The sequence below is a fragment of the Coregonus lavaretus genome (assembly GCF_964263955.1).
Source record: "Coregonus lavaretus genome assembly, chromosome: 13".
Taxonomy (NCBI): Eukaryota; Metazoa; Chordata; class Actinopteri; order Salmoniformes; family Salmonidae; genus Coregonus; species Coregonus lavaretus.
The window spans coordinates 23,196,631-23,340,809 of record NC_140000.1 but is presented as its reverse complement, the minus strand read 5'-3'; the positions used below and the strand labels follow the sequence as shown (position 1 = coordinate 23,340,809).

Here is a 144,179-nt window from a genome sequence, read left to right as displayed (position 1 = left end):
GCCGACCCAGCTTCCTACAGGGCAGGCGAAGGGGCAGGTTTCGGTTCGAGAGCCAGACCTGGTCCCCCGGTGCATACACCGGGAAATCACTGCGGTGGCGATCGGCGCTCGCCTTATGTCGCCTGATTGCCCACTGCAGGTGTACATGAGCAGCGTTCCAGGTCTCTTCCGAGCGCCGAAACCACTCATCCACCGCAGGAGCCTAGATCTGGCGCTGATGCCAAGGTGCCAGGACCGGCTGATAACCTAACACACACTGGAAAGGCGTAAGGTTAGTAGAGGAGTGGCGGAGTGAGTTTTGGGCTATCTCTGCCCAGGGGATATAACCTGACCACTCCCCCTGCTGGTCCTGGCAATAGGACCTCAGAAACCTACCCACATCCTGGTTAACTCTCTCCACCTGCCCATTACTCTCGGGGTGAAAACCTGAGGTAAGGCTAATCGAGACCCCCAGACATTCCATGAACGCCCTCCAGACCCTTGAGGTGAACTGGGGACCCCGAGCCGACACAATATCCTCAGGTACCCCGTAGTGCCGGAAGACGTGTGTAAACAGGGCCTCAGCAGTTTGTAGGGCTGTAGGGAGACCTGGCATAGGAATGAGACGGCTGGACTTCGAAAACTGTTCCACAACGACCAGGATCATGGTGTTCCCTTGTGAGGGGGAGAGGTCCGTCACAAAATCCACCGCTAGGTGGGACCACGGCCGTTGTGGAACGGGTAGGGGTTGTAATTTCCCTCTGGGCAGGTGTCTAGGTGCCTTACACTGGGCGCACACCGAGCAGGAGGAAACATAAACTGTCACGTCCTTGGCTAAAGTGGGCCACCAGTACTTCCCACTAAGACAGTGCACTGTCCGACCGATGCCAGGATGACCAGAGGAGGGTGACGTGTGAGCCCAATAGATCAATCGATCACGAACCTCGAGCGGCACGTACATCCGACCCTCTGGACACTGGTGGGGAGTGGGCTCGGTACGTAACGCCTGCTCGATGTCCGCGTCAACCTCCCACACCACCGGTGCCACCAGACACGACGCCGGGAGTGGGCTCAATGGACCTCTCCTCTGTGTCATACAGTCGGGACAGGGCGTCTGCTTTAATGTTCTGGGAACCTGGTCTGTAAGTGAGAGTAAACACAAAACGAGTGAAGAACATGGCCCACCTTGCCTGACGAGGGTTCAGACTCCTCGCCGCCCAGATGTACTCCAGATTACGATGGTCAGTCAAAATGAGAAAAGGGTGTTTAGCCCCCTCAAGCCAATGCCTCCACACTTTCAGAGCTTGAACCACAGCTAACAGCTCCCGGTCCCCCACATCATAATTGCACTCCGCCGGACTGAGCTTCTTAGAAAAGAAAGCGCAGGGGCAGAGTTTTGGTGGCGTACCCGAGCGCTGAGACAGTACAGCTCCAATCCCAGCCTCGGACGCATCCACCTCAACCTGGAATGCCAAGGAAGGATCCGGATGAGCCAGCACCGGAGCCGAAGTAAACAGGTCCTTCAGATGCCCAAAAGCCCTGTCCGCCTCAGCTGACCACTGTAGACGCACCGGTCCTCCCTTTAGCAAGGAGGTAATGGGAGCCGCTACCTGACCAAAGCCCCGGATAAACCTCCGGTAGTAATTGGCAAAACCCAAAAATCGCTGCACCTCCTTCACCGTGGTTGGAGTCGGCCAATTACGCACGGCCAAAATGCGGTCAATCTCCATCTCCACACCTGACGCGGACAGGCGGTCCCCTAGGAAGGAGATGGACTCTTGGAAGAACAGACATTTCTCCGCCTTCACATACAGGTCATGCTCCAACAGTCTACCAAGCACCTGACGCACCAGGGACACATGCTCGGCCCGTGTAGCGGAGTATATGAGAATGTCATCAATATACACCACTACACCCTGTCCATGCAGGTCCCTGAAAATCTCATCAACAAAAGATTGGAAGACTGAAGGAGCATTCATCAAACCGTATGGCATGACGAGGTACTCATAGTGCCCCGAGGTGGTAGTAAATGCCGTCTTCCACTCATCTCCCTCCCGGATACGCACCAGTTGTACGCGCTCCTAAGATCCAATTTTGTGAAGAAGCGCGCCCCGTGCAATGACTCCGTCATACTCGCAATCAGAGGTAATGGATAGCTGTATTTTACAGTGATCTGATTTAGACCACGGTAGTCAATGCACGGGCGTAAGCCACCATCCTTCTTCTTCACAAAAAATAAACTTGATGACACAGGGGAAGTGGACGGCCAAATGTATCCTTGTCTCAGAGATTCGGTGACATATGTTTCCATTGCCGCCGTCTCTTCCTGTGACAGAGGATACACGTGACTGCGGGGAAGCGCAGCACCTACCTGGAGGTTTATCGCACAATCCCCCTGTCGATGGGGTGGTAATTGAGTCTTGTCATCTCCCGTCTGGACTACTGCAACTCGCTGTTGGCTGGCCTCCCTGCCTGTGCCATTAAACCCCTACAACTCATCCAGAATGCCGCAGCCCGTCTGGTGTTCAACCTTCCCAAGTTCTCTCACGTCACCCCCCTCCTCCGCACACTCCACTGGCTTCCAGTTGAAGCTCGCATCCGCTACAAGACCATGGTGCTTGCCTATGGAGCAGTGAGGGGAACGGCACCTCTGTACCTTCGGGCTCTGATCAGTCCCTACACCCAAATGAGGGCATTGCGTTCATCCACCTCTGGCCTGCTGGCTCCCCTTCCTCTGCGGAAGCATAGTTCCCGCTCAGCCCAGTCAAAACTGTTCGCTGCTCTGGCACCCCAATGGTGGAACAAGCTCCCTCACGACGCCAGGACAGCAGAGTCACTCACCACCTTCCGGAGACATTTGAAACCCCACCTCTTTAAGGAATACCTGGGATAGGATAAAGCAATCCTTCTACCCCCCCCCCCCCCCCCAAATTGTAAAGTGGTTATCCCACTGGCTATAGGGTGAACGCACCAATTTGTGAGTCGCTCTGGATAAGAGCGTCTGCTAAATGACGTAAATGTGCCCTTGAGCAAGGCACTTAACCCTAATTGCTCCTGTAAGTCGCTCTGGATAAGAGCGTCTGCTAAATGACTAAAATGTAAATGTAAATGTGAGTCGCCTTCTTTTTACAGAAGGCGAGATACAAATCGGCATATTCAGGCGGAATGTGCATGGTGGGAACCTGGTTTGGACTTTTCACCGTAGTTGCCCCTACGGAAACACCTACACACCTCCCCAAGCACTGACTTGACCATCCCTTGAGAGCCCTCTGTTGCCATGAAATAGTGGGGTCATGAGAAGTTAACCAGGGAAGCCCCAACACCACTGGAAACGCAGGAGAATCAATCAGATATAGATTAATTATTTCCTCATGCCCCTCCTGCGTCTTCATCCAGAGTGGCGCTGTGACCTCCCTAATCAGACCTGACCCTAAAGGGTGACTATCTAGGGAATGTATAGGGAAGGGCACATCGACTGGCACAATAGGAATCCCTAACCTACGGGTAAACTGACGATCAATAAAGTTGCGCCTTATGCTGGGAATGAGAAGAAAACTCTGGAAATACAACATTAATACACATATGCGCAACAGGGAGCTCTGGGTGAGTTGGGTGCCTACTCACCTGAAATGGTTCACCAGTGCGCTGCCTACTGCCTCGACTCCTTGAAGGCCCTCCCCAGCACCGACCAGCAGTGTGTCCTCTGCGGCCACAGTTGGTGCAGGGGACTGCCCCTCTACCGGTCTCCCTCATAGCAGCACCTCCAGCTCCATAGGGGTAGGGTCGGAGGTGCTGGGGGATGGAATCGACGGCCCCTGATCCGGACGTCCGCGAGTGGCCAACAGGTTATCCAGTCGAATTGACATATCCACCAGTTGGTCCAGGTTTATGTTGGTGTCCCTGCAGGCCAATTCCCGACGAACGTCCTCCCTTAAGCTGCAATGGTAGAGGTCGATGAGGGCCCTCTCATTCCATCCTGCGCTGGCAGCCAGAGTCCAAAAGTCCAGTGCAAATTCCTGCGCGCTCCTCTTCCCCTGTCTGAGGTGGAATAGACGCTCACCCGCCGCTCTCCCCTCTGGTGGATGATCGAATACCGCCCTAAAGCGGCGGGTAAACTCTGCATAGCTTACAGTTGCGGCGTCTATTCCCCCCCACTCGGCGTTGGCCCACTCCAGCCCTTTACCGGACAGACAGGAGATGAGGGCGGACACGCTCTTGGATGGTGGATGGTTGCCAGGTAGAGCTCTACCTGGAGCAGAAAACCCTGACACGCGGCAGCTGTACCGTCATAAGCCCTCGGGAGCGAGAGCCGAATCCCACTGGACCCAGAGGGTGAAGCGATCGGTGTAGGTGGTGGTGTAATCGGAGGAGGTATAGGGATACCTCCTCTCTCCCATCGCTCCATAGTATTCACTACTCGTTCCATAGTAGTGCCGAGAGCCTGGATCATGGCCGCTTGTTGTTGGACGCGTTCCTCCATCGATCCGGCTGGCATAGCTGTACCTGCTGACTCCATGTAGATGGTGCATGTTTCTGTCAAGGCGTCAGTGTAAAGCGGTAGGCAAAGTCAGGCGCAGGACACAGAGCTAATCAAAAGGCGTACTTTACTCGTAGGTAAAAGAATGAACAACAACCTCCACGCAGGGAGGAAACAAACCCGCACACTAACGACAACCAAAACATGAACAAACACGCACAACACACAGTGTGAGACAGAGAGTTAAATAGGGAAGACATAACTACATAATGGGAAACAGGTGTGACCAATTAAGACAAAACAAGTCGAACATAGATACATGGATCGGTAGCAGCTAGTACTCCGGTGACGACGAACGCCGAAGCCTGCCCGAGCAAGGAGGAGGGGCAGCCTCGGCTGAATCCGTGACACATACACTCAATTAGTATTTGGTAGCATTGCCTTTAAATTGTTTAACTTGGGTCAAACGTTTCGGGTAGCCTTCCACAAGCTTCCCACAATAAGTTGGGTGAATTTTGGCCCATTCCTCCTGACAGAGCTGGTGTAACTGTGTTAGGTTTGTAGGCCTCCTTGCTCGCACACGCTTTTTCAGTTATGCCCACAAATGTTCTATTGGATTGAGGTCAGGGCTTTGTGATGGCCACTCCAATACCTTGACTTTGTTGTCCTTAAGCCATTTTGCCACAACTTTGGAAGTATGCTTGGGGTCATTGTCCATTTGGAAGACCCATTTGCGACCAAGCTTTAACTTCCTGACTGATGTCTTGAGATGTTGCTTCAATATATCCACATAATTTTCCTTCCTCATGATGCCATCTATTTTGTGAAGTGCACCAGTCCCTCCTGCAGCAAAGCACCCCCACAGCATGATGCTGCCACCCCCGTGCATCACGGTTGGGATGGTGTTCTTTGGCTTGCAAGCCTTCCCCTTTTTCCTCCAAACATAACGATGGTCATTATGGCCAAACAGTTATATTTTTGTTTCATCAGACCAGAGGACATTTCTCCAAAAAGTACAATCTTTGTCCCCATGTGCAGTTGCAAACCATAGTCTGGCTTTTTTATGGCGGTTTTGGAGCAGTGGCTTCTTCCTTGCTGAGCGGCCTTTCAGGTTATGTCAATATAGGACTTGTTTTACTGTGGATATGGATACTTTTGTACCTGTTTCCTCCAGCATCTTCACAAGGACATTTGCGGTGGGATTGATTTGCACTTTTCGCAACAAAGTACATTCATCTCTAGGAGACAGAATGCATCTCCTTCCTGTGCGGTATGACGGCTGCGTGGTCCCATGGTGTTTATACTTGCGTACTATTGTTTGTACAGATGAACGTGGTACCTTCAGGCATTTGGAAATTGCTCCCAAGGATGAACCAGACTTGTGGAGGTCTACAATTGTTTTTCTGAGGTCTTGGCTGATTTCTTTTGATTTTCCCATGATGTCAAGCAAAGAGGCACTGAGTTTGAAGGTAGGCCTTGAAATACATCCACAGGTACACCTCCAATTGACTCAAATGATTTTAATTAGCCTATAATAAGCTTCTAAAGCCATGACATCATTTTCTGGAATTTTCCAAGCTGTTTAAAGGCACAGTCAACTTAGTGTATGTAAACTTCTGACCCACTGGAATTGTGAAACAGTGAATTATAAGTGAAATAATCTGTCTGTAAACAATTGTTGGAAAAATTACTTGTGTCATGCACAAAGTAGATGTCCTAACCAACTTGCCAAAACTATAGTTTGTTAACAAGAAATTTGTGGAGTGGTTGAAAAACGAGTTTTAATGACTCCAACCTAAGTGTATGTAAACTTCCAACTTCAACTGTAGATCTCCGATCAGACATTGAGTAGTACTGCTGGACATAGAGAAACCAGCAGAGAAAACTGAGCAAGGGAACACAGGGAAGTGAGGGCATTAATACACAGGCGATCTGATAGACACAGGTGACACCAATAGGATGATGATTAGTCCCGACTGTGAGTGAGGAGGTGCCTAAGGTTGTCGGAGGATGACACCTAGTGGGTCGCTCCGGAACTGCGACCCCCTCCGGTAACTCTTGAATAGGCAATAGCAACCAATAAGCCAATGTGAATAGAAAATAACCTCTACCAATACTTTTCCCCTTCTGATAACCAGGTGGCGAATCGCATCTCTGCATGTCTGGCAGACATATCAGTGTGGATGACGGATCACCACCTCAAGCTGAACCTCGGCAAGACGGAGCTGCTCTTTCTCCCGGGGAATGACTGCCAGTTCCATGATCTCGCCATCACGGTTGACAACTCCGTTGTGTCCTCCTCCCAGAGTGCGAAGAGCCTTGGTGTGACCCTGGACACCACCCTGTCTTTCTCCGCTAACAGCAAGGCGGTGACCCGATCCTGTAGGTTCATGCTCTACAACATTCGGAGAGTACGACCCTGCCTTACACAGGAAGCGGCACAGGTCCTAATCCAGGCACTTGTCATCTCCCGTCTGGATTACTGCAACTCGCTGTTGGCTGGGCTCCCTGCCTGTGCCATTAAACCCCTACAACTCATCCAGAATGCCGCAGCCCGTCTGGTGTTCAACCTTCCCAAGTTCTCTCACGTCACCCCGCTCCTCCGCACATACCACTGGCTTCCAGTTGAAGCTCGCATCTGCTACAAGACCATGGTGCTTGCCTACGGAGCTGTGAGGGGAACTGCACCTCCGTACCTTCAGGCTCTGATCAGTCCCTACACCCAAACGAGGGCATTGCGTTCATCCACCTCTGGCATGCTGGCCCCCCTACCTCTGCGGAAGCACAGTTCCCGCTCAGCCCAGTCAAAACTGTTCGCTGCTCTGGCACCCCAATGGTGGAACAAGCTCCCTCACGACGCCAGGACAGCGGAGTCACTCACCACCTTCCGGAGACACTTGAAACCCCACCTCTTTAAGGAATACCTGGGATAGGATAAAGTAATCCTTCTACCCCACCCCACCCAAAAATTTTTAAAAAAAAATAACATATTGTAAAGTGGTTATCCCACTGGCTATAAGGTGAATGCACCAATTTGTAAGTCGCTCTGGATAAGAGCGTCTGCTACATGACGTAAATGTAAATGTAAATGTAATAGTAAAGTCAATTTGCATTGAAAACATGTATGTTATGTATTGACACAAAGTTGGTAGCTGTCACCAAATTAAATCAATGAAAGATAACAGATTTGGATGGGCTTTAAGTGTAAGTAGATGATTAGGTAATAATCCTAGTTATATGTATATATCTACTTCAATTACCTCGTACTACTATACATTGACTCGGTACTAGTACCCCGTGTATATAGCCAAGTTATCGTTACTCACTGTGTATTTATTATTACTTTTATTATTACATGTTTTACTTTTTATTATTTATCTGTTTTCTTTCTCTCTGCATTGTTGGGAAGGACCCGTAAGTAAGCATTTCACTGGTTGTTTACGAAGCATGTGACAAATAAAATTTGATTTGAACTCACATTTTTAGGTCCAAGGCCAACTGCCTCCCATCGACAGACAATATGTTCTCTCACTGATTAACCTTGGTGCTGCTTTCAAATAAACAGAGATGTTTTCAACCCATTCTAATCTATTCTGAAAATACATTTAGATAAGAACCAAATCATTTATCATTTATTCATTGAGATGATCCATTTCACATTGAAAATTGATTTTACAAGAGAGACCTGTTATGTCCCAAAACGCAGTAATCAAACACTTCTAATCTTACCATCTAAAGCATTTGCATCTCAATCCAATATTGTGTTATTGTACTGCTATATATACGTTTAACCTATTCCCTAATCTTTTTTAACCTATCAAAATCCCAACCCACCGGACCCCTCTGATAGTTACTGTTTATATTCAATAAGATATAAGTGCTCTCCTTACAGTTTGTTATATATTTTCCCCTCATTCTATTGATTCCTCGGCCCAGATCTCCAGATCTCTCTTTGGAAGCGTCATTACTAATGTATTTTAGCTGGAGAGTTGTGCCCTGGGGTGAGCAGCAGCACACTCTATAACTGAATTAGACACAAGGAGAGACTTACAGCACTCATGACTGCACATGAACACACACACACACAAACATAGTGCAATTGTTTTAAGCAGGGCAGTACAGCAAAGCACACAACACTCATAAATAGTTATAGGAAAGGTCCATATTTCAGAGAAACATATTGAGGGAAAATTACAAGCATGTACCACATTGATTATTCAGTGTCAGAGTAGTTTCATTTATCAATGGGATAAGTAATTACTAACCTACGGATAACATTGATTAAATCATATATTGATTCATTTCATGATTTATTTTTGAGGTAAGAATTTCATAACCTGAATATGAACCATGTAACTGGAGCAACAGATTTCGTACTGTAATCGGTCTTTCACTGCACATTTTTGATATTCTGTATGTTGGATACTCTGTAAGTTTGCAACAATGTCTTTAGCATAGACTTCCTCTTGATGTTCTCTGACGCAATGATTTATCTAACATGATTGGATAGGTGAGAGCAAGGCTCCCATTGCATTGCTTTCACCCAATCCAGACATGTCAGCTCAGTGATTACTTCAAGTAAGGGTGGAAATAAGCATGTATTTTCCGAGCAATCGAATAGGAGGTCAGTCTATGTAAGAACTGGCCGGCCTGAGCTGAGCAATGTGATCAGAATGGGTCAGCTGTCATTACAGGGCCCAGGGGGAGCCACTGCAGCTCATTTCAAGTCACGCACCAAGTATCCTGGCAGGAACAGACTGGAGTCACCTGGGACTGACGCCCACTGAGGCTTCACATTGCTCTCTCCTGGTCTTGACAAACACACACATCCCATGCACTAGTGTAGTTCCATTAACCTGATCACGATACAATGAGACTTCTGATCAACATAAGAATGGAGAATATTGATGAATCATTCAGCATGATGTCTATTGTAAAGCATCAAATCTCGCACCAGTACAAACTCGCTTTTGCATTATCATTGATTCAATATGGTTCTATCTATGATAGAGAAAGAAGCAGACAGCAGATAATCCACAGTAGACAAAATGACTGGCAGACTGTGAATACTGTAAATTGGCACTGGCAGTGAGGCGTTGAATAGAGTGCCCAACCCTGGGGCTCAATGCCTCAATCACATGTCAAATGCATTTCATTGTTAGAGTCCCACTTTCACACAGGCCCCAGCCCACCGGGTGACAGAGAGGGTCTTATATGGGGCTATAAAGCTGCCAATTGGCCAGGATGGATGGGCCGGGTCCATATGGGTGTGAGGGTTGGCCCACCGGAAGCCTGACAGTAATTACTGTTGATTGATGCTCTGATTCAGGAGCTAAATCAACTCCAAACATCTGATAGAGATCTGCCACAGTGGAAAACAAAGCCAACCATAGAAAAAAAGCGATACAGAAAAAAGGCACTTGGACTTGATAATGGGAACAGCGAGTGTATGACTGTTGAGTGCGCTACCAACTCATCCTGGGACAGGAGATGTCAGAGATAAAGGCCCAATACCAAACCAATCTCCAGCCCCATGCCCTTAGGGCCCCATATTGATTCACTCTCATGGATCTGACAGGAGGGTATTACCAAGGATCTGGGATAGGGTCTAGGGGGTGGTTTGGAATGGTTCCAGAAAAGGGAAGCGCTACCCCTCATCTATGAGTACTTAGGACACTGCTACTGTATAAAGCTGAGGACTGACTGCTCCACATAAATGAAATCAGATTAAGTCATATTTTGCACAATTTCTTGTAAAATGTGAACTATTATCACACGGTCTTGATGTTTTCTCAAAGATCTTCAGTTTGTAGGTCAATGTAAACAGTGGCGGCTCCTGAAAAAATTCTCAGGGGGGGCAATTTTTCTGATGATTTAGGTGACCTACACACATTTTAAAAAAGATATGTCCAGCAACAACATGAAGACAGGGGCAGCATATAAGTCAATACCAGAAGCATTTATTGACTGATCTCAAAAGTGTTGGCTTACCAGGGTTGGTGGAGCCCTCAGTTTCATCTTTGCCTCGCAAAGCTAACTCAAACACTCCGCAAAACTTCACACACTGGATTAGCCGGCTGAGGATGTGGCGGTTCTTGCTAATGTCGTAGTAAATATATTTGTTATAGTGAATATGGAATATGATATGTTGAGTAAAATGTTGTGCTAAGATCTATTTAGGTCAGGAGCTGGTTATAAGTTCTGTTCCTATCCAATAACAATGGACAAAAGGGTCCTATCTTGTCAGCCTTGTCAGTTTCAGTTCTCCAGTAAACTTGTGATTATCAACACTAACCTCATCGTTGTGGCGGCGGACAGCTAGCCTGTATCCCTCATCCAGTTGAGTGGGAATGTTCACTCTCCCCAAAGCAGACCATCTCAAACAGCTATCCATGTGGGTCTTTGACAGCTCATGTTTCTTAATCTTTCCTGAAAGATGGTGCATGTCCGTTACACACCAGTCGCTGTCCAAGCGGTGCTGTCTGCCGTGCCGCCTTCAGGGTGAAAGAGTAAGCAGGGGGTAGCAGAAGACTGCATTAGCTACATCGCAGCCTGCTAGCCAGGTTTTTCGTTCGTACCAATTTTTGGAAAATCCTCGGGTGTAGGACTTCCCCCCTTTAGTAGAAACCTGTTGAATTATTAAATTTGGTCTGGGAGGTCCTAATTGTTTCGTTGCCAATTTATCTTCATTTGTTCGCCGACAAAAAGGAACTTCTTTCAAAGACACAATCGAGTTGCACTGAAGCCTAGCCATTTTGATAGTAGTAGTGAATTGATTGACGCTGCTACCCGCTCTTTTCTTAGTTACGTTCATGGTTATGTTACGTATGACGAAAGCGCGTAAGTGCAAGCCCTCAGAAACCCATAGAGATTGTATTGAAAGCTCTGATATTTGAAAAAAATAGATTTTACATGGGAGTCTATGACAGACTTCTGGGCGATTTTCAACCTGACTGAAATCGCCCCAAAAGTGGGGGGGGCCATTTGAAGCACGACTTTAGCCTGATTGGACATTTAGTGGCACTGTGGCAGATCAGACGTCTAGATTACAACACTGATAACTACTGTTGCCGTGATATAATTGATTAGAAAAAAAATCCCTTCCTTTTCCCGTTTGGCAGTGCGTCGCCCATATCGCCCTATTGAACACACCGCCCCTGAATGTAAAACAAAATTATATTTCACCATCTGCTGAAGAAATAATGAAGAAACATATTGAATGAACATTGATATAACCCTTCCCTATTGTGTGGTTGTTGTTCTGCCATGGTTATTAACCTCTCCTAGGATCTGTCCAAACAGTGGTCGCGACCCATGTGACCCACTTGGCCTGTGTGGGGCAGAACTAGAAAAGCTCTATCCCGCCATGCAGACAGATCGATAGAGGCTGAGCCCAGCATTGATCAGGGACAGAGATAGTGTCATCGCTCATCAATGAGCAACTTCAACCTGTTTGTCTAACTACTGGAGATAAGATGACAAGAGGATAGTGTATGATGAGGGACAGAGCACAACCCCACCGCCTTCTTTCTACATGCATGTGTACTACACAATACTACATTTAGTATGGTTGTCTTTCGTCTAATGTGTTATTCTCAGGCAAGTAAGCAACTGTGTTAGAGTGGAGTGTATAAAGAGAGGGTGAAGGAGAGGAGGAGAATAAGATAGTAGAAGGGGCATGGGCAGGGGGTGGGTGAAGATGAATAATAAAAAATAACTGAATAGAAACAAAAAAGAAAAGGGATGAAAGAGGAGAGTGAGAGAAATGGAAAGTGAGAAAGCAAGAGACAGAGCGGGATAGAGCGAGAGAATGAGGAGGGAGAGAGGGAGAGAGAGAGAAGAAGAGAGAGAGAGAGAGAGAGAGCGAGAGAGAGAGAGAGAGAGAGAGAGAGAGAGAGAGAGAGAGAGAGAGAGAGAGAGAGAGAGAGAGAGAGAGAGAGAGAGAGAGCGAGAGAGAGAGAGAGAGAGAGAGAGAGAGATGATTTGTGGGCCTCTCTAGTGTGCTAGCGTTACAGGAATGGCCCTCCTGGGCAGCATGAAAAGGCTCTTGACTGTTAGTAGTGGTAACACGAGCCTCCAGCTCCTTGCCCTGGTAGATTTATTTACATTTCAGCGCCTGAGCCCAACTCTGAAAAAAAAGAAGAAGCTGGGCGTGCATCAATATTTGTAGTAGTGATTATGATTATGTTTTTTTTGAACCCACCCCTGCTCTTTGTTTGTGATGACTTACCGCTCTTCTTGGCTTTAGGATACCGTTTTATATCACAGTGTGTATTGTTGCACTGATCGGTCATTGGCTGTCCTCAGAGGTCTGGGCAAAGCAATGTAGGCCTACTTCTATTTGTCAATATCGTCAGATTAGATCAAATATCTGGACATCTAAAAATGTGCTACCGATTATTTCCTGCTGTCTCGTATTTTGGGGGGATGTTTGTCTGTTTTTCTGTCACAGACTGTCTGCAGATTGAATTAATATTGTATCTTTTCTATGATGTTATGAGGTACATTGTCTGAGGATGGTCACATTTATTCAACTGTTCTATCTGTAGTATAGAATCAGTCCTACTAATTTTAACTGTTACAATGGTCATTTGTAGCATCATCACTGCTTAGGCTGATCTACTTAGATGGCTGTTTTTAACACAACCTAAGTAAGGGATCAAGCTACACTCTTAGAAAAAAAGGTGCTATCTAGAACCTAAAAGGGTTCTTCGGCTGTCCCCATAGGAGAACCCTATGAAGAACCCTTTTTGGTTCCAGGTAGAACCCTTTTGAATTCCACAGAGGGTTCTACATGGAACCCAAAAGAGTTCTACCTGTAACCAAAAAGGGTTCTCCTATGGGGACAGCCGAAGAACCCTTTTGGAATCCTTTTTTCTAAGAGTGTACTACTCTGTTTCGACTAGAGAACAAGGATGGAAGAGAGAGCGCCATGAGGAGCAGCAGTGCAGACAGCTATCAGTCCTGAGTAGAGGGGAGTGGCAGAGCAGCTCCCATTTAGGATAGTGGGTTAGCTATTTAGCCTGACAGCCATTAAATATGAATTAAAAACCACACAGGCCTCTTTGCCTCCGAAATGTCATTACATATATTTATGGTAAGCGATTGTTGAATAAGCAGTTTGCAGGGCTTCCCAGGGGTGGGATGGAGGGATGGGGGGAGGGGGGAGGGGGTGGAGGAGGGCAGCAGAATGTATATCCAATAGATAGGTCTGGTAGAGAGAGAGGATGCCTAATAGCTACTGAAATGGAATCTGCATTAGGAGCTCTAACTGAGTAGAACACTTCAGGGGTCGGGCCCCGGAGGAGCAAATAACAGTGTTGTTTTGGAATGGGTGCTTCAGTTTCTCCACAACAGACTGCACAGAGATGGGAGAGAGATTACATTTAATTTGCAAGGAGGAGGAGCATTTTTAGAGAAATAGGACATTATAGTTCTTAGAATCTTTGAGTTGAGTTTATGGTTTGGTCATAGAAGGTCAGTGTGTTCCTTCATTTTAGTGTGTTTACCCCTAGTTTACGCCTACAGACGTCCACAATGTATCATGCTATGATGTCGAATGTGCAGTGCATATAATGCAGTCTGGTTGTGGATTGAAAAACAATGTATTAATTGTAACTTAAAATTATTATTTTACTTATTTTACTTTTTTCATACCGGCCAAACACTGTTTTTAGAAATACATTTTCCGGATGGAAAAACGCTTTCAGTGTAAACTTAAGCGACGAAAACCAGGTATAAACTATGTAGAAAAGATAATGGGCCTTTATATTTCTGCATAATATAACGGAGAGCTAACTCACCAAAATGAAAGCTAGACAGTCAGGGAGAATTGAAAATACCCAAAACTATGAATTCAGGAGTATAGATTTTTGTATTATGTTTGAGCATTAGAACACAGCATTAAGCCATGGCAAAATGCATTGAATTGCAGGAAATTAGATTTAAAACAGTGAAATACTTTCAGCTCCAATGCAGAATATGTTTAATCGCAGGAAATTAGCTTCAAAACTGCAACATTTTCTCTTAGCTCCATGGCAAAATGTGTAGAATTGCAGGAAATTAGCTTTATGGGGCCTCTAAAATGTTCTTTTCAAGGGACCGGAATGAATTCAGCCGCGCCGACGGGCCGACCACACCCATTGCCACACTTCCTGCCACGCTCATCACCTAAGCTCCTTTTTGATCTAGAAAAAACCCTGTAGGCTTTGTTGTGTGATAATAATGGATGTTTGATTGCAATTGAGGCAATTCGATATATTCATGACAATGGACATATAATGGGGTTATTTCGCAGTTGCATACAACTTCATTAAATGAGAGAACTCTTCATATTTTCATTAGGGGACAACAAACTATCTCCTAAAAAGACATGCTGTGCTATGAATACTCTTTTCCCGCTGTCAACCACTTGCAAAGTGCACCTGTTTCATCTAGACGCACAAAAGAACAATATTTTACAGCAGAAGCACTATTGTCAAGCCCAAGTGGACTGCTGCTGTTTTTAAGACCGCTCTCTAATTTGCTTCCATTTTGTAGCCAAACCCAACATCTATATGTATAAAGCCTGCTACACACTAGCCTCAGCCCCTTCACATGTACACATCGTCAATGCCTGTCTAAAACACACAAGGATCATTAAATGTCTTGTGTGTGGATCAATTGGTTCATCCAGTCCTAGAGGAAGTAACTGATTACACAACAGTGACAACCAACTCCATATTTCTATTTTCTTTAAACAACTGACATTTACACTGGTAGCCCCTATTTGTACTGTGATTGTTGTTATTGCAATAACCACATCTAGACTAAGAAATGTTAGTCAATCAAGAGACATCTAACATGAATCACAGACAGACAGAACGCAAGAGCTAGCCAGACATTTAATGATTATTAGATTGATTAGTATGTTTGATTTATTTATTTATTGATTAATAAGTCTAGCCAACATGGAACCAAAGCCATAAGGCTCTGTGTGGAACTAGAATTCAAGTCCAACTTATGTTGCACGGGTACCTACTCTTTCCTTTCTCCCCCATGTGCTACAACACAGCAATATGTTGTTCTATGTCTACTCTAAGGTGCACAGCATCACTGTTTTCCTCATTAATAAATGTTTTGTGTGATTTCGTTCCTTTTAGTCCACTTAAGGGCCTTTAGTTTCCAAGGAGGCCATTGTATTTCCTCCATTGCCTAGCAACCATCACCAAGGCCAGCACTCCATTGTTGCTGAGGCTATGCACATGCATCGCCAACCATAGAAATAGAATGAACAGAACGGACGTCCCTATTCAAGTCAATGATGGCATAACGGGTGGACTGGCAGCCATTTTGAGTGTACCCATGCCTAGGATGAAGATAAAAGGTTAGGACAAGTTATGATTATAATTTTCTTTTACAGTTTTACAGGATCAGCCATAGTAGTATGGCACACATGGACCAAACTAGGGTTAAATGCCTTGCTCAAGGGCACATTAACAGATTTTTCACCTTTTTCACCTTTCGGTTACTGGCCCAACGCGCTAACCGCTAGGCTACCAGAGCCGTTGTTTACTAGCATACAGTAGCTGGCCCCATTGTTGCAAAGGGATATTAGAACCCTCTTGTCTTAACCTTTGTCTCCTTCAACCCAGACTCATGTCAGGAAGTAAAAGCAGGAAGTGTACCCTTCACTTCAATCTGTGCTGTGATATGTTGAGTCAACTCAACTGACATTACAACAAACACATTAGCATAATTTAAATGAACATTCTAGATTACTATGGCAATCCAGCATCAGTTGATAGAGCATTCCAAATCACCATGGAAATTATTGCATCACAATACGAGAAAGCCATTGCGAGTGTACCCTTGAGTTTACCAGGGTTAGAGCTTCCAAATCCGTTCTATTCATTCTATTTCTATATTGCTGACTGCCTGTGTCTACTTTTGAAAATTGTACTGTAATTTCAAAAAGTGGTATTTCAGCATTGGAGAGATCAGGAGCATCAGACAATCTGGAAAAATATGTTTCATTTGGTCATTTGTTTTTGAAGAAAATTCACAGAAAATGGCAACTGTGAAAACAAATATTCTGCTTTTTTGTACGTTGACTATATACAGTATGTGTGAATATATGCTGCTGCATATGTACTGTATAGTATTGCTTTACATTATTCTGTAAGAACGAAAGAAAGAAAGAAAGAAAGAAAGAAAGAAAGAAAGAAAGAAAGAAAGAAAGAAAGAAAGAAAGAAAGAAAGAAAGAAAGAAAGAAAGAAAGAAAGAAAGAAAGAAAGAAAGAAAGAAAGAAAGAAAGAAAGAAAGAAAGAAAATAATGTACTGTAGAGCAACTGTAAAGCAGGAAGGAAGGACTTTTATGTTGAAAGGCTTCCAAAGCAGATTTTCAGTGACGTCATTTTTACACTATTCCCTTGAATAGGCTAGCACCTGTGTGCATGGGGGTTGTCTGTCTGTCAGCTTTGAGTAAAAAAACATAACCCATGCCAGCAAAAACATATCCATCAGTATTCCCCACTGCCCATTGAGACAGTCTGTGTCCCCTACTCCTTAGAGACCAAAGCATACAGCACTCTTCTTAAAGACAAGGCATTTGGAACTGTAGATATTGGATTGGCCCCACTTTTTACAGCCCAAAACCATCTTGAAGTGTGGCTTCCATGTAGTGCTTTATTATTTTCCTCTCTTTTGTCAAATTTTTGTCGAATTATTAAGTGCTTTTCAGGTTCCCATAATAGGCCACTGTTTCTTTTCTGTCAGGGTTTGCCGTTTTCCACGCGCAGTTCAAGCCCTTCTGGATGACCCTTCTAGGTGCCTAAATTGAAATATGGTGAGTACCATCCATTTAGCTAATGGGCAGAATGTAGTCCTGTCATTATGTGGGTACAGATGGATGTACGTATGATTTTTGATCTTGACATGTCATGATTGTAAATGGTACATTTGATCATGTTAACCTACTCTTTTTTATCTGCATAATCAAAATCAATTATGGTTTGTCTCTGAGCCAGTGCCATATATTTCTATACACTATATGCTCCTGGTTATCTAGTATCCTTCAGCTCATACTCATCTGATTTGTTAGATTTAAAAAAATTCTGCATGTCTAACTAGCTCTCCTTTCATTAAGGAAGAGTGCATGGACATCATGTGCAAGACTATAGACACAAAGAGCATGTTATCAAAGGCACACACACACAACACTCCTTGTGTAGTGAAATTATATAAATCTACTTATTTTGCCATACAGGCTCAAACTGTGTTGGCTAGAATCTGCACAACATTGATTGTAAATGTGTTTCCTGTCATATCTGCGGCAATCGAGTTACACAACTAACCATACAGGACCTGTACAAACCCCTATAAATCTAAGGCACATGCAGTATAGCCTTCAATATAAGAAGGAGAATATGCATTAAATTAGAGCCTATACCAGTTCAGAATAGGAAATAATTTTGAAATAGCTTAAATAGTTTTTAGGCATTAACTACATGTGTCTAATGTGTACATTTCAATACATGTGTTATAGGAGTCCAAACAGTAACATAATGGCCACATGCCGGTTAGAAATGTCATACAATATTTCATACCTCGCAAACAGACTTCAGATGCCAAAAACATTTATCACGGTTAACCAAGAACTAAAATCTTGCGTAATTTGGTCAGCTACGGGATTACAAATACCCTCGACATTCCGGAAATTGATGTGGCACCGCAAGGAGTCTTTTCCCAAATCACTCACCAGCCTACAGTAACAGAAAAAAAAACCCGGAATAAAACAGTATGTACATACTACATACTATCATATTCAGTGGGCAACATCAACATTTAAGAGAAGAAAATACATGTTGTTGTGATTCTAATAATAATGTTATTAACAATTTACAGAACATAGTCAAATAAATGGATTGATCTTCACATCATGCACAAATATAACCATTTGCTATTTTTCCAGTATAAAAAAGTTAATTGGAGCTCATAAGTACAAATCAAATCCAACTTTAGGCACACGTTATTGAAACAGATAACCCACATTTTTTTTAATTCCAAGGGAACCTCAAAGACACAGCTTATCTTTGGGGGTTCTCGCTATGCTTAACTACGTGGCAGTAATTGCATGTGCCAACCTTTGTGGCACACAGTGTGCCCAGACACCCAGTTATCTCTGGGGCTTATCACTGGCTCTCCATCCAGCTGGTGTGCCCATCTAAATCACCCTGGCCTTGTCCTTCCACTACCACCCCAGGGTCTGAGAGGCTGTAGAACAAGGCACCACCACCACTCTCTTTAACACAATGGAAATAGCATCTGTTAAGCCTCATAACTCTCATACGCCTTCATAACCCTCTGGTATGAAGCCTGTTTTACCAAATGTATTGAGCAGTTATAAAATGTTCTGTGAGTTCATGAAAAAGGGATCTGATGCACCGGGATGAGACATGCAGTCATTAGTTAATGGTCTGATAAACATCTATACTGCTGCTGCTGCTTCGTAACAGTGGTCGCTAGATCATTTGTCATACACTGACATCTGATGTTGATTGATACGTTTGTTAAGAGTACAGAAGTCAGACAGACATATGGTTGAAATATGTTATAAAAACAGCTTAGAGGCAATCCCTGGTTACCCCATAGTCGAGATTAATGGTTAATATATTTTATTTTATTTTATGTTCACTTCAAGGAGGCACGTTGCAGAACTGACAAGACATAAAAATGAGCAAGAGGTATAAAACTTAAATGTGATTTATTTTAACTTTCTGTAATGTGTTTCTTTGATTGCAAGTAAGAGTACTTGATAATTTGTCTTCATTACATCTTCTATTACAAGGAGAAGGCCACTTAGAACTGGCATTACCTCTTTCAAATGCCTTTAGCCTTCAGCCTGAAGGTCTGAGGGTTGTTGTGATGTATAGAGATAAGTTCAGCTGGAAGGAGACTGATATTCCCCGTAAAATATCCTTCAGTCCTTTAAACATTAGCTAAAGGAGGCCACCTTGAGTACATATTGTAGCCTGGCAACTGAATAGGCAAGGGTAAAGTAAAGTGAAGCTATATGGGATCATGCTATCAAATTACTGAGCATGGTGTATTCAAGGGGGGTATAGGCCTACTTATTGTTTACATTTAGATGCACTGCCATCATGCTAATAATGAGAGTGTAAGGAGATGAAGTACACACATTATTTTTCCCCAAATCAGACTCAACATTGACTTGATTAATTATTATTTGATTGTTTGGGTTGCTACAGCACACACAATGTGCCTCTATGTGAATGTCATCTTATAAAACCAATGAAGCATGCATCCTTTCATCTAAAGGGTCCATAGCTGTGTGGAAGACTAGTGATTTTGTTGTTATGTGTCAAAATTGACAACAAGTCATGGTCTACCTCATTGCTTTGAGACAAAAAGCCCTAATATACAGGTCCCATATCAACATGTGTATACATATTTTTAAAGGATGTATAACTTGCAACCATCTCTCCATTATGATGTAGAGTAGTTTTTCTGTTATTTAAAATAGAGATATCTGTAGGTAGGCAGGCCTAAATTAAAGTTACAATATCTGGGGAGTTGTAGCCTAGGCTAAGCAAACACCACTGCCTCATTCCTTAACTCTTTGTCTCGTTCAGTTGCAGACCCGTTCACCCTTTTCCATTGACTTTCCAAAGCAATGAGAGTGTATGGAAGGGACTGCAGAGATTTTGGAGAGTGATGTTTTCCATCTTCCCTTGCTGTCCGTTGAGAGGACAAAATTCGAAAGACAGGTAAGCCTACACCAAATTTAAAATAGGTACACTTAGGTCTGTCAAAACTTAAATAAACTTTCCATTTAAAACTGCAATGCATTTGTATTTCCTCTGTAGCTCAATTAGTAGAGCATGGCGCTTGCAACGCCAAAAATGTATGCACGCATGACTGTAAGTCCCTTTGGATAAAAGCGTCTGCTAAATGTCATTTTTCATTATATCAATGATGATGATTATAAGCCATGAATTTACATTGCGGATGCACGGACAAAACTCTAGTCTAGTGTCTAGTCTACCTGAAGTGGGAGGGGTCAGCGTCCCGAATGCCCATTCGGGCACGCTGATTGGTTGAAAGGAAGGGCCTTTTTTTTTTTACAATGATGATGATGATGGTGGTGATGATATAGAGCGCAATAGTGATGACGTCTTTTTGTAGGCACTAACTCTGCCATCCGTACGGGAGTTGCAGCGATGGGACAAGACTGTAACTACCAATTGGATATCACGAAATTATATATATATAAATAAATATATATATATTTTTTAAAGGTTCGTTGAACAAAGCCTATGGGAAATGAATGGAGTTTGCAGTGGTTTTGGATAAACACCGAAAATAAGGTCTGTGGTAAAAACAGGCTTAGGAGAGTTTATAAATTTTTGTTCTCTGAGGTAATCTTCATTAGCTAACATCACTTTTTGTGAATTTTAAGCATTTATGTAATTTTAAAAAACATAACGCACATAAAGGCGTTATAATTCATAAAGTTCACGTTAACTGACTGATATCTCATAGAACAAAACGTGTAAAATCTCATTTTAACCTCAGCCTTATTTTCGGCGTTTATTCCAAAACCTTATTCTTTCCTCATTTATTTTGCCCATAGTAATGGCTGAACGAAACAGAGGTAAATCATTTCCGGTACAAACTGGCGAGCTCTGTAGAATTAGGGTTTAAGAATGTGATGGTGATGTCGTGATGATGATTAGGCCTATGAATTGCACTATTAAAATATATATATATATATATATATATATATATATAATTTTTTACCCCCTTCAGTTACGTTGTGGGCTATTCCTCTGAAGTCACTCATGTAAGGTTTCTCCGATGCACAACTGTGCTGCGCGACTATCAGCGTTGCGGTCACATTCGACACTGGAGACTTTGGCGGCATCCCTGCAGTCACCACTTTTGCGGTGAGTGCAAGGATCAGCTCATAGATGGTTTCCGCGACATCGAGGGGCTTGGCTCAAGTCCCTGTCCACAGTGTAAATCAGTTATAGCTTAATAAATGTGTAACCGTGACTGCATATTAGTGCCTTTTTCTGAGTTTTTGTAACATTTTCTTTTTCTATGCACGTTGTAGTCCACGCATGTCCCTATTGCCAAGGCAATTCAACAGAACTATGGTATCATCAAGACAAAGGACAAGCAATAATATTTCACCACTTATCTAGTCAGTCAGATCAGATTTTCCTTGTCGTCTTTTGGACATTCTATGCATTAATGAGTGTGTGTATCCAGGCTCTGTCGTAGCCGGCCGCGACTGGGAGACATACATATACATACATATACGTCATTTAGCAGACGCTCTTATCCAGAGCGACTTACATGAGCAATTAGGGTTAAGTGCCTTGCTCAAGGGCACATCGGCAGATTTTTCACCTAGTCGGCTCGGGGATTAGAACCAGCGACCTTTCGATAACTGGCACAACGCTCTTAACCACTAAGCTACCTGCCGCCCCAGACCCATGGGGCGGCGCACAATTGGCCCAGCGTCGTCCAGGGGAGGGGAGGGAATGGCCGGCAGGGATGTAGCTCAGTTGGTAGAGCATGGCGTTTGCAACGCCAGGGTTGTGGGTTCGATTCCCACGGGGGGTATGAAAAAATAAAATTATGTATGCACTAACTGTAAGTCGCTCTGGATAAGAGCATCTGCTAAATGACTAAAATGTAGTAGGTCTAGGTCACAGTCAATGACATTAATATAACAATCTCAATTTAGCTGAGGCAAAGCTCCATCCAATGCAAATGACTATTTTATGAATATTAACAACTCGGGTTTATAGGCAGGGTTGGGGAGTAACTGTAATGTAAGTAGTTCCAGCAAAAATTGTGTAATCAGATTACAGATACGTTTGAAAAACTAGATGATTACTTCTTGAGGGTAGTTTAGTGGTTAAGAGCGTTATGCCAATAACTGAAAGGTCACTGGTTCTAATCCCCGATCTGACTAGGTGAAAAATCTGTCGATGTGCCCTTGAGCAAGGCACTTAACCCTAATTGCTCCTGTAAGTCGCTCTGGATAAGAGCGTCTGCTAAATGACTAAAATTTTGAAAGGATGCTTGTGAAAAAATACATTATGACACCTTTCTGTTTTCTCAATGACATTCAATTCAGAATTGAAAAAAGGCGCAAATGTAGTTTGCTCCACCTGAGCGAGTCTGACCACAATTCAGAGACCACTATGATGACACACCAAATGTGCTTGATGGATCCTTTTTGTCTTCTTCTAATGCGTCTTAAGGGGAAAGTAATCAAAAAAGTCACTGAAAGTAATCAGATTACGTTACTGAGTATGGGTTATCCAAAATTGCGTTACTGATTACAATTTTGGACAGGTAACTAGTAACTGTAATGGATTATATTTAGAAAGTAACCTACCCAACTCTGCTTATAGGCTATATGATAGAGTGGCCCAAAGGTCAGTATATCAAAACAAATATTGACTTGCACTTCAATAAGCACTTCCCATCAAATTCTGCCCAGAAACGTATCTAATTTCAACCCCATAATTTGACCTTTAACCTTCAATAAATTATACAGCAGTACACAGTGCATTCATTTAAAAGTAATCCTTCTACCCCCACCCCTCCCCCACCCCCCCATAATTTTTTTAAATATATAAAATATTTAAAAAAGAAAATAAATTGGGTGGTTGCCACTGGCTATCATAAATTGAATGCACCAATTTGTAAGTCGCTCTGGATAAGAGCGTCTGCTAAATGACTTAAATGCAAATGTGCCCAGGTGAACCATAGAGAAAACAATCACAGGCCACTTTTCAAGCCCTTTATTGGTGAAATTTCAGCATAATTTCAAGATGATTTCAAGAGAAGGACTGAGGTGGACTTGACACAGGTGAAACAGACAGAGGGGAGATGGTTTTTCCTTTCTATGGTCTGGGCTGAACAAAAAGTGAACCCAAGCTATGGGGATGTTACGTTAGCTTTACTGGGTGGGGAGTAGAGCCTTGGTCTGGTCAACCACGGTCTGGAAGAGCTGCTCCATCTGGGCCTGCAAGTCATCAGCCAGAGGCTTGAACTGGGCCTGCATCTTGTCGACCAGGGGCATGAACTGGGCCTGCAGGTTATCAGCCATGGGACGCACCTGCTTCTCAATGTCACTGACGAAGGGCTTCATGTGCTCCTGGATCTTCTCAGCATGCTCCTGGATCTTGTCGGTCAGAGGCATGATCTGAGTCTTACCCTCCTCCAGGTAACCCCTATGGGTAGAGAGACACACTTAGAGAGCCGTTTTCCAAAAGCTGTAGGCTCAGGGAGCAAGCTAGCTTTAAAGCTGACTCTATGGTACTGATGTGAAAACAGACATGTTTAAAATGTAATATTCCTGTCAAGTACAATGTTACAAATAAATAAACTGAATAGTAACTATTTGAATGAGTGATCTATTTAGAATTACTTGATATCTTAAACATGAAGAGATTCAACTCCATACAGAGTTGATGGTACTTATTTTGTTGATCTGCATTACAATCTCCCCTCAAGAGAAGTATTCTATTCTATTCTATTTTATTTTATTCTATTGGAAGAGTGTGGTGGTCAGTGACGTACTGAGCCTGGCTGATCAGCTGATGAGACTTCACTTTCTCGATGGCGTCCTGGAAGTACTTGGTGAGAGTCTCGATCTCAGCAGGGATGTCACGCTTCACCAGGGAACCGGACTCACAGCCTGTCATAAACACACACAGAAAACACACTTATTACACACACTCACTACACACACGGTATTGTATTTATAACACACAGTATGAATTCAGTCAGAAAACAAGGATGGATGTAGTTATCATTAAATAGGTTATAGATTAGCAGAGGAGTGAAGGTCTTCATTTTCAAATAAATATTTATCCTCTGAATTACTTTGTTTACCAGTTATGTGTTACTCAATTACTATTCATGAGTAGTATTAGGTACATATAAAGATAAGATAGAAAGTCATAAAGATTTTTATTTGTTGCGTAACAATTTATGTAATGAATTCTTACCAATGGCCAGCACAACAACAAGGGCGGCGACGAGAGAGAATTTCATGATTGCTGATGGGCAAGGTGGATCTACAGGAGAGAAGACAAGAGGATTAGGACGACTACAGGGAGTTTCAGATGCAACATCATACACTACATGACGATTGACACAAAGATATTCTATTCACTTTCAGTTGCACTTATTTACATTTTAGTCATTTAGCAGATGCTCTTATCCAGAGCGACTTACAGTTAGTGAGTGCATACATTTTCATACTGGCCCCCCGTGGGAAACTAACTCACAACCCTGGCGTTGCAAGCGCCATGCTCTACCAACTGAGCTACAGGGGACTAGGGGACTTATCCTAGGAAAACCAGGTAAATGTGATGAAATCCATGTTATGTGGTTTCCACCAACTCTGACCTCATTAAGATCTCAGTAGAAATTGGTATCATATTTAACCATGTAGTCATAATGAAAACTTTACAGTACTTAGATGTATCCCTCTTGAGGCTACTACACTAATAAATAGTTCTAAATAAGACACACTCGACACTCTGTATACATACAAGAGCTATGAGCCTACATTTTAAGTGTTAAACCAATATACTGATACATTCGGAATCAGACAGAGAAAACCATGGAAGACTTACCTTTACTTCTGGGGTTCTTGGACCTAATGGTACGTTGTGTCTGGGGCCAAGGGGTTTTATAGCTCCTGCTGGACAAAAGGGGTCTGGCCCAAATCTTATTGGCTACTCCATGTAAGAGAGTGACCTCAGGTGGAATGTGCAAATGCGTAGTGTTGGCTGATGAACCTTGATGTGTTGCCTGTCACAATAATGACACAAAGTCCAAGTGTGTGTGTTGATTGGGTCTGAGATAAGGTGCAGTTAAAACACGTATTACTGATTGAATCAAAAAGTGGCATTCAATCCAACCTATCCCGTCATCCCTTCATTGTGTAGGCTTAATGCAATCATTAATAGATTCATTCTTTCTTGAATAATTTTTGTCAAACAATGTAAAGATGCCAATTTTTTTTACTATTTGGGTATACATTTTAGGTTACCCCCCTCTTTTCATTTGGGTTAAAATATATGGCAGTTGGAAGATGGGATCATTTCCTTTTTCCCCTCATTCATTTGTTTCCAATGTTTTGGGGTTTATTATCAACTCATTTTCTAAATGATTGGCAGAGCTACCATTTTTATAGAAAAATAACGTTGATTTTGGGGCAGTAACTCCCAGAAACACAAATGAGAGAAGCTTGGTAGTGTGCATGTTAACCAGGCTTGGGGTCCATTCGAATTGAAGGCAGTAAATTCTAGTCTGGCTGATACCAGTAAACTGAAATTCCAATTAAATAATTGAAAAAGGGCATCTTATTGTCAATGACTTCTCAATAAACTGAAAAGGGGATGCTATTTATGTCAAAAGATTTGGGGATTTTAAATTGACTGACTTCAATTTGAATTTACCCCAACCCTTCTAAAGAGCAAGTCTTTATACACAGCCATTAAACACACATTTCTTAAAAAAAGACTGATAGTTACACGACTGACAACACCTTTTCTACTTTCCAGGTCGGTCATTCCCTTAGAACAGTAATATCAGCCATTGCATCACTGCACATTACTACTGTTACAGTACCAGGCAGAAACACAGAGGGCCTCAGATAAACCCATCACATCAGGGGAATGGTAGATACATTGTTTGTATATGAACTTGTTATTGCTGAAGACATCTATTTCAGTAATAATGTGCAACTAATGGTAATTGCATTGTTTTATGGTTTGGTTTAGGTCAGTTGGAGTCAGCAAAAGAGCAGAAATGTCCTATTCAGTTTGTAGATTGAGAACAGAGATACTGGTATGTGCTCCTATAGTCGCATGCTATATAGATTAATGTGGTCAATGTCCAGGGTTTTCTGTACTGTTGGATTATCTTTCTCTACTGGGTAATCTAAGGTAATGATGATACATATTATCATTCATACATACAGCAAGAATGATCCTCTGACAGACCCATCATTAAGAGAGAAAAAATGCAATATGACTTTATTCATTATTTTGCATCTCTCCTAGGAATGTAATTATCTCAGTAAATTAGATTGGCTGGACCAGAGATCCCAATGTGACATAGTTCACATGTGCCCTAGATGTTGATTGAACAATTTGTCATAAATATCACCCTCCTCCGACTCATGGATAAAGTCATTTTTGTATTTCCAAGTTCTTTCATTATTTTTTCCATCTCTGCATCTTTCTTTGTATGGAGTCTATGATTCACTACAGGGAATACAATGTTTAGCAAATTCTGCACAGTGCAGGCAAAGAAAAGACAGCAGTCACTGCATAGGCTGATGGGAAAAGATTTTGCTGAGATTGGTAGTTTCAGCAACTTTCTTACAGAAGGCACAGCCTATTTTGTGGAGGAAGATATCTATCTAGGCATCTGGTAGCTTGGTGGATCATGGATGCAGTCAGCATAACTCATCTCTAGCCAAGTAACCTATCATCACAAGGTTATTTTGAATTTTTATGCTGACCTTTTCCCAAGGTGTTGTGATGTGTGCTGTGTTGTCCCTGCTCAGGCCTAAATGTCAAAGCATTTACATTTAAGTCATTCAGCAGATGCTCTTATCCAGAGCGATTTACATGACCAATTAGGGTTAAATGCCTTGCTTAAAGGCACATCGACATATTTTTCAGCTAGTCAGCTCGTTTACTGGTCCAATGCTCTTAACCGCTAGGCTACCTGCCATTTAAATCTGTGAAATTCAACTAATAAATATAAACTAACTGACACAAATAATTCAGTGGGAACAATACATGCCCATACCCATGTATTAATTTATTAATTCAGTTTTTCATTATTTCACATTTCTAATTATAATATATTGGATTATATTTCTATGATTTCTTTACCGTCTCTGATAACAGGGGTGTATTCATTAGTCAGATTCCGTTGCAAAACGTTTCGTATGTTGCAAAACGTTTTGCAACAGAAACCGTTTTGTCTTTACTGTTTACTCTAGGAGCCAAATGGAAGCAAGCAGAGCAAACAGAACGAAACGGGGAGGGACATACCTGAATTTGTCCAATATAAACTCAAATTTCTTTGCAAAACGTTTTTCGTTTTGGAGTAAACTGTTTCCGTTGCTAAACGTTTAGCAACAGACAAAACGTTTTGAAATCGGAATCCGACTAATGAATATTCCCCAGGCATGGATACTTCCCGGATATCGTCAACGTTCACGCGCATCAGCGCAAAAACAGCAGCTAACAACATGGCGGACGTATTAGATCTTCATGAAGCGGGAGGCGAGGACTTTGCTATGGATGAGGATGGTGATGGTAAAATTAATGAAACAGTAGTTCTCTGTGCGGTTTTTTTTTTGCTTACCATGGACTCGCTAATAGTGCGTTTTTGGGGAGTTTTCGGCTAACTGAGTGAATAGTATCTGCAAATCGTGGATGCGTGTTGCCTTTGGGCCTCGCAACCATTCAAACACGCTGGTTGGCTAATGTAGTGTTGATAATAACTTTTTGAATTGTGCCTATTTCGTTTAGGAAAATAGGTGTTAGCTAGCGAATGTGTATAGTTGGCACTTTTCAAGTTACGAGTAAAAGGAACTGAAATAAAGTTTCGTTTGGCATTGTTAAAATATGGCGATTAGGTTGTGAGCTAACGCGTTAGCTGGCTAACGTAACTAACACCAAGGTAGCTAGGTAGGCAATTAACGTTAGTTTGTTTGGAAACTGCGAGGTCAGATCTACTTAGCTAACTTAACTACTACACTAAGCTAGCTAATTAATTTGTTTGCAAACCGTGAGGTCAAGGTAATAACTTGTCAACTAGCTATTATAACACATTTTTGTCGAGTTAGCTACTGTAACTAGCTGTCTTTTACCAACGCGTTAGTCTATTTATTAGTTAGTTATAATCTAGTTAAATCAGTAGTTATCACTTTCAGTTGACTAATGTGTGTCTCTGATGTTTTCATTCCCCAGACAGCATCCACAAGTTAAAAGAGAAGGCAAAGAGGAGAAAGGGACGAGGTTTTGGTTCAGGTGAGTTACCACTGCAGTTCTGACTCCTAACCTGGCTGTATTCTGCTAATCCAATTTTTCAATAGTGTACAATTGTATGTTTTGGGTAGGATGCATGATGCTATTTCTTCCCATTGTTCTCTGCTGTGCTAGAGGAGGGAGCGAGGTCCAGAGTGAGAGAGGACTATGATACAGTGGAGCAGGATGGAGATGAGCCAGGCCCTCAGAGATGTAAGTGCCATGATCAACCTAGGGTGGACATTCCTTTGTCAGTCACTTCTGAATGGGGGGTTGATTTGAAACTGTGGTTTTGTACATCATCCAATATGAGTTTAATTTAAATATTGTGTTATAGCAGGTGGTAGCCTTAGTTAACCATAGTCAGTTATTTAACACAGACATGTTTGTCTCTTGATTCTTTCAGCTGTAGAGGGTTGGATCCTTTTCGTGACTGGGGTACATGAGGAGGCCACTGAGGAGGACATCCACGACAAGTTTGCAGAGTTTGGAGAGATCAAGAACCTACATCTGAACCTGGACCGGAGAACAGGTTACCTCAAGGTTAGGCCGAATCCCCATATCTACACAGCACATTTTAAATTAGGGTTTGTTGCTTGGCCTGTTTTGGCAGGATTCATTTGCCTGGCTAATATTGTGAGTTTCATAATTGCGTAATTTGTTGTACAATGCTATTTTAAGCCACAAGGTGGCACCATTACACTGAACATGGACAAATGACAATGTGCTTTTTGTTTGAAATTGTGACTTTCTTTACAGCAGAGCAGACATGAAAATTATGCGGTGGTGTAAAGTACTTTAAAGTATTTTGGGGGGGTATCTTAACTATTTATATATTTGACAACTTTTACTCCACTACGTTCTTAAAGAAAATATGTACTTTTTACTCCCAAACATTTCCCCTGACACCAAAAAGTATTTGTTACATTTCGAATACTCAAGCAGGACATAATTATGGTCAAATTCATGCAGCTATCAATAATAACGCGTTGTCATCCCTACTGCCTCTGATCTGGCGAACTAACTGAACACAAATACTGCATTTGTAAATTAAGTCTGAGTGTTGGAGTGTGCCCCTGGCTGTCTACAAAAAATGATTGTGCAGTCTTGTTTGCTTTATAAGGAATTTGATGTATAGCATTTACTTTTACTTCAAGTATGATAATTGATTACTTTTCCCCACCCCTGTACATTTAAAACAAGATACCTTTAGACTTTTACTGAAGTAGTATTTTACTGGGTGACTTTTACTTTAGTCATTTTCTATTAAGGTATCTTTACTTTTACCCAAGTATGACAATTGAGTACTTTTTCCACCACTAAAATTATTGTCATTATTAGTCAATTGAAGCACAGTTTAAATGAGATTAATGAGAGTTCGACAAGCATTCTCCTCACCCATTTTTGGCATTCCAACAATATCTGTACAATCATTAAATGGTTAGTAAGTACAGTGTGGTTGGACTATAGCAGGGCATTGAATTCCACAACACTTCCTGCAGCTGCTCATCTCAACCTCAAGGCGTCACACGTTCAGGGAATCCAATGGGCTGCTTTACCATTAACTACCTAGCATGGCGACGCAAATTAAGAACTAGCCGCATTTCGTTCACCTCGATCTGCCATTTTACATTGTGGGATAATTAGGAATACAGTGACACCTACCATGTCTCTATTGCAGTATGTTTTCCTGTCCTTTTTAGTCTGGGTTCACAGAGGTACTCATATTGACCTGTGACTGTTACGACAAGAAGGGGAAGCCCTTCTCGTCATAATATTTAAGGCTAGATGTCATGACTCATGGATTTGCACATCAATCCTTTTCACAGGGTTATGCGCTGGTGGAGTATGAGACGTACAAAGAAGCCCAGGCAGCCATGGAAGGGTTGAATGGCCAGGACATGATGGGCCAGCCTATCAGTGTGGACTGGGGCTTCGTCAGAGGACCTCCCAAGAGCAAGAGGAGGTGAGTGTCATAGTGCGCAGTAGTCTGCTGTGGAGGGTAATTGTAGGGGTTTGGAGATGCGAGAACACTTGAAACAAGATGTGACCCATTTGGGTCTATATGAAGAGGGGAACAGAATGGGTGCAGGGGTGTGACTTGAATTAAAAAAAAATAAATAAGAGAAATGTCTGATTCAAGTGTAGATTTACGTGTGTAAATTTGAAGTGTGTTGTAAATGGCTTTGTTGCGTTAAACCTTTCCGCTGTTCCCCACAGGGGTGGTGGACGTAGACGTAGCAGGAGTCCAGACAGGCGACGACGTTGATCCTCCCCCACATTTGCGATATGTAATAGCGTTAACTTCTCTGATGGCTCTATGGTAATCAACTGTTTAATTGCAAATGGCCCTGACAAGTGTGCCTTAGAGTCAAAATTATTAGTAGTTTCAGCAAAATGTCAGGGTTGCCATTAATTTTTTTTTAATTACTAAAACAAAGAACACCAAATACACTATGATCAGTGAAACGTTGTTTGCATAAAAAAAACTGTTTTAAATTAGTGATGTGTTTTCTTATGGATCCCTCTATTCTGTTTCAAGGTTTAATTTGGTTATGTTCTGGGCCCTGTTTCCCAAAAGCATCTTAAAGCTAAGTTAATTGTTAGAATCATAGGATCCTTGGTTTTAATGATGAACTTAGCCTTAAGATACTTTTGGGAAACTGGGCATTTGTACAGCTTTTTTTTAATGTATTACATGGGAATAAAACATTTTTAGTGAATTGTGTGCCCTGGTCATTTTTATGTTTTGTTAGGATGTTACAAATGGTTATTTTTATGTGTGTGTGTGTTTATACACTGAACAAAAGTATAAACGCAACATGTAAAGTGTTGGTCCCATGTTTCATGATCTGAATGAAAAGATCCCAGAAATTGTCCATTTGCACAAAAAGCTTATTTCTCTCAAGTGTTGTGCACACATTTGTTTACATCCCAGTTGGTGAGCATTTCTCCTTTGCCAAGATAATCCATCCACCTGACAGGTGTGGCATATCAAGAAGCTGATTAAACAGCATGATCATTATACAGGTGCACCTTGTGCTGGGTATAAAAGGCCACTCTAAAATATGCAGTTTTGTTGCAACACAATGCCACAGATGTCTCAAGTTGAGGGAGCGGGAATGTCCACCAGAGCAGTTGCCAGATAATTTAATGTTAATTTCTCTACCATAAGCCACCCTCAAACATCATTTTTGAGGTTTGTCAGTATGTCCAACCGGCCTCAACCGCAGACCACGTGTGTGGCGTCGTGTAGGTGAGCGGTTTGCTGATGTCAACGTTGTGAACAGAGTGCCCAATGGTGGCAGTAGGGTTATGGTATGGGCAGGCATAAGCTACGAACACAATTGCAATTTATCGATGGCAATTTGGATGCACAGAAATACCGTGACGAGATCCTGAGGCCCATTGTGAGGCCTATTTTTTTTTTTCAAGGTATCTGTGACCAACAGATGCATATGTATTCCCAGTTGTGAAATTCATAGATTTGGGCCTAATTTAATGATTTCCTTATATGAACTGTAACTCGTTGGGTTTATATTTTAGTTCAGTATATATGTATATCACAGGAGGTTGGTGGCACTCCTGGTAATGACTGGAGCGGAATTGGTGGAATGGTATCAAACATGGTTTCCAGGTGTTTAATGTCATTCAATTTGCTCCGTTCTGGCCATTTATTATGACCTCCAGTTATGTATGTATGTACAGTATATGTACACTACTGTTCAAATGTTTGGGGTCACTTTGAAATTTCCTTGTTTTCCATGAAAACATACATGAAATGAGTTTCAATAGGAAATATAGCAAAATGAATAGGAACTGTAGTCATTGACAAGGTTAGAAATAATGATGGTGTCCTCCATTTGCAGCAATTACAGCCTTGCAGACCTTTGGCATTCTAGTTGTCAATTTGTTGAGGTAATCTGAAGAAATTTCACCCCATGCTTCCTGAAGCACCTCCCACAAGTTGGATTTGCTTGATGGGCACTTCTTACGTACCATACGGTCAAGCTGCTCCCACAACAGCTCAATAGGTTTGAGATCCGGTGACTGTGCTGGCCACTCCATTATAGACAGGATACCAGCTGACTGCTTCTTCCCTAAATAGTTATTGCATAGTTTGGAGCTGTGCTTTGGGTCATTGTCCTGTTGTAGGAGGAAATTGGCTCCAATCAAGCGCTGTCCACAGGGTATGGCATTGCAAAATTGAGTGATAGCCTTCCTTCTTCAAGATCCCTTTTACCCTGTACAAATCTCCCACTTTACCACCACCAAAGCACCCCCAGACCATCACATTGCCTCCACCATGCTTGACAGATTGCATCAAGCACTCCTCCAGCATCTTTTCATTTGGTCTGCGTTTCACAAATGTTCTTCTTTGTGATCCGAACACCTCAAACTTCGATTCATCTGTTCATAACACTTTTTCCAATCTTCCTCTGTCCAGTGTCTGTGTTCTTTTGCCCATCTTAATCTTTTATTTTTATTGGCCAGTCTGAGATTTTTCTTTGCAACTGGGCTTTTTCTTTGCAACTCTGCCTAGAAGGTCAGCATCCCGGAGTTGCCTCTTCACTGTTGATGTTGAGACTGGTGTTTTGCAGGTACTATTTAATGAAGCTACCAGTTGAGTACCTGTGAGGTGTCTGTTTCTCAAACGAGACACTAATGAGGGAAAAAAGTTTTTGATCCCCTGCTGATTTTGTACGTTTGCCCACTGACAAAGACATGATCAGTATATAATTTTAATGGTAGGTTTATTTGAACAGTGAGAGACAGAATAACAAAAAAATCCAGAAAAACATGTCAAAAATGTTATAAATTGATTTGCATTTTAATGAGGGAAATAAGTACACTGCTCAAAAAAATAAAGGGAACACTTAAACAACACAATGTAACTCCAAGTCAATCACACTTCTGTGAAATCAAACTGTCCACTTAGGAAGCAACACTGATTGACAATACATTTCACATGCTGTTGTGCAAATGGAATAGACAACAGGTGGAAATTATAGGCAATTGGCAAGACACCCCCAATAAAGGACTGGTTTTGCAGGTGGTGACCACAGACCACTTCTCAGTTCCTATGCTTCCTGGCTGATGTTTTGGTCACTTTTGAATGCTGGCGGTGCTTTCACTAGTGGTAGCATGAGACGGAGTCTACAACCCACACAAGTGGCTCAGGTAGTGCAGCTCATCCAGGATGGCACATCAATGCGAGCTGTGGCAAGAAGGTTTGCTGTGTCTGTCAGCGTAGTGTCCAGAGCATGGAGGCGCTACCAGGAGACAGGCCAGTACATCAGGAGACGTGGAGGAGGCCGTAGGAGGGCAACAACCCAGCAGCAGGACTGCTACCTCCGCCTTTGTGCAATTAGGTACCGAGATGAGATCCTCAGACCCCTTGTGAGACCATATGCTGGTGCGGTTGGCCCTGGGTTCCTCCTAATGCAAGACAATGCTAGACCTCATGTGGCTGGAGTGTGTCAGCAGTTCCTGCAAGAGGAAGGCATTGATGCTATGGACTGGCCCGCCCGTTCCCCAGACCTGAATCCAATTGAGCACATCTGGGACATCATGTCTCGCTTCATCCACCAACGCCACGTTGCACCACAGACTGTCTAGGAGTTGGCGGATGCTTTAGTCCAGGTCTGGGAGGAGACCATCCGCCACCTCATCAGGAGCATGCCCAGGCGTTGTAGGGAGGTCATACAGGCACGTGGAGGCCGCACACTACTGAGCCTCATTTTGACTTGTTTTAAGGACATTACATCAACGTTGGATCAGCCTGTAGTATGGTTTTCCACTTTAATTTTGAGGGTGACTCCAAATCCAGACCTCCATGGGTTGATAAATTTGATTTCCATTGATCATTTTTGTGTGATTTTGTTGTCAGCACATTCAACTATGTAAAGAAGAAAGTATTTAATAAGATTATTTAATTCATTCAGATCTAGGATGTGTTATTTTTATGTTCCCTTTATTTTTTTGAGCAGTGTATTTGACCCCTCTGCAAAACATGACTTAGTACTTGGTGGCAAAACCCTTGTTGGCAATCAAAGGTCAGACGTTTCTTGTAGTTGGCCACCAGGTTTGCACACATCTCAGGAGGGATTTTGTCCCACTCCTCTTTGCAGATCTTCTCCAAGTCATTAAAGTTTCGAGCTTGACATTTGGCAACTCGAACCTTCAGCTCCCTCCACATATTTTCTATGGGATTAAGGTCTGGAGACTGGCTAGGCCACTCCAGGACCTTAATGTGCTTCTTCTTGAGCCACTCCTTTGTTGCCTTGGCCGTGTGTTTTGGGTCATTGTCATGCTGGAATACCAATCCACGACTCATTTTCAATGCCCTGGCTGAGGGAAGGAGGTTCTCACCCAAGATTTGACAGTACATGGCCCCGTCCATCGTCCCTTTGATGCGGTGAAGTTGTCCTGTCCCCTTAGCAGAAAAACACCCCCAAAGCATAATCTTTCCACCTCCATGTTTGACGGTGGGGATGGTGTTCTTGGGGTCATAGGCAGTATTCCTCCTCCTCCAAACACGGCGAGTTGAGTTGATGCCAAAGAGCTCCATTTTGGTCTCATCTGACCACAACACTTTCACCCAGTTCTCCTCTGAATCATTCAGATTTTCATTGGCAAACTTCAGATGGGCCTGTATATGTGCTTCCTTGAGCAGAGGGACCTTGCGGGCGCTGCAGGATTTCAGTCCTTCACGGCGTAGTGTGTTACCAATTGTTTTCTTGGTGACTATGGTCCCAGCTGCCTTGAGATCATTGACAAGATCCTCCCGTGTAGTTCTGGGCTGATTCCTCACCGTTCTCATGATCATTGCAACTCCACGAGGTAAGATCTTGCATGGAGCCCCAGGCCGAGGGAGATTGACAGTTATTTTGTGTTTCTTCCATTTGCGAATAATCGCACCAACTGTTGTCACCTTCTCACCAAGCTGCTTGGCGATGGTCTTGTAGCCCATTCCAGCCTTGTGTAGGTCTACAATCTTGTCCCTGACATCCTTGGAGAGCTCTTTGGTCTTGGCCATGGTGGAGAGTTTGGAATCTGATTGATTGATTGCTTCTGTGTACAGGTGTCTTTTATACAGGTAACAAGCTGAGATTAGGAGCACTCCCTTTAAGAGTGTGCTCCTAATCTCAGCTCGTTACCTGTATAAAAGACACCTGGGAGCCAGAAATCTTTTGGATTGAGAGGGGGTCAAATACTTATTTCCCTCATTAAAATGCAAATCAATGTATAACATTTTTGACATGTGTTTTTCTGGATTTTTGTTGTTGTTATTTTGTCTCTCACTGTTCAAATAAACCTACCATTAAAATTATAGACTGATAATTTCTTTGTCAGTGGGCAAACGTACAAAATCAGCAGGGGATCAAATACTTTTTTCACTCACTGTATTTGTCCTCTTGTTCAGTTGTGCACCAGGGCCTCCCACTCCTCTTTCTATTCTAGTTAGAGCCAGTTTGCGCTGTTCTGTGAAGGGAGTAGTACACAGCGTTGTACGAGATCTTCAGTTTCTTGGCAATTTCTCGCATGGAATAGCCTTCATTTCTCAGAACAAGAATAGACTGACGAGTTTCAGAAGAAAGTTATTTGTTTCTGGCCATTTTGAGCCTGTAATCGAACCCACAATTATTGATGCTCCAGATATACTCAACTAGTCTCAAGAAGGCCAGTTTTATTGCTTCTTTAATCAGCACAACAGTTTTCAGCTGTGCTAACATAATTGCAAAAGGGTTTTATAATGATCAATTAGCCTTTTTAAAATGATAAACTTGGATTAGAAAACACAACGTGCCATTGGAACACAGGACTGATGGTTGCTGATAATGGGCCTATGTAGATATTCCATAAAAAATTAGCCGCTTCCAGCTACAATAGTCATTTACAACATTAAACATGTCTACATTGTATTTCTGATCAATTTGATGTTATTTTAAATGGACAGAAATTGCTTTTTCAAAAACAAGGAAATTTCTAAGTGACCCCAAACTTTTGAACGGTAGTGTATATATGTTTGTATATGAATCAGTCAACCTTCATGCCAGAGAATGAAATGTACAGGTACAGTGCCTTCAGAAAGTATTCATTCCTCTTGATTTATTCCACATTTTGTTACAGCCTGAATTTAAAACAGTTGAAATTGATTATTTTTTCTCACCCATCTACACACAATAGCCCATAATGACAAAGTGGAGACATGTTTTTAGAAATGTTTGCTAATTTAAAAGTATTCACACCCGAGTCAATAGTTTGTAGAACCACCTTTGGTGGAGATTACAGCTTTGAGTCGTCTTGGGTATGTCTATCAGATTTGCACATCTAGATTTGGGGATTTTCTCTCATTCTTCCTTGCAGATTTTCTCCAGGTCTGTTAAGTTAGATGGGGAGTGGCAGTGAACAGCAATCTTCAAGTTTCTCCACAGATTTTCAATGGGATCCAAGTTTAGGCTTTGGCTGGGCCACTCAAGGACCTTCACATTCTTGTTGTTTAGCCATTCCAGCGTTGCTTTGGCTGTATGCATTGTCCTGTTGGAATGCAAATATTTTCCCCAGTCTAAGGTCGTTTACAGGCAGGTTCTCATCAAGGATTTGGCTTCATTCATTGTTCCCTCTACCCTTACCAGTCTCCTAGTCTCTGCCACTGAAAAACATCCCCTGCTTCAGGGTAGTGTAGACAGGTGATGAGTTGTGCCTGGTTTTTTCCAGACATAGCGCTTTGCATTCAGGCCATAGAGTTACATTTGTCTTATGATCTCAGTCTTTCAAGTGGCTTTTTGCAAACTCCAGGGGACTCATAACAGTTACGTACATTTCACACTAAATTTCTGCTTGCGCCATTTTTGAAAAGTCAGTGCAGGTACAAATATTGACATTTATAAACTTGGCGCACGCCATACATACACGTTTCCTTTATAAATCAGACCTGTCGTAAAACTGTGTGCGTAAACGAGCATTAAAACTCTGCCTGGAAAACGCCTCCTTTCACTTTTTATGGTGTGTATAACGACCTTTATTTGCTGTATAATTTGCAACTATTGGCATTAGGCCACCGCATGCAAAAGACAAATTGTTGTTCAATATTTCGTTTATCAATAGGGGTTTATATGATTGGGTTTATATGCCCTGCCTTTTTTATAGGCTCTGAGATTAATTGGCAACGATGTCGCGCTCCTATCGCACAGCAATACTGTAGCCCATACCGTCAAATATTTTACATAAACTACTGGTCTATTTACTGTGTTGGCATAATGTTTTAATCTTTATCAGTAATTTATGCTGTATCTGGAAAAGGAATGTGTCCGTTTCTTAAAGTGAAAACAATGGCAAATTGTCGTGGACCTGTCAGCAGATCGTTTGAATTCAACAATGTTTTGCATCGACTTTCCCTCCAACCTAAATAAGATAGGATGAACTGCATCTGGAACATTGTAGGGCAAGCTACAAAAAATAATGTAATTACAGTACTTATAGTAGTTTAAAAAAACGTTACTTTATACAAAGGCCTACTTCAATGTAAAATATCAGCTGTTAAATTCGACTGTATACCAGCATTATAAACCGCGCTGCCTATGATATTACAAAACTTGAAAAACAGCCTGCGGAAAAAATTAAGAGACCACTGCAAAATGATCAGTTTCTCCGGTTTTACTATTTATAGGTATGTGTTTGGGTAAAAATAACATTTTTGTTTTATTCTATAAACTACTGACAACATTTCTCCCAAATTCCAAATAAAAATATTGTCATTTAGAGCATTTATTTGCAGTAAATGACAACAGGTCAAAATAACAAAGATGCAATGTTGTCAGACCTCGAATAATGCAAAGAAAATAAGTTCATGTTCATTTTTAAACAACACAATAGTAATGTTTTAACTTAGTGGAATAACCCTGATTTTCAATCACAGCTTTCACGCTCTTGGAATGCTCTCCACCAGTCTTTCACATTGATGTTGGGTGACTTTATGCCACTCCTGGTGCAAAAATTCAAGCAGCTCGGCTTTGTTTGATGGCTTGTGACCATTCATCTTCCTCTTGGTCACATTCCAGAAGTTTTCAATGGAGTTCAGGTCTGGAGATTGGGCTGGCAACCTTGTACGTGGCTTGATTCATGTGTCCTTCACAAAGACAAATCTGCCCAATTCCAGCCTTGCTGAAGCACCCCCAAATCATCACCAATCCTCCACCAAATTTCACAGTGGGTGCGAGACTCTGTGGCTTGTAGGCCTCTCCAGGTCTCCGTCTAACCATTAGACGACCAGGTGTTGGGCAAAGCTGAAAATTGGACTCATCAGAGAAGATGACCTTACTCCAGTCCTCTACGGTCCAATCCTTATGGTCTTTTGCAAACTTCAGCCTGGCTCTTCTTTGCTTCTCATTGATGAAGGGCTTTTTTATAGCTTTGCACGACTTCAGCCCTGCCCCTAGGAGCCTGTTTCGAACTGTCCTCGCCGTGCACTTCACCCCAGCTGCCGTTTGCCATTCTTTTTGTAGGTCACTTGATGTCATCCTACGGTTGTTGAGTGACATTCGAATGAGTTGGCGGTCATCCCGGTCAGTAGAGTAGTTTTCGCCCTCTGCCGGTCTGTAGCTTTGTTGTCCCCAATGTCTGCTGCTTGACCTTGTTCTTATGAACCGCCATCTTTGAAATTTTAAGGATGGAAGCAACATGATGCTCACTGTATCCCTCTGCCAGTAAAGCCAGAATTGAACCCTTCTTTTCCTCACTCAAAACTTTCCTTTTCAACTCTTTTGTCATGGTCAATAGTTATTTTTTGATTAATATTACTTTTGAGGTACTATTAGCACTGTTTTTGCCATCCAGCCGGTCCTATTGCAAGAGGATAGTGATGACCACAGTAGTGGTTTTTATACTTTTCCTCGTTAAATAAGATTTGGTTAATGTGATCACCTAATCAGTACCTAATTCAGTAGAATGAGGTGTGCCTGTGTTGGAATTCAACAGACACTGGAATGGAATGGCTGTCATATATGTAGAGATGCTGATTTAAGAAAAATGTGCAGTGGTCTCTTAATTATTTCCACAGCTGTATTTACTAGGCTACTTGGTAAATTTAATGAGAGATGCGCATGGTAATTTGTTGTATGGCTCCTTCGGGAATATGAACCCATCATGGCCAGAAAAAGTGAGGAATATCATTTTGCAATGGTTATGAAAAATTTAATAAATAGGGAAAATATTGCTGTCTAATTATAAGATTCCTATGTCTAATCATTTTAGATTCTAAAAATAAAATCTAAAACAAGAATAGTTGCATTCTTGTTAATCTGTTTTCCTGTTTTTAGTTTTGTATTAATAAGCTTTTCATCATATCCCCCATTTGCATTAAATATTTACTTGCCAGCTTTCAATACAATATGTTAACCACTAGCAGATGTGCGTAAGCATGGTCTAAAGTTTGCATGGAGGTAAATTTGTATAAATGTCAACTTTTGCGGGAAAACAGGCGCATGCACATTTTGGTGTATATTTTGTACATATGCACGGTTTATAAATGAGGCCCCTGGCGTGCTGTCATGTGCCTTTTTCTCTGGAGTGCTTTCCATCTGGCCACTCTCCCATAAAGCCTAGATTGGTGAAGGGCTGTAGAGATGGTTGTCCTTCTTGGTCACCTCCCTGACCAAGGTCCTTCTTGCCTGGTTGCTCGGTTGGGTTCAATGGCCAGCTCTAGGCAGAGTCTGGGTAGTTCCATATTTTTTTTATTTCCCCAATGATGGAGACCACTGTGCTCTTGCAAACATGAAACACTCTAGAAATGGTTTTATACCTTTCCCCAGTTATATGCCTCATCCAGTGGCGATTTTAGCATGTAAATCTTGGAAGGGCAAACAAACAAATGTTTTAGATGCATGCCAGCAAAGCCACTACACAACACTAAACAATACATTAATTACACTATAACGGTGACAAACGGTGCCCACAAACTGTTAGGGCCTACATAAAGCTGTCCCAACAGCAGTCCTAAAACCTTACCACTCCTACACCTGGCTATCAGCTGAGCCTTGTCTGGCAGCGAAACAGTTCATTCAGCGTCATTTACTGCCTTAAAAAAAAACATGGCTGACTTGCTTAAACAAATGTGGTTTCTACTGACAATTGAGATGTACAAACTATGGCATAAGGGGATGACGAGCGGATAAGAGGCAATCCGTAATTTCGATTAAGACATTAATGAGCAAGCTAGGACTGACGTAGTCAATATTACTACAGTTGAAGTCGGAAGTTTACATACACTTAGGTTGGAGTCATTAAAACTCGTTTTTCAACCACTCCACAAATTTCTTGTTAACAAACTATAGTTTTGGCAAGTCGGTTTGGCAATTTCACTTATAATTCACTGTATCACAATTCCAGTGGGTCAGAAGTTTACATACACTAAGTTGACTGTGCCTTTAAACAGCTTGGAAATTTCCAGAAAATGATGTCATGGCTTTAGAAGCTTCTGATAGGCTAATTGACATCATTTGAGTCAATTGGAGGTATACCTGTGGATATATTTCAAGGCCTACTTTCAAACTCAGTGCCTTTTTGCTTGACATCATGGGAAAATCAAAAGAAATCAGCCAAGACCTCAGAAAAAAAAAGTTGGAGGTCTGGTTCATCCTTGGGAGCAATTTCCAAACGCCTGAAGGTACAACATTCATCTGTACAAACAATAGTTCGCAAGTATAAACACCATGAGACCACGCAGCCGTCATACCGCTCAGGAAGGAGACGCGTTCTGTCTCCTAGTGATTAACGTACTTTGGTGCGAAAAGTGCAAATCAATCCCAGAACAACAGCAAAGGACCTTGTGAAGATGCTGGAGGAAACAGGTACAAAAGTATCGATATCCACAGTAAAACGAGTCCTATATCGACATAACCTGAAAGGCCGCTCAGCAAGGAAGAAGTCACTGCTCCAAAACCGCCATAAAAAAGCCAGACTATGGTTTGCAACTGCACATGGGGACAAAGATCGTACTTTTTGGAGAAATGTCCTCTGGACTGATGAAACAAAAATAGAACTGTTTGGCCATAATGACCATCGTTATGGTTGGAGGAAAAATGGGGTTGATTGCAAGCCAAAGAACACCATCCCATCCGTGAAGCACAGGGGTGGCAGCATCATGCTGTGGGGGTGCTTTGCTGCAGGAGGGTCTGGTGCACTTCACAAAATAGATGGCATCATGAGGAAGGAAAATTATGTGGATATATTGAAGCAACATCTCAAGACATCATTTTACATTTACATTTTAGTCATTTAGCAGACGCTCTTATCCAGAGCGACTTACAGGAGCAATTAGGGTTAAGTGCCTTGCTCAAGGGCACATCGACAGATATTTCACCTAGTCGGCTCGGGGATTAGAACCAGCGACCTTTCGGTTACTGGCACAACGCTCTTAACCACTAAGCTACCTGCCGCCCCATCAGTCAGGAAGTTAAAGCTTGGTCGCAAATGGGTCTTCCAAATGGACAATGACCCCAAGCATACTTCCAAAGTTGTGGCAAAATGGTTTAAGGACAACAAAGTCAAGGTATTGGAGTGGCCATAAAGCCCTGACGTCAATCCTATAGAACATTTGTGGGCAGAACTGAAAAAGCGTGTGCGAGCAAGGAGGCCTACAAACCTGCCTCAGTTACACCAGCTCTGTCAGGAGGAATGGGCCAAAATTATTGTGGGAAGCTTGTAGAAGGCTACCCGAAATGTTTGACCCAAGTTAAACAATTTAAAGGCAATGCTACCAAATACTAATTGAGTGTATGTAAACTTCTGACCCACTGGGAATGTGATGAAAGAAATAAAAGCTGAAAGAAATCATTCTCTCTACAATTATTCTGACATTTCATATTCTTAAAATAAAGTGGTGATCCTAACTGACCTAAAACAGGGAATTCTTACTAGGATTAAATGTCAGAAATTGTGAAAAACTGAATTTAAATGTATTTGGCTAAGGTGAATGTAAACTTCCAACTTCAACTGTATTTGTTCAGCACTTTTGAAATGTACAGCGACAGAATTCAGAACATAGGCCTTTCTTACAGTATTCTCCCTGTAAACCAAGTCAGAACTGCATGATAAATAAAAGGGGGCATATAAGCAGACAATGAAAGCTCTTACAATATTAAATTATGACATTTCTCTAAAACAGGCTATAGGCTACATGTGTACCACCAAGTCAGAACAGTAGGCTAAGTTGAGTGGAAAAGGGACCAAATTATTAGGGTGAGGCACATGGGCTACTAACAGCTTACTACACAACATACACTTAGTATTACTTTCTTAGCTACAGTATACATATCTCCCTGGCATATTACATCATTTATGCAGCAGCATACAATACATTTTTGGACTCACCTTGTTGTGCTGTGCTCACGAACAGGAAGATGGCGCGGCGGTCTTTCGTGGGGAAATTTTGTCATCAAACTTTGTCATCAAATTCTGGCATTCTCTGAATGGATGGTGCTTTCAAGACAACTGGGAACTCTGAAAAAAAACAAGGTTGAATCATGATGAGGTCAGTGACCTTCAGATCAGAGCTCTAGAAAGAGGCCAGAGTTCCCGACTTGCAATTCCGAGTTGGATGACCTTTCAAAACATATTTTCCCAGTTGGAGATCGTTTTCTTATGAGTTCCCAGTTGTCTTGAACTCACTGAAGTCTGAGATTTCCCAGTTCTGAGTTTCCAGTTGTTTTGAGCGTGGCAGAAGTCATGCTGGATTGACATCATGGCCAATGTTGAATGTTTATCATTTTAAGCTTGGAGACCCTTAAACCCAGACTTGGACCACACACCCACTCCCCTGAATAGCAAGCTAGTGATTGCTTTGCAATGCTTGCAGTTAGCCACTGATTCTTTCCAAACCACTCATTGTTGAATTTGCGATTTCCAACTTGTGTAATGTTTATGTCAACTGGCCGTTGAGCACCGATATATTTTATCTATAATTTCTCTTAATTTTTTATCTTCATATGACAAGGATTGAAAAGGATTTGCCAGTAGATTGTCAACATTAATTCATGATGACGACTGCTAGCTTGCTAGCTAAGATTTTGAAAGTATGACGTTGACATGATCAGTCCAGTCAAAGCTACGGTAGATATAATGTGATTTGACATTTTATCTGTGACCAATTACCTTGAGCCTTCTTGGATGGGCACTTCTAATGTAACTCTATGGCAGCACCCAAGGGGCTCTACCCGTAGATTTTGCGGTGACATGGTGTCCCCATGAGTGACAGAACACTGAGCCAATCACGGCGCAACTAGAGAACATTACCAACCCCTACGCTCCATATTTTCTGCTGGCTGCCCCACCACAACAGAAAGCACTGAGCTAGGCTGAAACACCTGCATTTTGGAGCTGCCTTCCTCAAGAAAGCAAAAAAGAGACCATGTTTGTATGCGGCTTTATTAACTCACCTGCCCTGAATGACGGGTCGCCACTGGCCTCATCACAATTCTATGTCGGACATCTACGGCCAGTTCCTTGAACTTCATGGTATAGTTTCTGCTCTGATGTGAGCTTCTTCTTCTTTGGGATTGGGTTGGCAGGTCGTATCCAACTTTTAGGTGCATACACCGCCACCTACTGTACTGGAGTGTGAGGCCAGTCACGGCCTACCTACATTAACTTTCGGTAATACAAAATTGGGAGAAAAGGAAAATTACCCTTCCAACTATTAGCCCTCACAAAAAGGAACACCACCCTATTCCACTACTTAACCATATCTGATCCTACTAGAGGCCAACAGTCTGGGAGAACAGAACACTACCACTCAACACCCCCTGCAAATCTTCTGCAGTAAAACCTCGCAATCCCAAAGTACTTCTCTGCAGCTGCCACCACACAACCTCTATTTTCTGTGACTTACGTTCCATTTATGCAGTACAGTTGACAACCATTGCTATGAATGCTAAGAAACCCACCTTACTGAAGCACATATTATTCCCAGCCCTCTCTATTGGTCTCTGCCTACTCATAGGAATCCTTTTAGGATCCCTCACCCTGTACCCATCTTCCTCTACCACACTGCTTCAGCATACACACACACACACTTTCTGTACTACTCTGACCCTGGCAACCTCAACCTATCTTTCTCTCACCGGACACCTCCGATCTCCAGCCCCATGGGCACCCCCACAGCTTACGCACATAACTTTCTCCACCGATACTACACATTCCTTCATCTCACGCCCTCCTGCACACTTCTCACATCTAGGAATCTCCCTCCTACACACTGCTGCAACATGACCATAAGCTTGGCACCTAAAACACTGTCGTATTTTTGGAACAAAAGCTCTCACGGGATAACTAACACATCCTAACTTGACCTTGTCGGGCAAAGACTCTGCCTCAAAATTCAGCAGGTCAGACAATGTCTTCTGTTTCATCATGGTCTTCACCGGGTCTGCGTCGCACCAAACTACAGGTGTCACAGACACTAGGAAACGTCCATTAAAGCTGATTTTCCTCAACACTTAATGCCACCCCCGTTATCAATCCTTTCAACGGTGCCCTGCTCTGAAGAGCAAAGCAAGTCACAGTTCTTGTCCCTAGTAACGTAGTCTGGAGCTCTGGATGGAAGAAACACAAAGTCAACTTCGAGATACTTTCACCAACTCAACAGTCTCCAACCTCTCCTCCACCCAACCTGACACCACATATAGATCAGCCAGAAAACAAGGATCCATTCTCTCCACAAATCTCACTCCCACTGGGACAGAATCATCCTTGTCATAATCGGGACGAGGCACAAACTCGGCGGTCCTCACCACAGGTGCTTCACCCTCACTCTTGTCAGGTTTCATCTCTGAGCTACTGGAGCACGTATCCCTCTTTTTCCACTTGATGCCAACCTTCCTCACCACACCGCTTCCCTCTACACTCAGTTCCTTTTCAGCGGTCACCACTGCACCTGCCACCGCATTTCATTAATCCTCACTCTCGTCACGTTCAATTTCCTTCTGTAGCTCTTCCAAAAGTTCTGTGCGATCCTCTATTCCATATTCACTCAAAACATGTCAAATAAAATGTTATTGGTCACATACGTGCTTAGCAGATGTTATTATGGGTGTAGTGAAATGCTTGTGCTTCTAGCTCCGACTGTGCAGTAATATCTAACAAGTAATATCTAACAATTTCACAACATATACTCAATGCACACAAATCTAAGTAAGGAATGAATTAAGAATATATACATATGGATGAGCGCTGTCAGAGCAGCATGGACTAAGATACAGTAGAATAGTATAGAATAGAGTATATACATATGAGATGAGTAATGCAAGATATGTAAACATTTAAAGTGGCTAGTGTTCCATTTCTTAAATTGGCCAGTGATTTCTAGTCTATGTCTATAGGCAGCAGCCTCTAATGTGCGAGTGATGGCTGTTTAACTGTCTGATGGCCTTGAGATAGAAGCTGTTTTTCAGTGTCTTGGTCCCAGCTTTGATGCACCTGTACTGACCTCGCCTTCCGGATGATAGCGGGCAGTGGCTCGGATGGTTGATGTCCTTTATGATCTTTTTGGCCTTCCTGTGACATCGGGTGCTGTAGGTGTCCTGGAGGGCGGATAGTTTGCACCCGGTAATGCGTTGGGCAGACAGCACCACCCTCTGGAGAGCCTTGCGGTTGCGGGCGGTGCAGTTGCCGTACCAGAGGGTGATAAAGCCTGACAGAATGCTCTCAATTGTGCATCTGTAAAGGTTTGTGAGGGTTTTAGGTGTTACACTTTTCTCCTTTTTTCCTGTCCACCATCTTACAGGCCATCTCGACTCGGTGCCCGGTGGAAACCGTTGTCTTGTCTAGAAATCCTCTGACAAGCACATCGTCTTCTTTTTCTTCTTCTGTGGATTTTATCGCGGACTACAACCCTAAAAGGTGTATTGCTGCCCCCAACTAGACGGGTTGAAACCAAAACAAGGTACAAATAAAATCCATACGTAATAGGGAAACTAACTTAATCCAAACAGATGCTTCATATGAAATGCTCTGGACAGCCCTGACTTTGGCCACCTCATTCTCTTTCACCCTTGTGGGGCAATCGAAAGACGTGGCTTCATGGTTCCCACCACAATTGCAACATGTCACATGTTCATCACTTTTATAACACATGATATGATATTTTCCACAACTTGGACATCTCGGCTTCTCCCTTCTGCAAACACTTGAAACATGACCAAAAGCTTTACAATGATCAGATTGCATTGGTATTGGGATAAATGCTCTGACTCTGTAGCTAATATACCCTAACTGCACTTGAGTAGGGAGAGAATCCATATAAAAAAAACTACAGAACAGACAGACTCTTCACTTTAAGGGAGGGGTAGAAGGATTACTTTATCCTATCCCAGGTATTCCTTAAAGAGGTGGGGTTTCAAATGTCTCCGGAAGGTGGCGAGTGACTCCGCTGTCCTGGCGTCGTGAGGGAGCTTGTTCCACCATTGGGGTGCCAGAGCAGCGAACAGTTTTGACTGGGCTGAGCGGGAACTATGCTTCCGCAGAGGAAGGGTAGCCAGCAGGCCAGAGGTGGATGAACGCAATGCCCTCGTTTGGGTGTAGGGACTGATCAGAGCCTGAAGGTACGGAGGTGCCGTTCCCCTCACAGCTCCATAGGCAAGCACCATGGTCTTGTAACAGATGCGAGCTTCAACTGGAAGCCAGTGGAGTGTGCGGAGGAGGGGGGTGACGTGAGAGAACTTGAGAAGGTTGAACACCAGACGGGCTGCGGCATTCTGGATGAGTTGTAGGGGTTTAATATCATCATCATCATCATCATCATCATCATCATCATCCGCTTCTGCCATCTTTTTCAGTCCCCTTATCGCCTTCCCGTAGTCTGCCTCTGACATGCACTGTCAACTGTGAGACCTTATATATCCTCCTGAGAACCAAGGAAAATATTGTTTTTCCTAATCATATTTTTTGTGATTCAATAACTGTTTAGGGTTAAAAAAAGCATCCTACAATTTCCACATTTTAAATTTATTTTTTTATTTTACAGCATGTCCACTGTAGTGGACAACAGGATCATTTGAGTACGAAAAGAGACACATTTGGTAGATACAAATTTTTACAGAGTTCTTACAGATTACAGAGTTTTTATGAACTAAGAATACATACATTTTGGGCTGTAGATTGATTATTATCCAAGAATACAGACATGTTGATTATACAATACACATTAATCATTCTTGAATCCTTTTCCTTACATTTCGCAAGGATAGCTTTACTATTAAAGCTTAACACTTTGTTATGTCCATATCCTTTGATTGGTCCCCTTGAATCCTTTCAGTGTTATTTGAACAATGAACATATAACTAATGTGTAACAGATTTATTTTGGATGTTTTCCTTCTGTCAAACTGAATCCAATCTAGCTTTTTCCTTCACTCTTCATTTTGTTCTTAGTATTTTCTTTGTTAGTGGTGAAAGTCCTGGAAGCAATTTCTCTTTTTGGTAATGCAGAGGAACATCTTGCATTTGGTACATCTCATGTACGTCTTGCTCTTGCAGCCCTTATTTCTGCATCTTTCTGCATGCTTGGTATCCATCATCTCAGGCATGTGCATGGCTCCTAGTCTGCGCACAGATGGCTCTGGTTGTGGGATCCTCATTTTAGATGGTGGCTCATACTCATCCTCACTCTCTTCACAGCTGTTTTCCAGTTCCGGACTCTCCAACAGCTCCTCAGCTAGGAGTAGTTTGAAGTCCAGGTACTGATGTGTGTTCTTGGATGGTCTGTGCAGAGCTTTGCTGTCAGACTGGTATTGTATCCAGGAGTTGGTGATGGCAACATCAAAGAAGTGACTGATCACGCGCGATGTCCACTTCTTGGTCCTGCTTGACATACGATAGAAGCTAAGCATGCGATCACAAAGATCTACGCCACCCATGTTATCATTATACTGCTTAATTACTGCTGGTCTTTTAACCTGGACCAGGTGCTTTTCTTTCTGGGACCATCTGGTACAGATGTCTTCTGGGTCTTTCCCATGTACAGTGGATGCCATGAGCACTGGTTTGTTGTCGAACCATTTTGTGATGGCCAGCTCAGGACTCTTTCTGGCCACTGACACTGATGTTCCTCTCCCCTCTTTTTTCAACTGTTTGTCTACTGGCAGCTGGCACAGCTTTGGGACACGGTTCTTCATTATAGTTCCAGTTGCAGGAAGGCCCTTTGCCAGCAATGCATCCAATAGATCTATGGTTGTGAAGTACCTGTCAAAGAATATGTGGCTTCCTGTTGGAACAGATTCAACCATGCGTAGAACTGCTGCAGCTCCAACTCCTAACCTTTGGACTGTAAAGGTATTCTTCCCTTGGTAGACTTCAAAATCAAGCATCAGACCATTTGGGGATGCAAGGACAAAGACCTTTAGGCCAGTAGGGTTTGGCTTGCCGGGAACATATTGCCTGACTGGACAACGGCCTGTGAATGGGATGATTTGCTCATCAATGCAGACCCTTTCTGGCTTTGCAAGGCTGAGACAGCCTTGGCGCACACGATCGAGTATTGGCCTGACTTTCCAAAGAATATCTGCCTTCTTTGTTTCCTCTGTTACAGCCAGGTCATTGACAATCTTGAGGGAATTTCTTATCCTGAAGAATCTATCCCTAGTCATTTTGCTACTTATGACTGGCACTTTAGTTTTGTTGGCCCAAAACATTTTAATTCTGGGATAGCCAAGGCAGGCCATGTGGACTGAAATGCCCAAGAAGATTTTTATTTCTTGTGGCGTGGTGTTCATGCACACTCCTTTGATTTGCAGCTCTCTTTGATTTGTGTATGTTGCCAAATCTTCAAAGACCTTGTTGTCAATGTACTGTGAAAAGTATTCAATTGGACTCCAGTCTGCACGTGTTGTAGGGTCATCTTGACACACAGGAAGCCCAGGTAACACAGGTGCAAATCTGATATGAAGGAAAAAAGAATAATAAATGATAAGTAATAACAGTTTAAATACTCAATGCAGCTGAATTTAAAATTGTGGAACTGCATCAAACATACATGTTACTCCTGGCCCACAGAGGGCGACGAGTTTCCTGTTCATCCCTGTCTGTATCTGTGTCTGTGTCTGCATCTGTCCCTTCAACTGAGCCTTCTGCATTGTCTTCCTCTTCTTCATCACCGTTTTGTATCACTGGTTGAAACTTATCCTCATCTCTCTCATCATCTGACAACTCCAAATCTGAATCTCCCTATTCGGTAAAGAATTATTTCTGCTTCAGTTCTGTTTCCTACGACAATGTGGAGTCATTATTTACATGAAGATAGTCCTGATGTCCACTATAATTGACATTCATAAAATGGCAAATCTTTCAAAAGATACATAATTTAGTTGCTATCAGAACTAAATATATGATTCCTAACACCTTCATGAACAAGAAAATATATGATTATCATAGTAACAAAACCATAGACAAACAATATTTGACTTACCTCTCATCTTTCCATAAAATGTGCTTGTTCCTATGCCGTCCATTTTGAAAGGAAAGATAGAAGCGGTTCCCGACCTCCCAGCCAATCAAATGACATATCACTGAAAAGCCCAGGATGTCCTCTGTACAGTACATCAGGAATTAAGAGACTTGCACAAAAGATTCCAAGAAGAGGGATGAAACTCAAATGTCCACTACAGTGACATAAGTCAATGGGCTGGGTCTCAGGAGGATAGACAGGGGTGTTTCTTTCTAAATCATGTCCAAACAATTGAATTGACCACAGGTAGACTCCAATCAAGTTGTAGTGATATCTCAAGGATGATCAAAGGAAATTGGATGCACCTGAGCTCAATTTGGAGTGTCATAGCAAAGGGGTGTGAATACTTATGTAAATTAGATATTAATGTATTTCATTTTCAATACATTTGCAAACATTTCTAAAAACATGTTTTCACTGTCATTATGGGGTATTGTGTGTAGATGGGTGAGAAAAAACCCATATTGAATTTTGAATTCAGGCTGTAACAAAACAAAATGTGGAATAGGTCAAGGGGTATGAATACTTTCTGAAGTTTGCACATCAGCTACATCACCCAGATGACCTCATCGTAGGAATAGTACCCGCCCCATCCCTAGCCTTGAATCGATTGCCTACCTCTACTTTCTCTGCAGCCAATCGGCGTATGAAGGTTCTCCCACTCTCCCTTTTCCATTTGACGTTAGCTACACTGGGACATTTCAGTCAAAAAAGTATCGTGTGGTCATTGGTGTTTTGGATTGTCAGTCAACTTCAATTTGTTTTGCGATTGGCAGGCGACATAATTTGGCTACCTCAGCTGGGCTGATTCAGAAGCGCCTTGGTTGACATTGTTGTTGTTGTAAGTAAGAAATTACTTTGTCGTTGAGTCCTGTTTTGGATTTACTGTAGACTGCAACCTCTGGATTAGCTCAAAGTCAGGAACAACTGGTCTAATAAACGTGGAGGTTTTCACAATATTTGTCAAGAGGGAGGACCATTATGGGACGATGAAAGATATATCTGCGAGGCCGCTCAAGGTAAGCAGACAAGGCAAGGGACACTCAACTGCTAGCTGGCTTGGCTTGCTAACGACTTTAGCTTGTAACATTATAGCTAGCTGGCAACATTTTGGTCAGGACGACCCGTAGCTGGCTTTGTATGAAACATTTTAATGAGTTGGAAGGAACTAGCTGCTAATTCATTCAATGGGAAGTTTTAAGTGGGAGACTTCTAGACGGCTAAAACGTGAAACAGAGCGGGTTTGATTGACCAACTAGCTAACTATGTTAGCTAGTCAGCCCAGCTAGCTAACTAATTTAGCCACAATCTAGCAAGCTAGCTAGACTTGTTGACGTAACGTGCGTTAGTAACGGGCTAGCTAGCTAGCTATAACGTTAGCTTCCAATTTAATTCAAGTCCATTTAGCTATGTCGCTTTGGATACTGTGTCTTGCTAGCTAGTTAACTCCGTTTAGGATAACTTTGCTAACATTATCCAACTGGCTAGTTTTATTTCTTGCCCATCTGCCTAGTTAGCCAGAAAATGATAGGACGAAAATGTACTATGCTTAGTTAGCCACCTAGTTTCGTTAACCAATTTAGTTAACTAACGCGTAACCCATTCATAGACGATATACACATAGTAGTCGGCACCTTGTTTAGTACATTCTTGGGCTAACTAACGCTAAGTTGGGTTAGCTAACTAGTTAGCCATTGTACTCTCTCCTTGTATCATCCTCTCCCCATCTAACGTTAGGCCTATGAATCCATTCGAGGAATGAGCAACTTCAGACGGAAGGCGTCTGTCAGTCAATTGTTGGTCAAATATTCAGCAAGTCGTAGCCCTGTTGCTTGCTATAATTAACGTTTTAAAGTAAACCCATAGACATGCAGAGAGTGTCAAATGTTATATCAATGCAAGGGACTCCTGCTTTATAGCTACTTACCCCAGAGAGTTTAATACTGGCCTGTATTTAGGCTATTGTTTAGTTAATTGTAAAACATTGACAATACATTTCAATACCACTCTTAGGTCACTGATATTCTTTCCTGGATGATTGAAACCAGTGACATAGGCTTTGACAGCTTCACATTGTATGTGTTTATGTAAAGACCTCTCATCATTGTGTTCCCTGTAAACTATGCATTGCGCCATTGCCAACACCACTACAATGAGAGGTAGCATTACATTGACTTGAATTATTCAGCTCTTTATTGACAATTTATTTTGTTAGCTTGTAGTCTACTATAGGCAGCCAACCTGCAACATACAAGTAGGACAGAGAGTCAGGCTCTTTACTGCTTAGGCCTTCAGGGCCTTCTCTCTGTGTCATTATGTAAAGAAGGCACATTGTTAGAAGATGTTAGGATAGACTAACCCTTATCAACTCTTCTACCTTCCCTGCAGCTTTCTGACTGCTGTTTGTATGCACTTGGACTGAACCCACGCTTGTCTTGCACCCACTACAAGTACGCTATGCATTATAACATGATCATTGCCAGATTAAGCATAATTTTGGGAGTTGTTATGCCTAATTTGAATCAGTACCAACCTGTGATTTGGCAGGATGCTCAAGGAAATTCTCACTCAAGACCATGTGATTGTGGTTGTCATTCAAGTTGTGACCATTTGCATTAAAACACTAGTCGATGGAGCATACCGCTTGAGGAGAGAAAGAAAATAAAAAGGGACAAAAGCCTTATATTAGTACAAGTAGAATTCAGAGGGATAGAATTCAGAGGGAGCACACAAGCACAGTGGAATTCTGAGGGACCTATTATTGCAGTGGGAGGAAGAAATGCATCTAGCCCTCCCACCTCTACTCATTCCAATGGCAATGCAGGGGGATGCTTGAAGGGCTAACTGGCAAGAGGAGTGTTCCCCAGTGAGCAGACTGCTAGGGTGTGAGTGCAAGTTTGCACCATCAGGCTTCGTTACGCAAGTCTTCACTTTTTCAAGGAATGTGTTGATCCATACAGCGCCGCACAGAACACCTGAGGCCGTCTTTTAGGGAGACTGTATAGTATCCATCTGTGATATTGAGATTCTCTAGTACAACTAAGACGCTGTGAAATCCAGCAGTAAATGTCAAATATGTTACAACAAAAAAAAACTATTAAAAATGACAGCATTACATAGAACAATATGGTGTTTTGAAGGCATTTGTTTGACAGTGATCACTAATTGTTTTGCGTAGAGCCATTTGAATCTTGACAATGAAACATGGAAAACCTGTGGTTCATAGCCAACTTTTTATGCCTCTCCACCAACATTCAAATGGGTTGTTTTTGTGCCTCTAAATTGCCCTGAGATTTATAAACACTACCCTGTGTCGAACTGGATGGCTGGCTGAATCACAGGTGGGAGAAACATGACACTGATGACAGAGAGCGTTTATCACCATAATCCATCAGGGGAAGGGATGATCCTATTGACCAGGTGACGTCATAATTCACATCTATTTTTTATCACCAGTTGAGCATTGTGGAAGTTTTCAGGGTGTGCTTGGCTAGATTATTGCTGTCCTCTAGCCTATGTGACACACAGTGAAGTCATCCACACATGACTGATCTGTATGCAGTTCCCTTGTGAGCACTCATGTCCTATTCGGACAGTTCTGTGAAAAAGAAGGAAAAACTGTCCATCGTTTTGTCCTTTAGGATTCTTTCCCCCTTTCCACTCTCCTTAGCTAACACTTTCTCAGAGCTCTAGTCTAAATGGTTTGCCAGTGTACTGTTTATAAATGCTCAGAAGCGCTACCTATGTGAAGTTATGAGTTAAGCCTAAACCCTCTCTTCATCTCTATATCCCACACACAGAGGCATTTAGCCTACCATCGTGTTGGTTGGCTCTAGCCATCATGACTGTCTCTGTGTGGTAGGAGAGACTGAATATTGTATTTCAGTGTGGAACCCTGCTGCCTCAGCAATGCCTAGACTAGAGATACAATTTTAAAGTGGTCTCTCGCCGGGCTCCCCCAAACAGCTGTTCAATAAGAGTGTGTTTCAAGGATCCAGTGTCAGCTTCAGTGCCAGGCCCATTTAGAGTAAAACTATTCCCATAGGCTCCCTCTACCCCCACAAACAAGGTCAGATTAATAAGTAAATAGTTGAGTGCTTCTCCAGGTTAGTGGGGCAACTGCATGACTATGCGTCTCTTATTGCCTCTATCTAGTCTGTGTTTAAGGATTGTAATTTGTCCTACCACGACCAAATGCTACAGGGAATGCAATGCATATCTAGGCTTTTAGTAGGCCCATGCATGCAGGAATCACGCTTTCAACCCTGGTTGTTGCCAGCTTAATGTTCCAGCCAACAGAGGCATTTCATTGCTTTCATCAGGAAGGTCAGACCTTGGGTTACCAAAGTTAAATTGGACTCCAGAAAATAACAGGGTAGAGGTGGCCTACATGGTCATTTCATCATTTTGGCAAAACTTAATTGAGCAGCTGACCAATTTCACAAGACTTTAGTTCCCAGATTACTTAGGCCTAGTTGCTTACTGTGATACTGTATGTGGTTGTCTCACTTAGCTACCTTAAGATGAATGCACTAACTTTAAGTCGCTCTGGATAAGAGTGACTGCTAAATTACTCAAATGTAATGTAAATGTTAACATGAATGGACACATCCTGCTAGCCTTCGTGAAGAAATTCTCTAACTAGGCAAATATTTATTATTCAGATTCTCTCTGGTGGTCACAATTACTGCTTTACACAGCACATATATAGTCTACTCCATACATTTTTGAAGTACTTTATAATCATGACATGTGAGACATCTAGAATTCCACCGCCATGCACCCATGCATCCTTGTTTGCCTAGCACACAGCATGGCCCAAACAAGACTGTACCAGATGTGCTTTGGAAGAAAAAACATCCCCATGATTCCTCAGCAGAAGGGTGATCAATAGGAAGCTTGTGTCTGAGAGCCTGTGCACCCAGACAGCGACTCATAAAACCCTGTTCAGCCCCACCCTCCCCTGTGTGCCTGGATGCCTGCCAGCCTTGTGACACAGCAGCCAGGGCCCAGGGCTGTTTGTGTCAGGTTGGCGAGGCCTACAAAACCAAGCATCAGCAGTCACACCCCTGCCTCTCCCTGCGTTCATACCTAGTACCTACCTCCTTTGTGTTCAACCAGAGACTGGGTGACTGTGCCCTATGCTTTGGGATACTCTGACTGGTTCTTTTACCATGTCATTTTATGTTTTGTTTTACTCAAATTGCTAGGCCAACAGAGGCGTCACTGTGGTATGATTGTAGGATGTTGAATACATTGAGTTCTACTGATATAAAACAATGGGACGCATACCCCCTTGCCCCCAATTTTGCTTTTCTGAAGCATCAACAATATTATCTCAGCATCGCTCTACAGGTGGGCCACCCTGGTCAAAAGGTTGATGGGTATAGCCAAATAGAGGGGTGAATGGGGACAGAGGCTATACTTTTGCCCACATAAAAAATATCCACAATCCCCATGACTGGGCCCTCTACCTGGAAGAAAGCCATGGTAAGATCACAGGGCTGCTGGCTCCTCACCCTGCCGCTACTATACAACAGCAGTCCTTCCCACTCTTCTCTCTACTCTAGATCCAGGACAGGGCAGAAGTAAACAGGAGCAGGAGAGGAGCCTCATGTCCAGGGTGACGTAAAGCCACCCTACTGCGTTGACTGCCAAGCCAGCACCACGTGAGGATTCACATGAGCATTAGTGCCCAGGCCTGTTGCTGCTAATGCTTGTTTAATCACTGCCGTTAGCCTAGCCACGGACTGCTTACAGGTTCGGTTGGCCTTGCACATACGTAGGATGGCTTACCTGATGTTGAAAATAAGTTATTGATTGTGTGTTTTTGGAGAGCAAGGCTAATTCTTTCACAGCAAAACAGATAATTTACAATTCATTTTGGGCTGACCGTATGCTGACTTGAGATCCACAGGTGCACCTCAGCATTAATCATAATTCATTTAGGCTAATGTCAATGGGTGACTTAAAATTCAAGATATCAAGTCCAATATTGCCCATTCTCATCATAATGGTAGATCTTTGAACAATTGCAAATATCAATACCTTTGTTTTCAGTGTTTCTTCTACAAGAAGGCTATTGTTGCCTCTTAAAAATATATATGCATAACATAAATCTTTTATAGGATTTTTACTTCATTTACAGATTTTGTAATATGGTCAGGATTTGTACTGTTATTGCTTAGTCGTAGATGTTTCCACAGAGCAGTGCAGCCAAAGATGCAGGTTTGCTTCTAAGAAATGTTTGACATGCGTGAAGGAGTAATGCATAAATTACAGCAAAAGCCAACTCCTACCCTTCTTCTGAATGTGAGTTATGTAACCCCTAGCTCATTGGTTTATACACTGAACAAACCATGTTTTTGTGAAGTCTCATTGGCATCCAAGACATTGATGGCCTTTGCATATTGAGCTACTGGGGAAAGCAAATGTTGGTACGAATGTTTGAATTCACTGTCATGCCTCTTACTGCCCTCAGGTTTGACTGTCCATAGGGTTTAATTGCACATTTCATCCAAATAGGCAAGCTGTGCAGACGATGCAGAAGCTGGCTTTTCTGCACAAAGACAAGACATCAATAAAAAGCAGCTAGTGCCGTATGAGGAGTTCCCGCCCACGGTGTGCTGAGTTTAGGTTGGCAGTTCTCCGGGAATACTGAAACCAGGGCAGATTGTTCCCTGAGTCCAACGAAAACAGTTCTGCTGCATATCTCTGTGCTGCAGTCCTTCAGTGGCATAGCAGCTCTCTGCTCACACTCTGCAGCTGACAGAATCAAGCTCTATTATTTTGTTTATCCACAGCACTGAGGAGCATTGACATGTAAGCAGATGGGCACAAAGTGTAGGCCTAGTCTCATTACAACACACACAAATCAAACATGCCCTCGTAAATTGTCCTGTTACTCCCTTTCTGCAACATTTCTCTGAACTACCGTGTGTCCTCACATTGCTACATTACATTTTAGTCATTTAGCAGACGCTCTTATCCAGAGCGACTTACAGTTAGTGAGTGCATACCATTTTTCATACTGGCCCCCCGTGGGAATCGAACCCACAACCCTGGCGTTGCACGGCGTTGCAAGCGCCATGCTCAACCAACTGAGCAACATGGCACAGCAAGGCACACCATGGCACAATATGGCATGGGTCAGCACCACAGTTCAAAGCATGGCACGGTGTCACATGACACACAGCACTGCTCGGAGGATATGTCAGTGCTGTTGGCTGCTGCCTCGGCACCCCACATCCCCATCTGAAGCCGTCTGCTGTTAATTAGCACGGCTTTACTGGTGATGACTGGGTCTGACTACAGTGACGGGCCCTGGGCACAGGGCAGGGACCTCTGAAGCCAGGCACTGTGCAGCTCTAATAAAGTGCCTGATAAAGCATGGTGGCAGGAGAGGAGGGAACAGGCTGTTCTGAAATACCCCATGCTCATGCCATGCACATGACCCCCACCACCAAAGTGTGTGTGCCTGTGTGTGTGGAGCCATCCTTTTCCTCACTTGAAAGATAGTTTGTGGGTAAGTGAAACTTCGTTGAGACCTCGGCCTCAAAATGCTTGGCTTAGCCATGACATCAGCTCTCAGACACTTTGATAAACAGTTTCTCTGGAAAGCTATTACTCTGCCCATTTGAACTGTCTGAACTTGGCTGTTACCGCCATGCCACCGTGCATGTCAACAAAAGGAAATTGGGCCTCTGTCTGCCAGGAAGAGAGTGACTGACTACCAGGCCCCCTAACCCTTCTGTACCCAGCCTACACTGCCAGTTGCTACTGAAAAGCCTGCAGTAGCTAGTCCTACACTGTCAGAGAACACTGCACACCTTACTGGGGGCATAACCCATTTACCCATTGAAGTTCAGCAGATACACTGGAGAGAACGAGCAGTATCCTATCAGGGATGTTTTGTGTTTCTTGTAGACAAGCTTCAGAGCCATGACACTTGCAGACATGGCTGTCTTGTTTGCTCGCCAGAACCTTTTTCCTGTTTCCCCGCCTCTGTTTTCTTTCAGTTGTCTGCTGTTTAAGAACTTTGCGCTGAGGGGAGGTGCTATATTTGGTTTATGATTATAGAGGGGTATTTTTAGATTGTGAGAAGTCAGTTCTAATTTTGGCACCTTGCAGATAAGGTGCTTGCTTTCTGTGGTAACAGACCGTACAAACGTAAAGTCTCCTTTTTTCACAGTAGAACATACAGGGTCGATAGTTAGCTATCACATGGAATGAGAAGGTTGAGTATTTTTAAGGAGTGAGGAAACAAGCATCACTGAATGCTTACAGCAGGCTTAGACAACGTGGGATCCCCTTAGGCCATTCGATGTTTGATGCCACTTTGTTTTATAGGCTCCTTCAGATGGGATGTTGTTGATGTGAACTTCTAGTTACTTTTTTACCAGATGGATTATAATTTTTTAAAACATTTTAGTCATTTAGCAGACGCTCTTATCCAGAGCGACTTACAGTTAGTGAGTGCATACATTTTTCATACTGGCCCCTCGTGGGAAACGAACCCACAACCCTGGCGTTGCAAGCGCCATGCTCTACCAACTGAGCTACAGGGGACTATAGGATGTAGGCTAATATTGCTTAATTGCCTAGTTTTAGCTGAGGCATTCTGGGAGCGGAAGAGTAGTGAAAAGGAGTTGGTGCACACAGGTTGAGCTCTGGATGTTCCTGAGCCAATTGTGTGTGTGTGTGTGTGTGTGTGTGTGTGTGTGTGTGTGTGTGTGTGTGTTAGCGACAGGAAGGGTGAAAGGGGGCAGATTTTTGGGTGATGACTAGACAGCTCTGAGCCCTGGCTCCAGCAACATGCCCTCTCGGAGGGTGGTCATCCCATGGAATCTCTGACATCAGCTCTCTCTATTTCGGTTGGCGCATGAGCAGTGTGTCTTTGTATTCAGTGGAACAGCTTTCCTCAGCTGGTGTCCAAGCCTTGATCAAGACTGGCATCTCTGAGTTTATGAATGAATAGATGATTAAATGCCTAGGCCTAATTCGAAGGGAAGACAAGTAACAACCCTGTGTTTCCCCATACTCTTGCGCCTGTGTCGGACGACCATATTTGGAGTTCTCTAAATGGAGAAGGGAGAACAGAGCAGATGCAAAGTTTGGTAACCGAGATGGTTTGTGCCTTCAACAGAACTAAAGCCTAGAACTAAAGCCTGTTTTGCTATGGAAAACCAATTTTTCACTAATAAACTCAAAGCAGTAGTTTTCATGGTTCACTTGGCTGACACCTCAAATTTTCCATGGTTAAGTTGTGCATTTCATACATTTTTCTCCAATGACCAGCTTACACACATTTTCTTTGACCAGGGAAAAGGGTGCAACTCCAATGAAATATATTGATTAGGCTAAGAGCTGGAAGGCATTGAAAACTGGAGACATTAGTCTTGCCTCCTGAACTGGTTAAGCACATTTACTCAACCAAGTGGACGAACCATTGACGGTACCATTAGCGACACAGCAATTTGCTAGCAGAACAGGAGTAATGGCTCAGAAGCTGCATACAGACAGAATGGATGCAGAACAATTCGCTGTTCTATCCAAACACAATCGCCACTCTGCAGTAGAGTCATCTCCTAACCTGGGGTTCAGTGCTAATGTGATGCTTATCGTACGCTTTGGCATTATGCAACCGCATTCCCCCTTTTAAAGAAGCTGCCTGTGAAGGCGAGATGTGGAACAGAAAGGACAGTATGGGCAGTAGTGTCTACTCGGTTCCTGCCTGGTCACAGAAATTGCTGTGTTCCTGCGCCATGTTGACTGGGCACCCAATGATTTGCATTGTGTTGACTACCATGACGTTATGTTGCCTAGCGTAGCATGACATTGGGCTATTGTTGGGCAGCTCTGTCTCTAATTAGGATGTCCTGCGATTCGTTGCCTTGCAGTGTGTAGCCTATAGTCTTGGACTGTGCTTCTTTGTCCAGAACTGAAATAGGTTACTTCAGTTGAGCTGCGTTATGCTGACTTGGACAGCAAGACTGTTACTGATGTGTGCTATGCTTAGCTGTAGTTGCAGTATTCTGAAGCTCAGGAGGAACTGGGTAAATGGGCTTGATTTCGCTCCATTCCTCCGCCAGACAATCCCGGCCTCCTCAGACGTAGCTGTGCAGTTATGTAATGAGCTAGTGGGCTCAGCTTCAGTCAGTAACCAGATTACAGTGCACTGCAAATAGGGAAGGTAAAGGACAAGCATGACTCCACACCTTTGTTCGTCTTCCTCTAGTTGTGAAGTGTTTGTACTCTTTGTTTAGTCACTTTATGGTCTCTTAATCCTATTTCTGACTGATCCCAGGTACATTTGACTTGCTGAGAATGAGGGACTACTAGTACATAACAAGGAAGGCTTGGGGCTATTGCACTCTTATAAGATTTGGTCCTTTCTTTAAAGCTGTGCTTAACCAGAATTATTTCAGTGATTAGGCTAGCCTTATCTGCAATACAGGTTTTCCACGTACTGTAGTAGCTTATCTGGTTATAGTCGACAGTCTAGTATGTAACTTCATAAAGTTAATAAATCAGTCAAACCAAATGGCTTAAGCTATTGTTCCAGCCTTTTTTGGCCATCTCTGAGCTGCTGTGCCTAGGACTACTGTGCAACTTCCTAACCCCTCTCCACCTTTCCTCCAGCCCAGAGGTACAGGCCTACCGCTGGGCCACAGTTATCATCACTGACACAACTCACACAGCCTTGCCCATTTCGGTTGTCTTATCAGCCCTTCTATATCATCACATATGATTTTTGCAGTGGTGAGAGGGTGTTACACACTCACTGAGATCAGAGGGGAACTTTGTGATTAAACTAAAATAGAACTGACACATTTAGAGATGTGGTCATCCATCATCTTGTCCTGACTGAGCATGAAATGGAAATAGAACAACTCAATTGTCAATCTTTGGAAAAGATGACAACGGAACAATATAATTGTAAAGCCTGTTGAGTATCTGTGTTTCTTCAGGTACAGTGGCTAGCCGTACCGTTTTCATATTGGGCCTCAGGCTCTAGATGCTCTCCCTCTCCACTGTAAAGTGAGGTTCATGTTTCACATGATGAATGACTTAGTGGGCCAAACATGAAATGGCGTGTCCTTCTGCCGTGCACTAGTGACAGCCAACAACCCTGCTCCCCCTTCACTGGAAGTGCAGATAAGTCTCATTTTGTAAGGATGCATAGAGGGCTCACTCTTTAGCGACCTGGGACAATATTAAAAAATGTCAGTAGCTCCCAATTTCAATGACTTAAAAACCTCAAACGAACTATAGATTGTAAAAATGCATATACAAATATTGAAAGCATTTTTGAGACAACTAAAAGATGTGCAACATTTAAAATATTGTCCCATTTACATTGTGTAATCTATTGACGGTGCCTAACTAGCCCCGGAGATAGGCTATCCAATGTCAAACCAACTTTGCCACAGTCGCACACCAGCCTATTCATTGGCGAAATAAGTTGGCTAGCACTAACTAGCCTAGGCAACTTCAAGACACAAGACCTGATTAGACTGTTTCAAGTTATGTACAAACACTTGCCACGTGGGAACACACCCACATTAAACCAACCCCCCAAGACAATTCTATTTTTGCTTCAGTCATGGCTGCTGCATTTGTCGACCAAGCCGAAAAACAAGGCCAAATCAGGAAGTTCAACCCCCTTTAATAGTAGCCTCCAAAATGGGGTCTATTTGCTTCACGAGGTTCTGAGTACAGCTGTGTAAAGTGTTCGCGGAGGTCACGAAAATTCTGAAATATCGGTAATTCCAGACCTGTGCATCTATCTTAGCAGTAGGCCTACCTGTTTATGACTGACTTGTGGACTTGATACTCCCCCTGTGCACTACCACAGGCAATGCAGATTTATCATGAAAGAGTGCCTGGTACAGCTGGACCTAATTTCTTGTCCAGGCTTGATGGAAGTGTTGTGGAAAATAACCACTATACTTTATTACAAATAAGGTCTTACAGAGTTTTTGTTGCATCAAGAAATGACTTTATTAAAGTTTTCAACAAAGCCGATACCATTCTGCAGAGGGGCACACATCCTTAGGGTCTCCCTCCATCTTATATAGTCCTCTTCAGTTTTCCCGCTCTTTTATTGCTCCGCCCACTTCCTTTGTCTCTGAGAGCGGCTCAACTTTCATTAAGTTCAGAGTACTACAATCAATCAATCAATCCTTATCTTGCAAAAACACTAATGTTTAGTTTAAACTCTGTTCAACCCTGGCTCTTTTCACTGTGTTTGAAGACAAAAACAAACGGACCAATTCAGTTAGCCACAAAGAATGGTAACTATATGTTCATGATTAACTCAATTTTATCTGATAATCCATAAAAAATACACATCAGAAGTTGGTGGAGCAAGATATCTTGTAGGCCTAGATAGGCAAGGTTTTCTAAGTGGTGGGCCTATAATGGAGCAAGTGCAAAAAACACATCTAAATCTTGGTGTAGGCCTACTTAAGTAATGTAGGTCATATTGAGTGAGACAATGAGACATGACAAAGCATTTGCAGCAGTCCAGCCCTTAATAAGTAGGCTGTAGCCTAGTCTTTCTCTGTCTTGTTGTGCTAAACATTTATCTCAGGCTAGATCAATTTCTATCAATCTGATTCAGTTTAAAGCAGTGGTTCTATAGACCTATTCCTGTTCAGAATGATATCACTAGTATTCTTCTGTGGCTCTCTCAGCTGCTGTGGTTGCAGCTCTCTGGTTTTAGCTGGCTCACAACCCAGGTTCTGTAGCTGTGTGTTAGACCAACATGGCCCCAAACTACTTGTCAAGGAGGCCTCTGCTGTTTCAGTGACTAAAAATTTAGTGTCCGGATTTCAGGCCATGCCCCTTTTGGGTCCAATTTGTAATTTAAACTGTGGCAGGCAGCACTATCTTTTTTTTCAATCTTCAATTGATTCAGTGTTTGATTTTTAGGTTTCTACTAGTCTCTTGTGGCAACAAAAAACGTTAATGTCTGTTAGGAGACTGCGATATGACGGATAGTGTGGAACAATTATTCCGGTGCGCTGGTTTTGTGTCACTGTTTATTTGGGCGAATCACCATTTTTGAGGGGGTGCACCTACACCTGACCATGCATTCTTTTGAATTTCTGAACTGGAGGGGATATTTGGCCCATAGACTTTTGAGAGAGAGAGAGACCCAGTGAGAGAGAGAGAGACCCAGTGAGAGAGAGAGATACCCAGTGAGAGAGAGAGAGACCCAGTGAGAGAGAGAGAGAGACCCAGTGAGAGAGAGAGAGAGACCCAGTGAGAGAGAGAGAGAGACCCAGTGAGAGAGAGAGAGAGACCCAGTGAGAGAGAGAGAGACCCAGTGAGAGAGAGAGGGAGACCCAGTGAGTGAGAGAGAGAGACCCAGTGAGTGAGAGAGAGAGACCCAGTGAGTGAGAGAGAGAGACCCAGTGAGTGAGAGAGAGAGACCCAGTGAGTGAGAGAGAGAGACCCAGTGAGTGAGAGAGAGAGACCCAGTGAGTGAGAGAGAGAGACCCAGTGAGTGAGAGAGAGAGACCCAGTGAGTGAGAGAGAGAGACCCAGTGAGTGAGAGAGAGAGACCCAGTGAGTGAGAGAGAGAGACCCAGTGAGTGAGAGAGAGACCCAGTGAGTGAGAGAGAGAGACCCAGTGAGTGAGAGAGAGAGACCCAGTGAGTGAGAGAGAGACCCAGTGAGTGAGAGAGAGAGACCCAGTGAGTGAGAGAGAGAGACCCAGTGAGTGAGAGAGAGAGACCCAGTGAGTGAGAGAGAGAGACCCAGTGAGTGAGAGAGAGAGACCCAGTGAGTGAGAGAGAGACCCAGTGAGTGAGAGAGAGAGAGGGAGAGACCCAGTGAGTGAGTGAGAGAGAGGGAGAGACTCAGTGAGTGAGTGAGAGAGAGGGAGAGACCCAGTGAGAGAGGGAGAGACCCAGTGAGTGAGAGGGAGGGAGAGACCCAGTGAGTGAGTGAGAGAGAGAGACCCAGTGAGTGAGTGAGAGAGAGAGACCCAGTGAGTGAGTGAGAGAGAGAGACCCAGTGAGTGAGTGAGAGAGAGAGACCCAGTGAGTGAGAGAGAGAGAGACCCAGTGAGTGAGAGAGAGAGAGACCCAGCGAGTGAGACCCAGTGAGTGAGAGAGAGTGAGACCCAGTGAGTGAGACAGAGTGAGACCCAGTGAGTGTTTGATTTTTAGGTTTCTACTAGTCTCTTGTGACAACAAAACTTTAATGTCTGTTAGGAGACTGCGATATGACGGATAGTGTGGAACAATTATTCCGGTGCGCTGGTTTTGTGTCACTGTTTACTTGGACGAATCACCGTTTTTGAGGGGGTGCACCTACACCTGACCATGCATTCTTTTGAATTTCTGAACTGGAGGGAATATTTGGCCCATAGACTTTCGAGAGAGAGAGAGACCCAGTGAGAGAGGGAGAGACCCAGTGAGAGACCCAGTGAGAAAGGGAGAGACCCAGTGAGAGAGGGAGAGACCCAGTGAGAGAGGGAGAGACCCAGTGAGAGAGGGAGAGACCCAGTGAGAGAGGGAGAGACCCAGTGAGAGAGAGAGAGAGGGAGAGACCCAGTGAGTGAGAGGGAGAGACCCAGTGAGTGAGAGAGAGGGAGAGACCCAGTGAGTGAGAGAGAGGGAGAGACCCAGTGAGTGAGAGAGAGGGAGAGACCCAGTAGTGAGAGAGAGGGAGAGACCCAGTGAGTGAGAGAGAGGGAGAGACCCAGTGAGTGAGAGAGAGGGAGAGACCCAGTGAGTGAGAGAGGGAGAGACCCAGTGAGTGAGTGTGAGAGAGGGAGAGACCCAGTGAGTGAGTGAGAGAGAGGGAGAGACCCAGTGAGAGAGGGAGAGACCCAGTGAGTGAGAGAGAGGGAGAGACCCAGTGAGTGAGAGAGAGGGAGAGACCCAGTGAGAGAGAGGGAGGGAGAGACCCAGTGAGTGAGTGAGAGAGAGAGACCCAGTGAGTGAGTGAGTGAGAGAGACCCAGTGAGTGAGAGAGACCCAGTGAGTGAGAGAGAGGGAGAGACCCGGTGAGTGAGAGAGAGACCCGGTGAGTGAGTGGGAGAGACCCGGTGAGTGAGTGAGTGAGAGAGATGGAGAGACCCGGTGAGTGAGTGAGAGAGAGAGAGAGGGAGAGACCCGGTGAGTGAGTGAGAGAGAGAGGGAGAGACCCGGTGAGTGAGTGAGTGAGAGAGAGAGAGGGAGAGACCCGGTGAGTGAGTGAGTGAGAGAGGGAGAGACCCGGTGAGTGAGTGAGAGAGAGGGAGAGACCCGGTGAGTGAGTGAGAGAGAGGGAGAGACCCGGTGAGTGAGTGAGTGAGTGAGTGAGAGAGAGGGAGAGACCCGGTGAGTGAGTGAGTGAGAGAGAGGGAGAGACCCGGTGAGTGAGAGAGAGGGAGAGACCCGGTGAGTGAGTGAGTGAGAGAGAGGGAGAGACCCGGTGAGTGAGTGAGAGAGAGGGAGAGACCCGGTGAGAGAGAGGGAGAGACCCGGTGAGAGAGAGGGAGAGACCCGGTGAGAGAGAGGGAGAGACCCGGTGAGAGAGAGGGAGAGACCCGGTGAGAGAGAGGGAGAGACCCGGTGAGAGAGAGGGAGAGACCCGGTGAGAGAGAGGGAGAGACCCGGTGAGAGAGAGGGAGAGACCCGGTGAGAGAGAGAGAGACACCCGGTGAGAGAGAGAGAGAGACCCAGTGAGAGAGAGAGAGAGACCCAGTGAGAGAGAGACCCAGTGAGAGAGAGAGACTCAGTGAGAGAGAGAGAGACTCCGTGAGAGAGAGACTCCGTGAGAGAGAGACTCCGTGAGAGAGAGACTCCGTGAGTGAGAGAGAGACTCCATGAGAGAGAGAGAGACTCCGTGAGTGAGAGAGAGACCCAGAGTGAGAGACCAAACAGGATCCGCTACTCGCACTAGTCCAACATCTCCCCGTCCTCCACCCAGAACCTAATCGAGTAGCTGGCCAGAGGCCAGCACTCACGTGAGATCTGGTTCTGGGTTGCTGACATTAGCTTTCTACTAACGCATCTCTCGTTTCCCCTAAATCACTTGCAGTAGGCCTAATCCTCACATGCTTAAATTAGACTTCTCTCACAGTCTCGTGGAAGTCTCTGTTTTGGTTAGCCTGCAGTTGTTTCACTGATGGAAGCCTATACTGTAATGGAGGCTGTGTCTGTCCATCCCTTGTTTACCTCCATGAATCTTCCACGGGCCCACACAATGGCTGCAGCAGACCGTGGTGACCTCTCCATGTCTGCTTCAGTGATCCAGGCTCGGCACCCCCGTGCTAGCAGCAGCTCCCATTATGTAACCTCTCAGACAAAAGCCTGGCCGGTCTGAGCACAAATCACTGACTGCTCTGTGCTGGCAGCAGGGCTATTATGCTAGTCAGGCCATCGCTTAGGTGTCTCTCTTACAAACCTAAACATGATGGAAACTATTTTCGGGAGATTAGTTAAAACCCCGGATCGCTTACATTACTGTCAATATTTGCGGACACAACATTAACATTAATTTGTTGTTGTCTTTGTCGATTTATCACAACCCCTAGCAGCAATTAACTAACCATTTACCAAAAAACTTGAGTTGGACCCTTCCCTAGTTTTGTGGTCCTCACCTCACCCCATTGTCAACCAGCAGGAACCCCTGCTGGTTGATGCGTCAGAAGCTGAGTTCGTCCACAGGAATGGCTGATGTTAGAGGCTGTGAATAACATTCCTTTCACTGGTCTGTTTGGGTACATTCTGTCCACAGAGCGACACATTATCAGCAGGCGTTGGCACTAGCTTGTCCGTTGATACGTCATTATTTGCAGGACTTAGTTCGCTTAACTCCCAGCAGTAGGTGTAAAAGTGTTTCTCACACTAATCAGGTCATAAAGTTATCTTCATGAGACACAGTAAAGTCAACACAACAAGAGGCTTTGCATCGAATCCAGGGCCTAGGGAGATATTGTGCGGCTGGCTTCTGCTTCTTTTACTAGTGTAAACACAAACCTACCACCAGAGGCAGAAGTACTTGTCCACTCAACACCTGTCTGTTTTGAATGTTGAGTATACACACCCCTTGCCAACAGATGTATAGTTTTGTTGAACGGTAGGCTGGCCCCTATCCACAGCTCCTAGCTGTGTGTGTTACAGCAGCTTTGGGGAAAAGACTAGTACAAGAGATATGAACATAGCCTTGATGTGTAGATGTGAACATCAGTGAATTGCTACACAGCAAGTGTGTTGGAGACCCTGCAGAGAGAGGGCTTTTTTGTGGCCGACTTTGGAACGAGGGCGCTGGTAATACTCTGGTTTAGAAATACCTTTTGTCCTTTTGCCTTTCTTCTCTTGCCTGCCGGTGTGTTGTTGGAAGGAGAGAGGGAGTGAGGGTAAGGGTGGGTCAAGAGAGGGATGGATGGGTGTAAAAAAAGACAACTCATGATTCATCCGGTGCGGTGGTGAAGAGTTCACTGAGTCAGAGCTGAGGCAGGAACAGAGGGTGGAGAAGCTGAGGCATGGGTGGGGCTAGATAACTGCAGGTAACAAGGACTGTAGTCCAGTCACAGCTTGAAGTACCTTTTTAATATCAAAACTTCAGTACCTCAAAGTCATAACATAAGATGAGGCGTGGAACATTTGACCATATAGGAGGATGGAAGGGAAATGGGGATTTAGACTCTGAATAAGATGTACGCTAGGTTACCAAAGGATTTTGAAGAACTGCTATAGGCAGTGTATGCGCAAAGAGAGCATAAATTCAATTCAGATATCTACACTGAACAAAAATATAAACGCAACATGCAACAATTTCAAAGATTTTACCGAGTTACAGTTCATATAAGGAAATCAGTCAATTTAAATAAATACATTTGGCCCTAATCTATGGATTTCACATGACTGGGCAGGGGTGCAGCCATGTGTGGGCCTTGGAGGGCATAGGCCCACCCACTTGGCAACCAGGCCCACCCACTGGGGCGCTAGGCCTAGCCAATCAGAATGAGTTTTTCCCCACAAAATGGCATTATTACAGACAGAAATACTCCTCAGCACACCCCCCACCCCCACCCACCCTCCGACGATCCCGCAGGTGAAGAAGCCAAATGTGGAGGTCCTGGGCTGACGTGGTTACATGTGGTCTGCTGTTGTGAGGCCGGTTGGACATACTGCCAAATTCTCTAAAACGACATTGGAGGCAGCTTATGGTAGAGAAATTAATATTCAATTATCTGGCAACAGCTCTGGTGGACATTCCTGCAGTCAGCATGCCAATTGCACGCTCCCTCAAAACTTGAGACATCTGTGACATTATGTTGTTCTTGATATGCCACACCTGTCAGGTGGATGGATTATATTGGCTAAGGAAAAATGCTCACAAAGAGGGATGTAAACAAATTTGTGCACAAAATCTGAGAGAAAGAAGGTTTTTGTATGGAACATTCTGGGATTTTTTTTTATTTCAGCTCATGGGACCAACAGTTTACATGTTGCGTTTATATTTTTATTCAGTGTATTATAGGTCACATATTGGCACAGTGCTACAGCCAAACACTAGGCTACCTTATGGACTGAGATATTGACACTAGAAGCCTATCTTATTTCTGTTAGGGATATTTCCAGTCATCCTTGCACTTGCATCAATTGATCTCTGCATCTCTCCTTTCAATAGCCCATCTGTAGAAAATGTATTGTTCCCCAGTCTCGATGGGGGTCATCATTGCTATTTGCTACACTGAAAACCTATCACTGTTACCATAGTAACATGACATTTTGCCTGATCCAGCTATGCCTCTTTTCAATTATGTGCTTTCTGTTGCCCGTGGATTGCTGTAGTTTTGGACTTTTTCTAAACCTGGTCATTGTTTGAGTCCACCAGACCCTTTGTGTGTTGACTCTCTAAATCAGACATTGTGCACTGTAGTTTGGGACTGCATTGACTGAGTTATGTTTGAAGTCAGAATGGAATGGTTTCTTGAATGGAAGGCTCGGCTCCAACTGAAGGGGAGTTCAATAATGTCCTTGTGTAGAGCTTTTCTGTCTTATTATGTCTGGCCTTAAATGTTTGTCAACTTTATAATTGAGCGGTCACGTTTCCCTAATTCAATGCTTTACTTTTTGTAATGAGCATTTTTCTGTGATGCTTTTTGTAAAGCATTCTTTATTGCCCATCGTGATAGGAGTGACGGCCAGTTAAATGAATCTGCGGCTGTGCACTATAGCACCAGTAAAGATTTGCTATTAGGAGTGTGCTGTCTAGGTAGAGAACAGCCTAGAGACCCATCTGCATCATCCCAACATGTTATCTTTCTGCTGGAATTCAATGCAAATTTAGAACACCTTTGTTTAATTTGCTCAACGGCTGTGTGAGTAGCCTACCACAACAGTGGTCATGGGTGAGTGAGACGTGACCAGGAAGAGGGGTCAACAAGAAAATTATTTTCCACAGAGATGTTGCCCTTTACCAAAACAGGCTTACACATGGGTACTATGAAAGGGTCAATGGGGTTATTGTGTTCTGTCTTTTTCGTGTGTGTTAGTTGTCAGGATTCAAGTGTGTTAAATGTAATATTTTTTCCTGGACCTATAACGTTACATTCCACAGTACCTGCCTGCTGTACAAACGGATCATAGTTTGATGCCAATTCAGGTTTACATTTTCATCCGTTTTGCTTCTTTCTGACTCTCTTTAGGTGTGTCTGGACGTGTAAGGCAAGTTGAAGAGCCCCTCTCCCCCTTCCCCTTGGTCCAGTGGTCTTGTCGGGGAGGGTGGATCCCCTGTGTTTTTTCTGCCCTGACGCCCCCCGCCGCCCTGTAAATTCATGATCACATGACCTTGGATATGGACGCAGTCCTGTCCGACTTTGTCCGTTCCACTGGAGCCGAACCAGGACTAGCCAGAGATCTGCTAGAGGGTGAGTTGCAAGGCATTCTGGGATCAAATAGATGGTTTTATTGTCAACTGCTAGTGAGATGCATACATTGAGCAGTGCACCTCTCCAGTTAGAGCTGTTGGTTAGGTAAGCCATCATATAAAAGGAAGAAGGTAAATCCAGAAGAGACTGAACTCTTGTTGCCTAGCAGCAGCACAAGTTGCAGATAAGAATATGGGTTAAAAATGTAATGCACTGCAGTAGCTATACGTGCTCAACATTCTAATATTTACTCAAGCAACGGAATGTGTCAGTGGCCTTTACATAAGATAACAGTCACTATGGCTCTGTTGACATATGGTAACTATTTAAACTCATGAGTGTTGAGCGGATCTGAATGTTATAGAATCAGTTGCCTTTTTTGGTCAGGTTTGACTTGTTGTCCTCCCATTTGCAGGGAAGAACTGGGATCTCACCGCCGCCCTCAGCGACTTTGAACAGCTGCGACAAGTGCACGCTGGGAACCTGTCGTACTCTTTTGCTGAGGGGAGGACGTACCCAGCCCCGGAGAAGGAGATGGCCAGGGTGGGGCGGCCCCTTCTTCACCGTCAAGATGAGGTGCTGCAAGGTGAGAACAATGGCAAGTAAAACATATTTTTGGCATAACGTCACTTACTCACAACCACTTATCTGTTGTTGTCCTCCTGTTCTCCTCATTGTGATAAACTAGAACCCTCTCTCCTTTTTTTGTTTTGTTAGTTCACTTTGTCTTTTTTTGTCAATTCTCTCAAGTCAGCCTTTTTTCCCTTGTCCAATTTCTCTTTCCCACCCCTTCACACAACTAACCTAAACTCATCTTTCTCTTTTGTGATACCTCCCTCCGCAGCCACAGAGAAGCGTCTATCGAGAGGTATCTCCCATGCCAGCTCTACCATTGTGTCCCTGGCGCGGTCACACGTCTCCAGTACGGGCAGCAGTAGTAGTGAGCCCCTTCTGGACACGCCTCTGTGCACGTTCCAGCTGCCGGACCTCACCGTGTACCGGGACGACTTCCGCGGCTTCATCGAGAGGGACCTCATCGAGCAATCTATGATGGTGGCCTTGGAGCACGCTGGTGAGTTTAACTGCACGGATCCCACTGCTGCCACCAATTACAAATAAATGTCTTTATTCACTTCTGAGGCAATCTTGTTAATTGTGTTCTGTAGATGACCGTCTACACCATAGTTTCTCAGTACGACACGTGCGTGCTGAATTGTTTTTAGTGTGAATGAAACCGCGAGTGACTGTTCTGTTTACGTTAAGGCCGACTCAATTGGTGGACACGGGTGGGACCTAACTGTCAGAGTCTATTGCCACTGGCGACGAGTGGGGACGGAAACTGCCTGTTACATGCAGCATCATTGGGTGAGTGTCATAGCCTTTCAAACAAGATCCAAATCTAACGTGTAAGGTCATACTCTGCTATATCAATCAATGATGAGAGCTTCATTGTTAGCTAAAGTAAGCCCTTGACTAATTGCGGTACACATTATAGCTAAGCGGCAGTGTCCTGCTGAAGAGGCTTAGCCCAGAGCAATTAACTGGGAGCCAAATGATTTGTGAGCATTGTAGCTAAAATGCCTTGTAATCCATCCTTAGAAATGGGGCTTTATTAGTGATATTCCTGAAGCTGAGGCCCATAATTTCACCGTAGGCTAATTAGGAACATAACTCATACATCAAACAACTTGCCTTTGTGCCCAGAGTAAGGTTTGGATGTAACCACTGGTTTTTCTTTCTTTGGGATGGTGGTGTTAATACTATGTGCCTGTACGGCCTTGCAGGTATGTGGGGCTTTCATGACCGTGACCTGATGCTGCGGAAGTCTCTGTATGCACTGATGGACCACGGCCAGGAGAGGGAGTCGCTGAGACGCAGGTGGAGGTGGCAGCAGACCCTGCAGAACAAAGAGGTGGGGGATTCACTAGGGATGGATCCATGTGAAACTTAGTCCAAGGGATTGTTTACAGTCCAAACTTCCATTTCAGTGCATTGAATTGTGTGTGTGTGTCTCTCCACAGTCTGGTCTGGTGTACACGGAAGAGGAGTGGCAGAAGGAGTGGAATGAGCTGCTAAAACTGGCCTCCAGTGAACCTAGGATACACTACAGCACCAATGGCAGCAATGGGTAAGACCTGCCTGCGACGGGACAAAACGGGGACTGTTGACTAGCAATGAACTGCTATTAAAGGGATTTTGGCAATGAAGCCATTTATCTACTTCCCAGAGCCAGATGAACTTGTGGATACCATTGTTATCTCTGCTTCCAGTATGACGGAAGTTAGAGGTAGTTGTGTGAGCCAATGCTAACTAGCGTCAGTACAGTGATTGAAAGTTTACAGGAACAGCTAGCATGCTTGCTGTTCCCATAGACTTCCAGTAATTGTGCTAACGCTAGTTAGCAGTTGCGCTATCGCTAGTTAGCAACTTCCTTCAAACTGCACGCAGAGACAGAAATTTGACGCATTATTTATGTTAAGTATGTATACTATTATATTAAGTTTGATGCGTGCCACATGCAGGCCCTTCACAACCTCTGTTTTGGATCAAAGACTATTAAAGATAGCAAGAGGAAAATGTTAGATAGTGGCTACCTGAGTCACTTTCTGCGTGTTTCCTGGTCTGACCCAGTTTGTTTCTTATGTGCAGGACGGAGTCATCAGAGGAGCCTGTGTACGAGAGTCTGGAGGAGTTTCACGTGTTCGTCCTGGCCCATGTCCTGAGGAGGCCCATAGTAGTGGTGGCAGACACCATGCTCAGAGACTCTGGAGGAGAGGGTAAGACAGCACATTTTGATATTACCATTTGGCTGCCTTACATCCATAAGCTGTGCTTTATGAACTTCAGTGTTGTAATGGATTGTGATGTTTTATGCTAAACGGTATTCTCCTCCTTCCCTCACCAGCTTTTGCCCCCATCCCATTCGGAGGGATCTATCTGCCCCTGGAGGTGCCAGCTGCCAAGTGCCATCGCTCGCCCTTAGTACTGGCGTACGACCAGGCCCACTTCTCTGCCCTCGTCTCCATGGAGCAGAAGGACGGCTCCAAAGAGCAAGGTAATGTTACGCATCAATCATCATCATCCTCTTAACTACCTATTACAACACGCCGACACGTCTCATAGTGAAGTGGAACACTTGCATAGACTAGACCTCACGAAAGTGGAGACTAGACCTCACCAAAAACGATTATTTTCGACAGTCAGTATTTTTCTACAACAAAAAAGTCTGAGATTAGGGGTACCTGTGACATCTTAGATTTCTTGGTTGGGTTTTGATTTCAAGTAATTCGCTTGACTGACACGGGTGTTTGTTCGTAAAATAACACTCACTTGACGCTCCTACTGAAGAGTAGCATTCTGATCTCACAACATCAGTCAAACACTGAAGCTAAAGTTGGCTAGCTTGCTAGCTACTTCCAGACACAAAAGAAAGAATACCTCCCTTTTTACCATTTTACTCACCCTAGAAGAGCTAGTTAGACTGTTCTCTTATCTAGAAGGGTTAGTGACTAACTGTCCTACTGGCAACAATTGAATTACGTTCTTTAGCCAATCTTTACTGAAACATGTAAAAACTGGGTGTACATCATTCGTAAATTCATCAATTATTCTGCACTCTGGGACTCTCAAACCAGAGTACTAATATCAGAGTAGATTGCCAGTGTTTACGAACTCACCCCACGTGCGACAACACACACAATAATCACCTACATCAAAGTACGCCTCCAAGACACATCTAGTCTTTTCAGTTGCATTTCTTAATGAGGCATAGGAAAGCCGAGGCGAAATTGGCTGTTACAGTCCCTCTTTTTAATTAGTACTTTGCATCAGTCTAATGACAATTGCTGGATGAAAAAATTCCATTAATTTTACTTTGAACGAATTTGCTCCCTCTCCCCCACAGTTGTGATCCCTCTCACTGACTCAGAACACAAAATGCTGCCTGTACACTTTGCAGTGGACCCTGGGAAGGACTGGGAATGGGGCAAGGATGATATGGACAATGTCATGTTGGCAAGGTATGACCTGAATCATTGCGCTTGAACATCAAATTGGGTCTTTATTACCCCCTCCAAAAACACACACACACACACACATACAGTCACTATGGCCTCGTAGGTCCTAGTATCTGTGGTGGTTAGGGATTGACCCCTGCTCCAGATTAGAGAAACGCTTATCAGTGAGAGTTAGATTAGCACTAAATGCCTTCTATAATTGGAATAGAGGAGAATACAGGAATAGCCTGAAATAAATATAACTGGATATTTATTCCACTGGATTAAGATTTGCTGTTGTGTTTCAACTGGAATGGTGTACAAAAATAACTTCTATGGAATAAATACAGTGCCTTCAGAAAGTATTCACACCCCTTTACTTTTTTCGGAAGGCACTGTACGTAGTTGGTGGGAAAATTGATTTTAGAAACATTTGTATGGGAGAATTTGAGTTTCAGCTCTACACAACTATGCATTCATGTTGGCTACATTTCTGGCACAGTAAATCATTTATGCATTATTAAAGGTTACATCGTTTCAAGTGAGCCATTTGGGGCTCAAGACTTGGAACAGATGACACTCCATTAGCCTAGTTTGAATAACCGTCATGTTACCAGACATCACTTATATTTACATTACATTTACATTTTAGTCATTTAGCAGACGCTCTTATCCAGAGCATACATTTTTCATACGGGCCCCCCGTGGGAAACGAAACTTATGTAGCCTAGTTCTTATTTCTCCTTCTCTAAATGATGCATGTAATATTCTGGGAAGCAGCCTTTTCTCTAACCGTTTCACCCAACATGGTGTTACTGTTAGGGGCATGACGAGGCGATTTCACCCTCCGTTGAACTTTGACCTGTCTGTCTCCCTCCCTCAGTGTGACCCTGTCCCTGGAGGCGAAACTCCAGCTGCTACACAGCTACATGACTGTCACCTGGCTGCCCCTGCCCTGTGAGGTACAGGTTAACCTCCTTACTATCATCTTTTATGTTCTCATTCACTAAGGGTGAATCCTAACTCCTAACACATTTTCACTAAGTCATGCATTGATGTCAATGGGAGACTAAGTGAACATTTGAGTTAAGTGGCGGTTTGGATTCAGCCCTCGTTGCAGATCATTTTGTAACAGTAGCATACCTGAACACCCCCCTCCAAATTGTTTCTGAATGTAAAGCTTACATCAAATGCTACTTACTTGGTTATGTTTTTAGCATGTTGTAATGGATGGTTAAATTGAAATGAACACAGACTATTTGAGAGATGTTAAATGTAGATAAGCTATATACAGTGTTAAGTGTTACATAACTGTGTGGGTTTCTGTTATTAGGTGGGTCGTATTTTTCTGTTTTGATCTGGTCGGTAATTATTCCCTTCCTGCTGCACAAACCCCATGTGAAAACAAACCACACATAAAATGACGTCACACTAAATGGTTTGAATGGCCTTTTTGTGCGTTCCAATCTAATGCCGGGGAGTTAGAAAGGATATCAAGCTCATGGCAATTTCACCGTTGACCTCTAGTGAGAGGTAGCAATAGAATAATCTCTGTTGGAGTTCTGTGAGGTTTTCTAAGACTTTCCCAAAAAAAAAAACAAGGACGTTGGTGTTACCTTTAGCTCTTCGGTGGTCACAGTTATGGGGCTTGGCAGAGAGGACCGTTTTTATAACTGTCCATTGTGTGAACTAGAGTGATGCATCATCATTGTCTTCATTCTAGGTCACACCATCTCCAATTATAGCATGTATATTTTCCAAATGAATTGAAAGAAATGACAGAGAAGCTTTCTGAACTGAATCATCTGTACGTTTCACTCCTGTGCTTAATCTCTGTTGCTCTCTGCATCACTCACACCCCCTCCCCTTTTCATCTTTATTTATCTTCCCTATAATTCATAATCGGTGTGTCTGTTCTTTCAGCAGGCACCTTTGGCCCAGCCCGAGTCCCCCACCGCCTCTGCAGGAGAGGATGCCCGCACCCCTCCCGACTCAGGAGAATCTGACAAGGAGTCAGTCAGCAGCAGCTCCAATGGCAACGGTGATGCGATGACGACAGCAGGGTCGGCCAGCGCAGGTGGAGGTGCGTCGGCTAAGAACAGCTCCTCCTCCTCCAGCTCGTCCAGTAACAGCTCGGCGGCGACGGGGGAAAAGGAGAAGATCAAGAAGGAGAAAGACAAAGACAAGAAGAGGGCTGACTCTGTGGCCAACAAGCTGGGCAGCTTCGGCAAGAGCCTGGGCAGCAAGCTGAAAAAGAACGTGGGCGGGCTGATGACCGGGAAGAATGCAGGAGGAGGCGGGGCTAAGCAAGAGGGCACAGAGAAGAAGAAAAGCTCTCTGAGGGGGCGGAAGGGCAGCAAGGACAGCTCACCTTCGGCCCACGCCTCCGAGGACTCTGGGAAGGGCTCTCCGTCATCGGGCAGCGAGCGTCAGAATGGCACGGGCGGCGGCAGCAGCGGCGGAAGCAGCGAGAGTGACCCGTATAAGTACAGCGCTGACGTGAAGGCGAGCCTGAGCATCCTGCGGGCGGCCATGCAGGGCGAGAGGAAGTTCATCTTCGCTGGCCTGCTCACCACCAGCAACCGCCAGCCCTTCCAGGAGGAGATGATCCAGCGCTACCTGTCTGACGCTGAGGAGCGCTTCCGGGTCGAGCAGGAGCAGCAGCGGAGAGAGGCAGAGCGGAAAGGAAGCACCAACGGCATCCAGCAGCCCAAGAAGGAGGCATCGACGGGCACAGAGGTGGGCTACCGCACCTATGAACCGAAAGAGGAGCCAGCTGAGAGCTCACCGCCCACCTTCAGCCACCTCAAGTCGTCCTCATTCAGCCCCTCACTCTACTCCGGCGTGGTGCCCATCCCCCGGCCAACCTTCATGGACCAGTCGTCCTCCCCGGCCCCCGCCCCGCTCACTCAGCACCCGCACATGCACGGCTACATGGAGACGCGGCGCCAGCTGGCAGGCGGCTCCCCAGCATTGTCCTATCCCGGCCTGCCCTCCTACGCCACCCTCCCCCGCCACTGCCCCATGGCGCAGGGCCCCCCTCACCCCCAGTACCACCCCCCGCAGGCACCGGCACCCCTCAGCCCCTCTCGCGTCATCCCCTCTTTCTCCCCCTCGTACCTCCCCGAGCACGACCCTCCAGACTACCCCACCTCGGTGCCTGTAGGTGGGTGCTACACTAACGGATTCCGGGATGTGCACTCCGGCCTGGATGTTCCTCGCAGCGGGCCTCTCCCGGTCAGGCACTACTCCTTGGGTAGCGCCGGAGGCCTGTCCTGCCTCCAGTCCAGCCGCTGCCGGACACCCAGCTGCAACTACTACGGACACCCCGAGACGGGCAACTACTGCTCTTGCTGCTACCGTGAGGAGCTGAAGAGGAGGGAGACGGAGCCGGCCATCCACAGGTTCTGAATGGACGGACTGACCAGAACTGGCTTTGTGGCCACCAACCACAAGGAAACTGATGGATGAGGTTTCCTGCTATAGGACGATACAGAGCCTGGCCCTCTCCCTCCCTCTCATCGCAACACTTCTTTCTCTAAAGGCAACACTGTGTGTGGAGAGTCCTGGACAGGATCAGTACAGTGACTTCAGAGACTGGAGTGAAGGGGGTTGTGGCTGGAGGCCGCTGCGGCGAGCGTTAGACAATAGGACTGTGCACTTCTGTTACATTTGCTGTGGCTCTTATGCAGGCGCTGGGTGTGTGTGTGTGTGTGTGAACTGCAGGCTCTCCTCCGCTTTGTCCCCTTGTCGCCTCGCATCTGTCTCCTCCTGGTGGAGAGAATGTATACGGCAGGCGATACACGCACACTTACATTCACATTACACACAAACTAACACTACACAAGCACAACCAGAAACGTCTTGATTATCACTCCACTCCATATGTGGAGACGAGCTGTATTTGGCCCTGTAAATTGGTGGTATTTTAAAATATGAGTCAGCCCTTCAATGTCTTGTTAGTCTATTCAACCAGAGGGTTAAAGATGTATGCAGACGGACTAGCCTAGGGCATTACTGTTACTGGGTGCTCATGTTTGACTTGGGAATGAACAGAGCTCTTTCCTGATGAGTAGTTGGGCTTATTTTGCGTTGGTCCTCGCTCTTGTAATGCAAATTGAAACTACAGTATTATGTTACAGTAGTTGCTGTTCTGTGGGCTGCTATGGTGCTGCTAACGTTCCAGAATGCAACAGACCCCCTCTATACAAGTTCATCTCAAATATAAACAGGCAAAACAGATAGCCCTATCCACCGTTAAGATGCCTTTTATGGCAAAGTAGCCATCCAATCTAAATTCACCATTGTGTCCAAACCATATTGTGTCCAGATGTCAGTCAAGTACATTTTAAAACTTCTACCATTTTTAGCCGTCTCCCAGTATCAATTATAGAACAAACACGGCGGAGTACTGTGGTAGATATTCCAAATGGCTAATATACAGTATTTAATAAGGTTGCTAGAATCTTACTGTTCCTGACTTGTCTTCGTCTTTCTATATTCATCATGAAAATGAGGCATTTCAATAATATGCTGGTACATTTAGGGTCATCCAACACTACTAAACCGGCATTCAGAACACAAACTCCCCTCGCATTTTCAGCTCAAGACCTCAAGGTAATCAGTACATGCTAAACTGATGAACGTTCACATTTTGTTTGAAAAAGACACTGTCCATTGGAACATTGTCCACTGACATTGTAACTGTCAATTAGTCTCTGCTTCTCTTGTGGCTGAGAAAGGTAACAGGTATTTTATGGAATCTCGTCCATAGGGCTGTGTTACTTTGGTCTAAATATTGTTACTTTTCGTGAATACCTACTTATGGCAAACCCCAAATTCCTGACATGGACACCCCATTGATATGATTCATAAGAAGTTGGATTGTTTAACCCACCCCCCCCCCCCCCCCCCCTCAAGTCCTATTGAGGGCATTGTGTTGATTCCAAACAAGTGACTGAACCCTGTCGCTTAACCTCTTTCTGCACAAATTCAAGCACTTTCCTAATGTCCATACACATTTTATTACCGTTTTGAAGGTATCTGACTGTTATGTTGTCCTTAGGTCATGTCAGAACTGTAGACACTGCCACCTCTACTTGCGGGAGGGCAGATGCATGGGCTAGAACCCCTTCTCTAAGGATACAGTTACCGTGGGTATAGCTTTTTGGTGCCAGTGTTGCGGTTTAACTCTATTTCCTAGTTGCCTTTTTCAGTCTCTTGTTCTTGTGGCATTACAATCTTGTTTGTATGTTTTACAAAATGTGCATCAGGTGTACAATACTCGTTTTTGCTGCAGTTTCTCTTCTGGTATTTTTGTACCCTACTCAGTGTAAAGCCCCTGTTTTTAATTATTTTCATTTTTGCACCCAGACATGGAGTCATTGTTCGAAGATCATAACAAAGTGATTTAGAGATCCAATGTAAAAAATAAAAAAAAGATTCTGGAGATAAGGAACATATCACATTTTTTAGATACTGTCTTGGTCTTGTGTTACTCTCAATGATTTGCAGTTAGGAATTGATTGTTTTTCTCATCACCAATGTATAAACACTTTCTCATCCAAGCCGTGTTATTACCAATGAGCCATGCAGAATCATGCGAAAGACCAATCTTCCTGACTGTATCTTTATAAACAGCCATTCATTTTTTTCCCACTTGAAGCACAATGGCGAGAGAATATCTGTATGCAATTCACTGCCTTGCCCAATGGATGGCACTCTTGTATTTGTATTCAATGTTCCAGGAAGTTTCTATGCCCTATTTAACCAAAATTACAAAAGATAAAAATGTTCAAGGGTACAAAGATTAGAGTTTATTTAGTATATATTTTTTTTGCCAAGGGTATGAGGGACTCTTTATTTTTTTTATTTTTTTTTGGTCTTTTGAGAGGTAGTTCAAACAAGCGGCTCAAAAATATAGTCACCCTTCAAGGGATGCTCCATGACTTTGAGGTGGCATGTGCATCTTGAATTGGAACCAACCATTCCCCACAATACCATTATGCTATATCCCAAACAATATTTCTGTGTGACGTGTGGTGCGCGCATGTGTTGATTGTGCGCTTATGCTGTATGAAACCATTTTGCAACAAAAAAATTGCAGCTCGTAAGGCACAAACAAGAGGTAATCTTTAATTGAAAGATGATGGCTAACTAAGAAATGGGTGTATGCGTGCTTTCTCCTCTCCTTCCAATGTAATAATATTAGCTTACATCAACAACTCCATTTTTTTAAAGGAATGGATGGCTTACAGAAAACATCTTGAACATTTGACTTACAAACATTTTTGTATAGAAAAATGACAGTGAGGTTGTATATGTTCATGTTATTTTTGTAAACCCAAAGTTTTACAGTGTTTTTAAAGATAATCTATATTGACGGATGCTAAAATGAGTGGAAGATAAGAGTCAGTATTCACCAGAATGGACATTTTGGCTGTCAAGGTTGATCACAAAAGAGCCTCGTAAACTCAAAGGTTTCTCATTAGCAAACTAGTTTCCTCATTGCTGACCTGACAAAATATGATTTGAGAATATATATTTATAGTAAGATTTTTTTCAGAAGTTTCCTTTTGGAATGTTTAGTTGAGACTTTTAGGATGTTCTTACTTATGTGGCTAATTGTTAAGCAGACTGGCTTTTGTTTGTTTGTTTTATTTGAATTTAGTGTGTTAATTTGTTTAATTTTTATCACCACCAATCCATGCAATGCTAACACATTATGGTAATGATTCAATACTTGATTGTTGGTGTTTTCAACCTATGCTCTTGCTGCAATCTGTTCCCTCTCTTGGAATAAGATGGCTTTGAATTTGTTTTACAAAGTAACTGACCCATTATTTTTATATTGTACATTTTCTCTCATTTCTATGGGACAGAATAGTCATCAGCAACATGAACATGGGATACTGTAGTTGCATGGGACTGAAACTGTTGCATGTAAATGACTATCCATTTAACCAAATTTGTGCATCATTTTGAGCTGATTTGGACTGTCCTGGTTTTCTGACCCGTTTTTATTTTAATTTTATCTTTTCATGTTTGGAGAGGAGAGGCTGTGACAGTACAATCTGGATGGAAAGAACATCAGATTATTTTTTTGCACTGTTTGAATAAATTCTCATTGTATTTCAACAACATGGTAGCGATCAAATGTTTTACTCTGTTTCTGGGGGGTTACAAGGTATTCCGGAGATGTAGAGAAAAGGGATTATGTCTGTTTTTAAATGTACTCGTTGGATGTACAATAATGTTGGATGAAAGGTGAGAATTGGTATTATCTTGAGGTAAGGATATAATTGTGATACCATTGATTCTAACCTCTCGTGGCTAGACTATGTAAACATAAATGGTACTACTGTAGTCCAGTACCTTTTATCGAGCATCTGACCAAATTACACAAGATTTTAGTTCTGGGTTAACTGAGATTACGATAACAGTGTACATCTATTCATCTACATCTGATGCCAGCCAGTTGATATAAATGTTCAAAACTATTGTATTATATTGTCCAATAATCAATTGTGTTGAAACACTCTAATCAACCAAGCGAGAGAGAGACTTAACAGCAAAAGCTGTTTTTACACATTAGAAACAACTTGTTATTACAGCATTACACATTAGAAGTAACTTTCACACAGATGCAGCCGACAGTGTCTGAGGCTGTTCTATGTATTAGAGAAATTGGAGACCCTTATGTAATATTGAATAGGTTCCCATGTGGTAGAAAGAGGTTTGGATTTATAGCTCGTTCACAAGGACACGGTATCCCGACCTGGCTGTTAGGACAGACCGACTGTACTTCATCCATTTAGAATTTCTATTTGCTCATCGGAAGGAATTTCTGCAGTGCATTCCAACTGGAATATTCTTCCAATAGCATCTGTCTGCATTACTGCAGTACTACCTTTCTACATTGTCAGTTCAGATGACAGAGCAGCCATACCTCAGACGCTCATCATTTATCAAAGGATCAACTGCAGGTACTGTATATCACTCATATCCATCACTTGCCTGTATTAAGACTAATAAGACTAACGCCTACAAATGTATGCCGTTTAGGCCTTTTATTTTGTAGGTAGTTGTATGCTGGTTGAAACTACTGCTAATTTATGTAGATTTCGAAATATAATTTTTTTTTTATCGCATCTGTGCTCTTTAAGCCTAGTCATCCTCATTGCATTGTCTTATGTTTACATCGTTGCTTCCATTCTTGTTTGAAATTCTCAAGGTAGGCAAGAAGTTGGAAACTTAGTGACACAGCCATTTACAGAATACTACAAATGCAGCATCCAACTCATTCTACAATTCTGCATTAGAGTAACATGGGTATAATGATTTGCAACTATTTATAAGCATGCATGACGCTGTATAATGTTATAATAAGGCTGTTAATGTTAAGTATCTATATTGAAGTTAACGATGGGACTACACTGATATTTAGACCGTTTTATTTCTGCGCTTAAGGCTGATTCGAAAGTTCTAATTTCAGCGAATCAGTTTGTCAATTACAAATGACCGAATGTAGCATTTGAGGCAAAACACTTGGATTTAGAAATGTGTTGCATTCAACAACCTATTAAATGGCCCATTTGAACCATTCCCATTTCCATAAGACTAGGCCTTCTTCAAAAGCTCTACAGACTGTCACCTTTCCTAAATTCCAAATGTCATACTGCGTTCTTCATAGTCCTGAATAACTTATCTGCTTTAGTCCCAGTGCTGTGACACCTCATTCAATTAACCAAGACCTTGATTACCTGAATCAGGTGTGATACTGCAGGAACAGAGCATGCACACCTTGTGGCTTAATTTGCAGGACCATTAGTGAAGAACAAACTACCGGCGAAAAATTGGGATCCTATGAGATGCTTTTTCACACTGCTGGCCCTTTAAGAGGCTCTATTGCGCTTGCTTTTTTCACTGGTCTGTGTCATTTTAGCTATGGCGAGGGAATTAACAAATGGATAGCAAAGGGTACAAGCAGAGGTAAATATTTCTTCCCCAAACCAGTGAATAACAACTACAGGCAAATATTCCTGACAGGCGGTACAATTACGTGGGGCGTGTTCTACAGAGTAGCCTACATACATGGACGCTTTCGGCAGTGATAACCGTGAAAGCAACGAAATTAGTTTTCTAATTCACAGAGAACACCTCTGTTCTCGAAAGCGGTGATACGGGGTATCGCTGACATTCGAAGAAAGTGGACCGTTCCCTATGGTTTCCTGATACAGGCATGGCGCGAATAAAGGCCTTTTTCTTCTCGCCATCGAAAAAAACGTCAATTAACTAAGCTCTGATAGCCTACGTTCTATATTTTGTGCGGAGAGAGTTGGATATTGGACCTCAAAATGTTAACGGGATCCAAAACCACGTTCAAAGTGAGACAAATGGTGCCCGATATGAAGGTAGGCTTTCGACTCAATGTTGATTCTCTTCGTATTCTGAAAAGTAGCCTGCCGTGGGTGAACTTTTTAGGTAGCAATGAGACCAATAAACTGAAACATTTTCCATCATTGTTGAACTATATCAACAGATGTGGAGTGTAGATTCCACCTAGATATTTTGATGTGTTCAGAATTATTAGTTACATGACGAATTAGATGTACACATTGTATCGAATTCTCTAGAATTCCATGAAACATTGTAGCATGTATTACTTGCGGTAACAGTTTAATGGAATGACAGCCTACATTCCACAGACAGAAGACTGAAGGCCTTTTATTCTTACTGTCTGGGACTGAGGGGGTTGTTATTTTGTTTTAACGCTTTCAGTTGAGGTGTTCCTTTCATACAGTATCCAATACAAGCTGTCCATCGTAGAATTCTTTGCTTGATTCACTAAGAGTCTATATATTTGGTAAAGAGGCAGGCACAGGTAAAGAGGCAGGCAGCATATGTGCCCTGATTTTTTTTTTTTTTTTTTGCCTGCTTGGATTGTATTAATTATCCATATCAAATGATGGCATGTGCTATGAATGCCCATATGGTTAGTGTTTAGAGAAAAACAATAACTAAACATGTTGAGCTGATGGACTAAACCAAAACGTAAACCCTACATACACAGTGTACAGTTGCATACTGTACAGTATTATATGAGAAGAATGAAATGTGGGAATATGATAGACTTCGACAAGTGGGATTAGCCTACATATTCAAGACCTTCGATCACATGCATAGAGCGATGCCTGTTTTCTTAAACAACTCTTAACTACTCTTCAGCAGCATCTCGTGATTCTGAACTTGGGTGGCCAGGAAGCAATCATCCACGAAGCCGCAACCATCACACACTTTAGTGATTAAGGCCTATATATAGAAGAACCTCGGAGACCTGTGGTTTCTTAACATTCAGGTTTATTTCTGAGATCTTTCATCATGTGTTGTGGCCTTGACTTTTTTGTTGTTGCACAGAACACATTGTGGTGTAGCTCTGGATGGGTCTGTCTGCACAGGTCTACACTGTTGATGCCTTCAACTCTGTTACACCATCACAAAGGGACCAATGCTTTACCTACAGTATGTCAATGAACATGCTTTGTCATGCCCATCTTTGGAAAAGTATTTGTAAATCTGCATTGCTGCTGCCTTTACAAGAGATACAAGAGTTTTGGACATCATTACATGGAAGTGTGTGTGAACACATTCGGGGCGAGGGACATGTCTATAAGCCCAATTAAAACCAATCTAAATAAATGGCAGAACCTTGGTGGTATTTGGTAGGCTGATTATTACAGTGATGGTTTATGTCACAGACTAGATATTTCTTTAGAATATTCCAATTTATGCTGGTGTGCTCGTGCACTCTGTGCTTCTTAGCTCTTCAGCAATGGTTATTTTGAGAAGCCGCAGGGGGAAACGGTAACAGATGCCTCTAAACTCAACCCTCAGGCATTGCTGCTCACGTGGAGTGGGGGTGATGTGCACAACATCTCACTGTTGCCATGGAAACGACAGCCTGAGGAGCAGGAGTTTTTGAAATTGATTATGAATATAACTGCCTAACATAAATGGCAGTTTCTTTTAGCTATCTTGAAAATAAAACGCTATGGTGTTAAGTTAGCAATGTGGCTGTAGATCAACTTATGGTAATATCCTGTATATTATATACACCCCACACTGTGTTGAGATTTAGAAACGCACTGAATGGAAATTAGGAATGAGTTGACTATGGATCTGAAACCTTTGTCACTCTCATTTTGTATTTAATAATTAGGCTACAGTTGGTCCCAATACTGAACCAAATTAAATTTGTGGAATAAGTGTTGTAACTCTTGTGCATGTAGGCTATGTAATACCAAATGAGTTACCATTGATAAATGACAAAGTCCTGCTATCCATTTCACATCACATGCAGACTGGTTGGGTTATAAGGAGGTTTGCATGTTACTGTTCATAATTACAGTCCAGGCTTGTTATTTTCCCTCACTCTGTCATTCCCCTCCCCTGAGTTCAAATGCTGGCTCCTCAGCTAGCTAAAACATACGTCTATGGGCTGGAATCGGGAAGCAGTCAGTCAGCCACACAACACAATGCAAGTGCCACAGAGTGGCTGGAGATCCAGGAGGGCTCATAAGAGAGCCAAAATGGTATTCACACACCCAGTCCCATAGGGCCAAGACCTCAGATCCTGAAACAAGCTATGAAACTGGCGGTGCTTCCCATGCGGAAACTGAACAAAACAATGCTGTCTCTCATTAGTAAACAAGATGTATGTTTGTTTTCAAGGGTTTATTGATTGTACATTGGGTGATTATTAACCAATGCTGCTATCCCCTAGGGAAAGCGTGAAATAAGGATAGTAGTTATAATAATAGACTATTTTTGTCCCTTTCAAGTGTCTAGAATGTTTGGGCAACACCCAATGTGGGAGTTGTATGTTTATGAGTTGCTAGAGTCACTAATTTTTGTTAAACAAGAAGCATATTTAAAACATGAGTTATTGAAACCTGTCCTGTTATTAGTCGAAACTAGTAGAAATACTTAAGCTACGTACAGACACATGCACAAACGGTGACAAATAGACGCTTGAAAGACGTACCGCCACACACACCCTCTGATTGAACATTGAACCCTCCTTACACAGCGAGTGCATCATCGAGTATACAAACAGTTTCCTTCAGACTAGATGATACACAGTTGAATGGAAAGGGATATAAAAGAGAATTAGAATGCAAAATATGTCTCGCCATGAACAACAACTAATTTGGACTTGATATCATTAAGGGCAGTTAATTAATGTTTGTTGCAGACCAAGTCTATACTGAGGTCGTTATAATGATATATATGGCCAAGATGCCTTAGGCATTACTATAAATAGTCCCTCTACCTTCATTTATATGGAGAGTAGTGAGCACAGATTCCAAAGGGAGAATTATAGTACTGATTCTGCAGGTTGTGGAGTAAGTTAGGGGTTCAAATCTGCATTTTAAGCAGGGCAAGTGGATAATTTTCACATTAAACATTGATAGCATATGAATTCACGATTCATTAAAACATTCATGATGTTCTCCTATATGTTTTTAGAGCCCTATGACAATACCACAAGCCTGCTTATTGATGTGAGGAAATGGACAATACCACATAAACCAACAGGCTAACCTCCCTCTACAGCAGCACCACATGGTAAAACAGTGTGTTTTAATGATCTAACTAGTAAATGTAACTACCTGAGCTACACACAGGCCCCTTGTTGGCGAGGGATGTTGTTCAACCCTACAGTGTGAGGTTTATGTGGTGTTGGACTGCCACTTTCCTCCCTCCTGTAAGTTTGGTCTATTTTAGGGCAGAGGAGGTATGTTCTCCTCAGAAGAAGAAGTCCGGCCGCAGTAGCAAGGGGAAGCCATGAGCAATGGAAACTGCAATGGGCCTTGGCTGCACTCCCTGAGGAGAAAGGGAGGGAGGGAGGGAGGCGGCACAGGGAAGAAGGAGGCAGTGAAAGTGATAGAGTAGTACACAAGCAGAAGCCATATACTTAAAGGAGAGTCAAGGAGTGAAACATCAGCAGAAACAGAGCCTGGACATGTGGTTATTCATTTTGGGGGGTGAATTGGATTTAGGACTCTAATTTGGGATTTTTCCTCTCCCTCACTGATTTAGGGTTCCAGTCATTTTCGTCTAGACAGCTTCACCTCACCCTTCTCTCTTTCATCTAATCTAATCTACCTGCTGACTTGTTCTACCTTTGTCTAGTGCAGTTACTCTTCATGTTATGACACATTTTGTTGTAGTTTATTTGATGCGCTTTCATTCTATTCTTCCTTAGCCTCCAATGTAGTTTTAGTTGGTGGAGCAGTTTGGAGCATTTCTGCTGTTGGAATCCAAATATGTTTACTGAACTTCTGAATATAACACAACTCCAAGGCACAGAAACAGAGTTTGTTAAGATTGTTAACTCCCAAAACGGTTGATACAAGGAACTGAGCTTATCAGAGAAAAAATAAAACAAGATCTAAATATCCTGTGAAGTTCAGAAAAAGAGCGAGCAATGCAGCTGTGGGTGTTTGAGTTATAAATAGGGAATTGGTCCTGAAACAATGGAAAAACATATAAGCTGAAAAGCCAGATGAAAATTAACAATGGTGTACTGGCGAGCAGAAACCAAGAACCTTGTAAAGTTTTAGTGTTCTCCCTTGTAATTTGAAAAAAGGCTTGTTTTTCCACCATTCTGCTAACTCAGCTCTCCTGTGGAGGTTTGAGTGAATAAAATTGGTGGAACAATAACCCTGTCCAGAATGTCTTGGAATGACCCAGGACTTTATCTTCTGTTTTGAGAAAGTCAGGACTGTTAGCCCATTTCTGAAGTTTTTGTTAGGGGGTTGGCAGTTTGGGGTTGGGGTTTGTCTCACACCAACTGCAGCCAATGAATTTGGAAAATGTATTTACCACATTTCTTCACTTGAGAATTGGCACTTGTTTTCTGAGGCAATAATTGAAATGCTGTGTGATTTGATGATGGGAAGAAGCTGAAAACCAATACTACTATTACTCAGAAAGATGTGCAAGTTCTGTTATAGTTTCACAGACAAGGCAAACATACGCTATGAATGAGTGGAATTTACAACCTGTTTAAGGAGCAAAGGTTCTCTTTGTTTAATGCTCTCGTGAGGTTTTAGCCACTGTCAATCTTAAGGAAACCAGAAGAGTGCCATACGTTTTCATTAGCATGTTTTATGTTGGCACGCAGTTCACTTCACCACTACATTGTGTGTGTCACGAGAGTTATAGTAGCCTAAGAGTATCTGTCACACATTATAGTAAGTTGTTTTTAGTTCGCAAACAAAGAAATATGTGACTAAACTGGCACCAAAAGTTAACATAATTGTGAACAGTGACCTTGTAGGCTGCAAAGAATTGCTGAGTAATCAGTACCATAAAGATTAATTGTGTACTTTGACCTCAGTTCAAAGCAATTTCTATGTTTCTATACTGGACTGCCTGAGTGGTCAGTACCAGAACAAACAGTTCCTTTTTCAATGCATAGGCCTATGTCTTGTGCATTGAATGATTTCTACCCTATGTAAATGGTCTTCTGTGAGGGGTGGGAGCTCAGGCTAAATGGGCCCATATGTGCTAGCAGCTAGCCAGTAGTCCAGTAATAGCAACCTGTGGTTCTATGGGATTAGATTATGCTGCTAGCAGAACAGCCTGAAGTACTTTGAGACCGCATCAAATCATACAGTACAGAGCAAAACAACTAATAAAACATGGAAACTGAGAGTCATCATGGAGCATTGTGGGATTGGCTATGGTTTTTGGGAATGTGGTCAATAGGAAGACCTTGAGTCACATATCACATAAATCACATAAGTGTTTGCTTCTCTAACTATTGAAAGGATGCAGTAATAACACCAGGCCTGTTGTCTGTTCCCCCCACAGGAGAGGATGCTGAGTCACAGTGGTGTCAACGCACGGGGGAGAGACATGTTTGGACTACGCTGCTTACCAGGTAAGACCCAGACTGATGAATATGATGCTAGTTCCATGTGAGAAATACAGTAGCTATACGCGTATAATAACATGTGGGTCTGAAAACACAGTGTCAGCCACATGTCTTTAGGCAAATCCATCTGTATCACTGTTTTCTTACTAAATCCTAGTGCTAAGCTACTGTAATGTAGCCTCTGTGAGAACAGTGTGTCAGTGCGCTGCGGAGAGCAGTGCTGCTGGCCCCTGCCCCTGGTCATAATCTCAGTGTCAGCAGCACGCCGCGGCAGGAGCTTTACAACAGGAATGTTGGCAGGCCAGGGCCCCTCCAGAGCCAAGCTAATCTCTAACGTTTCATATCAGCAGTTATTCACAGCACCTCTGTGGGAGCAGTGTGTGTTTCCTTGTCCCTTTCACTTTCAGCTCTCACGTCCACCTTGTATCGCTGACCTAGACACATCCCTCCCCGTCCCTCCTCCCTCACTTCCCCCTTCATTCACCTTTTCTGTTTAACTCAGAAACTGTTTCTATCTCATTCTTTCCAGACTCTCCCAGTCGGTTTTGAGGTTCACTGTGGTCCCATTCTGAGTTGTTTTTGTTGTCGTGTGACTGTGAAATGCTGTCCGTCCGTCTTTCTTTCTCTCCGGCCCTCTTCCTCCCTTCTTCCCTTTCTCTGACCAGTTTTCTATGTCCTGCCATGGCAGATTTGAAACACAGCTGGTCATGGAAACCTGTCTCACATTAAGGCTGAAAGGATTCATCCGAATGGGAAACACTGTATAGTTTCTGCAAACGGAGTTCTCTCATGTTGGAAACGGACTTTCAGCTTGGAAAAATGTGTTACACACACACACACTTTCACAGAGGCACCACGCAAGGGAATGGGGAATCTGTGGAAGCAAACTGGGTGAAAGGGCTCACGTTGCAGCATCCCACAGACACACACAGACAGTCGGAACAGTCCCAGGCCTCAGTGTACTGTATACTATACAACCCTGCGTGCCATTCATCACATTCTCAGATAACACTCGGACACAAGACAGGGGAAACCAGAGCGGGCTCCAGGGGGTAAATGGGTCAGGGCAGCACAAACAGCTATGGGTAGATAGATGGTGTACCTTTTGAATGTGAGGGGCCTACTATAGATCCACAGACAAAGCCAAGTGGACAGGACCCTCCTCAGAGCATAACCACAATCCCCTGATCCATGCACTTATGTTACACTGGATTTGGGTTGGTGTCAATCATTGGACTCACTGCTGGCCTTGCTGAGTGACAAGAGAATAGCAGGTCAATATCGGTGAAGAATATAACATTGTATGTTTTATGACTTGAAGTTCCTTTACAAAAGCTCAATTTGGATAGCACACTAACTACCTAAAAAAATAGTGAAGAGCTCTGTGCATTCTGTGTGTGTGTGTGCATATGTATACATGTTTTCCTACATTATCAGGACCACAATGTACTGACAAGTCGCCAGAATGTCCTGACAAGGTTGGAAAACAAGAAACATTTTGAAAAGGCAGGACTTTTTTCATGTCCTGAATTTGTTAAAATGAATATTTTAGGCTTATGGGTTAGGTTTGGGGTTAAAGTTAGGGTTAGATGTAGGTTTAGGGGTTAGGGAAAATAGGATTTCTGTCTTATTCTCTCCCATTGGTTAGCAGAGGGCCAGAAACGTCTCCTCTGCACGCACATAGGAACAAAATGGAGAACAAATGTGGTTGGAAACAAATACAATTTAAAATAGAACATGTGGTTCATATCACATTCAGCTTTATTCTCTCCGGCCGATTTCTCAGGTTGTCCGATCCACTGGCAGAACACCAATGGACAAAGAAAAAGATAGCCACAGTGGGGACTTTCCGGTGTTTACGTGTGTTTGTATGAAAGTGTCTGTGCATGTGTATGTGCTTGTGTCTGAGTGCATCTGTGAGTCTGTGTGTACATGTGTTTTTGTGTGCGAGAGAGGGTTAGAAAGGGAGGGAGACAAAGGCAATGAGCGTTGTGTGTGTGTGTGGTGAGGGTGGGGCCTGCACTCTGCAGGATGAAAGTAAAACTGTTTAAACTGTTAAATTACCAGTGTCGTCTCATAAACAGCTTCACTGTATACAGAGTATTGAGTGACTCAATCCTCAGCTTCCCATGCTGTGCGACTGTAAACTACCTGCAAACTCTCCAGTCCAGAACTCAGTCAAACCAGAAACAGTCACTTCCTGTCCCCTCTCTCACATCTGTGAGCCACAATGCCTGAGGAATGTCTTCAGCACTGTTGCACCCGGGGAGCCATAAAAAGGAGCACGCAAATCCCACTGAGCTTGATTGGCCAAAGAGTAACAGGCAATCCTAGAAACAAGGCTCATTTGTGTGTAAAAGTGTCCTTAGGGCGCCTGGTTCAGGAGTTTAATTCCTAGTTATATGTCCAGGACTTTAGAAAGGGAATACTTGTGCTGAGAGTTTGACTTTGATCTGGCATCGTGAGACCGAAGTCGGCGTAAACATAGCCTAATCACACTGCCTTGCTTGATTCCAGTCCTCAGCTCACACCCCCCAAAGATCTTGTGGCTTTGTTAAGGGACCTTTTGAAGATTTCTTAGTAGCTTTCGCCAGGCTTTGTTGTTAATCTTGTGCAATGGGCAAATTATTGGAGTGTTAACAGTGATGACCTTGATTACAACCACACTTTCTTTTCTCATCGGATAAACAAGCATTTGATGTGTTAAATTACGATATACTGTTTTGCTCTATTTATGCAAGTCAGTGTCCCTGAAGGTCTAATTGGCTGTCTGAGGAGGTTGAGCTGTAGCAAAAATTGCATTCTTTGTACAGTTATGTTTTTGTCTTATTGCTTTTTGGTTTTCCTTAAACTTTATTTTGAAGGAATTCAGTTGTTCCTTAAATTTAGTTTTGAAGGAATTCAGCCCTGTCAACAACCCACCAAATCCTTTTTATTGTTCTAAAAACTGAAAGATTCTAACATTCTCTCCACCATGATGGTGTCTGGCCAAACACTTCCCTTGCAAGAGACAAAAAGGCAATTTTCCCCCTCTACTCTCCAGGACTCTGTTGCCATGGAAACCCAAGTCTAGCTGGGAAAGGCTTTGTTTTGCTGTGAGAGAGCATTACGAATGTGCTGTCTCAGTCTCACTGCTGTGTGAGAGAGGGTGTGTCTGTGTGCCCGGTGTGTTTAGATGTGAGAGAGATGTATGGGTGAAAGGGCTTGTTTTTGGAAGCTTTGTTCTGGAGTTCTAGAGTTCTGGAATCTTTATTTTCAAGCATGAACACAATATTACAGATTTCAAAATTGCATAAATGTTGCATACATTCATCATTCCCAACAAAGCATTTAAACACATTTATGGCGTAATAACATGATAATAGCCTAATATTGATAGCTGTAGAGCCAAAGCTGTATCAGTCTGGAAAATATATTTGCCTCTGTATCCCATGGGACTAGACAAGCGCAAGTTAAATTGCACATTTTATTGACATAAAAAGAAGGCTCAGTAAATATGCACCAATAAATACATCCCTGCCCAGAAGGGAAGTCATGCATTTGGATTGGAAAATGCATCTGAAGTGTAATGAGGATACATAAGTACATTATATTGACAAGAAAACATTGGAGTGTGAGATGGATTAGTATATGACTGGCGTTGATACAAATAGCTTAATTGTTCTTTGTCCAAAACACCACAATGAGAAAAGGCAGGGGACTCTTCATCAATCTAAATAGGAAAATGAATTAATTGACACACACATGCCTCTGGTATCATGCTGCCTTTTTGTATTTGTGACAATGTTTGCATTGATATCAATAATTACGATGATGGAATGATTCCTCACTTGCTTTAAATATGTTTGTGTAGCACTAGCACGTGGACAGCTTCCACTGCCATGGTTATCTCCACCACTCCCTTCTAGTAGCTCTCCAACTTTTTCTTGAGTTCAGTCACCGATTTCCTCACCACCCCAAAATCACAGCCTGGGTTAGTGGAAGTGGCAGGCAAATCTTCGGAGACAGGGTTACAATGTTCCTTGTACGTCTGAAGGAAATAGATGTGATCTTTTGTGTGTGAAAGCTGATCCAGCCACAGCTTACCCACCTCCTGCTCCAGTCGCATCAGGAGTATTTAACCCGACTCACTTCAGCCTTCTCCTGGGCTCTGATCGACTCCTTCACCTCAGAGCACCTTCTCTCAATGGAGCGGATCAGCTCAGTAAAGATCCTCTCACTATCCTCCACTGCTACCTGTGCAGAGCTCTTGAGTGACGCCATAGCTTCTCTGAGCCGTTCTATCTCCCATCTCTTCTCTTTTCTCTTCAGTTGGAATGTTTCCCACCATATTTTCACCTGACTCTCTCTTACACTCCTTTCTGCTGCAGCTGAGACTGTATCACGGCCTTTATGTTCATCTACACAGATAACAGATACACTGCTGTTCCTTACAGTACTCGTCCAGCAGTTTATGACGAGAGCAGACCTTCTCCTGCAGTTTCGGCAAGGCTTTGACTAGCGTGTACATCTGAAATGCAGAAGACATATAGTGATGTTGGAGGGGAGCCTTACAGTAGCTGGCCATACACACCAGACAGGACATATCCGCTTTGCGTTTTCTCCCCGAGCAGACGTCACACTGCATATCTCCGGGTCTAGCATAAAAGAAAACACTTTGGAATTCTCTGTTCAGTTTCTCCACCATATCAGCCAGGATGGTATTTCTGTTCAGAAAAGGCTTTGTGATGAAGGTCTGTCTGCACTGTGGGCAGCTGTAGACACCCTTCTCATCATCCTGATCCCAGTAGCGCTCAATACAGTCCTTACAGTAGCTGTGTCCCCAGGCAGTAGTCACTGGATCTTTCAGTAGATCCAGACAGATCGGACAGGAGAATTGGTCCTTCTCTACTGAGACATTAGCAGCTGCCATTTTGATACAGACTGATAGATACGTAGGCAGACTGAGCTAAAATCTTTGTCTGAAGGTAAAGAAATAGACACCGATTCAGAGTCTGGAAGGACAAAAGAGTTGAATGTTGCGTGCCGTCTTAGAGAGAGAATGAATGTCTGAGTACCTTTTCTGAAACCCTCTTTCAATGATTTTGAGTTTATGGAGCCCGATCACAAGCTGGTGAATTGTGATTGTGGATCAAAGTACATTAGAGAGGTGTTCTTTGTAAGAGCTGTTATTAACAACATAGCTAACTTATGTACAGTAGAACTGTAGTCACATTGGTTGCACACACCATATTTCATTCTTTGTATGTGAAATGTCAATGTGATCGGAAATATGAGGCGAATGCCAAGCTGGACCCGGATGCCAGACAACTACAGTGCCTTCGGAAAGTATTCAGACCCCTTGACTTTTCTCACATTTTGTTACGTGTTAGCTTTATTCTGAAATTGATTGAATTGTTTTTTTTCCTCATCAATCTACACACAATACCCCATAATGACAAAGCAAAAACAGGTTTTTAGAAATGTTGCTAATTTATAAAATAAAAATAACTGAAATATAACATTTACATAACTATTCAGACCCTTTACTCAGTACTTTTTTGAAGAACCTTTGGCAGCGATTACAGCCTTGAGTCTTCTTGGGTATGACGTTACAAGCTTGGCACACCTGTATTTGGGGAGTTTCTCCCATTCTTCTCTGCAGATCCTGTCAAGCTCTGTCAGGTTGGATGGGTGAGCGTTGTTGCACAGCTATTTTCAGGTCTCTCCAGAGATGTTAGGTCGGGTTCAATTCCGGGCTCTGGCTGGGCCACTCAAGGACATACAGAGACTTGTCCCGAAGCCACTCCTGTGTTGTCTTGGCTGTGTGCTTAGGGTCGTTGTCCTGTTGGAAGGTGAACCTTTGCCCCAGTCGGAGATCCTGAGCGCTCTGGAGCAGGTTTTCATCAAGGATCTCTCTATACTTTGCTCCGTTAATCTTTCCCTCAATCCTGACTAGTCTCCCAGTCCCTGCCGCTGAAAAACATCCCCACAGCATGATGCTGCCACCACCGTGCTTCACCGTAGGGATGGTGCCAGGTTTCCTCCAGACGTGTCGCTTGGCATTCAGGCCAAAGAGTTCAATCTTGGTTTCATCAGACCAGAGAATCTTGTTTCTCATGGTCTGAGAGTCTTTAGGTGCGTTTTGGCAAACTCCAAGCAGGCTGTCATGTGCCTTTTTACTGAGGAGTGGCTTCCGTCTGGCCACTCTACCATAAAGGCCTGATTGGTGGAGTGCTGCAGAGATGGTTGTCCTTCTGGAAGGTTCTCTCATCTCCACAGAGGAACTCTAGAGCTCTGTCAGAGTGACCATCGGGTTCTTGGTCACCTCCCTGACCAAAGCCCTTCTCCCCCGATTGCTCAGTTTGGCTGGGCGGCCAGCTGTAGGAAGAGTCTCGGTGGTTCCAAACTTCTTCCATTTAAGATTGATGAAGGCCACTGTTTTCTTGGGGACCTTCAACACTGCAGAATTTTTTTGTTACCCTTCCCCAGATCTATGCCTCGACACAATCCTGTCTCGGAGCTCTACGGACAATTCCTTCGACCTCATGGCTTGGTTATTGCTCTGACATGCACTGTCAACTCTGGGACCTTTATATAGACAGGTGTGTGCCTTTCCAAATCATGTCCAATCAATTGAATTTACCACAGGTGGACTCCAATCAAGTTGTAGAAACATCTCAAAGATAATCAATGGAAACATGATGCACCTGAGCTCAATTTCGAGTTTCATAGCAAAGGGTCTGAATACTTATGTAAATAAGGTATGTCTGTTTTTTATTTTTAATACATTTGCAAGGATTTCTAAAAACCTGTTTTTGCTTTGTCATTATGGGGTATTGTGTGTAGATTGCTGAGGATTTTAGAATAAGGCTGTAACATAACAAAATGTGGAAAAAGTCAAGGGGTCTGAATACTTTCCGAAGGCACTGTATATCTGCTTGACTCAACCGTTCAGTGGCTGACATAGCTGAGAAAATAGCACCTCCCAGCCTCTTGATAAACTCAATGCTGAAGTTTACATTCACTCACATTTCTGTTATACATAACACTCAACATTACCCTCTCCCTTCCCTCAAACACAGTCATTCTGGTATTTTGCACAATTCATCACTTTACCTTGGAATGCTCAGTCTTGACGATGGAACTCTCATAATGTTCTAAAATAGTCTACGTTTTTATTGTTTTCAATATCAGCCAGATTTGAAACATTCTGTGGACAATAAAGTTGTTGTATTCTATTCAGTAAGCTCCAGCCTAAATCCCCTGTCTGTGTTCCCCAGGAGAGTGTGTGCTCCAGCCTAAATCCCCTGTCTGTGTTCCCCAGGAGAGTGTGTGCTCCAGCCTAAATCCCCTGTCTGTGTTCCCCAGGAGAGTGTGTGCTCCAGCCTAAATCCCCTGTCTGTGTTCCCCAGGAGAGTGTGTGCTCCAGCCTAAATCCCCTGTCTGTGTTCCCCAGGAGAGTGTGTGCTCCAGCCTAAATCCCCTGTCTGTGTTCCCCAGGCGAGTGTGTGCTCCAGCCTAAATCCCCTGTCTGTGTTCCCCAGGAGAGTGTGTGCTCCAGCCTAAATCCCCTGTCTGTGTTCCCCAGGAGAGTGTGTGCTCCAGAGGGCTGTGTTGGTGAGGAAGAAGCTAACTGCCAAGGAGGGGGGGGGATGGCTGTCTGGCACTCTCTTCTGTACCCACTTCAGAGTGGCCTTTGTGCCTCAGGACAGCCCCAAAGCTGACGTGAGTACTGGACTAGCTCTGAGTATGGACTGGTGATCGTAGTAATGATACCGTATTATTGCTAGAAGAAGGCTAGTGGACATAATCATAATAATAATAATAATAATAATAATCACAATCAACAACATCATATAGAACGTTTTCAGACCATCCATTCATTGGTGTAAAATATCCTGATCAGACAAACTAACCTATATTTGTACCATCCCTCCAACCCTCTGTATGTAGGACAACGCAGACCCTGTGCTCCTGGGGGATCATGACGTGGCCCTGGCCTCTATTGAGAAGGTTGTAGCTGGTAAGACTTCTTCTACAACTCTACTAGGCTGTAGTGGTCCCAAACTCCTTTGTGCTATGAGAGCCACGAGATGTACTTGTAAAAAAAAATATGATGAATGATATAAACAATTGTAATATCCTAAACCCAATTCAAGACTAGGCTTGACACAGGAAGCATTAGCTGTGAACCATCAGTGGTGTAGTGTGTTCTGTGTACCTGGCTTTGACTCTAAGATGGCTGTGTAACCTCTGTGCTGCAGTGGGCCCATCCCGGACCAAGCTGGTGACGGCTAGCTCCTCTCTGAAGTTCACTCCTGAGGAGCTGGTGTTGTACTGTCGGGACCTGCGTGTTCTCTGCTTCCTCTTTGACCGCCTCACTCCTGACACACAGGCTGTGGAGGTAGTGTGTGTGTGTGCGTGTATACTGTATGTCAGCATGTGTGATAAAAAAAAAGACTTTTAAAGCACATTTAGCACTTATAGAATAATAATCATGTAGCATGCGCAGCGTCTCCTTATTTGAAGATTGACTTCAGAAGGTTGTGATTTGAGTTTCAAATGGATATTATGCAGCATGTACCCTGTGAGTAGAGAAACTGATGTGTCTTGTAGGTCATTGTGATCATGCATACAGGGTCTCACTCCATGTTGAATGCTGATGCACTTTGTCATGCTGATCAGCAGACTGAGTCTTGTTGTTCCTCCTCAGATAACGTACACCATTGCCAAGACTTACCAGCCTCTGAAGCCAGGGGCTGTCCTCTCCTTCCAGAATGCAGCCCTGGGGAGTGTTGGTGAGTCTCACACACGCTGGAATACTTGATTTAAAAAGTCATATTGAAGAGAGCACATTTTGAGTACAAAGAACTAAAGTATTTTAGAGGTCATATAGGTACTTGGAATTGTTTCTTTATGAGTCATTCATACACAAACAAACAAACATACACACACACACACACACATCTCTTTTTGTCTGAAATGTAACCACCACATACTTCAGAATCAGCCAGAGATGGAGGGTTATGGGGCTGGATATAATTGCTATTGCATGCAGGCCCTTGATAAGATCTCAAGCTTAGAGATATTCTCTCTGGCTCTCAAAGATCCTCCCAAAATAAAGAACGTACTGTTTTTAATACAGTGCACTGAAGCTCTTCACATATTAAAAGCATTAGAGGGGTTTGTTAGACAGACAAGTTAGAAACTGTATTACTGTATTTTTTTTGTATTAGACTATTAAAAAGGCTGGACCTTTATGTCATCAAATATTTAAAAAAAAATATATATATATAACATATATATTTCAACAGAAAGTTACAGGTGCAGAAACAAAAGCTAAAACATGTAGCTGCCAACTAAGAAGTCACTTGGTTTTCACCATTACAGTGAATATCTGACTGGACAGAACATACTGTATACAGAAACATGAGCCACTACTGTACACCATGCTAATATGCTATGCAATGCTACGGTACGCTACACTGGACAGGATACAGGCAGCTAGCTCTCAGGCAGCTCTAATGTCTGAATATCTGAAACATCACCCTGCTGTGTGGTCAGGATGTGTTCAGTTCAGGTCTATACACCAAACAACTGCAAACCCCTGACCTACAACCACATCAGTCTTGAGTTTTCACACTTTCACTCTAGCTGAATAGAATAGCATTAAAGATACACTATGCAGAAATCGCTCCGCCATTTCATGGTTGCTAAAATTCTAATAGTTCGCCTAATTTCAGTTTATGTGACAAAACAAGCAAGTATAGTGTAGAGAATATTGTACCATGTAAACCGCTGTGAAATATATTTTCCATAACCAAAAATATAGTATTGTCAGCTGATTGAAGCTGGTGTACAAAATCGAAAGTAAAAGACGCAAAAACTAAACTTAATAATGGGAACCATAGAAATAGCACACATAGAACATATCTACAGTTTTTTAAGACTTGCTTTTAATGAGAATGACAGATCTATAACTCACATTTCTGTGAATTTGGTTGGGTCGCCCAAAAAAGTTACATAATGCAGCTTTAAGCGTGATATAGAAATGTATTAATAGTGATACACATCAAATCAGCATAACCAATGTTTCAGTGTGGCTTTTCTCAAGGAAAGCTCAATCTCTCCACCACCCCCACTCTCTTCCCCCCCACCTTTTCCGACAGAGATGAAGCAGTTCCTAAGCAACCGTAGGCGTGACGCCCACATGAACTGGTTTGATAGTTTGTCGGACTGGGAGCAGGAGCTGGAGAGGACCGGGGCCTGCGGCTGGAGGGTCAGCTCCGTCAACGACCGCTTTGAGATGTCCACCAGGTAGCCTATACACCAACCACCTGACGCTTTCCTAGTGGTTAACCTGTTTGGAACTTGAATAGTGGAAAATATAAAATACATTATATAGTTGCCCACTCTGGTCCTGTTAGTGTTGGGCTGGAACAGAAGCCTGTGCACACTGTGCTCCTGGTGTAAAGTTAGTGTCCTATCCCAAATGCCCATTAAACTTGCAATGGTTAAAGTCATTTTCTCCTATTTCATGTCAGTCTGCCCAAGTTCAATGTGGTCCCTCAGAAAGTTCTAGACACTGAGCTAAAGAAGACCTTTGCCCACTTCAACGAGGGACGCATTCCTGTAAGTAGAACTCCACCACTCATCATGTGACCCCTCAATATCAGTCAGGTCAGAAAACTCAGTTAAAATCTCATGCCCTGGCACTACAAACTCATACAGGGATTTCAGAACATATACAAAAACCACTACTATTGAGACCACGTTGTGTCTAAATCTGTGTGACTGTTGTCCTCCAGCGCTGGTGTTGGCGACACCCTCGGGGCAGTGACCTGCTACGGATGGCCAGCTTCCAGAGCAACATCTACCATGAGAAGGATGACATCAGGTTTGTGAGTGAGTGAGTGAGTGAGCGAGAGAGATGCCAAAGGCTATTGCTTCACAGCAGAATCTTAAAGTCAAAACTAACCTGTAATCATGTACAGTGAGGGAAAAAAGTATTTGATCCTCTGCTGATTTTGTACGTTTGCCCACTGACAAAGACATGATCAGTCTATCATTTTAATGGTAGGTTTATTTGAACAGTGAGAGACAAAATAACAACAAAGAAATCCAGAAAAACGCATGTCAAAAATGTTATAAATTGATTTTCCATTTTAATGAGGGAAATAAGTATTTGACCCCTCTGCAAAACATGACTTAGTACTTGGTGGCAAAACCCTTGTTGGCAATCACAGAGGTCAGACGTTTCTTGTAGTTGGCCACCAGGTTTGCACACATCTCAGGAGGGATTTTGTTCCACTCCTCTTTGCAGATCTTCTCCAAGTCATTAAGGTTTCGAGCCTGACGTTTGGCAACTCAAACCTTCAGCTCCCTCCACAGATTTTCTATGGGATTAAGGTCTGGAGACTGGCTAGGCCACTCCAGGACCTTAATATGCTTCCTCTTGAGCCACTCCTTTGTTGCCTTGGCCGTGTGTTTTGGGTCATTGTCATGCTGGAATACCCATCCACGACCCATTTTCAATGCCCTGGCAGAGGGAAGGAGGTTCTCACCCAAGATTTGACGGTACATGGCGACGTCCATCGTCCCTTTGATGCGGTGAAGTTGTCCCCTTAGCAGAAAAACACCCCCAAAGCATAATGTTTCCACCTCCATGTTTGACGGTGGGGATGGTGTTCTTGGGGTCATAGGCAGCATTCCTCCTCCTCCAAACACGGCGAGTTGAGTTGATGCCAAAGAGCTCGATTTTGGTCTCATCTGACCACAACACTTTCACCCAGTTCTCCTCTGAATCATTCAGATTTTCATTGGCAAACTTCAGACGGGCCTGTATATGTGCTTTCTTGAGCAGGGGGACCTTGCGGGCGCTGCAGGATTTCAGTCCTTCACGGCGTAGTGTGTTACCAATTGTTTTCTTGGTGACTATGGTCCCAGCTGCCTTGAGATCATTGACAAGATCCTCCCGTGTAGTTCTGGGCTGATTCCTCACCGTTCTCATGATCATTGCAACTCCACGAGGTGAGATCTTGCATGGAGCCCCAGGCCGAGGGAGATTGACAGTTCTTTTGTGTTTCTTCCATTTGCGAATAATCGCACCAACTGTTGTCACCTTCTCACCAAGCTGCTTGGCGATGGTCTTGTAGCCCATTCCAGCCTTGTGTAGGTCTACAATCTTGTCCCTGACATTCTTGGAGAGCTCTTTGGTCTTGGCCATGGTAGAGAGTTTGGAATCTGATTGATTGATTGCTTCTGTGGACAGGTGTCTTTTATACAGGTAACAAACTGAGATTAGGAGCACTCCCTTTAAGAGTGTGCTCCTAATCTCAGCTCGTTACCTGTATAAAAGTCACCTGGAAGCCAGAAATCTTTCTGATTGAGAGGGGGTCAAATACTTATTTCCCTCATTAAAATGCAAATCAATTTAACATTTTTGACATGCGTTTTTCTGGATTTTTTTGTTGTTATTCTGTCTCTCACTGTTGAAATAAACCTACCAATAAAATTATAGACTGATAATTTCTTTGTCAGTGGGCAAATGTACAAAATCAGCAGGGGATCAAATACTTTTTTCCCTCACTGTACATGTTACCCGGCAATTCCTGAGATGGGACAGGTTAGCAGGCTATTGTTGAATGCTATTCCTTGTGCATGTCTGATACAGCGCGTAGCCTGGGGCAAAGACAGTTTAGTAGCCCTGGGCTATGGTTACACAGTAATGGAGTGTGACATGTCTAATCACAGAGAATAATGCTAATGGCTCCCTGCCTGTCTGTCCTGTGGGATGTTACTGTAGGAACCTGGAGTTGATCCTGTTTGGGGGCCAGTCTCTGTGTGTGGTGGTGGAGCTGGGAGAAGAGATGCCTTCACCCACAGACATACAGCTGGCACACACCCGCCTACGGGCTCTGTGTCTGGGAGGTCAGTGCAAACCTTGTGCACCTTTTGGAAAGACAAGTGTATTAGTCTGTGTTTTAATGTATCTGACAAAGACCCACAGTGGACAAAATGTCAGTCAAAATATTGCTACAGTGCATGTAAACATAGGACTGTATTCTGTTTTCTATTCACATGATAGCCTGCACCAGTGACATTTGATTGGGGTTGCCTGTTTCATTGGCAAGCCCTCCCCTTGCCTCTCCCGTGGCGTCTTTTTTTATTTGTTGACATTCATTCGCTTTGGCACAGGTTTTACACTGCATCTATGGAGGGGGACTCCAGCCCTGAGGGCCAGTGGGCATGCATATTTTATAGGGAACATAAAGTGGTGTTAATCTATTTCCATGTGCTTCCCATTACAATGCTACTAAGACAGATGGTAGGTTAGTAGAGATCACATCCAGTTGACAAGACCCCAGACACCAATTTACCTCCTGAAATTACGGATTTGGATTCAAGCCAAAATACCCAATAAATCAATGTATACCCCCTCATATAAGCGTACACTACTCATATTTTACGATATGTGAGCACCATGTGATGGTGGCGTGTTTTTCCTGACGCTTCTTCCTCTAATGCTCTGAGAAGTCAAAACAGCTTTGAGAGACGGTTTCCTAGACTAGGAGACAACTAGTTTCCTAGACAACACCTTCTCTGTTGTGCTGATGTGGAGTTCACAGGGACAGGACAGGGCAGGGCACACCACAGGGTCGCTGACTCCCACGGCTCACACATTGCTCACATTGTTTGGTTTATTGTGTGATACCTCTACACAAGACTGAGGGATTTGGATAGACAACAACCACACAAATCTATGGGCCTCAGTCATCATGTCATGTTTGAACTACCTTAACAATTGTGAAATATTTTTTAAGACTTAAAACGATGTGTTTTCAGAAGATATTTATTTACAGCCAAACATTTAATATGTAGGGCTATGGATAATATTTCTTTAAAGATTTCAGGTGCAATAGTATATCTTAAAACTTGTCAAATCCCCACTCTAACTTACTGTATGTACAATAAGGCTCCTTTGACAAAAACATGAACAAGGTTTCTTTGTCTTCTGTGTTTGTCCACAGACATCTCCACATCTGTGTCAGTGCCAGATGACAAATGGCTGTCTACGCTGGAGAGCACCCATTGGCTGGATTACACCAGGTGAGAGGTCATGATTGGCTTCTCACCAAAGCAATAAATCATCTGTAATGAATGTGCCAGGCCTACATTGATTTGGTAGATTTTTAATGTCTACCTAGTAATGATAGTGCATAGCTTGGTTTATCTCTTGTAAGCCTGTAGCGCAATATTGATGTAGTATTAATGTACCATTATAGCACATTAGCCTAGCCCTGGTTGAATGTGTGGCTTTATTGTGTTACAGTAGCTGTAACATGCAGATTTAGAATGCTCTTACATACTGTTACAGAACATCCCTTTAGCATGAGGCTATAATAATGCCTACACATGGATGTTGAATGTAGCTGTCATATATATTCAATATGTGTGTGAGTCTGTTATAACTACACAGTAGACCTAGTGCATAGCTTTTTTACAGGCTTACACACATGGATGTGGAAGCGTCTATGTGCTGAACCTGGCTAGAACTGTGATAGTAGCATAGCATTAGCATGATGCTCTGCTCCCTCCCCAGGTGCTGTCTGAGGAAAGCTGTTGAGGTGGCCTGCCTGCTCCGCGGAGGTCACCTGACTGTGGTGCTGCAAGGTGAGTCACATGACGAGGGCCAGGCAGCACCGAATATTAAATCCATTCATTTATTATTCACCCTGCGTTCCTCATTAAAGCGTTATTAGGGCTTACCCTGAAGGAGACTCGTACTGTACAAGCACTACTCTACTAGGACACTAATACAGCAGGTGGTAGTCTATTGTGTCTGGTGAGATTGTGTTATGATAGTGTACTATATTGTCATGATGACTGGCTCATTTTGTTGTTGAAGTTTACTGTAGTGTGTTGGAAGTTCAATGTGGGTACCAGTTTGACTGTTTCTGTTTTAGCCAGCTTGTGGTTGTCTTGCAACACAAGGCAAGGATGTAGCGAACTAGCGATGTTGAACATAAATAGTCTGGCACCCAGGCTGGAGAACACGGCCTTGGAGAGATGAGTGAGTGGAATATTACGGTATATTATGGGGAGAACAGTCTTATGGCAAAGCTATAGACGTTCTTGACTAAATACAACTATTTTGCCATGTTTATACATTATTATTACATGACTCCATGTACTGACACATATAATTAGGCTTTGAGAGTCAGTCCTAGTCTGTTGATACCTATGGTAGCTACCACAGACTGAAAAGTCAACAGAACTCTGTGTTATATGAACAATGGCTGCTACTGTCCTGTGATTTTCCCTTCCCCCGTATGAGTTGTGTTGTCTGGCCAGCCTCAAGTGGGCTTTTTGGAGAAGAGGGTTGTATATCACCCCACAAAACCACAGAGCTGACTGTGTCCTGACCACAAGTAAATGACTGGAGAAATGACCCAATGGCATTTTCAGACAGGCCTAGCCAACACTCCCTCCTGCCTGTGTTTAGAAAAAACCTTCCCACCAGATGTGGGGATTTGGGAGAGGTTCTATTCTAGTCCACAGGGGGGGCACTTTTTGTGGGAATGAAAGGGCTGATGTGAGACTGTGGCATTTGGATTGTCATGTTTTGTTGTTTTTTATACAAGGCATTACTCTTCTCAAATATATTTTATTTTGTGTGTGTTTGGGGTAGATGATCCTCTGATATCTGAGCCCTGAATATGTATACTGTTACTGTATTCAGTTACAATTAATAGTCTTATTGATTGTCTATTTCCTCCTGTTGTGTGCAGAGGCGGAGGACCGGGACATGACCTGTGTGGTGTCCAGTCTGGTCCAGGTGATGTGTGACCCCCACTGCAGGACCAGGACGGGCTTCCAGGGTCTGGTGCAGAAGGAGTGGGTGATGGCCGGACACCGCTTCCTCAGCCGCATCAACTACCAAAGGGACAGCGACAAGGAAGAGGTGAGAGGATAAGCTGTGGAGTGTGTGTGTGTCACCTATCAGTCAACTCACCTATCAGTGGTCATGGGGGGGAAAAAAGGAAAGGAAAGGAAACTATTTGCATTAGGACACAGCATTTAATGCCAGTCATATGTCTGTGGGGATCTTTCTCCCATCTTTCTTAACCCTGTATTGTCCTCCATAGGCACCAGTGTTCCTGCTCTTCCTGGACTGTGTGTGGCAGCTGTGGGTCCAGTACCCATCCCGCTTCCAGCTGACAGGGGACTTCCTGCTGGCCCTCCAAGACAGCTTCCACCTGCCCCTCTTCAGCAGTTTCCTGGCCAACTGCCACAGGGAGAGGTGCAAACGCTCACAGGTAGGCTACTGTTCAGCAACACCACCGCTAATGCTAATGCTGATGCTGTAGTACTAGATAAGATACACTGTAGGTATGCTACTGTAAGCCATTTTAGATGAAAGCAGTTGATTTGCGAGGCGAGTCCATGTATGGGTGGTCCTCTGTAGCTCAATTGGTAGAGCATGGAGCTTGTAACGCCAGGGTAGTGAGTTCGATCCCCGGGACCACCCATACGTAAAAATGTATGCACACATGACTGTAAGTCGCTTTGGATAAAAGCGTCTGCTAAATGGCATATTAATATTAATGTCATTTTTAATCTCACTCATGCATCAGCTCATATTGTCATCAACGATAACTATTGAATGAGCTCAGATTGAATCAGACGAATCACTGTTCTCTCACCTCTTCTTCCTCCATCCCTTTCTCTCTGTCACAGAACCTATCTCAGAGTTACACCCCAGTGAACGGCTGGAGAGACGTGCCACCCAGGGGCTCCATCCCAGACCCATCAGACCCCCCTCTGCCCCCTGTGTGGGACTGGGCTCTGCAGTACAGCAGCCAGAGACGGGAACGTTTCACCCAGCCAGTGCCTCCGCCCGCCCTGCCACAGCCCCTACTCAACGGCAACCTCAACACCAACCCCGACGCACACAGGGTAGGAATGAGAGGATGTTATTATGGGGGATGCAGTCAGGTGCTAGGAGTGTGAAAGGCACTATATAAAGGCAAATTGTGCATTTGATCATTCATGTTAGGGTGTTTAGTAACTCAATTGCTATCTCAATGAGCTCCTGTCTTACAAAAGCCACCCCGCTCTCTCTCTCACACACACACACCTACTAAATATCAACGCCCATGATGAGGGAAGAGCACAGGCCCACTGCACCCCCGTGTGGTAGGTCTCAATATTGCAACATGCTTAAGGTACATAAGGGATATTCAAACGTATTATTCTCTCCATTTCCCACCACCTCCATCTATCTCTTCCTCCCTCTTTCTCTCTTCTCTCCATCCCTCTCTCAGCTGAGTGACAGCGCACCAGGCTCTGTGTTCCTGCTCTCCAGGGGCTCCTTCTCCTGCTCTGCTAACCTCCTGCCCTGGCGCAGCGGAGGGGGCTCAGGCGTCTACCGGAAGAGCCACCGGAGAGGGGGGTCCTCCTCAGAGAACCTGCCGGGCCTGGAGAGGCTTCTGAAGGCCTGGGCCCTCACAGAGCTCCCCCAGGGCCACACCACCACCACAGCCGGTCTCCAGGGGCCCCTGGATCCCTACGAGCCTCTGCTGCCCCTGCTCCTGGGGCCCTGCGTAGGTGTGTGGAGGGACTGCTACCTCCGCGGGGCTCTTCATGCTCAGGTACATAGGGAAGGAGGTTAATTCTCACTACTGTACAGAGCATAGAACACTGTTGCCATGGTGATGTTTATAATAGCCTATCGTACTGGTGTGTGGGTGGGTAAGCAAAATGAACTTTGAACTCGGTAAATGAAAAAGGATTTCAACTAGAAGTATTGCATAAAAAATGTAGTAAAAAGTTGAAATTCATATTTTTATTCAACTGAATATTTGAGGCAACGTTGTACTAGACAAGCTTCACATTTTTGCTGGTCACATCAGAAACTACAATTAGTTAGTTCCTCATGATAACAGAAACCCTGGCCATGTTGTGTCCTCAGGCTTTCTCCCACCCCATCTCCTCGTCCACCCAGCACCCAGTGGAACAGCTAGCCTGGGAGGTCCAGCAGCTCAGAGACCAGATAGCATTGGCCTCCAGCCCCACTAACACAGCCCCAGCCAAGAGACAGGAGCCCCGTCGGACAGACTCCAACCTCAACCAGAACACCAACAATAGCACCTTCCTCTTCCCAGCCTCCAGACCCCCTGGACCGGTTGTCTCCAGAACCATGCCCCCTACCTCGAACCTCCAACCCAGGGTTCCTCCACCTTCCTCTGCCCCTCTTTCTAGACCTGGCCACAGAGACAGCAGCAAGCACACATTCCTATTTGGCCACCCATCCTCTTCAGAGGCCCGTCCAGACCAGCGTTACTTCCCCGCGCCCAATAATAATGCCAAGCTGCCCAAGAGCAACGGATCTTCACTGAGCTCCTGAGCTCTGGGTGTCCCCTGTCAGTTAGCACAAATGGTAGAAACTGTACAAACTGTTCCCCCCTGGCTCTGAACTCTAGAATGAGATCACCTATACACACCCTCCAATACTCTATTTCCTTCTCTGACACCTGATCTCTGGGTGGAACCAGATTTTCCTGTCAAGGCCTGTTTCAGTGACTTTGAGGCCATAACAAGACGAGGAGAGTCATGTACTGAGCAGGGAGGAAAGACTAAACTGCAGTAATGCATTGAGCAGTGCAAAGCACAAATAGTATTGGAAATGTTTCTGAAAGATTGTTTAACTTACAACAAATTGTCTGTTTTACTGAATATGACACCCAAACTGATGGCATTCCCTAAGAACGTATTGGTGTTTCTAAAAGCAGCAAGCTAATACCCAAAATGAATAAGGGCTGATGATCATTGATAAGCTAATGACATGAGAGCACAAATAATGAGCTGTTGGCTGAAATATGGAATCAAATACTTCTATTGAGAAGACTTCAGCTGTTTTTAGAATCATGATTAACTGAGTGACAACCTTCATTCTTGACCAGACGGCTATAATACGACTGTTGTCCTGACTCTGTCTCTTAGTCCTTTTGAGTGACAATAACCCCCACTTCCAAAACCAATTCAGCCTTGAGAGGAAAAATGCAGAGATCTGTTCACCAAGTAAACGCTAGGGAGAGACACTGACGTCACAAAAAACATGCTTTAACTCCAGGCGTTGTGTCCAGTAAATTTGATCTGGCATTTAGGGCACTGGAGCTATTTTGGTACTGTTCCCATATCTTTATACTTGCATGGATGCTAGTAGTGAACCATGAGAGGCATAATCTGTTGAATGACTCTGTATCGTAACCCTGTTTTTCAGAATATGGCCATGGTCAGTTAATGTTGCTCTAAGTGTGATTGAGGTAAAAGTGCTATTATGTCTATGGTCTGTGCATCTCTATTGAGAGATGTAAGTATTATTGACCAACTTTGGTTGCGTATGAATTTCAGAAAATTGAATTATACATTTTTAAGTGGTCGTGACCAAGAGTATTACTATTTTTTTCACCCTTATGGTGTCATTGTGCAAACCATAAGTTCTAATGGTTCATATTTATAATTTACTTTTATTTGGTACTGCTAGATGTATGTTTTTTTAAGGTAAGCTGCTTTTTTTTTTCAATAGTGTATTTTTTTCATTACTTGTCCTGACTGCTAGTTTTGTATGCAGCTAGCATTCAGGTCAAGGACTTCTAAATGCGTCATTTAGAAGAAATGTAAATTTCATTCAAAGCACAGTGAGGTATTGGGACTGGGCCACTCAGTCCAGCCAGATCGTTGTTGTTTGCATGATGTGGATATTAAGCAGCAAATGCACTGGCATGATTTCCATATACTGTAACACTCTTCAGACAACAGGGATGTATTGTATGTTTATACAAAATGAGCATTTCCATGCAGAGAAGTACTTACATTGTATGGCAGCCGGAAACCCTTTTATCCTATGTATTTCTCACTGAAATGTGTTTCAGTGAAATATCTCATGTTTATTATGAAAATATAAAGGCTGAAGGTGGTAATGTATATGACTTACATTGGTCTATATCACGCTTGTATTACCTACAGTCATTCCTATGCCTCAGTACGAGAGCACTTTGAATTATTCAATGGCTGTAAATATTCATTGTTGAATGTCACAGCACACTGTTTGATATCAGTTACTGAATATCAGGTTGTTTGAGTTTTTGGATTTGATGCCAGTACTTTTGCTCCCATCTTCCATGGAAAAAAAGGTCATCACATTCCCTAATTGCATTGGCTATACAAAGAGAAAATTAAAGTCCCTTTCAGCATGCAACCCCACTTCCTATATCTATACACTAGTATATATTTAAATGTTTTGGTACGAATGACAATGATTTGCCAGATGTACATATTTTTTCTATCAGCATGTTAGGATCCTGATTTAATAAACTGTATTATAAGTTCATAAAATCTTTGCTTTCAAGTTTCAAAGTTTATTCGCCACATGCACAGGATACAACAGGTGTAAAACAGCACAGTTACATTCTTACCTTGAGCTCTTTCCAACAATGCAGTAATAATCATAATAATATAGATCATAGAATAAAAAATACAAGTAAGAATAAAACCCAATAATTACGATGAGCGCTAAAGAACACCAGAACGGAAGTATTTACAGTATTTACCTTATTCTATGTGCAGGGGTGCTGGAGTGGTTGAGGTGGGTTTATACATAAAAAGTGACTGGTAGTAGGATATACATGTAAACAGGAGTAATGTGACCAGTTGCAGGATAAATACTAATGATAATGGCAATCAATAATCAATGGACAGCAGCGTAATGGAGTAATAAATTGAATCAATTATTTTAGCATAGGTTGTGTCAGTGGGTAGAGTAGAGACCTGTGAATGGGCATAGAGTCAGTGTGGATAGTCTGTGTGAGAGGGAGAGCAGTTAGTTAGCCATTTAAGTCTTATGGCCAGGGGATAGAAGCTGTTTAGGAGTCTGTTTGTCTGAGCCTTGATGCACTGGTACCGCCTGCCGGATGGGAGCATGGAGAAAAGTCCATGTCTCAGGTGGCTGGAGTCTTTGGCAATTTTTCAGGCCTTTCACAGATACCGCCTGGCATGTACGTCCTGGATGGCTGGGAGCTCGCCCCCAGTGATGCGCTGGGCCGTCCGCACCGCCCTCTGTAGGGCCTTCCGGTCGCAGGTGGTGCAATTGCCATACTAGACGGTGATACAGTCAGGATGCTCTCAATGGTGTAGTCAGGAGGCTCTCAGTGGTGCAGCTGTAAAAGTTTGAGGGGCCATGCCAAATTGTTTCAGCCTCCTGAGGGAGAAGAGGCGTTGCCTTCCTCACAACTATTCCGGTGTGAGAGGACCATTTTAAGTCCTCAGTGATGTGGACACAGAGGACATTTGAAGCTCTTGACCCTCTCCACTGCGGCCCCGTCGATGTGGATGGGGGTGTCCACGATCAGCTCCTTGGTCTTGCTGATGTTGAGGGAGTGGTTGTTGTCCTGGCACCACACTGCTTGTTCTCTGACCTCCTCCCTGTAGGCTGTCTCATCTGCGTTGGTGATCAGGCCTACCATCGTCATGTCGTCAGCAAACTTGATGATGGAGTTAGTTGTGCGTGGCCACACAGTCATGGGTAAACAGGGAGTACAGGAGGGTGCTAAGAACACTCCTCTGGGGTGCCCGTGTGTTGAGGGTCAGCTTGGCAGAGGTATTGTTGCCTACTCTCACCACCTGGTGTCAGCCCGTCAGGAAGTGCAGGATCCAGTTGAAGAAGGTGGTGTTAATTCCCAGGGTCCTGAGCTTGGAGGCCACTATGGTGTTGAACGCTGAACTGTAGTCGATGAACAGCATTCTCACAGGTATTCCTCTTGTCCAGGTGGGAGAGGGCAGTGTGGAGTGCAATTGAGATTGCATTGTCTGTAGATCTGTTGGGGCGGTATGCAAATTGGAGTGGGTCTGGGATGATGGAGGTGATGTGTGCCATGACCAGACTTTCAAAGCACTTCATGATTACAGATGTTAGTGCTACAGGGCAGTAGTCATTGAGGAAGTTAACCTCAGAGTTCTTAGGAACAGGAATGATGGTGATCAGCTTGAGATGTGGGGATTACAGACCGGAGAGGTTGAAAATGACATTTACATTTACATTTTAGTCATTTAGCAGACGCTCTTATCCAGAGCGACTTACAGTTAGTGAATACATATTATTATTATTATTATTATTTTTTTTTTTTTATACTGGCCCCCCGTGGGAATCGAACCCACAACCCTGGCGTTGCAAACGCCATGCTCTATCAACTGAGCTACATCCCTGCCGGCCATTCCCTCCCCTACCCTGGACAACGCTGGGCCAATTGTGCGTCGCCCATGAGTCTCCCGGTCGCGGCCGGCTGCGACAGAGCCTGGATTCGAACCAGGATCTCTAGTGGCACAGTTAGCACTGCGATGCAGTGCCTTAGACCACTGCGCCACTCAGGAGTTAACTCCATGAAGATGCCTGCCAGCTGGTCTGCACATGCTCTGAGAACACGCCCTGGAATATCGTCTGGCCCCGTGGCCTTGCGAGTGTTGACCTTACGTCGGCCTCGGAGAGCGAGATCACCCAATACTCTGGGATGGCAGGGGCCCTCGTGCACGGCTCTGGGTTCTTTTTGTCGTAGCGTGCATAAAATGCATTGAGTTCATCTGGTAGAGAGGCACCATTGGATAGATCATGGCTAAGTCTACCTTTGTAATCCGTAATGGACTATAGCCCCTGTCACGTGTCGGCCGTCGGAGCCAGTGTAATAGGATTCCACCTTGTTCCTATATTGTCCTTTTGCCTGTTTGATGGCTCTGCGGAGGTCGTAGTGGGACTTCACGTACACGTTTGTGTCCTCAGTCGTAGCCTCTGGGTTGGCTGTGATAGCCCTGTGTGCGGTAGCTCTGTTCTTTATTTTAGCGCACACCTCTGTGTTAATCCAGGGCTTTTCATTGGGAAATCAGTCTTGCCTTTGCTGTGTCGGCCATGTGTACAGGCAGAAGGACATCCCTGCTAGTGAACTGATCCTCTGGCAACCAAAATATCAAATCAAATGTTATTTGTCACATGCGCCGAATACAACAGGTGTAGACATTACCGTGAAATGCTTACTTGCGAGCCCTTTAACCAACAATGCAGAGTTTTAAAAAGGTAAGTACTAAAACATTTGCTAAATAAACTTAAGGAAAAATAGTAACACAATAAAATAACAATAACTAGGCTATATACAAGGTGTACCGGTACCGAGTCAATGTGCAGGGGTACGGGTTAGTCGAGGTAATATGTACATGCAGGTAGGGGTAAAGTGACTATGCATAGATAAACAGAGTAGCAGCAGCGTATGTGAAGAGTGTGAAGGAATGTGAATGTATTTGTGTGGCGTCAATATGCATGTGTGTGTCCGTGTGTGTGTGTGTGTGTTGGAGTGTCAGTGTAGTATGAGTGTGTAGTTAGAGTCCAATGAGTGTACATTGAGCCTGTGCAAGAGTGAGTGCAAAAAAGTATAATAAATCAGAATAAAATAAGGGGGTCAATGCAAATAGTCCGGGTAGCCATTTGACTAACTGTTCAGCAGTCTTATGGCTTGGAGATAGAAGCTGTTAAGGAGCCTTTTGGTCCCAGACTTGGCGCTCCGGTACCGCTTGCCGTGCGATAGCAGAGAGAACAGTCTATGACTTGGGTGGCTGGAGTCTGACAATTTTTAGGGCCTTCCTCTGACACTGCCTGGTATAGAGGTCCTGGATAGCAGTTGCGATACCAAGCAGTGATGCAACCAGTCAGGATGCTCTCGATGGTGCAGCTGTAGAACTTTTTGAGGATCTGAGGTCCCGTGCCAAATCTTTTCAGCCTCCTGAGGTGGAATAGGCATTGTCGTGCCCTCTTCACGACTGTGTTGGTGTGTTTGGACCATGATAGGTCTTAGTGATGTAGACACAGAGGAACTTGAAGCTCTCAACCCGCTCCATTATAGCCCAGTCGATGTGATTGGGGGCGTGCCCTGCCCTCCTTTTCCTGTGGTCTACGATCAGTTCCTTTGTCTTGCTGACGTTGAGGGAGAGGTTGTTGTCCTTGCACCACACTGCCAGGTCTCTGACCTCCTCCCTATAGTCTGTCTCATCGTTGTCTGTGATCAGGCCTACCACCGTCGTGTCGCCTGCTAACTTAATGATGGTGTTGGAGTCGTGCGTGGCCATGCAGTCATGGGTGAACAGGGAGTACAGGAGGGGAATAAGCACGCACCCAAGGGGCCGCCGTGTTAAGGGTCAGTGTGGCGGATGTGTTCTTGCCTACCCTCACCACCTGGAGGCGGCCTGTCAGGAAGTCCAGGATCCCTAGCTTAGTGATGAGCTTGGAGGGCACTATGGTGTTGAACGCTGAGCTGTAGTCAATGAACAGCATTCTCACATAGGTGTTCCTTTTGTCCAGGTGGGAAAGGGCAGTGTGGAGTGCAATAGAGATTGCGTCATCTGTGGATCTGTTGGGGCAGTATGCGAATTGGAGTCGGTCCAGGGTTTCTGGGATGATGGTGTTGATGTGAGCCTTTCAAAACATTTCATGGCTACAGATGTGAGTACAGTAGTCATTTAGGCAGGTTACCTTGGCGTTCTTGGGCACAGGGACTATGGGGTCTGCTTGAAACATGTATTACAGACTCAGTCAGGAAGAGATTGAAAATGTCAGTGAAGACACTTGCCAACTGGTCAGCGCATGCTCTGAGCACGTGACCTGGTAATCCGTCTGGCCCTGCGGCCTTGTGAATGTTAACCTGTTTAAAAGGTCTTACTCACATCAGCTACGGATCACACAGTCGTCCGGAACAGCGGGTGCTCTCATGCATGGTTCAGTGTTGCTTGCCTCGAAGCGAGCGTAGAAGGCATTTAGCTCGTCTGTTAGGCTCGCATCACTGGGCAGGTCGTGGCTGGGTTTCCCTTTGTAATATGTGACAGTTTGCAAGCCCTGCCACATCCGACGAGCATCAGAGCCAGTGTAGTAGGATTCGATCTTAGTCCTGTATTAACGCTTTCCCTGTTTGATGGTTAGTTGGAGGGTGTAGTGGGATTTCTTATAAGCGCCGGAATTTGTCTCCCGCTCCTTGAAAGCAGCAGCTCTAGCCTTTAGCTCAGTGCGGATGTTGCCAGTAATCCATGGTTTCTGGTTGGGATATGTACGTACGTACGGTCACTGTGGGGACGACATCATCGATGCACTTATTAATGAAGCCGGTGACGGATGTGGTAGTATACTCCTCAGTGCCATCGGATGAATCCCGGAACATATTCCAGTCTGCACGGTACCAGCAGGAGAGTCAAGCCAGAGATCACAATGGATGACAGGAAGATCTGGAAGACACATTTTTCGTGCCGTGGTCCCCAGACGACCAGATGATGATGTGCTGCAATCATTCAAGTCTTCAAACAGAGTAATACACAATTCACTAACTTTATTTTTTAGCAAAATAAATATTTACAATATGATATTGAACACTTTAAAAGTAGCATGGCACTGTACAATTAAGTTGAATTAAAATGCATATGCTGTAAGTACACTCAAAATATAATACTTTTAAAATAAGGCGCAAATGTCTAGAAAATAATAATCAAATAATTATAATAATTATAAAAATAATAATCACCCCTTGATGTACAGTGTAAACCACCTCAGTTTTACCCCCACCTGCTCCCATGCTCTTTAGCCACCTGCTGCTGCAGGGTCCCACATGGCCCAAAGGAGGGGGGGGCCAGGTCCCCTAGCTGGCGGAGGGACTTGCACATGGGGCAGGGGTAATCAGAGAGGCCCTCGATGTCCTCGAAGGCCAGGTTGACGATCTGGTCTGTGCAGGTGTCGCAGTAGAGGTGGCCGCAGGACAGGCGTTTCAGGCGGGCTTTGTAGGAGATACAGCACTGGCAGTGAGGCAGGTCTAGCCCCAGGGAGAGAGAGCCAGTCAGGGAGCTGCTTTCCAGACTACCTGCCTGGCTGGAGCTCAGCTTGCCTGGAGACCTACAGAGGGGATGAGAAGTTAGGAGTTGGACTCTGGGTAAGAGGTGTTTGGTGATGTGCAATGGTATAGCATGTATAGACTATACAGTGTAGTCCTGTGTAGCTCAGTTGGTAGAGCATGGCGTTTGCAACGCCAGGGTTGTGGGTTCGATTTCCACGGGGGGCCAGTGTGAAAATGTATGCACTCACTAACTAAGTCGCTCTGGATAAGAGCGTCTGCTAATTGACTAAAATGTAAAAATGTACACTGAGAATCTTTGAATATGAATTTAGCCCAAATAAATGCTGTGGGGCAAAATGGTATGTAATAGAATCATATCAGTATAGAAACGATCAAGTGTTCAGCAACCCTGAATAGAAAACATAATATATCATACATGCAGATATCATTGCATTTTCAGTAAGATATACAATGTATGATATGTTTTCTGAGCAGTTTGGTTTAACAAAGGGTTTCCAACAAAGTAAGATGCATTTCTGGCTAAATGTGTGGTCATGTAACACGTTATTTAATCCCTCTTATAATATGTCTCATGAAGACAATGCTGGAGAATGGAGGCAAACCTTTTTGCTTCACAAACCTTTTGTCCTAACAACTGTAAAGGATGGATTTTTTCTTTCAGATTCTTTCAGGTCAATCATAGCAAATATATTGTTACATTTTACAAACTCTTATAGAGGGGGGATCAAACAGATTATCTATATGCTTTTAGTCTAGTCTTAAAACTTAAATGAAATATTATTTACTGTGATAGACACTTCGCCTCTGACTCGATAATATACCGAACAAAAATATAAAAAATGCAACATGTAAAATGTTTCATGAGCTGAAATAATAGATCCCAGAAATGTTCCATATGCACAAAAAACGTATTTCTCTCAAATGTTGTGCACAAATTGGTTTACATCCCTGTTAGTGAGCATTCCTCCGTTGCCAAGATAATCCATCCACCTGACAGGATCATGCTGTGGGGATGTTTTTCAGCGGCAGGGACTGGGAGACAAGTCAGGATCGAGGCAAAGATGAACAGAGCAAAGTACAGAGAGATTCTTGATGAAAATCTGCTCCAGAGCGCTCAGGACCTCCAACTAGGGCGAAGGTTCACCTTCCAACAGGACAACGACCCTAAGCACACAGCCAAGGCAACGCAGGAGTTGCTTCGAGACAAGTCTCTGAATGTCCTTGAGTGGCCCAGCCAGAGCCTGGACTTGAACCCGATCAAACATCTCTGGAGAGACCTGAAAATAGCTTTACAGCAACGCTCCCCATCCAACCTGACAGAGCTTGAGAGATTCTGCAGAGAAGAATGGGAGAAAATCCCCAAATACAGGTGTGCCAAGCTTGTAGCATCATACCCAAAACGACTTGAGGCTGTAGTCACTGCCAAAAGTGCTTCAACAAAGTACTGAGTAAAGGGTCTGAATACTTATCTAAATTGATTAGTTTTTTTATTTATTCAAATTAGCATAAATGTCAAAAATATTATTTTGCTTTGCCATTATGGGGTATTGTGTGTAGATTGATGAGGGAAAAAACAATTTAATCAATTTTAGAATAAGGCTGTGACGTAACAAAATGTGGAAAAAGTCAAGGGGTCTGAATACTTTCCGAAGGCAATATATTCACCTGCGGGATCGTCTGAGACCAGCCACCTGGAGAGCTGATGAAGCTGTGGGTTTGCACAACCAAAGAATTTCTGCACAATCTGTCAAACTCTCTCAGGGAAGGTAATCTACGTGCTTGTCGTCCTCACCAGGGTCTTGATCTAACTGAAGTTCGGCGTCGTAAGCGACTTCAGTGGGCAAATGCTCACCTTCAATGGCCACTGGTACGCTGGAGAAGAGTGCTCTTCACGGATGAATCCCGGTTTCAACTGTACCGGGCAGATGGCAGATGTGTGGGCGAGCGGTTTGCTGATGTCAACGTTGTGAATGGAGTGCCCCATGATGGCGATATGTATGGGCAGGCATAAGCTACAGACAACGAACACAATTGCATTTTATCGATGGCAATTTGAATGCACAGAGATACTGTGATGAGATCCTGAGGCCCATTGTCGTGCCATTCATCCACCACCATCATCTCATGTTTCACCATGATAATGCATGGCCCCATGTCGCAAGGCCCTGTACACAATTCCTGGAAGCTGAAAATGTCCCAGTTCTTCCATGGCCTGCATACTCACCAGACATGTCACCCATTGAGCATGTTTGGGATGCTCTGGATCGACAGCGTGTTCCAGTTCCCACCAATATCCAGCAACTTTGCAAAGCCATTGAAGAGGAGTGGGACAACATTTCACAGGCCACAATCAACAGCCTGATAAACTTATGCGAAGGAGATGTGTTGTGCTGCATGAGGCAAATGGAGGTCACACCAGATACTGACTGGTTTTCTGATCCACTCCCCTACCTTTTTCTGAAGGTATCTGTGAGCAACAGATGCATATATGTATTCCCAGTCATGTGAACTCCATTTATTTCAATTGACTGATTTCCTTTTATGAACTGTAACTTAGTAAAATCTTTGAAATTGTTGCATGTTGAGTTTACATTTTTGTTCAGTGTAATATATAATGGCATAAAAACTGTGGGATATCATACAATATTAAACAAATAATTATGGTCATTGCGCGTGGGAAAATGTGATCGAATTTTCTCACACTCACCTCTGTGAAGACGCCGAATCCTTAAAACAATCGAAGCTCAGAGCCGCTAAGATTCTCCATAAAAGGTCCATACCGTTTCTTCTCATGGTAGTCCCAACATCTCATCGACCTGGTTTCTGGGGCACATCCTCTTTGCGTCGGTCTTATTTAATATGTTACACCGTCTCCGTTGTCATTAAAATCACCCTATCTAAATATGGAAATGAGGCAAATCCAAAAGCATAACAAAGCAGTATCGTTGTGCCAGTTCCAGTCGAGAGAGAATGAATAACGTTACAATTGCAATTGCTTTCGATTGTTCCTCTACCTACGGTAGGTTACATTAACACCAGGTATACACCGCGCGCGAGAACATAAACTGAATAGGAAGTGAAGCAGCTGGAGTAATCAGGATAGATTAAAAGCCCACAAGACGTAGACTGGAATTGACCAATGCGATGAAAACGGAACAGTTGATATTGACGTTGACGTTTTTGGCATTGATCATTTATTGTCATACATGGAAAGTCTATAGGCTACAATTGGCGTTTCGGCATATAGCAATAAATTAATTAATCGCGCATAGGGGTTTTCTCTTTATGGGCCATGTTCATGTGTTCATGTGCGATATTGGGTCATCAGGATGCGGCGATGCGCTACATGAAGGCATAACTTCACAAGGTAGCCACAGTGTGGCGATACATACCTGAGCATTCTTTGACTAGACCTACTGGCCCACTGAGTTTTAATGTCAGCTATGGGCTTCAATCAATACGTTTTTAATTATATAGTCAGTCAATGGTTTTCCCTTAACATAAAAAAAAATAGTGGTTCCAATGCAAGTGTTCTATTATTTGTCTAATATTGTTATCATACAGTATGAAAAAACACCTACATACTGTTTTGTCATGTTAAAAGGAAGGGAAGGAAATGCATCATAACATTTTAACAATGATGTCACTATTGTGCTCAGGAAATTGGATCTCTTTGTAATTCAATTAGGTGTTCTTGGTAAACCAGCACTGGCTAGGCTCACTTTTGTTATTGTACAAAGATTTGACACAGTGCTATATTTTTCTAAATTAAATGTAATTACAGGCAAATAATAGTCAAATAGCAATGAAGATCATTCTATTGTAGGCCTCATGAAATGCTAGCTAGTCTGGGCGGTGTTTACTTTCAGGCACATTTGTTTGCTAAGATTGTAATCTTTTCTGTCAGTTATGTGGGTCTCACACCAGCCAGCCCATCTGCTGACTGGTTTGGGGGCAACTTGTGCAGCTGTGTGGGAGTGTTCATCAGGTCTGTCAGTTTTCTAACAGGTTCCTCTGAGGGTGATGCATGGATAGGTGTTGCTCCTCCTCCCTCCACTGGAGTCTGGACCATCTGTGGAAATGATGTCTAGGTGAGATACAGTATGGCTCATCCTCGTTTCTCGCTCATTATACAGTGGGGGAAAAAAGTATTTAGTCAGCCACCAATTGTGCAAGTTCTCCCACTTAAAAAGATGAGAGAGGCCTGTAATTTTCATCATAGGTACACGTCAACTATGGCAGACAAATTGAGAAAAAAAAATCCAGAAAATCACATTGTAGGATTTTTAATGAATTTATTTGCAAATGATGGTGGAAAATAAGTATTTGGTCACCTACAAACAGGCAAGATTTCTGGCTCTCACAGACCTGTAACTTCTTCTTTAAGAGGCTCCTCTGTCCTCCACTCGTTACCTGTATAAAAGACACCTGTCCACAACCTCAAACAGTCACACTCCAAACTCCACTATGGCCAAGACCAAAGAGCTGTCAAAGGACACCAGAAACAAAATTGTAGACCTGTACCAGGCTGGGAAGACTGAATCTGCAATAGGTAAGCAGCTTGGTTTGAAGAAATCAACTGTGGGAGCAATTATTAGGAAATGGAAGACATACAAGACCACTGATAATCTCCCTCGATCTGGGGCTCCACGCAAGATCTCACCCCGTGGGGTCAAAATGATCACAAGAACGGTGAGCAAAAATCCCAGAACCACACGGGGGGACCTAGTGAATGACCTGCAGAGAGCTGGGACCAAAGTAACAAAGCCTACCATCAGTAACACACTACGCCGCCAGGGACTCAAATCCTGCAGTGAAGACGTGTCCCCCTGCTTAAGCCAGTACATGTCCAGGCCCGTCTGAAGTTTGCTAGAGTGCATTTGGATGATCCAGAAGAGGATTGGGAGAATGTCATATGGTCAGATGAAGCCAAAATAGAACTTTTTGGTAAAAACCCAACTCGTCGTGTTTGGAGGACAAAGAATGCATCCAAAGAACACCATACCTACTGTGAAGCATGGGGGTGGAAACATCATGCTTTGGGGCTGTTTTTCTGCAAAGGGACCAGGACGACTGATCCGTGTAAAGGAAAGAATGAATGGGGCCATGTATCGTGAGATTTTGAGTGAAAACCTCCTTCCATCAGCAAGGGCATTGAAGATGAAACGTGGCTGGGTCTTTCAGCATGACAATGATCCCAAACACACCGCCCGGGCAACGAAGGAGTGGCTTCGTAAGAAGCATTTCAAGGTCCTGGAGTGGCCTAGCCAGTCTCCAGATCTCAACCCCATAGAAAATCTTTGGAGGGAGTTGAAAGTCTGTGTTGCCCAGCGACAGCCCCAAAACATCACTGCTCTAGAGGAGATCTGCATGGAGGAATGGGCCAAAATACCAGCAACAGTGTGTGAAAACCTTGTGAAGACTTACAGAAAACGTTTGACCTGTGTCATTGCCAACAAAGGGTATATAACAAAAGTATTGAGAAACTTTTGTTATTGACCAAATGCTTATTTTCCACCATAATTTGCAAATAAATTCATAAAAATCCTACAATGTGATTTTCTGGATTTTTTTTCCTCATTTTGTCTGTCATAGTTGACATGTACCTATGATGAAAATGACAGGCCTCTCTCATCTTTTTAAGTGGGAGAACTTGCACAATTGGTGGCTGACTAAATACTTTTTTTCCCCACTGTAAGCACCTACTGCAATACAGGATTATCATTTTACTCAAGATTGTGTGTGGTTGCAGTGATACAGTGATTATAGGGATTATAGTATTATATTAATATGAATTTATTTTAAGTATTATAGATAGTAACGGAAATAAGATTTTGGTCTCTGTTCATTACAGTATTGTTATCATGCAATTTGATAACATGAAAATCATATAAAACCTTATAGAAACATGTTTTGTTTACTGTAGCAATAGGCACCACAACTTCCCCAAACATCTTTTAATGTGTATCATTAAAACCAGCATGGCCTCCCTAATGAATTCTGGGATAGTATCGCAGCACCCTGAGAGTTCCATTTCCTGACTTCTGTTCTGACTTAATTGTATGCTTTCCAAGTTGGATCGTGCTACGAGTGAGAAGTCATTCGGAACTCTAATGCAGATCTCTCACATCAATGCTGATTAAATAACAAGGCAGCTTTAATCTGTCGACTTTTGACCCCAACCAATCAGATCTCTCACCAACAAACTGTGCTGGAAATTATTGTAAGACAGTGATGCTTTGCACTGTACTCCTCCCATATGTCAGCAAGGGTGGGGGGAAGAGTGTAGCAGAAGCCATATAGATATTGTAACATGATGCCATGCATGCACTGAGCATCCCACTGGGACTGAGTGCAGAGCATCAAAGGTCAGGAGTACTATGGGGTGTCCTGATGTCCTGTTCCCATCATCATCACTGTCATGTGACGTGTCACTTTGACCGCTTCAATCAATCACTCTTCTCACTTTTTGTGAATGAAAGGGTATATGCCTATCTAATGTGGAATCAGGGCAGAGATTGGAGAAAAGATAGGAGTAGGACTGTTGTGGTCAATAGATACCAGCATGTAGGACCTGTCCAAATGGCAGCTGGCCATCTCTGAAATAGACCTGAAGCTAAAGGCCAGGGACTCATCTGGTCTGATGAGATCATAATGGAGAGGGTTTGCAGTTGGCATGGCAATAGGTAGGCCTATTAGGGTTAGATGTATGGTGCAGTGTATAGTTTGTTAGTGTATGTTAGTCTATTTTGGTGTTACAGCTTATGGTTTGCACAGACAGAGGTAAGGTTTCTCCATCTCAGTTTACCCGATTAATTTACAGCTATACCTTTTTGAAAGATTTTACACCTTTTATTTCTCCCAAATGATTTATCAGTATTTTATTGCAGATCTATTCATTTAAAGTTGATACTGATAGCCTAATGAGTATTCAAGATGATACCCAAAATAGATACCCAAAAGTACAGTTCTGCACAAGATTTACACATTTTAATTCAAGCCAGTGCTGCTTTAATTCAAAACAACACTTGAGTCATCCAAATCAATGTCAAACAGTATCATTTTTCATGGCCAATTAAAGGCACGAGCTCCAGCACGTGTAGGCAGAGGCATCTCGTGCACAGCTCATTGCACCAACAATTTGGTGAGTATGGCAAAAATGACAGTCGAATCCATATCAGTTTGGGCAGAAATCTATAGTGTCTATAAAAACGAAAATCCCCTTAAGATACCTTATATCATATAGCCAAATATGTCTTCAAATGCTCCCGTGGTTTGAAGAATTAATGAATGCCACATCACAAACAGCATACCGCTCCATGGATGGATGTGAAGAGAGGAGGGGGATGCTCCAAGAAGGATGCTGTGTGGTAGGGTAGGGCTCTCGTACCACGTCAGCCTTGTGCACATAACAGGGTTAGGTTGTATTCTAAACTGGGTAGGTGACCACAGAACAATTTTCATAGACCGGATTTAACACCTTTTGATTTTTTTAACACGGTGACAACCTTAAGAAATAAATACAGTTAAGGTCAACTGGAAAAACGCCAACCTTCTCTACCAAAGGTAAGGAAGATTATAAGTCTCGGTTACATTTATTTCCCGCATATTTCGTCATACTCGATGTTTATCAAGAGCATTTAGGGTAGTATTGCAATAATTGTGTTAAATAGCCTAGTCAATAGTTTTCCACCACTGTCCATGCCGAGCTCGCGAGGTTATTTTGAGCGATAGCAAGAGCGCACAACCGATAGAAAATGACCCCGCACCCCATCCCTAAATAGCCTGTTAGTGAAAGAGCCAGAGGAGAAGTCAACGTCTGTGGGTAAAATACAAATGATATACATCTGTTTCGACAACAAAAACAACATATCTCCAAAGAACGAAAAGCATTTCTAAATCCACCAAATTTGACCGGGGTTCTCGTGCGTAATAATGTAAACCTGAATCCCTGCTCCATCGCTGTGTCATCACGTCGTTGGCATTATTACTATTGAAAGCTGAGTTCTTCTCAAGCATGACATAACCTGGCTAAATATAGGCTACAGTACATTTATGTACAGTGGTGAAGATTCTTCCATAGTTTAGTTTATGGTTGATTTGCGTTGATTTAGATAATGACTCTCACCTTATCGCCTCGCCCCTTCACCAGTCTGGACTGCTTGAATTTGATTTGATGATTGGATATATTCACTCGGAACCATAAGGTATAGGCTACACACACTGTTGAGCATCAGTGAATGTTTAACACTGGCGATATGTAGACTGTTTATTTTTATTTTTAAGATAAGCGGCATAAACGGCTGCGTCCTATTCATTACGCGTAGAACGCGATAAATGACCTTGCGCTCTGTGAACCTGAAGATGAACGAATCTTGCTTAGAATTAAACGAATTGACGAAATCTTATTTTCTTTTTTTCTATGTCATTGCAGTGTCGCGTTAGTTCTGCTACAATGACCTTGCCATTAAAAAACATGACACATAGGTCTATACGGTCGATTTTTGAAGGCAACGTGGGGTTGTCCAAGCGTCTATGAATGGATAGGCTACGGTTACTGATGGACATGTTGGCCTGATAGAAAGGGCCTTCTGGAAAAAATATTCGATCTGATTGTAAAATAATTGTACAACAATTGACACCTATCGCTTCTACAATCCTTTATTCACAATCACTGTCACATTTTGTTTACTAGGCTATAGCCATAGAATGTTGTTACAATGTCCATGTGTTCTCACCTTGGATATGATTAGCTACAACATGGCCTTTCCCAATAGAATGATGGTCTATTAATTTTAATTTTAGTTGGTTAACACACTATTTATTAAGATTAAAATGTGATTGGCAGATGCTTTGTGATTTACATCAGTTTATAATCTAATCTATGGATTGGATTACAGTGCATGCCAAATAGTGACACAGTATTTACTACCCTCCCTTTCATTTGTTATTCTTGTTGGCAATCAAAGTCCTGCTGTAGCTGCTTGCAAAGCCTGTTGGTGACTCAGATATATAAATGTATGTTTTTCTCTAACCTTGCAGTAATTCCTCTGTCAGTCTCTTGGCTGATGTACTATTCTTCTGATGCTGCAGTACTCATTGTAGTGTAACCTTGAGAGATTACTTCTGAAAGGTGTGTGTACTGTAGAGTACAGGGTAAAACAGAATACATTGAGAATGGCATGGCAGCTCAGGTTGGTGACAGCTACAGTCATGCCCATTATGATACATTCCTCTTCAATGCATAATCTTCATTGGAGTTTTGATATTACTCCCTCTGTTGTTTGTGCTTGTTCAACAACCCGTTGAGGCCAGATGAGCCATTTCTAAAGTGACGTTAAAGTTAGTATTCATTAAATACAGTGGCTGTTTGGTCTCCTTGAGCAGTGATGTGGCACAGAAGTACAATCATCAAGTTTGACAAACTGGGGAAGTATTGAGACACAAGGGGCTATGGATCAAGCTCTGGGTGGCTATACTAAGGGTACGTTGGTCTAATCGTACAATAACAATTTAAATGGAGGTTATCCATTGAAGAGGGAGAGTATCATGGATATGAGACAGCAGCTCCAGCCTCCACAGTTACCCAGACGACAGGGAAGGGAGCCAGACGACAGGGAAGGGAGCTTGACTGTTTGGTGTTCTTATTTTCTGCCTGCTATCTCTGCTGATTAGGGTGTGCTCTGGGCTGTCCTCAAAGATTAGCCTTGTCACAAGTTACAACTTGACTCTGCGGTGGCTGTGAGCACTGTAAGCACTGGAGTTTACCGCATTACCATAACACATCCTAAAACAGGCTGAAATAGCCTGTGGACCAGCAACACAGACATTCAACTCATTCTCATGCACCAGTATCCAATACATATCGTTGAGATCTCTTGATCAATGCAGGTGCTGCTAAATTTAGACAGTCCACTTCCATCACCACCTAGCAACCCAGAAACACAGGCCATCGGTTAGATACATACTTCCGTGTTTTAAATTTCTACTCTCTTATAGATTTACTGTACTACTGAGAGATAATCAATGCCCCTTTTTCTGCCTCTCGACTGAGTTCTCAAAGCACATTACCATCAGTCTTCCACTGACAGCACATTTTCTTTTAATCTGCAATAAGGTGTATCTACCTCAGAGGAACGTAATGTTGTAAACCAAACTGTAAAGCGGTAGTTAACCACACAGTGTTGCTGCACAATGGCAAAACAAATAGCCTCAGTGCACGCAGTAGGAAACAAGAGCAAACCATGTAGATGTATAGTAGCAATTTCAAACGCTTCACATTGGCTAAATTCGTAACAGTCCAACAACAAAACATGGTATTAAACCAATGCATAATACTGAGCACGGAGAGCTTGCCACAGTTTCTACAGAATGCAGTGGTGAGGATATCTGCATAAAGAGTTCCCCAGTCCCCAGCATCATAATCTTCTCCTCCTATAATCCCTGCAGTATATTCTTGGGTTCTGTTAGAGAAATTACCTTCTCCTCTCTGGTATTTCACTGCAGTGTACAATTTCCTGTTTGTAAGATTCCCTTTTTTCCAGCAAGGACGTTTCATACTTTCCTCACCAAGCTTTCACAATTGTCTCATCCAGCACACATAGTCACGATCATCTCATATTTCTGTTCAAAGCCTGGCATTGCTGTGTTAGCATCTGCACCTGCTGCTACATTTGAAACAGTAGATTGACTACAACGTTGTTATGAGTCATGAAACCACCATGAACATTTTAAAAACCCTCTACATATCTATTATTTCATACGTAGGCATTACCACTCAGGCATTACAGTAGGTACAGTTGAAGTCAGAAGTTTACATACACTTAGGTTAGAGTCATTAAAACTCGTTTTTCAACCACTCCACAAATTTCTTGTTAACAAACTATAGTTTTGGCAAGTCGGTTAGAACATCTACTTTGTGCATGACACAATAAATGTTTCCAACAATTGTTTAGAGCAGGGGTGTCAAACGTACGGCCCGCGGGCCGGATCAGGCCCGCAAACGGGTTTAATCCGGCCCGCGAGATGATTTTGAAAAAAAAAAAAAAAAAAATTTTTTTTTTTTTTTTTTTGTAAAGTATAAAAATGCGCTGCAATTTTTTAATAAAATAAACTGCTGTTCCAAGCAAACTGTTTATACCGGGGCAGAGCAAGTAGGTCAAGCACGTGCAGCCAATGAGCTACTTTGTTTTGCCCGCAATATTTATTACGGCTTCTAATTTTAACATTATGTGCTTTGGCACCCTCATTGCCCCAAAATGTCTCTGTCAAAAAAGAGAAAAGTGGACGCAGAGTGCAGAGTGTTCCAAGAAAAATGGTCATCCTATTTATTCACGGAATTGAATGGGAAAGCTGTATGTTTGGTGTGTTCAGAGCATGTTGCAGTGCTGAAAGAATATAACCTTCGTCGCCACTATGTGAGTCTTCATGCCGACAAATATGACAACTTTCAAGGACAGTGGAGATGAGAGAAGGTGAATGAACTGTTGGCGGGTCTGAAGAAACAGCAGTCTGTGTTTACTCACAGCCGAGACATCAGTGACGCTGCAGTGAAAGCTAGCTACCTCATTGCTAATGAAATTGCAGTGGCTTCAAAACCATTTAGTGAGGGTGAATTTGTAAAAACATGCATGATGAAGGCAGCGGAGATTGTGTGCCCTGAAAAGCGGCAGGCTTTTGCAAATATCAGCCTGACAAGAAACACAGTTGCAGACAGGATTTCCGATCTTTCAGTGGATTTGGACAGCCATGAAGCAAAAAGTAAAGTCATTTATTGCGTTTTCGGTTGCAATTGATGAAAGCACGGACATTACAGATGTTGCACAACTGGCCATTTTCATCCGCGGAGTTGATGACACATTGACCGTCACCGAGGAGTTCGTGGAGTTGGTGCCGATGACAGATACAACGACAGCAGCTGATATTTTTACCGCACTCGTCGGCGTGCTGGACAGGGTCGGAGTGGACTGGTCCCGCGCTGTCAGCCTGGCTATAGATGGTGCGCCCTCAATGATCGGGAAAAAAGCAGGCGTTGTGACAAAGTTCAGAGAGAAAGTGCAATCTGCAAATGGAGGACGTGATTTTTTGACTTTTCACTGTATTTTGCACCAGGAGGCTGTGTTGCAAGTCATTAAAGATGGATAACGTCATGAAGGTGGTCATCCAAACTGTTAATTTCATCCGATCCAGAAGCCTGAATCACCGTCAGTTTGACAGCCTTCTCAGAGAGAAAGACCACATCTATGGCCTGCCATACCACACTGAGGTAAGATGGTTAAGCCGAGGTGCTGTGTTGAGGCGTTTCTTTGATTTACGAGAAGAAATTGAACAGTTCATGGAAGAAAAGGGCAAACCAGTGTTAGAATTTCATTCCGCAGAATGGATGCAGGACCTTGCATTTATCGTGGATGTTACAGAGCACCTGAATAACTTGAACAAACAGCTGCAAGGGCGCAACAAAGTTGTCACGCAGTATTATGACAGCATACGTTCTTTCAAGTTGAAGCTGTCATTGTGGGAGACGCAACTTGCCGGTGGTGATGCAGCTCACTTCCCCTGTCTGAAAAATGTGTGCGCGACCCAACATGTGGCAGACATGAAGCGGTTCAAAGATAAAATAACGGGACTGTTACGGGAGTTTGAGCAACGCTTTCAGATTTATGTTTATGTTTTTATGTTGATGTGCTATTGTTTTTAATTGATTTTATTTTATTTGTATATTTAACCTATTCTTGACTCTGTGGTTCTTGCACTTGTTTGGGGAACAGGATTTCATTATTTTTATCTACATTTCTGCCTGAGAAATGACACCCTGATATAGTTCTGTGATCTGTGAAACAGTTCTGTTAATCACTGAGGCATTGTGTGTTTGTGTGTTCTTTGTCCTCAGAACTTTCATATAACTTGAGGTGTTTTATGATTAATAGTGATGTTGTGCTTTTGGACACTGTCCTCAGACTCCAGCTTTATGTTGTATGTTGATCGTATTAAAACAAAGAAAACAATCTGAAGTTGTTGTTTTTAAGTTATATATACCATGATTTTTCCGGTCCGGCCCACTTGGGAATAGATTTTCCTCCATGTGGCCCCTGAGCTAAAATGAGTTTGACACCCCTGGTTTAGAGAGAGATTATTTCACTTATAATTCCCTGTATCACAATTCCAGTGGGTCAGAAGTTTACATAGACTAAGTTGACTGTGCCTTTAAACAGCTTGGAAAATTCCAGAAAATGATGTCATGGCTTTAGAAGCTTCTGATAGGCTAATAGACATCATTTGAGTCAATTGGAGGTGTACCTGTGGATGTATTTCAAGGCCTACCTTCAAACTCAGTGCCTCTTTGCTTGACATCATGGGAAAATCAAAAGAAATCAGCCAAGACCTCAGAAAAAAATTGTAGACCTCCACAAGTCTGGTTCATCCTTGAGAGCAATTTTCAAATGCCTGAAGGTACCACGTTCATCTGTACAAACAATAGTAAGCAAGTATAAACACCATGGGACCACGCAGCCGTCATACCGCTCAGGAAGGAGACGCGTTCTGTCTCCTAGAGATTAAAGTACTTTGGTGCGAAAAGTGCAAATCAATCCCAGAACAACAGCAAAGGACCTTGTGAAGATGCTGGAGGAAACAGGTACAAAATTATCTATATCCACAGTAAAAGAGTCCTATATCGACATAACCTGAAAGGCCGCTCAGCAAGGAAGAAGCCACTGCTCCAAAACCGCCATAAAAAAGCCAGACTACGGTTTGCAGCTGCACATGGGGACAAAGATTGTACTTTTGGAGAAATGTCCTCTGGTCTGATGAAACAAAAATATAACTGTTTGGCCATAATGACCATCGTTACGTTTGGATGAAAAAGGGGGTACTTGCAAGCCGAAGAATACCATCCCAACCGTAAAGCACGGGGGTGGCAGCATCATGCTGTGGGGGTGCTTTGCTGCAGGAGGGACTGGTGCACTTCACAAAATAGATGGCATCATGAGGAAGGAAAATTATGTGGATATCTTGAAGCAACATCTCAAGACATCAGTCAGGAAGTTAAAGCTTGGTCACAAATGGGTCTTCCAAATGGACAATGACCCCAAGCATACTTCCAAAGTTGTGGCAAAATGGCTTAAGGACAACAAAGTCAAGGTATTGGAGTGGCCCTGACCTCAATCCTATAGAACATGTGTGGGCAGAACTGAAAAAGCTTGTGCAAGCAAGGAGGCCTACAGACCTGACTCAGTTACACCAGCTCTGTCAGGAGGAATGGGCCAAAATTCACCCAACTTATTGTGGGAAGCTTGTGGAAGGCTACCCGAAACATTTGACCCAAGTTAAACAATTTAAATGCAATGCTACCAAATACTAATTGAGTGTATGTAAACTTCTGACACACTGGGAATGTGATGAAAGAAAGAAAAGCTGAAATAAATCATTCTCTCTACTATTATTCTGACATTTCACATTCTTAAAATAAAGTGGTGATCCTAACTGACCTAAAACAGGGAATTTTTACTAGGATTAAATGTCAGGAATTGTGAAAAACTGAGTTTAAATGTATTTGGCTAAGGTGTATGTAAACTTCAGACTTCAACTGTATAATCAAATACCAATAGCTTCTATTAGAGAATCAGAGCCTCAGTTTAAAGATGGACAGGGGTGGTACAAAGTAGTTCCCCTTGACATTGATACCACCAACATCAAATTCAAGTACTGGACTGTTAAAACCTACGGACCATTACATCATTGAGGGGTATAACAAGCTCATTGAGTTGTCTCCCTCTGCATATATCACCCATTTCATTCCCTTGTTGCCTCTCAAAACTGACATGAAGAAGCCCTCTCAAATAGAACAATATTTTGTATATTCAACTATTCTGTAGCAAGGGCAACTGCCACAAATGCTTATAATCAACTTTTTCATTATAGGCACTGGGAATGCATCCACAGCAGTTTTTTATTTGAATATCCATATAGCAGTGTAGGGAACTAAAATGGATGCTGGGATGACATGCTGTTTGACATGGTGTTGCTAACTGCTGTAGTGAGCCCAGGGTGACTACGCACACTGAGGGGTTCCACCCAGGGAATGATGACAAGGATGACGTGACGCTCTCTGCAGAGCCATGCAAACTGTCTGGGTGGGTGGAGCCACTGTATGAGCCATGAAAGGAGTGTTTAGGCACATCCAAACATGGCACTGGAGCTGGACAGAAAAGAACAGCTAAATAAATAGATATTGTCTCCTCTCTGTTTGTTGCTCCTGCTGAACAGCCTCTCATCATCCTCTCCCAGGTATACCTCCACCCTGTTATGCCCAACCCAGGAGTGTCCAGCCTGTGCAGTGTTCAAGCAGCAGGGACACGTTGTAATCGAATAAAGAGAGACATTTCCTCTGGGACTCTTTCCAGGTATATCGCCCACATCGTTGTAGACTACTGTAAGCTGAATACATTTGACCAAGGTCCTGTTGGTGGTATTTTATAACCTCACGCCCGTACATCATCACTGAGGGATGACTTGGCCGCTGCACCTCTGTCCTCGTGCCCAGAAAACCAGCATGAATAATGGATGGGTGTTTCGATCGGTCCAGGCCACCCCTGGACGCTCCGACCAGAACAGCCAGTAACTGATGGATGTTCCGACCAGCCCAGGCCACCCCTGGACGCTCAGACCAGAGCAGAATTAGATGAAGTGAAATGGTATTAGTTTAACCTCTGGCCTTTTAGAGCGGCACCTCACCCGCTCCAAAGGGAACCAATTTAAACATATTTACTTCATTTCACACATTCAGGAGCAACCTACAGTGTATTCATAGGATCTTTAGTTCTGGACCATTGTTTCCTAATTTAGTTCAATATTTAGTCTCTAGAGGGACATATATTTCCATTACAGTTAGTCTGTTACAAACAAATGTTGAGATATTTGTATTCCATGTTGTTTGCTACCCCCTCACTAACAAGCTTTCTGGTATTGAGGAAATTATAGAAAGCAAAAAAGAGACTCACAAGAACGTTAATGTGGTCTCTCGCTTGATCTGTACACTGGAAATGAGTATGGCCTACACACCTGTATTGATAGTAATACCTATCAAAGTGTCTATGGGTTATGTTCTCCCTGTGGAACAGAAACATACTGCCCAATCAAATAGACTTGACTAGATACACATCCTCCTCAGTGTGTAAGTGTTTCACCATGGTGGACAGAATGGTACCAGTATAGGTGTTTGTTGGCTGGACCCTGTGGGGATCACTTCAAACAGACCAGACGTGTGCCAGCAGTGAGTGGGCTGCACTGACACGGCCCAGCATGCAATGCTTTGCACACATGACACTGAGGCAAGCCAAGGTTTTGCTAGCAAAACCACAAGTGGGAGTATGGTGCGAAAATATGGCTCAACCAGAAACTTGATACATTGGTACTGTTTGAGGTATATTTACATATACTGTAGGACTACCCAGGTAGTGATAAAACAGAGATGAAGGGCGATGCGATTACTGCAGTTACCTATAAAGGATATTGATGGTTTTCCCCATAACTAGTTATGGCCATGCGTCTTATCTCCTCACCATGTAAATCTGAAGCCAATTGTTATTGATTTGGACCATAACACTTCAAATCATGTACGTGGAAATTCCCAGCAACTTAATTCACATTTGACTGTGTGTTTATTAATAGTAAGAAAACTCTTCTGGACATCAGCAGGCAATTACTGGCATTTCCCACTGTATTTCAGTTGGGTTTATCAGGCATGAGTCACAATGCACTGGAGCTGCTGTTTAGCTGAGCATGTTTCGCTACACTTCTGATGATTATAGAAAGGCTACTCATGACTCCAAGCCACCCCTCTCTCTCTCTCTCTCTCTCTGCAGTATTGTATTGTAACTTGGTGTTGATGATGTTTTCCATGAAATGTTCTATTATGTTACCTCTCAGTCAGTCTCAATGTCTGCGTTTACACAGGCAGCCCAATTCTGATATTTTTTATATTTTTTATTATGTTCTGCTAATTTCATTCAATCCTTTCGGAAGCTCTAGCTAATCTCCTGAGTGGCGCAGTGGTCTAAGGCGCCGCATCGCAGTGCTAACTGTGCCACTAGAGATCCTGGTTCGAATCCAGGCTCTGTCGCAGCCGGCCGCGACCGGGAGATTCATGGGCGACGCACAATTGGCCCAGGGTAGGGGAGGGAATGGCCGGCAGGGATGTAGCTCAGTTGATAGAGCATGGCGTTTGCAACGCCAGGGTTGTGGGTTCGATTCCCATGGGGGGCCAGTATTACAAAAAAAATACAAAAATATGTATTCACTAACTGTAAGTCGCTCTGGATAAGAGCGTCTGCTAAATGACTAAAATGTAAATGTAAATGTTAATGTGCTGTAACACAGCACATTAATCCACAGCTGGAGAGGACACTTCCTTTTGCCTTGTTGAAGGCGGAATTTTGAACCAATGTAAGAATAAGTGGCTTTTCAATTGCACATTAGTGTTATATTGGGCTCTGAAAAAGATCTGATGTGAAAAGACCAAATATTGAAAAAACAAATATCAGAATTGGGCTGCCTGTGTAAACACAGCCAATGAGAGTTGATAGAGGCTTCGTCATCGGTGGTGACCTGATCTGTTTAGGGTTGTAACTAAGGACACTTCTTATCTTATTACTAATAAAGGCATCTATCATCTGAAGTGTCATCATCGGTAAAGACCTGTTCTATAACGTGCAGATGGTACTGTTTGCACAGTATTCTCACCAAGGATTTATGCTTGTGAAGCCACAGCGTATAGGTCTAGTATATAATCAATGAGACAAACATGTCCTTTTATGAAGGCGGTCTGCTGCTAAATGTGATTTAGAGTGATGACAGTGGAGCACACACCTACACGGGGGAGTTATTACAGACCTGCAGTTGGATGAGGTGGCAAAGGGCCAACATGGAGGTGTTGGGGAGAGAGAAAGAGAGAGAGATAGTGTGTGTGTGTGATTAGAAGTGGAGGTACATGCATCCCTAGAGAGATTACACAACGCTAAAGCCCTACTGTTTGTACCCTGTCACCAAAACCCTGTAGATCAAAACATCCATGAAGAGCCAATCTCATTCACTCTTCTGTCCTCAAATAATACTTTACTGTAAACTCCTTCCGGAGCATTATGGATAATCTTCCTGATTAGCTAATTCACATAATCACTCGCCAGACGACTGTATTGGACAGCCAAACAATACTATATTGTTGAGGTAATGTTTTGAGAGGCAAACTATGCTGTCATGGAAATAAATGGAGTTGTCCAACCACATAGATGTTATCAAACCACAGTTTAGTCAGGAGGATATGAGTGGGTTGAATGGGAGAGTAGAGACCTCCTGTCTACACAGTGCACTATCTGTCTGTTTGGTGTTTTTAGTCCTACTGTCCTCCATCATCTTACTCCATCCCCGGCAACCCTGTCTCCTGCTAAACGTTTATAAAGCCTCAGCTGAATAAAATGCCACTCCTTTATCACTTGCATTTCTCTCTTTGGTGGATATATACCCCACGTTGTCAAATGGAGATCTGTTTAAAGTGGATTTAAATTACCGATTTATATGCACATTCACCTAGCTTATCCAAGTGTAGCCGAAGGCTTTATTTAAGTCTTTCTATGCAGCAAAATTGCGGATCTTTGGGGTTTTCCGTGGAAGGGTTTTCTTGCTGGTAGGAGATATGACAGCAGTTAGCTTTTACTGACAGACTCCCCAAGTGACTCATGCCATTTTCTAATGGGATCTTGACTCTTGTCCTTGGCAGAGTGACTGACAATCTGTGCTCTAGTGAACTGTAAACAGAGGAGTCAGAGAGAGTCGACTGAAACGGAAACATCATATTCCCTCCTTACTCCACTGTTTAAACAGAGGGAGACACTGTGCACAAAGATCGATACAGATTCCGGTACGAATTTATACACCGAAAGGTATGTAGGGTCTCATGTGCTGTGATTAAACAAACAAGGCTTTTGGACAGCCAGACAGACAACTGTACTGTGCAAACAAGCCTTCTATTGAGTTATAGGGCCTACTCCACTGTATCTGTTTTCATTGACTTGTGACTTTTATTGATTGTCTCACACCTTATTCCACATTACATAAAGTTGGGCCAATGTCTCTAGTATTCTCTTTCAACATACATTTGAATCCAGTTTTTCCACTCTCATAAACTTTCTTGGCTGAGAGAGATGGAATAATAGCCTTGGTAGCATTAGCACTAAGCTAAGTCTGAAACATGCTAGAGTTGTTTTTAGCCACGGTGACGTACCCTTCTGGCATGGAACTGTCTGAACTTTTTGTTGTCTTTAATCTCAGCTCATATACATTCTTCCATTACTATTATCACAATGGTTTTAGGGTGGAAATTGGCAGTGTTGTATCACATTTAGCAAATGGTTGCTCCTGTTAGCATTAGCAATGATTTAATTGGAAATTTCCCCACACAATTTCAGCTGTTGACAGTTGCCTAGCCCAGTGCTCAAGTCTAAATTCACTAGCTGTATTTTAGCTGTGGTAGAGCCTGTTAAGATAAGTACAGTAGCTTCAGCCAGAGCAAAAGGCTGTTCCGCTTTAGTGCACTGCCTCAGTTTAACGTGCTAGCTAGCGTTATCTTAGCTTCAGGGCAGGTTATTTCCTGTTTCTCTCTGCTCTCTTTTGTTGTTAGCAAGCTGCTGCTCTGTTCCAGTATTGTGTGTGGTGTAGAGAGGAGCTCCACTGACCCCCTGGCATCCTCTTAGCTCACTAGAAGGAAATAGGTTTACATAATTAAGTCTTTCATCACTGGCAAACGACAGCTAGGGTTTTGGTCCGGCTCCTCTCGGACACTTAATTTATTATCAATTTACACTTCATTAAAGATGCCAGGCCCAATAGGAGATGTGCTTGACTTTGGAATAACTCATTACGTTATTATCTTATCAACTTTCTTGCTGTTTATCACATACAGTGGGGAGAACAAGTATTTGATACACTGCCGATTTTGCAGGTTTTCCTACTTACAAAGCATGTAGAGGTCTGTAATTTTTATCATAGGTACACTTCAACTGTGAAAGACGGAATCTAAAACAAAAATCCAGAAAATCACATTGTATGATTTTTAAGTAATTCATTTGCATTTTATTGCATGACATAAGTATTTGATATATCAGAAAAGCATAACTTAATATTTGGTACAGAAACCTTTGTTTGCAATTACAGAGATCATATGTTTCCTGTAGGTCTTGACCAGGTTTGCACACACTGCAGCAGGGATTTTGGCCCACTCCTCCATACAGACCTTCTCCAGATCCTTCAGGTTTCGGGGCTGTCGCTGGGTAATACGGACTTTCAGCTCCCTCCAAAGATTTTCTATTGGGTTCAGGTCTGGAGACTGGCTAGGCCACTCCAGGACCTTGAGATGCTTCTTACGGAGCCACTCCTTATTTGCCCTGGCTGTGTGTTTCGGGTCATTGTCATGCTGGAAGACCCAGCCACGACCCATCTTCAATGCTCTTATTGAGGGAAGGAGGTTGTTGGCCAAGATCTCGCGATACATGGCCCCATCCATCCTCCCCTCAATACGGTGCAGTCGTCCTGTCCCCTTTGCAGAAAAGCATCCCCAGAGAATGATGTTTCCACCTCCATGCTTCACGGTTGGGATGGTGTTCTTGGGGTTGTACTCATCCTTCTTCTTCCTCCAAACACGGCGAGTGGAGTTTAGACCAAAAAGCTCTATTTTTGTCTCATCAGACCACATGACCTTCTCCCATTCCTCCTCTGGTTCATCCAGATGGTCATTGGCAAACTTCAGACCGGCCTGGACATGCGCTGGCTTGAGCAGGGGGACCTTGCGTGCGCTGCAGGACTTTAATCCATGACGGCGTAGTGTGTTACTAATTGTTTTCTTTGAGACTGTGGTCCCAGCTCTCTTCAGGTCATTGACCAGGTCCTGCCATGTAGTTCTGGGCTGATCCCTCACCTTCCTCATGATCATTGATGCCCCACGAGGTCAGATCTTGCATGGAGCCCCAGACCGAGGGTGATTGACCGTCATCTTGAACTTCTTCAATTTTCTAATAATTGCGCTACAGTTGTTGCCTTCTCACCAAGCTGCTTGCCTATTGTCCTGTAGCCCATCCCAGCCTTGTGCAGGTCTACAATGTTATCCCTGATGTCCTTACACAGCTCTCTGGTCTTGGCCATTGTGGAGAGGTTGGAGTCTGTTTGATTGAGTGTGTGGACAGGTGTCTTTTATACAGGTAACGAGTTCAAACAGGTGCAGTTAATGAGTGGAGAACAGGAGGGCTTCTTAAAGAAAAACTAACAGGTCCGTGAGAGCCGGAATTCTTACTGGTTGGTAGGTAATCAAATACTTATGTCATGCAATAAAATGCAAATTAATTACTTACAAATCATACAATGTGATTTTCTGGATTTTTGTTTTAGATTCCGTCTCTCACAGTTGAAGTGTACCTATGATAAAAATTACAGACCTCTACATGCTTTGTAAGTAGGAAAACCTGCAAAATCGGCAGTGTATCAAATACTTGTTCTCCCCACTGTATATTAAGCCTTTTGTTGTTGCATATTTCCAAAAGGATTTGCTCTCTTGTTGTGGTCAAATGTCCACATCATGACTCACAGATAAGTTGAGGGAAATAAAATGTTCTCAGGTAGATCTTTTTGTGCTAACAGCCGCATACTTGCAGCAGCATAACTCTCAAGTAGAGAATGTTTTATTATTCCAGGCTAAAGAGCCTATCTGTACCTACTCATATCTATCAGTAGTGGGGATGGTGAAAGGGTAATCTGATGGTGATGGCTAGCTCATTGCATTTAGATGGAGTAGTGAGTGGCTCCTGGTATGAAGGTTGTGACCATGGAGACAAAGGATGGCCAGCCAAACGGCTGGTGCCTCCAAAAAGGATAGAAGATTGATTGAGGCGCTGTGCAAAGATCGAGATTTCTAGACCAAGAGCAGAGGTGGGTGGTTTTATGTGCCCTGAAGATCTTGGATTGCTAAGAGATGATACGATATGCTTTTGGTTTTGGAGCAGCTATTTTACAGAATAACCTAGCTCAGTGGGCCATTAAAGTAAGGTACACCAGGGTCTCTAGAATGGGGTAGGTGAATAATAGCCCTCTAAAACTATTAAAGATTAGGAGCAGAGGTTAGACCTTTAGGGAGTGAGGAGTAACTATATTTCAGTAGGTGAAGAGGGGGAGGATTAATACACATTTTACTCTTCTGTTTTAGTGTCACGTTTTCTTATCCAAACTCCTCTGGAAAACAATAACTAAATATGTCCTATGGGAGGGCCTCGTTCATCTTCTCTAACTACACGTGAAATATGTCCCCTAGTTGCTAGATGTCTTACAAAAGCAGACAGTTCCCAACAGAGTCATTCTGTGTAAGGATCCTTGTAAACTATGGCCCATTAACCACTAATAATGTTAAGGCAGGAAACTCCTGCACCAATACAGGCAGGCACAAGGGACAAAAGGGTTTTTGCATGGCGACATATTCTGATACATTATCTGTCTGTTTCAAATTATATAATTTTCTCTTCTTTGAATGGAATTAATATCAACATGGATTCATTGGATTCCCTCTCAGCCCACTTTTCCAATCTCATTTCCAATGAATATACTGTTCTCAAATTATTCAATGATTCAATGTATTCAATGTTGTTTTCTTAGATAGGCTGCTGGCATACAAATCAGCATATATAACTATTCTTGAGCTTCCACCTCTTTATGCACTAACTCCATGTGTAATGCAACCACAAGGTTGTTTCCTTCCTGGGAACCCTGCTTGTTACTGCAAGCCTCATGTTTTATGCATACTGTATGTCTGCTCTTGTTCACCTTCATCATTTATTTCCATTTCATATTTACCTCCTTATGTTTTTCAAGCATTTCAGCCTTTTGGCTTTACTATAATTCATATTCCCACCTGCACGACAAGCACTGTACAGTAGGAGGGGAAGATTGTCTCTCTTGTGCTTTCTCTTCCATGAAAGATGCTTGTGGTTTAAAATGCAATGGCTTCAGGATTCTCAAGCCATACAGATGTAGGATATTAATTTGAGCCAGTTTGCTACAGTAGGAAAATAATCCTACAGCAACAGGAAATGTGAAATATTATGTGGATTATAGTTAATTGACATTTTTGTGGGGGTTGATACATTTCTTGTTAGGGCAAATCAAGTCTGAAATTTAAAAGTGGAAATTACAAACTTTAGCCTTTTTAAAACTCAAATACACTACACATTTGCATTTCCTGCTGTGCAGTTCTCCGCAACAAAAGAGTGATCAGATTAAGATCGTACATCTGTAGCTCGCAGATAGGTTCTGATTTCAAGGGCTATTAGGGGCCATCTCACTCACTTCCATTTATATGGAAATCAGGCTTCTATGTACCACTCTGGTGGCACCTAATGCACACTTTACCGTGTGAAGTGGATGAAGCAAATCCACATACAATATGCTGGCCTATATTAGCCCAGCAGCGAACAAGGAGAGGACACGATATGTAGAGAATATTAACATGCGATTCAATGCAATCTAATTCCTTTACATTGACATGCAACCATGTTTCAGTGTCACAGTATCTGCTACTTCAGTGTATGTTTGGAGGAACTGGTCATACATACGACACAAAGCTGGGATAATATGTCATATTCATATGAATTTCATAATTTCCATCCATTTCCATCCATTGTATTCATCCATTGTATTCATATTATTCTCAACGCATAGACATCACCAAAGTGACCTTTATATGTGTGGCACATTACTTCTCCTTACCTTGGTAGAAAATACAGAGGTCAGAGATGACTGATATAGCTGCTGTTGTTTCCGGGGTTCATTTTCAGTCTAAGTGAGTCATTCTTGGAAACCCAGTCTTCCCAGCAGACCTTTGGGTTCAGTGATCTCTGCCAGTCTGTTGTCTAAGCAGACAGACCCCCTGAGGGGATGTTTTAAAAGCTCACCAGCCCTCCATCCTCTCCTCCTCTTCTCTTCTCCTCTCCTCTCCTCTCCTCTCCTCTCCTCTCCTCTCCTCTCCTCTCCTCTCCTCTCCTCTCCTCTCCTCTCCTCTCCTCTCCTCTCCTCTCCTCTCCTCTCCTCTCCTCTCCTCTCCTCTCCTCCAGTTTCTATCCCATCTGATCTCATGCTACTTAGCCTGGAACAGGACACTCCTAACATAGTACAGAAAGTAGTCTGTTTGGTAAGGCTGTAATAGTAGCCTGTTACGCAGTTGACTTGGTAATTACGTATGTGCCTTTTAGGTACCAGGTACTGAATCACAGCACCAGAGAGTACACCTTGTCCAACAGGTACTAGCTGAAATAGGACTGTAAAATAAAGTGTTAACAGATAAGGGGGGGGGGGGGGCTGTTACTCTATTTCTGAGTATGTGCATGGTCATTGGGTTCAGCTATGGTCTATGGATCCTCCCTGAGGCCTGTTCTCTTCTCCTGCTGTGTCTCCTCCTCTTCAAAGGGCCAGAGAATCCAATAGCATTAGGCAGCCACAGTGGGCACCAACACCACTCTATCAAGGGATCGGCTTCTGCACACCACCATTTTGGATTGGTGTTATTCTCAAACTAACAGCATACAGTCACATTGCTGAGATAATCAAATTAGTATTCACTAAAGAAACATCATATTATAATGTTGTGTAGTAGGCTAGGCTATATATTGTGCAAGGATTTCAATGAAAAGTGTGCACACCTTCTCTCTAAAGATACTGTATGTTAATCTGGCAATACAACTGCATCTGTATTGCTGTATTCCTCTGTGAGACAAATTAGACGGGGCTGTGTGTGTTATGGTGACAGAGGTCCAGGGAAAAGAGCAGGCCACTCGGCTGCCAGATTTAGACTAGCCTATTTTCTGTCGGCCTTGTTCTCCGGGTCAAGGTTTAACCTGCCTGCTATCTCTGGAGACTCTAGCAGGAGCAGAGAGACTCTGGGAGGTCAAACAGCACAGCCCAGGCAGGTTAGCGTTGCCGATAGGGCCACGAGGAGAGGAATACACAACAGAGAGAAGCTGAGAACCAATTATCCTTACCCACAAATAACAGAGAGATAGAGACAGAGCCAGGGGAGGGAGCGAGAGAAACAGAGATAGGGAAGTAGGTACAGAGAATGAGCGAGAGGAGAGGGGCAGAATGACAAGAGGGAAAGAGATGAATGATGGAGAAAGGAGAGAGGAGGAAGACAGGGAAGAAGAGGGGTAATAGAGAAAGAGAGAGGCTGAGACGAGTGAAGAACAATGGAAAAGAAAAGGGAAGGAAATGTGGAGGAAAGGGGCCAAACTCACTAGACACTCACTAGACACTCACTAGACACACACTAGACACTCACTAGACACACACTAGACACTCACTAGACACTCACTAGACACTCACTAGACACTCACTAGACACACACTAGACACTCACTAGATACTCACTAGACACACACTAGACACACACTATACACTCACTAGACACTCACTAGACACTCACTAGACACACACTAGACACTCACTGGACACTCTCTATACACCCACTAGACACACACTAGACACTCACTAGACACTCACTAGACACATACTAGACACTAACTAGACACACACACTAGACACTCACTAGACACACACTAGATACTCACTAGACACACACTAGACACTCATAGACACTCACAAGACACTCACTGGACACTCACTAGACACTCACTAGACACTCACTAGACACACACTAGACAAACACTAGACACACACTAGACACTAACTAGACACTCACTAGACACTCACTAGAAACACACTAGACACTCACTACACACTCACTAGACACTCATTAGACACACACTAGACACTCACTAGACACACACTAGACACTAACTAGACACACATTAGACACACACTAGACACTCACTAGACACACACTAGACACTCACTAGACACTCACTAGACACTCACTAGATACACTCTAGACACTCACTAGACACACACTAGACACTCACTAGACACACACTAGATACACACTAGACACTCACTAGACACTCACCAGAAACTTACTAGACACTCACTAGACACACACTAGACACTCACTAGACACTCACTAGACACACACTAGACACTCACTAGACACACACTAGACACTCACTAGACACTCACTAGACACTCACTAGACACTCACTAGACACTCTCTAGACACACACTAGACACTCACTAGACACTCACTAGACACATACTAGACACTCGCTAGACACCCACTAACACTCGCTAGACACACGCTAGACACTCACTAGACACACACTAGACACTCACTAGACACACACTAGATACTCACTAGACACACACTAGACACTCACTAGACACTCACAAGACACTCACTGTACACTCACTGGACACTCACTGGACACTCACTAGACACTCACTAGACACACACTAGACAAACACTAGACACACACTAGACACTCACTAGACACACACTAGACACTAACTAGACACTCACTAGACACTCACTAGAAACACACTAGACACTCACTACACACTCACTAGACACTCATTAGACACACACTAGACACTCACTAGACACACACTAGACACTAACTAGACACACATTAGACACACACTAGACACTCACTAGACACACACTAGACACTCACTAGACACTCACTAGACACTCACTAGATACACTCTAGACACTCACTAGACACACACTAGACACTCACTAGACACACACTAGATACACACTAGACACTCACTAGACACTCACCAGAAACTTACTAGACACTCACTAGACACACACTAGACACTCACTAGACACACACTAGACACACACTAGACACACACTAGACGCTCACTAGACGCTCACTAGACGCTCGCTAGACACTCACTAGACGCTCGCTAGACACTCACTAGACGCTCACTAGACACACACTAGATGTAGGCCTATATCATGTATGCCTATATCACTCCATTCTCCAGATTGTCAGACAGGAAATAATAATGTCTCTTTATATACTTCCTGGGAACAAATGTAATTGCAGTGCTCCTAACTGGGCCGTCAGTATGTTCCCTTGAAGGTTTAATTCATGCCGAGAGCCATTGGAAATGCCATGCTGTGACCTGTGGATGGGCTTGGAGAGAGCTATGAGATAACTGGTGCTCAATCAATGCAGGTCACTGAGTTAGAACAAGAGCTCTTCTGTCGTTTTCTACTTCGAGCTGTCATGTCCACTTATTAAGGACATTACATTGGGTCAGATAAGGTGGGCTGACTGGGCTCAGCCATAGGAATAAGGCCATTTGTTGGGAATCATGAATACAGGTATTGAGAACCTCCATGCGGTTACTGACTTCACTTGAGTTTGGCTTTCTGTGGCATGTACAGCACATGAGGCTGCTAAGAAAAGGACGACTCATAATAATGGCTGGAATGGAGTGAATGGAATGTTATCAAACACGTTTTTGATGTGTTCGATACCATTCCATTTATTCTGTTCCAGCCATTATTATGAGCCCGTCCTCCCCAATTAAGGCGCCCTCGGCCACCTGTGATGTACAGATGCAGGCGTATACTCTTATGAAAATTGAAACAGTATGGAAACACCACTGTTTGTATTTCTTGATTGAATGTTGATGGATTGAGAATGAGTGAGAACTGTGATGGACAGTTGATGCTGCGTAGTTCCTTTGCACTGTTGGAGGTCATTCTAACACAATCCTCTCTTTCATTCCAGGTCTCTATTTGGACGAAAATATTCTGGCTGTAGCTGATAAAGGAGCTGTATTCCAGAAACATAGAGATCCCCAGTGCACACCCATGCTCTTGGGCCACTCCTGATATCTCCCACTCCTAGCAGCAACCAACCTCACCTCCAGAGCCAAGATGGACGACGGCTACGGACGAGACGGACGGCAGGACTTCATCCGCGGCGCCAAAGACATCGCCAAGGTAGTGAAGAAGCAGGCGGGCAAGAAGGTGGGCCGCAGCGTGGACAAAATGGCCGATGAGTACACCAAGCGCTCGTACAAGCGCTTCGAGGAAGAGGACGACGATGACGATTACCCCGTGCAGCAGAGCCAAGATGGCGACGGCTACTACCGCAACGACAGTCGCGCCAACGACGACGAGGGCGGCCACAGCGACTCCACGGAAGGTCACGACGAAGACGATGAGATCTACGAGGGCGAGTACCAGGGGATCCCCCGGGCAGAGTCCGGCAAAACGGGTCCGGTGGACGGGATGGCCCCCCAAGGTCAGATCAGGGACCTGGCCCAGTTCGAGGCGGAGAGGAGGAAGGATCAGGAGGAGCTGGCCCAGCAGTACGAGACCATCCTGCAGGAGTGTGGCCATGGGAAGTTCCAGTGGACGCTGTACTTTGTGCTGGGGCTGGCGCTGATGGCGGACGGTGTGGAGATCTTTGTGGTGGGCTTTGTGCTGCCCAGTGCAGAGAAGGACATGTGTCTGTCAGAGGAAAGCAAGGGCATGTTGGGTAAGATGGTTCTAATGGCCTGCCTGCTATCTATTATTCTATTGTATTACTCTCTCTCTATTCCTGTTCCCTTATTCCTCTTTCCCTCCCTGTTTATTCGCTCTTTAGCCCTCTCAATCTCTTTTATCTTTTTTCCCTGTATCTCTCTGTATCAGTTTTAGTATTTCTCTGTCTGTCTGTATCTCTTTATTCCCTACAAAACCAAGCTTGAGTTCAAAGAGGTAGCCTATTCAAGGGATACTTTGGGATTTTGGCAATGAGGCATGCATGCTAGTAGATACCCATAGACTTCCAGTCATTGCGCTAACGCTAGTTAGCAATGGCTCGAGAAACTACCTCTAACTTCCTTCATACTGGACACAGAGACATAAAAATGGTATCCACAAGTTCATCTGACTCTGGGGAAGTAGATAAATGGCCTCATTGCCAACATCCCGAAGTATCCCTTTAAAATTAAATTTTCCCCATGCCTCATTTCCCCCATACTCTTATTATTTTAACACACTTTATATGGAGTTACAGTAGCTAAAGGCCTTTAGGATTCACTGCCCACGTAACTACTGAACGCTCCATTGAATTCTCAACCCATCTCTGAAATCCAAGCCAAATCCTATACATGCTTTGGTTCAGTTGTTTTATAGCAGAATATACTGTACACTGGAGACCATAGCATAGGCCCATTAAGAGAATGGTGTGTGCAGTGCGAAGTTACTCATGTGACCATTTCCTTTCCTGGGGGCCAATGTCCAGTCAGATTCCATGCCTAACACGCCATCTGTCTTTGGCCATTCAGCAAGGACACAATGAACGAGGGCTATGGTCCTAACACATTCAAGTCATTCTCCATTGTATTGGCATGATGCTGTGTTGTGCATGTTTTTTATCGATTCATTTTGTTTGTCTTGTTGCTTTTTGTTT

General features: G+C 43.5%; 5 protein-coding genes and 1 long non-coding RNA gene across 9 annotated transcripts in view; 4 read left to right on the top strand and 2 right to left on the bottom strand.

The window, feature by feature from the left end:
* Positions 1-23,266: 23,266 nt before the first annotated feature.
* Positions 23,267-25,145, bottom strand: LOC311139104 (type-4 ice-structuring protein-like). The gene is made up of 4 exons (XM_084173989.1): positions 25,127-25,145; positions 24,494-24,562; positions 24,063-24,180; positions 23,267-23,713 (listed from the first exon to the last, which is right to left on the bottom strand). Exons 2-4 carry the CDS (start codon positions 24,537-24,539, stop codon positions 23,440-23,442), a joined length of 438 nt encoding a protein of 145 aa, XP_084030115.1. The 5' UTR covers positions 24,540-24,562; positions 25,127-25,145; the 3' UTR covers positions 23,267-23,439.
* A 2,565-nt stretch (positions 25,146-27,710) lies between these two features.
* Positions 27,711-31,269, top strand: LOC311140750 (RNA-binding protein 8A). Of its 2 annotated transcripts, none has more exons than XM_084175964.1 (6): positions 27,711-27,832; positions 28,490-28,549; positions 28,682-28,759; positions 28,953-29,089; positions 30,376-30,512; positions 30,767-31,269. In XM_084175964.1, exons 1-6 carry the CDS (start codon positions 27,766-27,768, stop codon positions 30,813-30,815), a joined length of 528 nt encoding a protein of 175 aa, XP_084032090.1. In that variant the 5' UTR covers positions 27,711-27,765; the 3' UTR covers positions 30,816-31,269. The 2 variants fall into 2 exon arrangements, with proteins under 2 accessions (XP_084032090.1, XP_084032091.1); XM_084175965.1 differs by having other exon boundaries at positions 27,748-27,826.
* Positions 31,270-49,137: 17,868 nt separating this feature from the next.
* On the bottom strand, positions 49,138-50,043 carry LOC311140133. The gene is made up of 2 exons (XR_014614120.1): positions 50,006-50,043; positions 49,138-49,476 (listed from the first exon to the last, which is right to left on the bottom strand). It is a non-coding gene; the product is annotated as an uncharacterized lncRNA (long non-coding RNA).
* A 793-nt stretch (positions 50,044-50,836) lies between these two features.
* On the top strand, positions 50,837-81,061 carry LOC311140359 (OTU domain-containing protein 7B-like). Of its 3 annotated transcripts, none has more exons than XM_084175386.1 (12): positions 50,837-51,063; positions 69,705-69,926; positions 70,342-70,524; positions 70,771-70,998; positions 71,190-71,291; positions 71,711-71,838; positions 71,948-72,054; positions 72,576-72,703; positions 72,832-72,981; positions 73,831-73,945; positions 74,805-74,883; positions 75,845-81,061. In XM_084175386.1, exons 2-12 carry the CDS (start codon positions 69,842-69,844, stop codon positions 77,330-77,332), a joined length of 2,793 nt encoding a protein of 930 aa, XP_084031512.1. In that variant the 5' UTR covers positions 50,837-51,063; positions 69,705-69,841; the 3' UTR covers positions 77,333-81,061. The 3 variants fall into 3 exon arrangements, with proteins under 3 accessions (XP_084031512.1, XP_084031513.1, XP_084031511.1); XM_084175387.1 differs by having other exon boundaries at positions 50,856-51,063; positions 70,342-70,512; XM_084175385.1 differs by lacking the exon at positions 50,837-51,063 and having other exon boundaries at positions 69,709-69,926; positions 75,848-81,061.
* Positions 81,062-82,967: 1,906 nt separating this feature from the next.
* Positions 82,968-109,247, top strand: LOC311140360 (myotubularin-related protein 11-like). The gene is made up of 17 exons (XM_084175388.1): positions 82,968-83,334; positions 88,802-88,871; positions 96,436-96,572; positions 96,801-96,870; positions 97,112-97,251; positions 97,561-97,645; positions 99,017-99,164; positions 99,392-99,479; positions 99,656-99,744; positions 101,653-101,777; positions 102,878-102,956; positions 103,450-103,520; positions 104,639-104,811; positions 104,996-105,166; positions 105,588-105,806; positions 106,175-106,501; positions 106,822-109,247. The coding sequence occupies exons 1-17, from the start codon at positions 83,278-83,280 to the stop codon at positions 107,254-107,256; spliced, it is 2,484 nt and encodes an 827-aa protein (XP_084031514.1). The 5' UTR covers positions 82,968-83,277; the 3' UTR covers positions 107,257-109,247.
* Positions 109,248-142,654: 33,407 nt separating this feature from the next.
* LOC311140361 (synaptic vesicle glycoprotein 2A-like) overlaps positions 142,655-144,179 on the top strand; it is a gene marked incomplete at both ends in the record, with an annotated part of 23,400 nt that continues 21,875 nt past the window's right edge. Inside the window, one exon of the mRNA XM_084175389.1 lies at positions 142,655-143,261. Within this exon, the coding sequence (XP_084031515.1) occupies positions 142,655-143,261 (607 nt within the window). The remainder of the gene's footprint in view (positions 143,262-144,179) is intronic.

What these genes read in the sequence shown, in the direction of transcription:
- LOC311139104 (XM_084173989.1), bottom strand. Translation starts at nt 24,539, where the DNA reads ATGAAATTCTCTCTCGTCGCCGCCCTTGTTGTTGTGCTGGCCATTG. An exon ending in TGTTGTTGTGCTGGCCATTG is followed by an intron (nt 24,181 to 24,493) that starts GTAAGAATTCAT and finishes TGTTTATGACAG; the next exon opens with GCTGTGAGTCCGGTTCCCTG. An exon ending in CAGCTGATCAGCCAGGCTCA is followed by an intron (nt 23,714 to 24,062) that starts GTACGTCACTGA and finishes CTCTACCCATAG; the next exon opens with GGGTTACCTGGAGGAGGGTA.
- LOC311140750 (XM_084175964.1), top strand. Translation starts at nt 27,766, where the DNA reads ATGGCGGACGTATTAGATCTTCATGAAGCGGGAGGCGAGGACTTTGCT. An exon ending in GGAGAACAGGTTACCTCAAG is followed by an intron (nt 29,090 to 30,375) that starts GTTAGGCCGAAT and finishes TCCTTTTCACAG; the next exon opens with GGTTATGCGCTGGTGGAGTA. An exon ending in CCTCCCAAGAGCAAGAGGAG is followed by an intron (nt 30,513 to 30,766) that starts GTGAGTGTCATA and finishes TGTTCCCCACAG; the next exon opens with GGGTGGTGGACGTAGACGTA.
- LOC311140359 (XM_084175386.1), top strand. Translation starts at nt 69,842, where the DNA reads ATGACCTTGGATATGGACGCAGTCCTGTCCGACTTTGTCCGTTCCACT. An exon ending in CAGAGACTCTGGAGGAGAGG is followed by an intron (nt 72,704 to 72,831) that starts GTAAGACAGCAC and finishes TTCCCTCACCAG; the next exon opens with CTTTTGCCCCCATCCCATTC. An exon ending in GACAATGTCATGTTGGCAAG is followed by an intron (nt 73,946 to 74,804) that starts GTATGACCTGAA and finishes TCCCTCCCTCAG; the next exon opens with TGTGACCCTGTCCCTGGAGG.
- LOC311140360 (XM_084175388.1), top strand. Translation starts at nt 83,278, where the DNA reads ATGTTAACGGGATCCAAAACCACGTTCAAAGTGAGACAAATGGTGCCC. An exon ending in TGGACTACGCTGCTTACCAG is followed by an intron (nt 88,872 to 96,435) that starts GTAAGACCCAGA and finishes TGTGTTCCCCAG; the next exon opens with GAGAGTGTGTGCTCCAGAGG. An exon ending in CATGAGAAGGATGACATCAG is followed by an intron (nt 99,745 to 101,652) that starts GTTTGTGAGTGA and finishes ATGTTACTGTAG; the next exon opens with GAACCTGGAGTTGATCCTGT.